This window comes from Crinia signifera, chromosome 1, assembly GCF_055691185.1.
Source record: "Crinia signifera chromosome 1, ASM5569118v1, whole genome shotgun sequence".
NCBI classification, from domain to species: Eukaryota; Metazoa; Chordata; class Amphibia; order Anura; family Myobatrachidae; genus Crinia; species Crinia signifera.
Window position 1 is genome coordinate 340,340,993 of NC_139217.1, and position 144,179 is coordinate 340,485,171.

At 43.3% G+C, this 144,179-nt stretch overlaps 1 protein-coding gene and 1 pseudogene across 1 annotated transcript; both read left to right on the plus strand.

The window, feature by feature from the left end:
* The first annotated feature begins 1,864 nt into the window (after positions 1-1,864).
* On the plus strand, positions 1,865-102,582 carry FAM222A (family with sequence similarity 222 member A). Its single transcript, XM_083146185.1, has 3 exons — positions 1,865-2,955; positions 66,828-66,948; positions 94,004-102,582. The coding sequence occupies exons 2-3, from the start codon at positions 66,867-66,869 to the stop codon at positions 95,242-95,244; spliced, it is 1,323 nt and encodes a 440-aa protein (XP_083002311.1). The 5' UTR covers positions 1,865-2,955; positions 66,828-66,866; the 3' UTR covers positions 95,245-102,582.
* Positions 102,583-109,256: 6,674 nt separating this feature from the next.
* LOC146045040 (U2 spliceosomal RNA) lies at positions 109,257-109,476 on the plus strand (annotated as a pseudogene).
* Positions 109,477-144,179: the final 34,703 nt, after the last annotated feature.

Consider the following 144,179-nt stretch of genomic DNA (forward strand, 5'->3'; position numbering starts at 1 on the left):
CACAACCTGTTGACATACAGCACTGTGAAAATACTAGTGCAATCTTTCTGGTTCTTGCAGATGCACAACAGATAGTCATACATGAGTCACACATTAAAAACAATAAATAAACCTACTTATGCCAGCTTGTGGAACCACAAGACCCTGCTGCACCTGACACCATTGCTACACCCCTCTACTTTTGATAACATTGGGGCAAATATTTTATTCTACAAAGCATAAGTTACCCTTTCCTCCTCCATGAAACATAAGGTGCTTCTTCTACAGGATAGTAGGATCTGGTATGAAGAGATGAAGCAGGATGTGCCAATGTCATGACTTACATGTGGGGGGAGGGGGGGGGGGGGGAGTTAACCATGCAATGTCCTCTGGCAACTTATGTGGATGGGCGCTATTAACACAATTTAATAATTTGAATAAAGTAATGTATATGGCATTATATCTGTAGTAAGCCATGTATTTATTAATTGAAATACACTGTCTGTGTTTCTTACCTGAGAACATACATTTACAAAGCACTTGACGAGCTGGCCCCACAGATGTGTCATTCCTGCTTTTGTCTGTCCTTGTTTTGCCTGTGAAGGTAGACACAATAAAACCCTGTTCTGCCTTTCAACCTCAATACAGATAACAGGCAGAGAGGAAATGAAAGGGCTTTTATGGCATATGGTCTTTTAACCATTTAAAAACAAGCACTGATAAAGCTGGCATTAAGCTGATTTGTGGTGCAGTGCTCCTCTGCATGAATGATATAGGGCACACACATTGCATGATATTTGTAATGATATTGTTTAGTGATGTAACCTGCTGAACATGCAGTCATTCACGACATAGGCAGATTTCACTGTGGAGCGAGCATCCTCAACTATATAGTGTGTACACAGGATTATTATTATGGTTTATTTAGCGCCACAAGGGTTCTGCAGTGCCTAACAATACGTAAACAACGACTTACAGTACAAAACAAGGTATTTCCTCATCTTTGCGGCCACAGATTACGCTACGGAACTTACGTAGCACCCGCACCACCCCGGGTCCACACCATTCTCTTGTGTCCACGCCACCATCTATTACCTTTAGTAAAGTTGTGGTGATCGAAGCAGAGCGAGACACCGAGCCCACAGCGCGGCGAGCGAAGCAAGCCCGCAAGGGGACAATGGTGCTATTCTGAATGTGGCTAACGTAACTGGCGTAAGCTGTGGCCTCAAAGATGAGGAAGTACCCAAAACAATTTAGGACAAGTACATGGGGACAAGACACTTAAGTAATTATTAAGGTTGCAGAGACTTAGGGATAGGTACCATTGAATGTATATATATATATATATATATATATATATATATATATATATATATATATATATATACTTTAATTTTGTTTTTCTAAAAGAGGAAAAAGCACATGAAGAGAGGGCTTATATGCATTAATAATGTCAGTGTTGTGCATATCGCATAGTTTGTGTGCACCTTGACAATTTCATAATTTGTACAGTCCATTGGGAGAACAAACCATATTTATTGCATAAAAAAAGTGATTTATAAAACAGCTATTGCTACAGGATATGACTATTTTGCTTAAAGTGCAGCTTGTTGCTGTTAGCAATATGTTATTAGTGTGTGTCTGTCTCCCACACGCATTAATAACACATTACTAACAGGTTATAAGCTGTGTGTACAGTATGTGTACATCAGCAGCATTTAGAGGAAATGGGCGTTGTCTGTCCCACAAAGCTTCCATTCCTCGCCTACTATATGGCCCATCCACTCTGCATATTCCCTTGCTATTGGCTGTTTGGCTGGGATGGGCGTGGTAAGCAGAGAGGAGACAGAAGCATCGTTCTGGTTGCCTGTCAGTTCCCGACGTGCAGAGCAGCTGAGAAGACGCTGCTGTGGAAGGAGCTGGTGCAGGGGCGCAGGAGCAGCTTATCCATCAGTCTCTGCACGATCGGTCCTTTCCCCTTCCTTGCTCCCCTGTGTCCCCCCTCTGCGCCTGGCGGGGAATCTGGCACATGAAGCTCCCACAAGCCTCGATGTCTCCGAGAATGAAGCTGCTAGCAGACATCTGAGAGCCAAGCCAACGGGATCTAACCCACAGGAGAGGATTAAGTGGATGTTGCATGGTGCATATCCTCCTTATGCTGCACTGAGGCTCTCTCACTGGGGTCACAGCACATTTTGCACTTCTTTCTCTGTCGGTGATATTTATTATCTGCAGCAAAATACAGCACTGGATATGTGAAAGGCTGGCGGCTCCTTACCTTGGGGGAATATACAGCTCTAGCATTTGCTTTTTTTGTCATTTCTGCTGGCCGATTGATTTGTGTGGAGTTTACAAGAATGATAACAAAGGCATTTTTCTTCCGTGCATGTTAATATTTAAATTCGTTTTTGTATTTTTTTCCTATATATCTATTTTCTGCTGTCATCGTGATATGAAAACGCTGCCCCTGAGGCTTGAAAATAAATTGAATTTCCACTGCTAAGAAGAAAAAAAATAAAGATTAATAAGACACAGAGGCTCTGATCTGGCAAGAAGTGGAGTGCTCCTGTATTTTTAAATTTTTCTATATACAAGCTAATTTGTTCCCTTCATTTGAAGGGTTTCTCTGATCAGCCTGGAAAATATTCTATTGAATCTTTAGATCCTTTTTATTTGTATTTATGGTTTATTTTATGCCTGGATTAATCCTACCAACTTCAGCTCAATGCAAAAACAATCCATGACACTTAAGACTATTAATGTTTTGTAAAGACTTATTTCAAACTAAACTCTTTTTATGTTGATTCCCATCTCAAGGCTTTTTGTTCTTTTTTAACTGTCATTTGCTGGAAGATTAAGGGTTTTAGAGGAGCGTTTTTTGAAGACCTTATGGCTTGGATTGTGTTTTAGAGTCTTACAAAGACTTTTTTTTTCTGGATCAAAGGCACTAAGGCAGAAAAATACTCAAGATTTATGGTAAATATTTGGGGGCCTGGGTTTAATGCTGTTTAAAATGCTAAATATTTAAAACATGTATTTGAGGGCATAACAGATGGTGCATCCCTTCCACCCCCCCTAGTTATCTCATTTTTATAAATGATAGTTTTAAACTAGTTGCTTTATCTTAATCTTTACCCATCTGTGTATAATTAAATGAAATGTAAATGATTTTTTTTTTCCACTTGTGAACTTTTGAATGCATATTTTAAGGCTTAATGTGTTCTTTGCCACAGAATAATGTTTTTGTTTCTCTTCTGTAAAGTTTTTATTTTTTTTATTACTTATTATCTATCTTTTATTACTGTAGTAATGTCCCTCTAGGAATAGTAATAGTGTATTTTAGCTTCCCTGTTCTTTATATGTAGGAATAACCTAATCAATCATGTCCATAGAACTCAACTTTATTATTCTTTTTTTTTTTTTTTTTAAATTAGGTGAGGAATCTGGTAATTTAGGTAGCCAAAGGTCCAGACAGGGGTATGCACTGTCCTGACACTTCAGACATTAGTTATCATTGTTAAGATCAGGGAGCAGAAATAAATACAAGTGGCAAGTGCAGTTTACAGTTATTTTTCTGTTCTAAAATGACTTGGTTAAAAGTGCTTTCAAAGTTTACTAGCAAAAGTTTAAGAAGTGTTCTAGGAGCAAACCTACAAATTAATAGCAAATATACTATTTTCAAAGTATTCTTTTTAAAACCCTATGTTTATAATGAATAGCACGCTATGGAAGCAAGGGGATGGGTCATTAGGCCTTTGTCCCACAGGATTTGTTGCAGGAAGACTGTAACGCTGTCATGTGTGTTCAACTTTTATTCTAAAGAAAATGTAAATATTTGCAAGGATATGTAGTGGATGATTATTACTGCAGAACCAGCTGCTTGACGAATATGGCCATACATTAACAATCCATTTGGAAACACATTTTGTGTTTTGCAGTTGATTGTGTTTAAAGAAAAAAGAAAATTAATAATGCATGTTGTTCACTAAATGCCAATTCTGATCAAAAGTTGATTGAAATCGTTAAATCAGGTTGTCCTGTATATTGGATTTCACTGACATTGCAATATAATCAGCTGTTTTGCCAACAGTTATTCGTATTATACTATTAAAATGGGAATTTACGTGATTTGAAGATCTGATCTTTGGATGAAAAGTAACTGAATTACTGTAAAATATCAATATCTGCATATAGGCACATACTGGCGGGTTTTAAAATAAGAGTAAAAAGGTGCAAATTTTGGTGAATTATTTAGTGATTACTGATGTATAATCCCCATTGGGTAGCTTCAAGCAGTTAATTGTCGCAATTCTTATTTGTCTGTGTGTAGGTAGGAAGTTGAGAACTTGGATTTATCTCAGGAAGAAACCCAGTAGCAGGCATTATATATGCCAGTGACGTCACTATGGGGGGTGGGGGCTGCAACCAGATGTCACTCTCGGAGGGGTAGACCCCCAAAAAAGCCGTGTCCTCCGAAGTGACTAAAGCCAGGTGCTACAGGAGCCAGCATTGTGGGCACCGGTCCCTAGGGGCAGCCCAGCATCTCAGGGTATGCTGAAAATTCCACTGGATTGACGCAGTCTTGGTTTTTATGAGACCACTCCCCTTTATTATAAGCCACTCCCTTTTTATGGGCATGCGTGACTCTGGTGCATGGGGAGGTGCTATGAACTACACCCCATGTGTCACCAGACCGAGTGACACCGCTGGGCTACAGTGTACAGTACATACTGTTTTCTAGTCTTCCGAATTTGTATTGAATGACTGCTTAATTTAGTATTTGCAAAATTTGCAAAGTCTGCTTTAAGCTATGGCCATAACCTGACATAATATTAGCAATGCCATTGATTTGCTAATATTTCCTATTTCTGTTTTATAAGTGTCAAGGACAGGACCTACTGGGGGAAATTTACTAAGATGGGCATTCTATTGCAGATGGGATTTTTAATGGGCAACCAATCAAATTATATTATTTTCTAGAAGATGCTAAAAAAAAAAGTAGATGCTGATTGGTTGCCCATAGCAACATCCCATTTTAAATGTAACTCCCATATTAGTAATTTACCCCACTGAGTGACAGTATGTAATTGTTGTACAGAGTTTATGACTTTACATTTGTGTAAACCATATATCATATACCATATGTTTTGTGTTTCACTTTAGTTTTTGTTTCGGTATCGATGGTAATCGGTCAATGTTCCCATTCTTTCACCTTTTTCTTCACATGCTATAAATATACTGTAGGTTTTACAGCTTTTGAAATCCTGATGGTTTTATAAGTAGCCGTAAATATACCATGTGTAAGATTTGTTTCTTGGGACATCTGCGTATAAAAATGTCTATGCTTCATATTTTGCAGTAGTATATTTGGTGCTGAGAACTGTCATATAAAAGGTTCTAGGAAATCTTGAAGTCTTTAGTGCGTCAGCTGCACAATTATCACAAAAAAAAGCTAATTAAAATTGCTTTTATGTCCCAGTAATCTTTTCTCTCCCTCTTGCCTCCCAAGCTGGTTTACTTCAGCAGTGGAACACATAGGGTCTTATGCAGAGCTGAATGCAAGTCCACTGGCGGAGGGTATCTTGTGACTGAGACTGGCCTGTACGTAGGTTAAGGCTAAGTTCATAGACGGAGTGTTGGCAGAAGTGCTTTATCATCTTTTGAGCAAAAGGGGGATGGTAGACACTGCGCCTCGGCATCCCTGTCCCAGGTTAATTGCAGATGAATTATCCTCTTTGTATTAAACTAACCTCTATGATTTGTTACTCTTGCTCCATTTTTGTCACCTTTTTTTTTTTTTCTGGACATGCATTAGGTTGATATGGTGAAAACGTCAACCTAACATTTGGTAGACACAAGTGTTTTTTTTTTGTTTTTTTTTGTGCGCTACCATATATGTGGACTGCCCAACCATGGCAAGCAAAGCCAAACTTATTGTGGGCCCAAGTGCTGAAAGTAAAAAATTGACAACCCAAAAGACACGGTTTGGCCAGTTTTATGTCAACCTTGTGCACCTACACCATCTGAGGTCGACCTTATTACTATTGACTTAATGGTCCAAGTCTCTAACAAGTGTCCTCCTCCTCTACTTAAATTAACTTGCAGGGACATCCGTTGTTAGATCAGGGGGAACTCTATCTTGGCCACATTAGAGAAGTCTTTCATATTCGTCTCTGACACTGCACATGTGCACAGTGTCAGCTTCCAGAGCTGGACATAGGTAACGAGAATGCCAATTTAGTCATAAATCTGTTGACACTATAGGGGTATGGTGTAAACCAATAGGACCAAACTCAACATATCTTCATATTTTGAAGTTTAGTACAAATGGGGTCTGCATGTGTTAAACAAAAACAAAAAATCTGTTGCTGGATATTTCTGGAAAATCTCCTGCATCTCGCTATTTGCACATAGGAACAATATAAACACTAGTAAGACCGCTCGAAGCAAACGCTTTGAAAGCTAGTCTGCTACCTTCTGTGTTTGCGCATGTGTGAGAAAGAGATGTAGTTTCACTCTCTGCCAGCAGATGGCAGTGTTTCGGAGACTCTTGGACACTAGACATATATAATTAGGCAGCAATTTTAGTCTCTGCATAAGTTTTGTGAAAAAATGCCTGTATAAATGAGGCTCCTTAATCACTAGCCCCTCTCCATACTAGCAGGACTGTTTGGTTTACAAATCTTGCTTTGGGAGCAGTAACCTGCACGGTATATTGGGGGTGGTATGAATAAAAGCTCTGTTCTGGTTCTTAGTTGATAATCATTAGCATATTGGTTGGTTCAGTCAGCACCTGTAATAGAAGCTAATTCACTCCAGTATGTGCCACCTCTATTCCCTGTGTTGATTGCATAAAGTAAGGCGCAGCACTTGTGGTAGCGAATACAACACAACTATTTTGTTAGATAACTCTGTAGCTGATACTGTCTAAAATATTAATATGTGGTTGTAAACATGCTTGAGTTTTGACCTTGCTCACACGGTGTCCTTACACATTTACTAACAAAGCAAAGAAACCTTGGGGGGGGGGGTTTATAATCAGTGCTGGCTGTTTTCGGTCGGGACTCGCCGCTGCAGATTCGGTTTCTTGAAAAGCCCAATCAGCTTTTTCTGAAACGGACACTATATTAGCAACTTGGTGGTCATTTCCTCTGAAAAAAGACGTGGATTTGCCAATCCGCGTCTTCTCTGTCTTTCATAAACATTCCAAAAGTCGGAGAAAAAAAGAACATTGAATGAACTGTGAGCCCCTGTATGTTATGAAACCATATTGCAGCAATAAAGGCTCTTTATTCTCATGGATGGATTCATAAAACTAGCCAGGACACTGGCTTCGATAAGAGGCCGACACAGGAATCAGGAGGAAGTAAAGGGATCCATTGCATTTCCCATCTTGTCAAATATTGTGCCCATAGAAAACTAGTGTGAGGAATGGTGGACAGACCGCAGGAAATATGTGAAATCTCCTGCTTTCTGTATTTTTACTTATCAGTGATACTTAATTTTGCCATTAACCATGTGGAAATAGTTATTGCATATTGCTGCTAAAAGTGATCTACAGTAGTAAGCAAGCTTTCAGCTGCACAGGTGATCACTGTCTATCAGCAAGCAAACTTTCTGGGGTTCCTTACCTGCTCTAAGGTGTTTTCAGTGTTTAAAAAATAAAAAGGATTTTGATATTTGATGTCAAAGAGTCTAGACGGGCTGTGTGTCCTGGCTCTGCTACCAAGGTTGTGACCAAAGTCGAACCTGGGGCCAACCTAGGTAGGCTGCAGTGTGAAGGGGTGAACCAGGTTATCCAACTTTGACTCAGCGATGGACAAAAAAAAGTTTAGTAGCTTTTTTTTTTTTGGTTTAAACTCTTTTTTTTTCCCATTAACTTTTTAATGTAAAAAAGTTATCCTGTTTTTTTATAATATTACTGTTAAACATTTCTTTATATTAGAAACATTGATCAACCAAGGTTTATTGCTTTCTAGCATTAACAATACAAATTTATTAGGCTTTGAAATGATTTATTTAAAATATTTCAATAAAAACAATTTTATACTAATAATTATAACATGCAAAAGTAATTTTCAGATAAACACACAAACACAAAAAAGGAGTTAAGCATTATTACCATGATATGTCGCAAGGTTTTGAATTGAAGAAAACATTAAAATTATACCATGAGGTGTTTAACTGTGTATTGCCTATTTTAATGTGTTAGTGTTGTTTACTCATTAAGATTGAGTGTTAACTGTGTTTTTTTCATGTCCTATGGGAATGTTGAGGGAGAAGCTTGATGCTAGGCAGATTTAGCACCTCATCTGATTCACCTCCCTCTATCTTTTGTGTGTGTGTGTGTGTGTGTGTGTGTGTGTGTGTGTGTGTCACAACGTATTAAAAAAAAACAAGGCTTTTTTTTTTTTCTTCGGTTTTAAACATTTTGGTTTAAACCACCCAACCCTGGTTATGCTTAAAGGAACAAATAGGCGGATTAGACCGCTTTGTTGATCCAACAATAATCCAGCTCCTATCTGTGCTGTTAAAGCAGTTTCAGCAGCTGTAACACGGCTTGAAAGTGTTTAATAACCCAGGTTTGAACTGTGTGTTTTTCTGGGTGTAATCTGTATAACAGACCATGTTCTAAGAATGCCCATGCTTGAGCACTGGTAACTTTATTAGTACTTCAGTCACTTTGATTTGTCCTTTAAAATTTTGGGGGTGTCGCCATCAGCAAGTGTATATGCTCTTGCCAATGCCGACATGGAAGGGAGCAACCGCAGGAGGTTGAAAGGGGGAGTGGGGACTGTTAACGAAGACCTTCCTCATCAGTAGATTCATAATGAGCGAGGGGGTCATTAACTATGCGCGGGAGTACATATCATTATTTAGTGTACACACTAGAAGATATAGTAAAAGATAACTCTCAGAAAACCCTTTCTGAGCGATATCCTCTAGTGTGTATGCGGCTTAAGACATACTGTAATAGAACACTACCAAGTTCTCTACATCACAAAGGCACAAAGCATTTTACAAAGTGTGACTTCAGAAGGAGTCTGTGGTAACAGTAGAGTCATGCAGGGATAGCAACAGGGTCCTAATATCTTCATTCTTTCCCATGTTTTGGTTGTCAGCAATCTCCTCAGTACCTTGATAGGTGTGCAATGAACTTGTCATACTTTTGCCATGTGTGTCTCCTCCTGATGTCAGCCTATCAGCAGTGACTACAGGAGGACGGAGAGGGAATATCTAATTACTATAAAAATATCACCAGAGGGGCTTCACCATTTGCCTCGGGTGGTGCTCATATTAGGAGAAGCCATGATGAATACACATGAGACTAATTAGCACCGCAGGTGTTTTTCTTTGTGGACCAGGCTTACAAATTGGGGGCATGGTTTAAAGGAGGACTCACTTGTGCTGCCTAAATGTAGGTGGAAACATACAGTACAGCTTCAGTATTGTGTACCTGTGTATGTAATTTGCATTTCATATAGTTCCATATTGATTGTACTTCTAGTTGTACTGTTATAAGCAGAGACCTGCATTAAGATCCTTGGCGACAGTGGGCATTTCCATTCCCTTCACTAAGCTACAACAACTAGTAGCCTGCAGACCCAAACACTACAGAATTGAGCTTCCCTCTAGGAATTCTAGTTGGATAACATTTTTCCTTGGCTAACCATGCAGCCAGAGCCACAGGCTTTCTAGCATGCTTACAGTCCTAAAGGCAGAGTCATAAATCCAAATTGCATACAACCATTTCAAGCTTATTAGCTGTTATCAGGGCAAGAAGAGGACCAATGCCCTCTACAGAGCAGGGTTTAGAGAGTACTTTCACAGGACACTTCTTAGGGTTATAGCAATGTGTAGAAATCTTTCCTATAATTCTGTAAAAACTTCTATTGTAGTAGTAAGTGTTTGGTCTTATGGCCAGGTACAATAATGTTCAGAAACGTAGCTGTTCCTAGGTTCAGGGGCTCTGTGGGTTTGGGAGTAAATATGAGCTTCCCTTTTTGGGGAGCGTAGTGGCTTATGCACTAATGATGCCGAAAGGCTGAAGCTAGGATTTTACTCATCTGCAATAATTTGACTCAAATGCGCCCCCCCCCCCCCCTCCTTGTATGTAGTTGTGGGTATTGCATGCAGCACATGGGGCATGCAACCCCCTAGTTGTAGCCCTGCCCTAATACGCTGCAGTGATTCCTTTTACTTGCCGCTGGGATTCAAAATGAATTTAGCACTGGCCCTGACACCGGCGATTATAGATTTATCTAGCATGCTGGATATTAATCGCCAGGCGATAGTGACGCGCATGGTCTTGCATTGCTATGGCCCCTACACACGGAGCGATGTAGGGGCATTTTCTAAGCGATCTAGTGAGATTTATTTACAGTTTCTTATATAGCGCAGCAGATTCCATTGTGCTTTACAATTGTACACCATGATAGAACAAACTGGGTAACAGACAGACTTGGAGGTAGGAGGGCCCTGCTGCAAACGTACAATCTATAGGGATATAGGGGGGGGAAACACAAGGACAGGCACCAGTAATAGCTTACCAGTCCCACCAAGTTGCAAGTCCAGAAGGTAAGCCATATAATACATAATTGCCTCAGAGGGTTATGCGTGCAGAACTTAAATTTGATAGGCTTGCCTGAAGAGGTGAGTTTTTAGGAAACGCTTGAAAGTTTGAAAGCTAGTGGAGAGTCTTATTTTGCGTGAAGGGCATTCCATAGGATGGGAGCAGCCTGATGAAAGTCCTGTAATAGTGAATGGGAGCTGGTGATCCATGCAGAAGACAGACACAGATCTTGTGCAGTGCGGAGTGGTCGATTTGGGAGATCTTTAGAGATAAGTGAAGAGATCTCTGCCGGTGTTGTATGGTTAATAGAAATTGCTCCTAAATTACTACGTGGGTAGGCCCCTTAACACAGTCTTTTAAAAGACATTGGTAATGAACATCTGGGGTTATTTTAAACTGTGATAGATTTGTTTTTTTGTTTTGGTTGGTTGGGAATCTAAACAGGACATAATCACTAAAACAAATAAACATTATTTTTGTTTGTTTTTCAATCTCTTCTATATTTTTCTGCATTTATCTAGTGCTACATTTAATTGTACAGCTTAGAGCAGGGGTCTTCAACCTTTAAGACAGCGTGGGCCACCTAAAAAAATCCAGTGAAGCCCGAGGGCCACTAAACTCTACTGCGGTATTTTGGACAGCCCCATAGAATCACAGCTCTCCTATAACGTCAGCACAGTCCTTCGTAGATAGTTGGCACAGCCGCCCATACTCAGCACATAAGCCCCCCCCCCATACACATACCCCAATAGTCATCAGCAGCCAATTAGGGTTCCAGTGCAAACAGTAAAATATGTGCCCCCCCCCATATATAATTTGATATAGAATAAATTGCATGCGCCATTGGCGCGCTCCCAAAAGGGGTGTGGCCTAATGATAAACAGTGTAAACTTGCAGGAAAACAATTACCTGACACCTCTTTTGCAACCTGCATGACCAGACATTGGTTACCGCAGGAATGGTCATTGTCCTCACACGCTTAAGTTGACTGAAGGCTGCACAGTGACATATAAACATGAAGGCCCACACAGTGAACTAGTATGCCTCACAGATCAAACCCAAACAATGAAAGGCTACTTAAATCAATATACACTGTTACACTGTTTATCCGTAATGCCCATTACACATTGTGCATCACACCATAGTGTCCATTAGACATTATGCCACACACCGTAATACCTGTTGTACATTGTCATACACCGTAATGCCCATTACACATTATGCCACACACCGTGATGCCCATTACACATTAATCCACACAAAATTATGCCCATTGCACATTATGCCCCACACTGATGCCCATTATGCCACAGACCATAATGCCAGCAGTACTCCTGCTTATACATATGATGCTCCAGCAGTGCCCCCACACAATACCCCAGAAGTGCCCCTCACACACAATGCCCCAGCAGTGCCCCTCACACACAATGGCCCAGCCGTGCCCCTCACACACAATGGCCCAGCAGTGCCCCTCACACACAATGCCCTCAGTAATGCCCCACACACAATGCCCCCAGTAATGGCTGCAGCTTTGCCAAGTCCCCTGCTCCTGCCAGCTGTACCTCCTCATCCTGCAGCTTTGCCGGGTCACCTGCTTCCACCATCCAAAATCGGGTAGGCGGCACCCGGGGGGACTCCATTACGCTGCCTCCCTAGGCAGCGTTTTCTTTTACTTAAAAAAAAAAAATCCTGTGCATGGCGGGCAGGGGGCCACTGAGATCAGCTCCGCGGGCCACTCGTGGCCCGCGGGCCATGGGTTGAAGACCCCTGGCTTAGAGGAAGTGGGATACACTGAACCAATAGATTTCTGCAACAACTAGTTATAGTTTTCTTAAAATAGATATTTTATGTATCTTTGTTTAAAAATAGCCTCAAAATAAATACGTAAAAATGATGGATTTAATACTTATTAAACCAATTCAGGGTAAAGATAAGCAACCATGCATTCACCGGGTTTCTTGTATAGTGCACACATATTCTGCAGCACTTTAAAAAGAATATTTAAACATTCACATCAGTCCGTGCCCCACTGGAGCTTACAATCTATATTCCCTACCACATGTAAATGCACACACAGACAGTTTAGGGTTAATTTTGTTGGAAGCCAATTAACCTATCAGTATATTTTTGGATTGTGGGAGGAATCCGGAATACTCGGTGGAAACCCATGCAAGCATGGGGAGAATATACAAACTCCAAACAGTTAGGGTCTTGATGGGAATCAAACCCAACCTCAATGCTGTGAGACAGTAATGCTAATCATTAAATAAAGCTGCAACACAGTATGTAGAGTGGTACATTGAAGGAATCATGATACTGAAAAGCTTGCTCTGCCCAACTGGGTTTATAATGGTATATGGACAGGGAACAATCTATATTATGACTAACTACTCCTCACCTCTATGAGGTTAAGTATATCCACTGATCCCTAGATGCTCTTGACATACCAAATTATTCAGAAAGTGAAAGCATTTTTTGCAGGGAAATTGATCTGTTTCAAACTTGCTGGATATGGAGAGGAGATTGTGAAGATTAAAGTTAGGAGCAGATAGGGACTGGTGTGGAGTGGAGAGTTTGTTGGTTAAAAACTGCAACAGCTCAAAGTGACAGTAAAAATGGCCACAACACAAAGTGAAAGTACTTTGCAGAAGCCATCGTTTTGATGGGCTTATAACTAGTTGATACAGTACATAATGTACTGAATCGCATGATAAGCATTCAATATTACACTGGCCATTGGCTACTGCCATTTCCATGCAGATAACGTTTGGTTGGCATGTCTGGAATTAAAAGAGACAGTGGAAGGTGGAGACACAATGAATCCGTCACTGAGAAATGTCAAGACTATCAGCTGCTCTCAACCATGACTGTCCTTCAACATTTTTGCTAAACTGGAACCTCCTTCCGTCTCCTGGTTCTTAAACCTTTCACACAAGGATTAAACAAGATCGAGGTTTTGTATCAATGTCATTCTTTCCTATGGACAGTCCTTTTTTTAAGCAGTCATGGTCACAGGTATAATGAATAGGTTGGGGAGTTATCTGACGCTGAGAGCCAGGTGGTTGTGTGGCTTTTGGTGTTGTAGGTACCCAGGGCTTCTATGGCTATACAATAGAGCTATGGATGACTTATAAAAGGCTTTTTTTTTCTGCTGGAGAGCAAAACGAGCATAAATCCACACTAGCTGTGCCTTTATTTTTTTGGTATGAGCTACAGACATCTGCAGCCCTAGAACAGAAATCTATATCAATTTTAATAGGTATCCGGTACCATGGCAGGTTTACTTTGTGTTTGTTTAGCTGGAGATTTAATGGGAACAGGCAGATTACTAAGCATCTTGATGAGCTGGCCCCCGCAGATGGGTCATTCCTTTTGCCTGTCCTTGTTTTGCTTGTGAAGGTAGACACAATAAAACTCTGTTCTGCCTTTCAACCTCAAAACAGATAACAAGGCAGGGAGGAAATGAAAGGGCTTTAATGGCATGTGGCCTACTAACCATTCAATAAGCAAATGGAGTTTTCAAATCTTGGTAGAGGATGTTTGGTTTTACGAGCGCTTACAAAAATTGTCGTTTTTTTAGGTACAGCATTACACATTACAATGTTTGTAAAACTGTTTGATTCATTAGGATACTATTGTATTTCAATTTATATATAAATACTGATTCTTTTATACCTTATACATTGTTACATTTGGGTTATAAGAAACGCTGAGGGGGAATTCAGTTAGCCAGGTTATATTGCTGTGGGCAAATAAAAGGAGCTGGGCTAATCAATGAGTCCCTAAGACAGTCTGCATTTACCAAAAAAATAATAATATTTTAAGCTATTTGTGAGTGCCATGACTATGCTAACCCATAGGTCCTGGAATTTATCCTGGATTGTGTGGGATAATGCGCATTTATATGATAATTTTTCTGGGCAAGAAAATGGGTCTTTAATTGAATAGCCCCGGCCGTTAAAGCCTTACAATACTATCATCTTTCACCCGTAGTTAATTACGGGCCAGATTCTCTAAGCTTCAAAAGTGATAAAATGGAAAGTGATAAACAACCAACCAATCAGCTCCTGCCTGACATTTTTCAAACACAGACTGTGACACGGCAGGTAGGAGCTGATTGGCTAGCTGTTTATCACTCTCCACTTTATCACTTTTGAAGCTTAGAGAATCTAGCCCTACCTCTGCTTATTAAATTCCCCCCCCCCCCCCTAAATATTCTGTGGGGTGTCTTTGCTTAAAATAAAATCTGTCTTCTCATCCTGAAAAGTTACCCAGTGAATGTATGGCTACTTACATTTTGCTGTTCACATAACATTTTGGGTCAGATGCACTAAGATTCAAATGTGATAAAAAAGAGTGATAAATAACCAGCCAATCAGCTCCTACCTTCCAAGTCATAGACTGTGTTTGAAAAAAGTCAGATAGGAGCTGATTGGTTGGTTGTTTGTCGCTGTCCATTTTTATCACTTTTGAAGCTTAGTGCATCTGGCCCTTTGTCTTATAGTAAGTAATAAGGAACATTTCCACACACTGTAACAGTGCAGAGATTTTAAGACCTCATGTCACCAAACATATAGTATAGAAGCAGGCAGTACGCCGTCACCACAACACCTAAATGATACTATTACAAAAAGGTCATATCCACCTCAGGTTCTAAGGGAAATGCCAGAATATCCCTTGATTGTGCTGGACACAGAGCTGCGCGAATGTATTTGATCTAATTTCTGACTGATGTTCTACTAGCTTGTTGGTATTACTGGCCAGGTACAAATATGGCTGTTATCATGCCTGATAATATACTATAGCACATTTCTTTATTTGAACAAAGCAATAATCCAAAAGGGGGTTATTTTGCCAAGAGCTGTCAGTTTTGAAAACTTCATTAGTCTGTGTATAACCAGCATAAGGAGTCAACTGAATTGTAACCTGGGTAACACAAATGTACAGAAAAAAGTGAGAAATATAAAGTATATGTAATAATTGTGTGGGGGATTCAATGTGCTTTAAGTAGTAAATAGAACTTTAAAGAATAAGTTTGTCTAGACATCAGTGAAGACAGAGTTGTGAGAGCAGTGCCCTGCACCCTCGGGCTTAGGGATTGGCATCAGCACTGCCCTATTGCACCTTCATGTGGCCTGCAGGCTGTAGAGCTGCTTCAGAGCTACAAAGAGCATCTTTCAAGCAATCTTAGCATGAAGCCTGTAGTTGTCTCAGCAAAAAATGAAAATTCATCCTGCTACGGCGCAGTATGAATGGTATTTTTTTATATGTTGTCCATCTATACACTGTAAAGTCTAAATTCTTACATTCTTTGACATATGTTCAAAAGTTGTATAAGACCTAGGGTGAGATGCAGCAAAATTTAAATAGTAACAAAACATCAGAAAGAGTTTGTTGTATCTTTATACACTACAGCAGGGATGGGGAACCTTCGGCCCTCCAGCTGTTTTTGAAATAGACATCCCAGCATGCCCTGCAACAGTTTTAGCATGGCCACATTGCAGAACTGTAGCAGTAGTTTTCATTCTAGCACCACTTTGAAAACCCTTGAGGTCCCTCTTCCCTGTCTAGGGTGTCGCTGTCTGCTGTAGTGTAGTGAAAACCAGACCTGTGCCAGAAACACCACAGCAGACAGCGACACCCCAGCCCGGGAACAGGAACTGCATGGGTTTTCAAAGATGGAGGGTGCTAGAATGAACACTATAGCAGGGCAAGCTCGGGATGTGTAGTTCAACAACAGCTGGAGGCAGAAGGTCCCCACCCTGCACTACAGTATAGCTTATAAATAAAGTTTTGACAAAGATTTTCCTGCTTTGTTTTGTGGTTGGGAATTCTGGGTGGTATACAAATGTGTGGTTCAATACTGATTACTTAGGCTTATTACAGCCAAAGAAAGTGGAAATCACTGAGCTATTTTGCAGTATAGTTCTAAAAAGTTTGCCCATGTCTACTTTGCGTCTCATTTGGTATTCTGATTATAAACAGTAGTAACCCCGCCCCCCCTCTTCCCACTGTATTTTAATTTGTGCATAAAAAAAAAATACTTTGACTGTGTAATTTGTACAGAAGCTGTTTGCAATTACACTTATATATACTTAACTCTATTATTGGTTTATATAGTTAATGTTTGTGCCAAGCATTTTTAATTCCCTTGTTGTTTTTACATTAACAGAGCTGACCTCTAGACTTAATCATAAGTGTGATGATGTGGAAAGAACTGTCACAGACAGGTAGCTCAGACATTTTAGGCTTAGATGACCTATTACACAGTTTAAATTTAAATGGGGAATTGTTTTTAGTGAAACTGTGTCTGGTAGAGCAGAGACTCTCAGAGGTGATTGCACACAATCCATTTTGTGATCCCTCTCTGCTGCTGTCCATGCAGCACTATGATTTTTAATTATGAGCATATTTGTGAAGTTCATATAAAGATACATTTATGGCGTCTGAGTAATCTTAATTGGTTACGTGGAAATGCAAGAGTTTTAGTTTTTTTTTCCATTTGTTAAATGATTTAATAAATGTTATTGTCGGGAGCAAAGCATAACAATAAGCAAGTAACTTTGGGGCATACTAAGCATTGGAGAGATAAAGTACCAGCCAATCAGCTTTTGTCATTTTTCAAGCCCACCCTGTAACATGGCAGTTAAGAGCGGATTGGCTGGTACTTTACGCTTTATTAACCTCAAAGGTTCCTAATATATATGCCCCTCCCTATAAAGACACCCTACTTGGCTTACTGATGACTGCAAGTTAATTAAGGGGCAGTAAATACTGTGTTGATGCACCACACACACACACACACACACACACACACACACACACACACATGCAATATCTCCCAGTTTATATATGCAGTACTGTACTGACAAGTGCAATGCGCATGCCCCTATACTGTAGTGTGAGAAAGCCTTCCGTTTGTTGGCATGTACCCATATATTGCCGTGTGTATGTACAGCAGCAGCTGCCAGTGCAGGGGCAGATGGTGCCTTACACTGCGGAGACAGGCAGCATTTCCATGCTGCAGGTAGATGTCAGAACCATGTCACAGGTCTGTGCAGCAGAGTCCCTACAACTGCAATGTTCAACTCTCCCAGTTTATTCCATTCATATTCTGCAGTCTCTGGAACCCTATCTGGCCAATATATTCTCAACTTTGATGATGCTGTAGAGCAGTGATTTTCAACCTTTTTACCTTGCGGCACACTAAATAAGACTTTAAAATTGCCAAGGCACACCCTAAGATCCCCACAGGGCAAAACACATTGGCCACCACAGGGAAAAGAAAACCTATTGGCCCCCACATTAAAAACAATCACACTGGTCCCCACAGGTAACAAAAATAAAATACATTGGCCCTTTACATGAAAAGAAGAGACCAGTAAATAACATTTGAACTGGTGGTGGCTGTAAATGGGTTTGGGCATTTCTAGATGTGGGGGCACACTTGAGAACAGCTCAAGGCACACTAGTGTGCCATGGCACACTGGTTGAAAAACACTGCTGTAGAGGTTGAGGTCCGTGGATGGCATGCTGTTTTATGGGCAGAGGGAACTCTTTAGTAAACCAGCTGTCAATCATATGGTTGAATTGAGTGAAGAATTCGACAAACAATATGGAATAGTGGATACACTTCTATATTTGTTCAGTGATCAGCGGCCAGGTCTCCTGATTTGTAAGCAGGTTTAAAATACTTTTGACAAGAAGTCTAGGATTGTAATAAACCAGAGGTTGTGCGAACTGACACACTCTTACAACATCAGACCAAATAGTAGCTCAATGATCTGATTGGATAGAAATTGTACAAGTGTGTACCCAGCTTTAGTCTTTTTGAGCACTTTTTACATTTATTCACTGGCGTCAATATGCATGTGAGCAAACTGATTGCCCGTAAGTGTTTTTGCTAAAAATGTCAGATACAGTATGAATCTTTCTGTGTACAATCAAACTGTTTTATGTAGTTTATTACTAAACTACAAGCAAAATCTGAATTATTTTTTGCAAACATACAGTATTAGAAATGTATAAGGTAACACAAATGTTTTATAAGAGCCACAAATAAAATGAGAACTACAAATGTAAACGTTTGCATACCTTGTAGTGGATATGTTATGTTTGGTGTGTATTTCAGTGCAAGCCATTGCTCCTTGTTTTCATTTAGTGGTTGTCTGCGTTGTTCTTCAATCGGATTATTGACAGGAAGTCAGCTGCGCATGGGAAAATATTTATCCTCCCAGCCTTTGCTGAAATATTGTATTTTAATGTATTTACTAAATGGTGGCTGACTAAAACCTTTTGTGCTATAAAATGTATCATTTTACATGCTGGGATACCTCTTTTGGCCGCACCTACAAAAGAAACATAACAGTGAGTTCCGCTGAACAAAAATTATACTTTTTTTTAATTTATTTTTTTCTGACTGAATATTTCAAGTTGAGATGTGTATATATTTCTTAATAGCATCTCATCTTCTGCAATCGTACATCTGCTCGCTGATGTGGCTGCAACTAACCATACAATCCACTCTACCTATATAGATTTTGTAGTAGCATGTTCTTCCCAAGATAAATTACACTTCCCACAATACTCGGCAAGCTGACAACAGGGAGATTCAGGCCTTGTGTTTAGTGACACTCTGGCCTTGTTATGTTTAATTAGGATTTTTTAAAGTTTCTCTCGGTTTTATGGTGACAACCTTTCACCTGCATCCTGGTCAATATATAAGATGTTTTACACTCACATCCTGTACACAGTTTAGCAAATGACTGTTTTTCATATTTGTACCTAACTGGCTGTCAGACCAATGGCTTTACTACAATCACTTTTTTTCTTTGTTTAGATTTTGCTGATGTCTTTTTTTTCGACAGTCAAACCTCCTTTCTGTTATTCATAAAAAAATTGATTTCTGTTCCGGAACAGTTGTATGTGTAACCTGACAGGAATGTCATCACCTGTTCTACAGTTACACCATTCCTTCATTCTGTCATCAGGTGCAAGTAAAACTAGTGGTTCGTCATTTCCTATAGGACACTCCGCTACGTACAATACTACATTGGATGCTTTTACAGCGGTTATCAGTGAAGTGGAGGTCAGTGATACATAGATAAGCATGACGTCAGTGATACATAGATAAGCATTGGACACATGTCCTTGTCAAATGTTCAAATGTTCTGTAAACCGTTTTTAAGTAGATCTCTCTCTCTCTCTCTCTCTCTCTCTCTCTCTCTCTCTCTCTCTCTCTCTTTTTTTTTTTTCTTTACTGTGGTAAATAGCAAGTTGGTATTTAAGGAAGTTAAACATACTAGCTAACATTGCAAGGAACCATTTATTTATTTATTTTTAACTTTTATTAATTGTCATTTTGCCATTTACCCGGAATCATCCAGCTGCTATTTGCTCTAACTCTCCTTGTTAATAGAAATATACCTATAACTTTACATGTCAGCTGATGGCTTTTCTAGACAGTTGAAAAACATCAGCCACTTCTGAAACATATATGTAAGCTTCGTACTTGACATGGATGCACTTGGGAGTTCACTGGTGAACTAAATGGGATCCTACATCATCTGAATAACGGGGTAATTCCTGGTTCTCCAGATACCTGGGTTGTGGGATCTGGGAAATGCAACATGTTGGAAATCCTTGATTTTGCCGATTCTAACCAATAAATGGTCAGGACCAGCGACTTGTGGGTTTTTAACATGCTGGATTTTTCCATATCCTGAATGGATTGCCGGTCATCGATGTCCAACATTCAACGTTTCTTATCAGCTGATTAGCTGGTGATATATGGCCCGCATAATTTTCCATTGGTAAATTTCCCATTAGGTAGGTGAGGCACATGCTTAAGGTGTGCCACTATTACGGTTCTTCTTATGGGTGCCCTCACCATAAATCTGCTAATGCAACTGTAATTTACTTGTGAGCATACATATGCAGATAGAATGCCTGGCAGCCTTTAACCTTGTAAATATTGTTGCCAACAGTGTATTGCCCGCAATATCTGCGCTCCACGGGAGAAATGTGCATCCGTCAGCCAGTCTCAGTAGGGCATACAGTGCCCGATGCAGCCAGCTAGAATATGGCATCAAATAGACATGCTGGACAATATAGTCCAGATCAGTTGAATAATTGTATAGTGTGTACGCGCAGCAGAAGTTAAAACTGGGACCATTTTTTTTATTTTTTTGTGTACTGGTGAAAAAAAAGAAGCCATGTTTCTCCAATATCCAGGGCTAAAACTGCCTTAAGCACTTAAACTGGAGAAATCAGCACAATGAGTACATATTATGAGGTAATGATAGGGCAGCTGTTTTTGGCACCAAGAAATGTGGGCTAGAAAATGGCTATTAATTAACCCCTTCCCGACATTTGACGTATATATACGTCATGGCCGGGAAGTACTTCCCGACACATGACGTATATATACGTCATGACTTCTAACTGTCACTGCGTCTAGAGACGCAGTGACAGAGGGACGATGTCTGCTGTCCCTGACAGCAGACATGTCCCTGCATGCCCAGGGGGGGCTGCGATGCAGCCCCCCCGTCGGCGATCGCTGTGATTGGCTGTTCAGTGTGAACAGCCAATTACAGCGTTTTCTGTGTCACCGGCGAATAACGTTCGCCGGTGACACGGGATCGGAGGTGATTGGTGCTGTAAAGTACAGCACCAATCACCGCGGGGTGTAAGGGTGACATTGGTGTCACCCCACCTCACCCCGCCCGCCCCCAAAGGCCGTGATTGGTCCGTCGGACCGACGGACCAATCACAGCCATGGAGGGGGGTTTAAACTAACGGGGACTACACTGCAGACGCCATTCCGGTCTGGAATAGCGTGCAGTGCGGTCACCGTGCCCAGCTGTCGCCATTTACTGACCAGAACCTTGCTCAATACTTACCTGATCACTGCTTGGGATCTTGCTTCATCTTGTGACATCCTGTGCTGTGTTGTGCTGTGTTGTGCTGCTGCAGTGTCATCGAGAGAGTTAGAGAGAGAGAGAGATAGAGAGAGAGAGATAGAGAGGCCTAGTGACAGAGAGTGCTATATTTTGTGCTGCTGCAGTGTAATAGAGTTATAGATAGAGAGATAGAGAGAGATAGAGAGAGAGAGATAGAGAGAGAGAGATAGAGAGATAGTGACAGATCGTGCTATATATTTTTTATATAACTGACTGCTGCCCCCCCTTTTGTGCTGATCAGTATAAATTAACTGATCAGCAACTTTTTGGGGGCGCAGTTTTTTTTTATATATATATATACCTGTCAGTGCTGCTGCTGCAGTGTTATAGAGTGATAGATAGTGAGAGATAGAGAGATAGAGAGAGATAGTGACAGAGAGTGATAGAGACTGCTATATTTTGTGTCTGCTGCCCCCATTTTGTGCACCCCCAGCAACTTTTTGGGGGTGCAGGGGTTATTTTTCATATATATAACTGTCAGTGCTGCTGCTGCAGTGTCATAGAGTGATAGATAGTGAGAGATAGAGAGAGATAGTGACAGAGAGTGATAGAGAGTGCTAAATTTTGTGTCTGCTGCCCCCGCCTTTTGTGCTGATCACTATATCTGAGGTGATCAGCAACTTTTTAGGGGTGCAGAGGTTTTTTTTTTATATATATATATATACCTGCCAGTTGCACCAAAGGTTGTGCACCTGCTGCCCCTCACTGGTAATCAGTGTCGCATCACTGATCACCTTTTTTTTTTGTGTGTGTGCTGTGGGGTCTTTTTTTAATTTTTTTTTTACACACACTGTGATTTTGGGGGTGTCCTGTGGCCGCCGTGCGCTGATCAGTGACGTACATCACTGATCATCTTTTTCGGCACAGGGTTGATCTATTTTTTTTTTTTTAACCCCTTCAATTTTTTTTTAACCCCTTCAATTTTTTTTTTTTTTAACCCCTTCATTTTTTTTTTTTTTGTATAAAGTATTTTTTATTTTCTGCACTACATACACACTACACACTACATACCCCCCTGGTTGAAATAAAGTTTGTACCCCCCCCCCTACACTATACACGTGTTGAAACATTTCACTACCAGTAACACAAAAATAAAAATGGCATCCCAAATGTCATCCCAAATGTCATCCCAGTCATCCAGAAGAATGTATTCAGCAGAGGAGGCATATGCCATGCTTGCTTCTGACTCTGACACAGCCAGTGATGCAAGCGGGGAATTTGAAGGATTCGCCTTAAGCTCCTCTTCCTCCTCTGGTGATGAGGGACCCCCTCAAAGACGCCCCCGTAGAGCAGCTGAGACCCCCCCCCCAATAATTGATCTCGTATGGACCCCACCACCAGACAATTTTGAGCCCCAGGTTCCTGAGTTTTTGGCCATGCCAGGAATCCAATTTGATTCCACAGGTCTCAGAGAAATTGACTTTTTCAAATTATTTTTCTCTGATGATTTTATAAATTTAATGGTGGACCAAACTAATTTATATGCCCAGCAGTTTATTGCTCAAAACCCCACGTCATCATTTGCTAGGTGGACCCCTGTAGATGCAGTAGAGATGATGACGTTTTGGGGTCTGGTGTTTCATATGGGCATAGTAAAAAAGCCAGAAATTAGGCAATATTGGAGTACAGATGTTCTGTACAGCACCCCATTTTACCGTATGGCCATGCCCCGGGCTCGATTTGAGACGATCCTTAAATTTTTGCATTACAACGATAATGCACAGTGCCCACCCAGAGATGATCCCACCTTTGACCGGCTATTCAAAGTCAGGCCGGTCATTGATCATTTCAGTGCCAAATTTGAAGAGATGTACATCCCAGATAAATTCATTTGCATAGACGAGTCCCTTATACATTTTAAAGGAAGGGTTAAATTCCGCCAGTACCTTCCCAGTAAGAGGGCAAGGTATGGCATAAAAATGTATAAGCTGTGTGAAAGCACCTCAGGGTACACTCACAGGTTTAGGGTATATGAAGGGAAGGATTCAAGAATTGAACCGCCAGAATGCCCCCCCTCCCTCGTAGGTGTTAGTGGAAAAATTGTCTGGGATTTAGTGCACCCCTTCCTGGATAAAGGTTATCACCTCTATGTGGATAACTTTTACACTAGCATCCCCCTGTTTAAGGCCCTTGGTTCAAGAGGTACAGCAGCTTGCGGTACTGTGCGCAAGAACCAAAGAGGCCTCCCAAAAACGCACATTGCCCAAGTAATGAGAAGGGGTGAAAGCAGGGGAATATGCACCGAAAATATGTTGTTGGTCAAATATAAGGACAAGAGGGATGTCCTTATACTGACAACAATTCACGGAGACAGTACCACCTCCGTCCCTGTACGAGGTACCAGTACCCACACCTCAAAACCTAATTGTATCCTGGATTACAATAGGTACATGGGCGGAGTGGATCTTTCAGATCAGGTACTGAAGCCATACAGTGCCCTGCGGAAAACAAAAATCTGGTACAAGAAGCTGGCCGTGTATATCATCCAGATGGCACTGTATAACGCTTACGTGCTATTCCGTTCTACCGGCCAGAGGGGGACATTTATGCACTTTCAAGAGGAAGTCATAAAGGGCCTAGTATTTGGGAACCAGCAGGCAGAGGGCCCCAGTACTTCTAGTACTGGCCCCCGTATTGTACCAGGGCAGCATTTTCCGAACGAAATCCCCTCCACTGCAAGAAAGGGCAGGACACAAAAAAGGTGCAAAGTTTGCTATAAAAAGGGAATAAGAAAGGAAACTATTTTCCACTGTGAAACTTGCCCCGACAAACCCGGCCTATGTATAAAGGAGTGTTTTAAAATATACCACACATCTATGGATTATTAGGTTCATCATTTCACCGTGCTTCGGGGGTCTTGCTAATGCCACATAGCACCCACCAACATTCCACCAGAATCTGAGCTGCAAAATCCAAAAATCACTCCTTCCCTTCTGAGTCCTGCCATGCACCCAACTGGTATTTTTTGGTCACATATGAGGCATTGCCATACTCGGGAGAAATTGGGGCACAGATTTTGGGGTGCTTTTTCTCCTTCATACCTTATGAAAATGAAAAATTTTGAGCCAGAACTGCATTTTTGTGTAAAAAAATGTAATTTTTCATTTTCACTGCCCAGTTGTATCAAAATTGGTGAAACCCCTGGGGGTTTGAAATGTACACTATACCCCTAGATGAATTCCCTGAGGGGTGTAGTTTGCAAAATGGGGTCACTTGTGGGGGGGTTCCACTGTATTGGTGCTTTGGGGGTCTTGCTAATGCGACATAGCACCCACCATCATTCCACCAGAATTTGTGCTGCAAAATCCAAATATCACTCCTTCCCTTCTGAGTCCTGCCACTTTTTGGTCACACATGAGGCATTGCCGTACTCGGGAGAAATTGGGGCACATTTTGGGGTGCTTTGTCTCCTTCATTCCTTCTGAAAATGAAAAATTTTGAGCCAGAACTGCATTTTTGTGTAAAAAAATGTAATTTTTCATTTTCACTGCCCACTTGTATCAAAATTGGTGAAACCCCTGGGGGTTTGAAATGTACACTATACCCCTAGATCAATTCCCTGAGGGGTGTAGTTTGCAAAATGGGGTGACTTGTGGGGGGGTTCCACTGTATTGGTGCAACATAGCACCCACCATTCATTCCACCAAAATCTGTGCTGCAAAATCCAAAAATCACTCCTTCCCTTCTGAGTCCTGCCATGCACCCAACTGGTATTTTTTGGTCACATGTGAGGCATTGCCGTACTCGGGAGAAATTGGGGCACAGATCTTGGGGTGCTTTTTCTCCTTCATACCTTATGAAAATGAAAAATTTTGAGCCAGAACGGCATTTTTGTGTAAAAAAATGTAATTTTTCATTTTCACTGCCCACTTGTATCAAAATTGGTGAAACCCCTGGGGGTTTGAATGTACACTATACCCCTAGATGAATTCCCTGAGGGGTGTAGTTTGCAAAATGGGGTCACTTGTGGGGGGGTTCCACTGTATTGGTGCTTGGGGGGTCTTGCTAATGCGACATAGCACCCACCAAAATTCCACCAGAATCTGAGCTGCAAAATCCAAAAATCACTCCTTCCCTTCTGAGTCCTGCCATGCACCCAACTGGTATTTTTTGGTCACATGTGAGGCATTGCCGTACTCGGGAGAAATTGGGGCACAGATTTTGGGGTGCTTTTTCTCCTTCATACCTTCTGAAAATGAAAAATTTTGAGCCAGAACTGCATTTTTGTGTAAAAAAATGTAATTTTTCATTTTCACTGCCCAGTTGTATCAAAATTGGTGAAACCCCTGGGGGTTTGAAATGTACACTATACCCCTAGATGAATTCCCTGAGGGGTGTAGTTTGCAAAATGGGGTCACTTGTGGGGGGGTTCCACTGTATTGGTGCTTGGGGGGTCTTGCTAATGCGACATAGCACCCACCAAAATTCCACCAGAATCTGAGCTGCAAAATCCAAAAATCACTCCTTCCCTTCTGAGTCCTGCCATGCACCCAACTGGTATTTTTTGGTCACATGTGAGGCATTGCCGTACTCGGGAGAAATTGGGGCACATATTTTGGGGTGCTTTTTCTCCTTCATACCTTCTGAAAATGAAAAATTTTGAGCCAGAACTGCATTTTTGTGTAAAAAAATGTAATTTTTCATTTTCACTGCCCACTTGTATCAAAATTGGTGAAACCCCTGGGGGTTTGAAATGTACACTATACCCCTAGATGAATTCCCTGAGGGGTGTACTTTGCAAAATGGGGTCACTTGTGGGGGGGTTCCACTGTATTGGTGCTTGGGGGGTCTTGCTAATGCGACATAGCACCCACCATTCATTCCACCAGAATCTGAGCTGCAAAATCCAAAAATCACTCCTTCCCTTCTGAGTCCTGCCATGCACCCAACTGGTATTTTTTGGTCATATGTGAGGCATTGCCGTACTCGGGAGAAATTGGGGCACATATTTTGGGGTGCTTTTTCTCCTTCATACCTTCTGAAAATGAAAAATTTTGAGCCAGAACTGCATTTTTGTGTAAAAAAATGTAATTTTTCATTTTCACTGCCCACTTGTATCAAAATTGGTGAAACCCCTGGGGGTTTGAAATGTACACTATACCCCTAGATGAATTCCCTGAGGGGTGTACTTTGCAAAATGGGGTGACTTGTGGGGGGGTTCCACTGTATTGGTGCAACATAGCACCCACCATTCATTCCACCAAAATCTGTGCTGCAAAATCCAAAAATCACTCCTTCCCTTCTGAGTCCTGCCATGCACCCAACTGGTATTTTTTGGTCACATGTGAGGCATTGCCGTACTCGGGAGAAATTGGGGCACAGATTTTGGGGTGCTTTTTCTCCTTCATACCTTCTGAAAATGAAAAATTTTGAGCCAGAACTGCATTTTTGTGTAAAAAAATGTAATTTTTCATTTTCACTGCCCAGTTGTATCAAAATTGGTGAAACCCCTGGGGGTTTGAAATGTACACTATACCCCTAGATGAATTCCCTGAGGGGTGTAGTTTGCAAAATGGGGTCACTTGTGGGGGGGTTCCACTGTATTGGTGCTTGGGGGGTCTTGCTAATGCGACATAGCACCCACCAAAATTCCACCAGAATCTGAGCTGCAAAATCCAAAAATCACTCCTTCCCTTCTGAGTCCTGCCATGCACCCAAATGGTATTTTTTGGTCACATGTGAGGCATTGCTGTACTCGGGAGAAATTGGGGCACAGATTTTGGGGTGCTTTGTCTCCTTCATACCTTCTGAAAATGAAAAATTTTGAGCCAGAACTGCATTTTTGTGTAAAAAAATGTAATTTTTCATTTTCACTGCCCAGTTGTACCACAATTGGTGAAACCCCTGGGGGTTTGAAATGTACACTATACCCCTAGATGAATTCCCTGAGGGGTGTAGTTTGCAAAATGGGGTCACTTGTGGGGGGGTTCCTAACTTTTAGCATCTTATGGTGCCTAGAAACCTACATGGTGCCTAAAAAATAATCTCATAAAAAGGAGGCTCCAAAATCAAGTAGGTGCTCCTTCTATTATGAAGCCTGTGGTTTGGTCAACGTGCACACTAGGGCCACATATAGGATATTTATGAAAACAAAAGAATTGGGGGAATCAATTTTTAGTCACATTTCTCTAGTAAAATGTACTGTGTTCCTTAGAAAAATGTATTAAAATTGCAAATCTGCAAAAAAAATGAAATTTTGAAATTTCACCTACACTTTGTTTTAATTCCTGTGAAACACCTAAAGGGTTAACAAACTTCCAAAATGCTGTTTTGAATACTGTGAGGGGTGCAGTTTTTGAAATGGTATCATTTATGGGGGTGTCTCACATACAAGTCCCTCAAAGTCACATCAGAACTGAACTGGTCCCTAAAAAAATCAGTGTTTGAAATTTTCTTGAAAATTTGAGAATTTGCTATTCATATTGTAAGCCTCCTAGTGTCCAAAAAAATTAAAAGGAAGTTGAAATAATGATGTCAACATAAAGTAGACATATGGTCTATGTTAGTTATTAACTATTTTGAGTGGTATGATTATTTGTCTCACAAGCAGAAAATTTAACATTTTGCAAATTGCTAAATTTTCCATTTTTTTACGACATTTTGGTATTTTTCACAAAAAAACACAGACTGTATCGACCCAAATTTACCACTAATTTGAAGTACAATGTGTCACGAAAAAACAATCTCAAAATCACTGGGATAAGTAAAAGCAAAAAAAAGTTATCCCCACTTAAGTGAGACATGTCAGATTTGAAAAAAAGGGCTCTGTCAGGAACGCAAAAACTGGCTCTGTCAGGAAGGGGTTAATAAAATACTACGTTTCCTTGTTGATAAGGACTTAGGGCCAGACAATCAACCAATCAGCTCCTATCCTGTCATTTTTCAAACCCAGTCTGTAACATGACAGGTAGGAGTTGATTGGCTGGCTGTTTATCACTCTCCATTTTATCACTTTGTGAAGCTTGATCCATCTGGCCCTTAATAATGTTATTAAATACAAAATATGTATATAAATTGCAGAATACGGTTGGCAGTTTGAATAAGGCAAAGGTAACACTTTTAAAAAGTTTCCCTCTGCGGGAGGTTCCAAAGGAAATGTTCCAGGTGGTTCAACTTCTAATCATTAGGCCCCTCCAATCTGCAGCATTAATCCCATTTATCCACAAGTTGTACGTCTGTGCAAAGGGCCATGATAACACAATGTTATGAGAATCGCATCTTCATTCATGCCAATTTTACAAAGAAGTGGACAGGATGCCAGAAGGTGAACTACACTACTGGAGGTCACTGGGACTCTCCAAAATAGCTAATGTTCCCCAGATTTTCTGGGGGAATATGCAAGTATACAAGAGAGTACAAGGGGTGCTTCAACTGTAAAATAGGATCATGCTGAACAGTAAAGAATTAGAAACGGCAGTTTTACCCTGTACGTACGTAGACACATTTACATTGAATATACTGTAAATGCAGTTCTCTCACTTTTTTATTTGTACTCGTGTGCCAACTGAAATAATATTTTCATTAAGTATAATGCCTAAAATTATTAATTATCTAGATCTGTCTACTTTCTGCATGGTCTCTGATCTAATGCAAACTGGTTTCCCTGTTTTACCCTTTGATACATTTAGCCTTTAGTAAATAGGCTAAAATATTTAACTTAATTTAAGGTAGTGTGATTTAACTGCCTTTGAAGTGCCTGGATTTCAGTTACTCAATAGCTACATGACCTTAAGGCAAATCTTTTAATCTCTCTGAACTCTGGTCAAAATAATTTGATTGTAAGCTCTTACATAAAAACTGTCTCTTGTAAAATGTATGTATGTTACAGCAACAAGAAACTCATTTGAAATGATTTCTTATTGTATTGACAAAAAACCTTCTATATCCAAAAGGTGCTTAAACACTGGGCGCTTTTGCATAAACTGAGCGATTTTCACCCATCCAAACGATTTTCCCAGGAGTGGACGGCTTTACAAAGCAGGACGCTTTGGAAACCCGTCCACCGCATCGCTCATCGGCTGGTAATTATCTGCTCCTAACTGACATTTTTTTTAACACTGCCTGTGACATGGCAGTTATGAGCTAATTATTAGTACATTATCTCTCTCCACTTTTATCATTCTTCAAGGATTAGCACATCTTCCCCCGAATCGGGTATAAATTCCCAAATCTGTGTGCAAAAAGAGGCAAATTTTTTCACGTCAGATGGCAAAATAAATCCCGGTTAAGTAACTTGCGGGCTCCCTTCAGGGGCTAAATAAATAGCCCAGAGGGATCAATTACTGTGGTTAACTGAATTCCCCCCAAAATGTAAATTTGAGGCTCCCAAGATTAGGACCCTACCCGATGAGGAATATTGCTTTTGCTTAGATTATTATCTGTAATGTGGTGAAGAGTTATAGGAGCCCCCCCCCCCCCCCCCCCCCGACCTTTTGATTTCAACATGAAACACCTTCAAACTACAGAGATTGATGATCAGTAATTACATTTCCGGATAAAAATAATTTATATTTGTATCCTAGTAGAACTTTTTAAATCAGGATATTAAGTGAATTTGACGTGCCTATCTGGTAGGAGGTGTGAATGACTTTCATGTTAAGCTGTTGGCGACTTCAGTTCATCTTTTATGCTGTATTGAACTTTAGTTAAATTTTTGATGGTGGATATTTGTAGGTTTTATTACTATTTCAGAGATTTATATGTTGTTGGTTATAATAAAGATATTAATTGATCATTTATTTGCACCAGTATTGTTTGACCTGTCCTTCCTGTTATCATCCCAACCACACTATGATGCCTCAATTAAAGCTGGTCCTTTATTTAGACCAGGCTTGTCCAACCTGCGGCCCTCCAGATGTGCTAAAACTACACATCCCAGCATGCCTTGCCACAATTTGGCTATTAGGGAATGCTAGAATGATGGTAATGAATGCTGGGATGTGTAGTTTTAGCACATCTGGAGGGCCGCAGGTTGGACAAGCCTGATTTAGACAGAGCGCCAATTAGACTATTTGACCGAAATATATGAGAGTCCTCATCTTTGTTCTTGTCTAGCGTGTTTAGTTTTTGTTTTGCATTTTTCCTGTTCTGTTTTTATTTCCTATTATGTCTAATACGCATCTTTACACCTATATACCTGAAATAGATTGTACCCACCACCACTGATCAAAACACAGCAATACTGTCACAATCAATTAACACACGCCTGAGCAAATGTTCAATTTGTTCTACAGTACATTGTCAAAATCGCTTACAATGTTTCCCTGAATCGCCCCGTGTCTACACAGCGGGTGAAAGCGATGCATGACCCCCACAGCATCGCTATCACCCGGCCGAATAGAAACAGCAGGTAAAAATATTCTTGCTAGACACTGCAGTGTTTATTTATTTGCACCCCCGGGGTGCTACTGGGGATTGCCGCTGGCTTATCTCGTCAGCGTCATCGCGATTTTGACTAAGCAAAATTGCTTACTCAAAATTGCCCATCCTGCAGTCCATTTGTACACCCCTTTACATTTGCTCAGGCGTGTGTTAATGATTGTTTTAGTACAGGGCCTTTTAAGTGTCAGACCTCCATTCCAAGTGGAGGGGGGGTGGACTGTTTTAGTTTAGTCCAGGTTGCTAAGTGATACCAATCCGTGGTTAATCAGTTTTATCCCACTTGGCTAGTTGCATACAATTTAATTTAAAAAGCGAATCCTAATGAATGTTAACCCTTGCACTGATAGCAGACTCCTGAAAGTATGCCTGTAAAAAAAAGAAAAGCAAACTCATAAAATAATGATTTGGAACTTTCAGTACATAGTTCAAGACTAGTAAAGAATAATCCTTCTCAAAACAATATATTTCTTGACCTGAGTGCCAACATCTGCAAAGCCCTGACCCTTGTACAAATGGTTTTGGGCACTTGCCAAGTAGAAAAATGTCTGCACTGTCTCCTGTAAAAATAATTTCAGGCCTTTTCAGTGTGTAAAGTCTGGATGCAGTATATTCTGATGTTCCTTAAGCCTAAATTTGTTTGATGCTACTTTTTCAATTTTCACACAAAGTATGTCTGCACAGGTTGTTTTAATTGCTTAAGTCCTCTTTCAATAATACGGGTGGAGTTGATCTTAAATATTGTGGCGAGCCACCGAGCCCGAAGCTTCGGGGTGGAGTGGATACTGGGGGTGACGCAATGGCATAGTAAGCACTGGCCATCACATCACATGGCATGGGAGCTTATACAATTAAATATTGCATAGCATTGCATTTGGTGCCATATTTCATTGTATAAGCACTCCTGTGCACTTAATATGGACATCGCATCGCGATTTTCCTACGCAGAATAGCCCACTAAACTATTTGCTTAGTGGGCGCCGTGCTAGGAAACAAGTACCTATTTTTGCTAAAATAATGCAAAAAAATGGGTGTTTTTACACTCTCTTAACATTACTTTAGTATCAGCTAAATATTCTCCAAGCATTTATATTCACGTTATTATTATTTTATTTTTTTTTCCTAGTAATGAGATCGAATTTCATATACTTGTAATGGAAATGTGATCTGCTCAAATTTTATTTAAAATAAATCTGTAAAAATATATTGGAGGCAGCCTTGCGATAATAATGCCATCTTCACATATAATTATGTAGGCTCTCTCCACCTACTCCTGCTCTGCTAACATGGAAAGCAAAGCACAGAGTAGGCTCCTATGATCAGTCATGTGTGTCTTAACAGGCCACAGGCTGATCACAGTGAAAATAAATAGAAAAAAATAAAATAAAATCTTTCTTGTATTCAGGAACCGGGTATTCGGTGTCTCCTTCTGTGTGAGTCTTTCAGCTGATCGGTGCGACTTCAGCTGCCATGGCTGCTGGGACTTTCATCTCAGCTTACTGCACAGATCAGCTGCCCGGGGTCACACAGAAGGAGAAGTAGACACAGATAACTGGCCTGGGTGCAGGTAAGTTTAATTTTTTTTTATATTGGGAGCATTGCAGCAGTGCTAGAAGGAGATCTGGGTTGTGTGTGTGGGGGTGGTAGCCAATAGCACATGTGCATTGAGCATTTCTTTGTTTCTAGTTTGTCTTTTATTTTATTTATTTTTTGCAAACTCTGTCTCTGCTTGCAATTCAATATATTCTTGTCATGTATTTAAATCACATGCGACTGTGGGTGAATTTATCACATCCCATCTGCATTTTAGATGCGGAATGTGATAAATATGCTCCCTAGGCAGTTTACTACATCTTTATGCAATAACCATATGCGCTATCCAGCTAGTCATAAAATAACTTCTGTATTTTTCATGTGTGTTTTGTCAAAACATCTCTCAAAGTCTACTCCTACTATGATTGTCTGTCCTTTTTGTAAATAGATTGGCCCCTCACTTGTAAAGGTCTATACACATTGGGCGTTTTTGCCCAGCGTGTATGGATATGGATGATGGGGAAAATCGCTGGGCTGAAAACTGCCCAGTGCATATACACGAAGCATTTTTCGTCCGTTTTAGTGATTTATGCCTAGGGTGGATGCTATGGAAAGCCGTCGACTCCGCCACTCATCTGCTGGTAATACTAACAGATGAGTGGCTGGACCAGCGATGATGCAGGGGCGCGCATAAACACTCACCGATCATCGCTGCCTCGTACACACTGGGCGGCTTTCCAGCTGATGAGTAAACTGAGCTGCTTTATTTATTTATTAACAGTTTCTTATATAGCGCACACAGATTCCGCAGCGCTTTACAGAGAATATTTGAACATTCACATCAGTCCCTGCCCCAGTGGAGCTTACAATCTATATTCCCTACCACACATATATACGCACACACAGACATTCTAGGGTTAATTTTTGTTGGGCGCCAATTAGCCTACCAGTATATTTTTGGATTGTGGGAGGAAACCGGAGTACCCGGAGGAAACCCACGCAAGTACGGGGAGAATATACAAACTCCGCACAGTTAGAGCCATGGTGGGAATCGAACCCATGACCTCGGCGCTGTGAGGCAGCTCAAAGTCGTCCAGTGTGTATGGGCGTTAAGTATCTATGAAAACATTCTGCTCAGGAAGGTATAACCATATGAATGATCTTATGCTGTCCCACATTGCTGTATGTACAGTACTGTACAACATAAGCGCTTTCATGAAAATCATTTCTTCATTCCATGATTGCCATTCGGTGCTACATGCAGGGCCTTTTGTCAGAAGCCCAGTGTGTGTATAATGTAAAAGACTGCCTAGTGGAAGTTTCCTGACTGCTCTAAAACACTCCCAGCAGGCTTTTGTCAGATACAGGTCATTAACTTTCTTTCATTGGAGGTTTGTTTACACGCTTGTAATAAATAGTATGTGCATTGCTGCGCTCTAGAATTCTTAAGGATCACCCTTGGACGGTCTTTAAGGAGGGCAGGCCTCAGATGTTGCAGATCCACGTATACCTGTGTATCCGTTTCATGTGCATGGTGAGAGTAAAAGAATTACACATAATGTTAATGGATTTCAACAAAGCAATATAAGACTGCAAACCTCATAGGGTACATATGCAACCCTGTAGCTGCATAGATGTCTGTGAACTACTAGTCGCAGCATGTGTTTACACTTATTTCCTTATTGCAGCGGTTCTCAAACTGTGGGTCCTGACCCCGAAGTGGGTCCCACCCTTCTCAGCATGGGGTCGCGACTCCATGTTGCTGACCATCAGGCTGATGACTTTTCTAATCTTAGGCAACTCAACAGATTATTTAGACTCCTTAAATCACTGACTGTTATGTTAGACTCCCCACATCACTTTGTGCCTCCACAATGCTGCCATATATGTGCTGTCTGTGCCTACACATGTGATGTGATGATCTTCTGCAGTAACTTGCTGGGGTCCTGTCATTATTTTTATTGTTTGATGTGGTCCCAGAGTAAAATAGTTTGAGGAACCCTGCCTTATTGGAATCTCTATGCTAGCTAACTAACGCCATCCTTTAATAGATTTACGTCACTGCGTACAGGTCATGAAAGCTTGCATGGTGTATGGGAAATAACAGCTGCCTTCATCATGATGCTGTTTGTGAATGATTTCCTAAAATAATCTGCCTGCTGATGTTTCAGCTCTAACCTCACAGTCTGCAGTGTCACCGAAACAGGATTCTGGGGGTGATCTTTTTCCTTTTAGAGGAAAATGAATTTACTCCACCCAGACTGTGGGCAGTATTCAATGAGAAAAGTTCTCCGTCTTTTGTGGAGAACTTGTGCTTTTTTCGCCGTGGAGAGAGGTTTTTTTTCTCCAAAGGCGAGCCACCCTATTCAATGTGAAATATTCTCCGTCTTTCTTAGTGATTCTCGCCGTCTCTCTCCGTGAAGAAATTCTCCATCTTTTGATGGAGAGCAGGAATGTGAACTTTTAAACTAAAAGGGTGTTTTTTTTAATTTTGGTGTCAAAAAATCAGGTTTTTTTTTCTGTGGAGGGCCATGTTATTTTTATTCATGTGCCTATAGCACATGAATATATATATAATTTTTAAAAAAATATTTTTTTACATTTTTTTTTTTCTTTTTTTTACACAGTGCAGCCAGCAGGGGGCCAGAGCGCTCGAGCCGCTCATTAGATATTCATATATTCACTGCACCCGAAGCACGTTCGGGTACAGTGAATACTGGGTCCCCCGCTGGCTATAGAGGGGGGCAGCCTGTGCTGCCTGGGTCCCAGGGGGGCCCCCTACCCTCACATATGTTCTGTGGCATCCAGGGAGACTTTAATCTCCCTGGATGCCACGTCCCTGTCAGCTCCCTGCTGCGGACGCTCGTCCGCTGCAGGGGTTAAGACTCGCCGCGAGTGGCGGCGAGTCTTATAAACATTGAATAGTGGCAGCAGGAGAGGCAACGAGCCCTCCGGAACACGGAGAGTGCACGGCGAGCAAAAAAAAATGCTCGCCGTGCACGGAGAATATTACCATTGAATACTGCCCTTAGTGCTATCACTTCCCCTCTGCTTTGCTACACTGAGCAGCAGGCAAGGGAGATGATATCCTAATGTTTCTGATGGGACCGCCTCAAAGTGCCCAAAAAGTGGGAATGTCCCTCCAAAATCCACAGGGTTTGGAAGGTCTTTTATTATTTTTTTTTTTTTTTCAATTTCTTCTACATTAGTGCGTAATTTCAAACAGTGTATAGCTGTGTTTTCTAAGTACTTGTGTTTAAGAGGCTTCTAAATAATCTCATTGTCACAAAAATAGTGAACCTTATAATATATAGTCTAAAGTGACTGGTTCCTCTGTGCTGTAGAGCAGTACTGGTAAATGTAAAAGTTTTTGTTCTATGATGTCTTTTAACTATCCTAGATGTCCTCTTCTCTCTGTGGGGTGGATTCAAATGATTAGTTGCCAGCAGCCACTAGAGGGCACCTCAACAGAGCTATTCAAATGTAGCTCCATTCAGGCACATTTTGGCCGCTAGCCCCTCCATTTCAGATGTCGGAATGGTAAGCTAAAATGCATTTAAAGTCACCAATTTTCGTGCGCAATTGGGACTTTTTGCTTTTGCCTATCAGTTTGGATAAAAAATGGCCATTTAAATATCACCCCGTGATCTCCTTTCACTTTAGACTTCGAATCCGTCCCTGTGAGCTTTGTACCTGTGCCCAAATGCAGAGCCATAAATAGAGGGGGTGCAGCGGTACTCCTGCATAGAGAGAATGGCGCTATGGGTGTTACAGTCTCTGCCCCATTGCCCCTGCTTCTGGGTGGCAGGTCTGACTCACAAATGTAAACAAAATACATTAAAAACACAAAAGTATTTACAGTATTAATAGACCAATCAGCTTTTTTGACAGTTTTATTGGAAGCTGATTGTTCAAAAGATCCACAAAACGTTGCCCGTTCAAGTTTAAAACAACAGTGAAGAAGTATCGGAAAGGGAAATACAAATATCACTGCTGGTGCATTACCTTTTGCTCAAACATATATTTACAGGTCGAGTATCCCGTATCCGAATATCCGTTATCCGAATTATTCCGAAATACGGACATTCCAGAAAGTGAAAAAAAAAATTTTTTTTGCTAAAAACTCACTGGGGACATTTGTAACAGCATCACTGGGGACATAATATGTAACTGGCACTATATATGTGCAAGACAATGATTGCTTGGCATTCAAATTCAGTGCTGAGATAGTACACACATTTTGTTTCACGTTTTGAAACCTTGTTTTTTGAACAATTAAAATATATTTGTGTGTATTTTATGTGGTAATAAAATATATTTGTGTGTATATTATGTGTTTATACAGCATAAATGCAAGATACTTCAAAATACATCATTGAAATATTAAAATATTCCGAAATACGGAATAATCCGTTATCCAAAATTCTCCTGGTCCCGAGCATTTTGGATAAGGGATACTCCACCTGTATTACAAAATGCACTCACAACGATAAATTAATTAAAGCATATCTACCACTCAAGTGGTACTAGGATTGTCCAGGATCCCAGCTTGGAGACGAATGTCCACCAAGCAAGACAAGGTCCTTCACTGGAATTTGCAGGTAAGTTCCTCCGCGGCAGGTACAATCAACAACCAGTCCAGAAAAATGATAACAGTGTCTTAACGCTGAAGAACCCTTGTGGTTTGAAATGCGGCAGGTATTCATTTATTTTATATCTTGCAGTTAGCACATTTATCCCATACAGGTATAAAATAATTGTAAGGGTCATGACCAATATACTTAAGTGATCTTGTGGCTCTCTGTTGGAGTAGCAGTTTAGCTGATCAAATATCCCATAGGCTCCAGTAAGCATCCGCAGTTGCTGGTAGATTTCCAATAGATTGCAGCCCTATCAAGGATCCTCTCGCTGGTCCGTGTGTCCGCATGACCAATGTGTCCTAGTCTCCGTGTGTTTGTAAAATGACAGGAGCTGGTTGGTTGGTACATTTGCACCATAGAGAGATGTCTGTTTGGATTTCTGAATGGAAATGTACCTAGTGCGGAATTTTGATAATTAATATAATGCAAACAAAAGTGTTCTAGACATCAGGAAAATGCTGGGTCAAAGTACATGGAGTACAGACAGCAGCTGGAACAGTCTATGCACACATAACTTTCTTTCCATCATAAGTTTTGTCTTGTGCTTGTATTTATGAATTAGAACAGTAATGTTGGCAACTATTATGACAGTCTCATTAGCTAGTTTGATTGATTTCAGACCAGTTCCACAGATCATCAAACTTGTAGGAGTACTGTAATCTTTGTGTCATGCCCAGATGTCCATTGTTACCTGGTAACTGCCAGACGGGTCTTATGTGACCAGCTTAAAACAGTGTACAAACTGTGCAATGTGCTATGCAATGTTGACTAGATAGTCAAAATTGCTTAGCAAGTTAGCCAGAATGGCTCAGTGTGGACACTGCGGGTAATAGCGATGCACATCGTCGCTATCGCTCTGCAGAATAGACAGGCAAGGCAATTTTGACTATGCCACACAGTGTAGTGTATTTGGCCGTGGGCTCAGTCAAAGCCAGCATAGTCCAGCTAGCTCATGCCTGCACCATGTGTACCCCCCTTTAGGCTACATGCACATGGCCAACAATTATTTTTCTTGTCTGTTCTGCGATTTTGATAGGTTACTTCTGGTGAGATCAATTAAATCTCTTAACAATCATCTGGATATCTGCTGAACTATGCAGCTGCTGCAGTTTGATTTGAGGTTGTCTTAATAATAGAAGACCAGTGAGCCACAAGCTCTGTGTTTTGGGGAACAAAAGTACCCTTTTCTGTTCTGAGAAGGGACACACCTATGGGTTAGTTCAGCTAGAGGGGAGGAGGGATAGCTGCCATTGTAGCAGCTTGGAAATGCCCACAACTTGCAGCCTGATCTTGCCCCTGAATGATGGCTTTTTTTTTACGCCTACGGGGCTGCATGCAAAAATCGGAAACTTCGGAGGTAGCATCTATCTGCACGTATTTTTAGATACAAATATCAAGACCAAGCATGGGCAATAAGTGTCGTTCTTAGCTGTTGTAGAATTACAAATCCCAGCAATCCCTGTCATAGATGATCCCTCTAGTGTACTTGTTCCCCCAAATTTAATAGGTGGTTTCTTGAACCCAATTTGTGAACATATCTTTTGCAATATGCCTCACAGCGCTGAGGTCATGGGTTTGATTCCCACCATGGCTCTAACTGTGTGGAGTTTGTATATCTCCCCGTACTTGTGTGAGTTTCCTCCGGGTAATCCGGTTTCCTCCCACAATCCAAAAATATACTGGTAGGCTAATTGGCTCCCAACAAAATTAACCCTAGAATGTCTGTGTGCGTATAGATGTGGTAGGGAATATAGATTGTAAGCTCCACTGGTGCAGGGACCGATGTGAATGTTCAAATATTCTCTGTAAAAGTGCTGCGGAATATGTATGCGCTATATAAGAAACTGTAAATAAATAAATAATAATCATATGTTTTCTCTAAATAACAAATAAGAATGAGGAGTGACTATCATAATATACATTTACTAATTTTTACTTCCATTTGCTCAATGAGTGATTACGTGTTTAGGGCAAATTTTCTTGCAATTCTTGACTTGTATCTCTGCATAGCAGAAATGACTGTATTTTGTAAAGGACAGGTTAAATTGAAGTCTCTTGTGTGTTATCTTCTAGATAAGCAGATGGCTCCTGTCTGCTGTCTCTGTATTAAAGCCAATCCATTGCATTGATTTACTTTCATTGCTTTGTGCAAACCTAAATGTGGGTAGAGAGGTAACTGTAGGAGAGATGGGCTAGTGTTTCTCCAAACTCCTCTGGATATCAATGTCATCCAGTTACTGCCAGATGCTCCAGAAAATGCCTGCTAAACCAATGGACTGTAATCGCTGCATTTTAGAATTAATTGGTCTGTCAAAAAACAGGCTTATTTCTGTTTAATAAAAGCTCAAACCTCTAGGAAAACCTCTTGCTAATAGATTTTAGAATATTCAAGAAACTGTTTTGTTAATTTAATAACTATAGGAGGAAAGCTAATGCGGTTTTTCCATCATTATTATTTGATGATTAAATCCGTTTTAGGGAAACCCAAGTTTTGCACCATATGTTTGGCACCATATAAATAAAGGATAATATATATATATATATATATATATATATATATATATATATATATATATATATATACAGTATATAATTTTATTTATTTATTTATTTTTTTTCAATAGTTTCAGAAATAATTCTGAATAGTTTCAGAATTAATGTAGAGACCCACCTGCCCCTATCTATTAGCAGTAATTTATATAACTGCTGCTAGCCCTGGCACCAATGCTTGTTTTACATGGACAGAATAGTACTGTCCTGTTGGTATCCTGATCCTTTTGGGGTTCTTTCGCTGGTCTTCTGAATGCAGTCGGGATGCCAGCGTAGGTATACTGAACGCCGGCATCACCTAGATTCTGACTGTATTCTGTCCTGTTCAATACACCCCTTTTAGAAATAAGCACTGTAGTGTTTTGTTTTTTTTTGTTTTAGTTTTGTGGATTAGGGGGACTTCTCCCAGACAGGGTCCCAGTCATGGGTTCCCTCGATTGGTGGTTAGAAGGAGATTAAAAAAAAAGTTTAATGCTTAGATAATGTAATTGGAAGTTTGTTATGTTTAATAGCATGATCTTCCTGTGTGATAATCTACTGTTTAAATGTCTCAAGTTACAGGAAATTGAAATAGGCTGACTGAGTCTTTGATCTGCTCATGTGACCATGCTACAAGTCAGTTGTGGGCCACAAGTCTCAATCCCCAAAGGAGAACAAGACCAAAGAGTTTACAGAATGAGAGGTTTAAACGATAACTATGTAATGTATCTCTATTTTTTGGGAAACCTCAATATCTCAATAAGTATATCAAGTAACAGGAATGTCACGAAGGAGAATATAATACACAAATAAAAAGATAGCTGTAAGGGATTTTCTGCAATAATAAAATAAAGAATGATACTGTACAGTACATTGACAGAGGAATAATGATGTGATTGCGACTGTGTGTCAAACTTTTATAGAGCTAGGGTGATGGTGAAGGAAAGTTAAATTACAGACCGAGTCCACAGCAATATATGGACAAGATAGTCGGCTTCATATTCTGCTGTTTCTACATCTGCCATGTTGACGTTGGCATCTCAGTTGAAGTATTAGCATCATCCTAAATGTGCTATTTTGTTTTGGTATTTTTCTTTTATGGTTAAAGAATTCATAATCCTATTTATTTGCTTGTCCACATACTCTTAGGGGTGTACACATGGAGCGATCCGTCTAAAGGGGTATGCACGCGGAGCGATCCTTCTAAAGCTGTGTGCATGCGGAGTGATCCTTCTAAAGGGGTGTACACACGGAGCGATCCTTCTAAAGGGGTGTACACATGGAGCGATCCTTTTAAAGGGGTGTACACACAGAGCGATCCTTCTAAAGGGGTGCACACGAGGAGCGATCCTTCTAAAGGGGTGTACACATGGAGCGATCCTTTTAAAGGGGTGTACACACAGAGCGATCCTTCTAAAGGGGTGCACACGAGGAGCGATCCTTCTAAAGGGGTGTACAAGAGGAGCGATCATTCTAAAGGGGTGTGCATGCGGAGTGATCCTTCTAAAGGGGTGTACACACGGAGCGATCCTTCTAAAGGGGTGTACACATGGAGCGATCCTTTTAAAGGGGTGTACACACAGAGCGATCCTTCTAAAGGGGTGCACACGAGGAGCGATCCTTCTAAAAGGGTGTACACATGGAGCGATCCTTTTAAAGGGGTGTACACACAGAGCGATCCTTCTAAAGGGGTGCACACGAGGAGCGATCCTTCTAAAGGGGTGTACAAGAGGAGCGATCATTCTAAAGGGGTGTGCATGCGGAGTGATCCTTCTAAAGGGATGTACACACGGAGCGTTCCTTCTAAAGGGGTGTACACGAGGAGTGATCCTTCTAAAGGGGTGTACACGAGGAGCGATCCTTCTAAAAGGATGTACACGAGGACCAATCCTTCTAAAGGGGTGTACGCGAGGAGCGATCCTTCTAAAGGGGTGTACGCGAGGAGCGATCATTCTAAAGGGGTGTGCACACGGAGCGATCCTTCTTAGTCAAAATTGTTTAGAAGGTTAGTAAAGATTGCTGTCAAGGTTAGACAATTTGCCCTATAATATCGCTTAGTAAAAAAGAGTTTCTAGGCAAGACTACTTTGTCTAGATCGCTGGCTCTGTAGTCAAAATCCCTGATGTTCACTCCTGTAGCGATTTATTCACTAGGCGATCTGCAATTAAATGTCAACCCAGTATGTTAATACAAAATCACCCATAGACAAAATCGCTTTATTCAAAATCACTGATGCATCTAGTCACTCGCTTGGAGTGTAATAGTTTCTTTTTGAAAAAATATATGTATATATACGCTTGTGTGTGTGTGTGTGTGTGTGTGTGTGTGTGTGTGTGTGTGTATGTATGTATGTATGTATGTATGTATGTATGTGTGTATATATGTGTATATTAAACAAAAAATGATTATCCTTTATTTATATGGTGTGTAACATTTGATTTTAATTACCTTTTCTCCTGTCCACAAGGAGCTTAATGTCCAAAAAGCACGGGCCACTCAGAGCTATGGGACTGGTTCAGACCCGTTTGTTCGGGTTCAAATTCAGCCCCGTGTCCGATGGTGGGGGGTTTGCACAGGTGCATGTGCGAATATGCTCATGCACAAACCCCGAGAGCGAACGTCTTCGGCAAGTTTCCCACTAACCGATCCATTTACTCCAGACAGGGAAGTCCAGGAGTAGGCAGGGGGCAGCAGCAGGGGAATACCCAGTGTTCTATGGACGTTCCCCATAAAAATGCTGGGCGATCCGCTGGGAACACTGGTGTGTCAATGCTTGCATGGGGCGGGCGGCTGATATCACATGACGTCAGCTCTCGCCCCCTTTTTGGTCATCTCTAGGATAAAAGTAAGTATAAACTTAAGTTTAACTGCGAACAGAGAAACAAGAAATTTGATAGTCAGCGACCATCAAATTATCTTTCTACCGGGCAGCCTCATCCAAGACGATGTGTTCACGTACATGCGCATGCGAGGGGATGCGGCGGGCAGGCAGAGCTGACCTCTTCTCTAGGCTGCAAGTATATGCAGCCTAGCGAACAGGTCTGAATCAGGCCCTATGAGCCTCTGCAAAGCTCTGTGTAGGTTTATTTTAAGCGATCTCTTACCGAAGACTGACTAGAGAGCATGCAATAGGTGCACCTGTGTACAAAGAACCATTGTGTATATTTTGCAGTATATTATTGTTCTATATTGCTTCTTTATTTTATTGTTTGCTAGGAAATGAGGGTTATGGCAAGAATTTTGTGTCTAATTATATACATCCCCTTTTGGTGAAAAATAAACTAAATTATCTTATTTTGGAGTTACATGTTATTACAGAAGATACTTCATCTAAATTGTAGGCATGCACTATTTACGTGCTATTTATTTAATGCTGAACATACAGTACTGTACAGCATCACTGTGGAACCAGGGCCAGGCACCACTATCAGCAGATTTTTAGGTCAGATATATATTTTCATTTTCTATCTATAGAAATATAATTTGCCTTATATAGTCATTTGGTAAAAGGTCACTATAAGACATTTGGCCTTCCTTGTCACAATCTCTATAGACCTGTTTATGCGGTGGTGTCTGCATGTGGCTCCAGAGTAGCAGACATACTAACAGATAAGCAGTGGTTCAGCAGACATGTCTGAGACAATGACAGAGCTTCACATACTCCTCTCTGATGTATTGCCCACCTTATACTGCTCTGGGCCTGGCCCTGGAGATTCGAAAGCACTTTATTCTATATCTAGAGATAGCGATTGAATATGTTGATGCTAAATAAGCAGGTCCGGTGCCACCACTAGGCAGCTTTAGGCATTTGACTCTGGGCGCTGGCCACTGGAGGACAGTAAAAAGTTTGAAAGAAGCAACAAAGCAGGTGCCAGCTGCCTGAGGAGCAGGAAAACAGCCGCCCACTCATCAATCATCCCAGCCGGCCTAGGGCACTGTCTTCAGGGAAAAGTAACGACTCCCTTACACTTCCAGCACCTTATTCGCCATAGGCGCACACTCTCACCCCCCCCCCCCGCCCTACCCATGGAGCAGGTCAGCAGCGGCTGCCAAACCCCCTCCCTCGGGAGTAGTGGCACACACACCCTCTCCCACGTGGAGCAGGCCAACGGAAACCGCGGTGGGGCGAATGAGCGCAATTAGGAGAAAACACCCCTCCCCCCCTGGAGCTTGATAACGGCGCCAGCAAACACCCCCCCCCCCCTCCCCCCCTGTGCTAAACTGTATCTTTGTCTGGGGCGTCGAGATGCCTTGCAACAGTCCTGTATATAAGTGTATTATGATGATAATACACAGCCATTCCTGCCCCCCCCATGATACCAACAGGCTTGTAGTGTTGCTGGTAGATTTAAAAAAAAAATATTAATGTCTGCTGTTTTGTAGTTACCGATGCATTTATAAATGCCACAATTGTTTGCTTCAAAAATGCAAGCTGTGTGAGGTGAAGCTTTGATTTTTAAATAAAAACATTTAGCAAGGTGGTTTGTAAGGGATAATCTAGCCATGAACGTTAGATGTGTTAATGTAGTCTCATGTGTCATAAGAGCGCTGGCGTAAATTGCTTTTTAGATTAACTTTTAATTAATAATGAGACCCTGCTAAGAGGTTTGCTCGTTTTCGTGCGTATAGATGGGCAGAGGAATGTAAGACACAGAATGGGCATGCACATTGTAAATGTGGTAGCTTTCTCTTCACATTTGTTTTCTCCAGTCACCTATTTATTTTAATACTGTTGATTGGCCTAATACTGCAGACGGGATGCGGTCATTTGGTCTACTGCATTATGGTAGAAAGTCATTAGGTCGAATCCATTAGGTCGACATGCTAAAAGGTCGACATGACTCTAGGTCGACATGGGAAAAGGTCGACATGATTCTAGTTCGAAAGGTCATTAGTTCGACAGGTCATTAGTTCGACAAGGTCATTAGTTCGACATTGTCTATGTCGACATTCACAAGGTCGACATGGAGTTTTTCACTGTTTTTTGAGCCAACATGTGCCGACAGGCGGTATTTCATGCCCTACCATCCACTAGGGCGTGGTGGGAGAATAAAATAGTGTGCCGAGCGTAGCGAGGCACCGTGCCCGACGCATTGCGAGCGCAGCGAGCGATGCGAGGGGATGCAGTGCACTTTAAACTGTGTCCATGTCGACTGTGTTGACATTCAGGTAAAAAAACAGTGAAAAACCCCATGTCGACCTTGTGAATGTCGACATAGACAATGTCGCACTAATGACCTTGTCGAACTAATGACCTGTCGAACTAATGACCTTTCGACCTAGAATCATGTCGACCTTTTCCCATGTCGACCTAGAATCATGTCGACCTTTTAGCATGTCGACCTAATGGATTCGACCTAATGACTTTCTACCATAATGCAATAGACCAAATGATCCCAACCCACTGCAGACAGCCCAAACGGCAGTAAATCACTTGGCTTTTCCGGCAGCAGCTCTCTGTCATTTCCTTATAGATATTATTTTGTAACAGGTGAGCACCTTGTCATGTGATAATTCCAGTCTTCTCCAAAGACACTTTCCGCTCATGTATTGAGATTACTTGGCTGTTTTGAATTGTGTTGCGGAGTCCGTGTAATGTATGTATTTAAAATAACCTTTATGTACACATATAAAAGAATATTGGAAAGGAATAAACCTCAAAAGATAAACGGATTTGATAGTGTTTTTTTTGCATTCAGTACACATGAGAGCATGAAGAATTACCAATACAGGCTCAGATTCACTTTTAGGAGTATTCTTCCATTATATTGCTCAGTTATCCAGTAAATTCCACAATAAGGTATGCATCCACAAAGTCACCAATCAGAATGTTGACAGCAGAAGCTTGACATTGATGATGATATATACTCCTTTCAGCCATGAATCCACGCTCGGACCCAGGACACTGAACATGTGTTGTAGCTGGATTTTTAGTACTTGGCCCCTTGCACACCTGGCTGATGGAGCTGGGACGACATTCACACTGGACCCGGGTCTTCCGTCTATCAGTGGATGTTTGGAGATGATGCCATCCCCAAGCTTTACTGTACCTGCTAATCCGTTCCTTTTATGCATCACTTGGGTTATCGTCATCCTTTCTGGGAATAACCACGGCCGGATTGTAGACCCGGGACATCCAACCCAGGTCAAGTCTGTTCAGTCCAAGCGGAAACCCAGGTCAGTCCGCAAAACATCGACAGTATCCTGGGTCCAAAGGCTATGTCTAAAAAGGGGTAATAGAAAATGTCAGCATTTCCATGATGGTTACAGTCAGGGCTAGGGATAGAGGTTGGAAAAAAAAACACTGTTCAACAATGTTGAAATTACTTTAGTGTCTGCATACTTAGAGGTAAAATTACTAAGATTGGAGTTTTATTGAAGATGGGATTATATATAATATCTTCTAGAAGGTGTTAAATAAATGAGTAGAATCCGATTGGTTGCTATAGGCAACATCCCATCTTCAATAGAACTCCCATCTTAGTAAATTTACCCGATTGTCAATGTTGTCAATATCAACATTCTGAACATGTCAGCATTCTCATGTCAACCTAATGAATTTCAGTATTTTGAATGTTTACGTAACCTTCCTCACACGTTGTGAATACAGCACTGAATGCTACACAGTAAAACTGCCCTGCCTTCTTTCTCACCTAACATCGCTAACATAGATCGATAGTATTGTAAACCTAAATCTACGCAACAGTAACGCACAAGATATTCTCACCTAGCAATAGCGTGAGAGTTGTGACCTGTCTCTACTATGTCTATTACGCCTTTATGACTCCATTCCAGATGGGAAACAGCATTTAGCCCACAGCGGTTCCATAATTCTTCCAGCACTTATTTTTCATCAATTTATTGCTGGAAAAAGGGCACAACTTTCTAACACCTATTCAAGGGCTCACCCTTTCTGAACCAGTTAACATTTATACCATTTATTAAAACATTTTTAAATCAAGGAAAATACATTTGAATGAACTGCATTTTTTTTCCAATTTAATAAACTGATTCTGTAAATATAATAGAGGTCAGCATTAACAAAACTTGATTGAAACACAATACCCATACAGCAGGCATGGCCATACTGTGGCCCTCCAGCTGTTGTGAAACTACACATCCAGCATGACTTGCCATAGTTATAGCGTTCCCTAATAGCAAAACTGTAGCAAGGCATGATGGGACTTGTAGTTTCTCAACAGCTGGGGGGGGGGACACTAACTTCCAGTGAGTCAGTTTGGAATGGCAGTTGGTGGTATTGAGTTTGTGCTGCAGCCCCACCCCTAGAGTCGCCACTGGTTTTAACCCTTTCAGTGTTGCGAATTGAAAGCAATAAAATATCCAATATCCACCCTACTAGCTTCAGTTTGTTCTGCAATTGCTTTGTCATCAGAAACCGGTACCCACTGAAAGATCAGGGCTTTATGCAGAAAATATACTCTTCACAGTTCTGTGAAAATGTTGGCAGCAGGCATTTTTAAACTTCCACAATCTGTTCTTCCCACCTTGGCACACAGCCTTTTTCATTCTCTGTGGACTGCTGAGACGTTATGATTATATTTCACATAAGTAAGTCTTATTGAATAAATAATACCCTTATGTATTTTTAATTGAGGCTGGGCAAGTGGATAGAGTCAATGGAATTAAAAGGTTATGCTGCAGCTTGAGGTGAACCACACACTTTGTTTAAGTGAAGGGCGCCCTGATCTGTAAGTTGGGAGAGGTAAAAACTTTTTGTGTGGAGGGCTCTGGTTTCAGCAATCCCACCCAAAAGTTGACCGTTCTTTCTGGATACTTATAGTTGCACAGGGGAGTCACTGATTTGTCTAGTTTAAATTTGTCACATTAATATTAAATCATTGGTACTTGTTTCCTAGCACGGCGACCATCACATACCATCGCAAACCTTAATTAGTGGTATGCGATGGTATGCCATGGGACCCGATTTTCGGGTCCTAAGAGCCACACTGTACAATTTTAATATTGCGTCGCATGCCATTACAATGGCATGCGATGCGATTTCTAATTGTACAGGCACCCTGATGGGTGATTACTATGTTAAATGCACCCCCATTGTTAACGCCACCCCCTCTATCAACGCCAACCCGAAGCGTGGCGAGCTCGGGAGGAGCGGCGGTACGCGTCCTCCGACCTTTTCATACCCCCACTATCCACGTGGGCGTGGAGTTGATTTTATATAGTGTGGCGAGCACATTGAGCCACTGAGCCTGAAGCGTGGCGAAGGTACACGGAATACATGTGAAATTATCCGCATCACCTCGCGGGGCTCGCTGCGCTCACCATGCTTTGGGCTCGGTGGCTCGCTGCGCTCGCCACACTATATAAATTCAACTCCACGCTGACGTGGATAGTGGGGGTATGAAAAGGTCGGAGGACGCCTACCGCCATCCCTTGTGGGCTCGCTGCGCTTGCCACGCTTCAGATTGACGTTAATAGTGGCGGTGGCGTTACAAATGGGGGTGCATATAACATACTAATCACCCATCAGGGTGCACTTACAATTAAATCATTGTTTTGATCGCATCCATCGCATCGCATGCGATCTGGTCGCATGCGATGCGATCGATGCGATCAAAAGGATGTAATAAGATTAAAATCGTGGGCACCGTGCTAGGAAACAAGTACCAAAACATTTTCTTTTCTTTTAGCTTTATATTAAACAATCCCTTGGTTTCTTTAGCCATATATAACAAAATTAAGGGCAATTCCATTGTGGAATTGGAACTTAGAACAAGACCATGGGATTGTGAAAGAGGAAGTGTTGTGATAATATTCTCTTTATCGTGGAGGTCAATCAGGACATGCACTATTATAAATGAAGGGTCATGGGAAAGTTGTCATTTGTTGTGGGAAGAAATACTGTATTTAGCATACAGAAAATGTTCTGCACTCAGAGCAATCCTTGTTACCATAATGTAATATGGTAATATCCACTAAGGCGGATTTGTGAATAAATATGTGTGATGTCCTATGTATGGTAATCAGACGACAGTCCTGTCCAGTTGCCATCTATTTCAAATGGATTGTAATAGAATCTACAAGGAGAACGGGGTTGGCCAATGGAATGCATTGCTAAACATGCGGTTTCTGTCATTTTAGGGCAATCGCTGAACCACAAAGTATGTGGAAAACCTTTCTGCTATGTGTGTGTCCAAATCTGCAACACAAATTGTGGATTATGAGGGCCAATTGACTGGTATGAATGGGCGCCATTACTTTTGGCTTATGGTGGAATTACTTGGGGTTCATATACTTCCAAAGCATTTATTGTTAAGTTACCACAGCAACCAAGAAACAATTAGCTTTTATCTGTCTGGTGCAAGTTAAGAATTGAATCCTTAGTTGCTATGGTTTAGAATAAACTTTTCACCTTAACCCTTTATGACCTCTTATCCATTTAAATGGCTATTCTTCAAAAGATTATTGCGTAGACTGTATTGTGATGACAGTTGTCATTCGAGTCCCAATGCCCATTTAAATGTATGAAAATTTTCAGGCAGATGCTGGAGTATCAAAATATCAATTAGATGTTTTTGTGTAAATGCTACAATGCTTTATGTACTAAAAATGAAAATCTAAATGAACAAACAGTATTTTGTGGGGTTACTTATGGCCTATTTTTAAAATAGGGTGTATTATACATCCTATTATGTTGATCCAGTACTATTTTTCTGGAAAAATAGGTCCAGGAATTCCAGGTCTGAGTAAAAAATAGAGAGAGAGAGAGAGATGTATATATTGTATTTAGAAACGAAAGCACAGGGGACTTATCTAATGGAAAGTACATTTTGGGCCAGAACAGGTTCAGGAACCCAGTTCCTGATGATGTCATATTTAATTAGTGGTACAGGAACTGAGTTCCTGCTGGTTCCTGCTGTAAAATAGCACTGTGTGTAGCTAATTAATATTCCTTTATACTGTTATTAGCTGTGCACCCGAAAATTTTTGTGTTTTACTTATGGCCTTACTTATTCATATACTTCATCAGTGGCATCACTGGGATACATCGGACACATGAAATGGTCATAAAGGGTTAAAGCTGTATAAGTAACTATCCATAATTTTTTTTTTTAGATCTGTTCTATACTTCAGTTGAAGGAACATTTATTCTGAAATTTTACTAAACTAGTTACCAGTAACAGTAATTGCTCCATTATGCTCTATCTAGTGGCTGCCGGTGGGAACGGCACTTAAATTCCCCTTATAGAGGTGAGGAGCAGAGATCATCATTGGTCAAGAAAACAGTAAGATAATAATATCTATGTAGAGAATTTAATTTTAGATATTTGAGACAAAATGCTATATACCAAAAAAAATTAATTCTAAAAGATATAACCATAACCGAGAACCATAAAAACCTAAATGAAAAAAGAAATGGGTGGGATGCCATTAAATCAAACAAAGAAATTGGCTCTACAGTTATCATAAAGGTTTCTTTGGTTTCTTACTAGCTTTCCTTTTCACTCCCAAGGTTTATTCCTTTAAACTGTCCCTTAAATATGTATCACTGGATACTAATAGAAGAATCATAGAAGTTGATGAACAGTATTTGATTCTCTGCAGCCTCCCCCCAAAAAAAACAAAAAACATCAAAGGTAATTTTATTGTTAAAGAAAAAGTAACATTTCATAAAGCATAGAGCTGTTTTGTAATATATTTGTCTCTACGGTAAAGGATGCTTTATTAAACCGCTATAACAAGAACTGAGCTCTCTGTCATGTTAATTAGCTTCACACAGAATGTCCTAGGCAATGTCACCGTGCTTAAGTACATGAGTGACTGCCACAAGATGATGCTTTGTGCTGTATAGCTGGGATTACACAGCCAGAAGCCATTAGTAGACAGGGCAAACTTGTTTGGGATAACTTCATTTTATGTCTCCCAATATCAGCCAAAATTGGAAGGAGTTCTATGTATACATTCAGATAAGTAACAGTTAACACTTTTATTTGTTTTTCTTTTCCCCCCATTATCTGACCTATTATGGTCTAGTCCAATTTGGGCCTATTTCTACACTAGACCAATTTGGGTCTATTTTACACAATTCTGACGGTTCTGGCTGAGAAATCGGATGTGTTTGACATCCCATCGGGTCTGATGCGCGGTCCCGTGCACATCGGACCGTAGTCGGAGGTCGGACCTGCAATCAGATCCGACCTCCAACTCAGACCCCCTCCCGACAGCAGGGAACGGGGTCACATGTGAAACATTGCATGTGAAAGAACCGCATGCGATGTATAGCATGCAATCCTGCTGCCCGCGAAGGTCTCAGGCAGCTCAAGGGGGATGGGATGTCCATACCCTGCTGCAAGACATCGCAGTAGTGTGTATGGCCAGCTTTAAACCACAGATTGAGTCTACAGTATCCCAAATATTCAGAAATCCGGTTTCATGCACAAAGTTTTTAAAAATATTCTATGAAATGACCTTCAGGCTATGTATATAATGTGTGTATGAAACCGAAATTCATTTCATGTTTAGACTTGGGTCCCACCCCCGAAGATATCTTATTATGGTACTCAAACATTTCAAAATACCGAAAAATCCAAAATACTTCTGACCCCATGCATTTCAGATATGGGAGACTTGGCCTGTCACACAAACCATAGCTCAGTTAAGAATGACATCCAAGGATACAAATGAAGTTGTGTTTATAATGTCACTAGTACAGGCTCATTGTACTTTAGCTATGTGATCATGACATGCAATAACAATGACAGAGACTTGAAGTTGAACTCCTCTCAGGACAGTGTTTTGCATCAGCTGATGGGACGTGAGATGTACAATGTCCCAGTACTTAGAATTAAATTTAGTCATCAGCATTAGGATTAATTTGGGATCAGTAAGGATCCCTTTAGTACAATCTGCCACAGCTTTAAGGATAAGCACTATGTATAATTACATTGTTTAACAATTACACTATTGTCTGTGTGTATTTTTTATTATATATCTGACCTACAAGATGAAACTGGTGTTCTTATAGACTTGTTTGGAGTTGAAGCTTTTATATACAGCTTCTGTAGATAAATTCATGTACATCCTGTGTGAGTGCGTTTACTTTCTCATGAGAACGCAAACTGTTATTACACAGGGATGGGCGTGCCCTTTATCCTTTGTGTATAATAAGCCCTCTACACAAGCTGCATATTAAGAAAGGGCAGGCAGGCCACACATATGAACACTTCTGTCACTACCCTAAGGGTAGCAGCTAGTTCCCAGTTAGTAAGTGTAGTTTGGACCACGTGACCAATGGACTATACCATTTAACCCGCGACAGCAAGTTTGGTGGAACACCGATTCCACCATCTACGTCACCACCAGTTGCATAAAGCGAGTCCAGGAGGGTACATTTTGTGTCTTCTGTGGGCTACTTCCATGCTCCCCTTGCCCTCACGGGTCCTATGGTATATCCCGTTAGCTGGAACGTTCACTAAAAAAGGATGAATATCCAACCCTACACTAGGGGGAGATGTATCAACCATTCTCATAAAGACAAGCGGAGAGATTGGCCATAGCACCGATCGGGTTCTCGTTATCATCATGTACATTCTGTAAAATATAGGTATAGTCTGTCCAAAAATCTTGACCTGTTCTCTCTAGAAGAATTGATACATCTCCACCTAAGCATTTGTGTCCTTACTGAGCATAGTGTATGTTCCTCCATTAGTTACTAATGAATGACTAGACAGAACTATTGTGAACATTAGGTTATGCAACAGAACAGACCTAAAGTGTGTTGGGGATAGGTCCATTATTTATTCTCAACACCTTCATACACCAATTTGGAGACCCAGTCTCTAAACTAGAACAGTGGTTGCTATGTCTTATAGATGTTTATAACTGTGCCTTCACAATTGCATTTAAAACATAAGCTATGTCCTATCACCTTACTGCTGTGCATGTGATGGTTTATTAATGTAGAAAATCTTACGAATTGCTGCAAAATTGTGTTATGTTGGACACACAAGTACTGAATGCATACGAATGGAGAAAATTGGATACAATCTGGCATAGCACCTAAATTCTATCATAGCCTTTTGTAGATGGGTGTGGTATGAGCTCCCAACAGTCGCAATTCCGAAATTGGAATCCAGACTGCCGGTACTCAGACAGCGAGCAAGCACAAATGTGCCCCTTTCAGGCTCTCTGCGCTCACCACGTTGCAGTCTCGGTGGCTCGCTGTTCTCGACACAGGTTCATTTCTCCCTCTATGGGAGTCATGGACTCCCTTGTGGGAGTCTAGCTCCTGTAAATCGGGATCCAGACTGTTGGGCTTTGAACAGTCAGTATTACGATATCTACTGACCTTACATAGTTACATAGTAGGTAAGGCTGAAAAAAGACTTGCGTCCATCTAGTTCAACCTGGTATAGATATCCATTGCTGATTTGGTTGGTTCTGGTATTTTACAGACAAATTATATTTCTTATTTCTTATTGGGAATCCCCACTGTCGGGAGGTCATTTGGCACCCTTTGCAGATGTCAGCAGTTGGTGGCACATAAAGGCAAGTTGTTACTATCTTTTGTTCTGATAAAAAGGGCTCTAAAATCTTGATTCTTGGGCATGCTTTGCACTAAACCATGAATTTACATATTCTGGGCAAATTATATGCAAATACCTCCTATTTCTACCTAAATGAGCATTCATTTGCATAGGCCAGAGATTTTGCATTTACATCTAGCAAACTGTTACACATAAGCATAGTGCATTTATATTGCTGTGTCTTTTTCACCCAGTTAGTTATTATTCAGACACAAACTGGGGTTACAGGAAAACATTTGTGGCTTCATCAGCAAGAAGGTGTGGTTGTTGGATTAGAGTCTGGCCTTATTTTATGTCGAGTAATATGTGTTTATAGAACTCCATTGTGTCTTGGTTTAAGTATATATTGTTTCCCATGCAAAGCCTTTATATTCCAATGGGGGCTACACACCTAGCGATCATGGGCATTTTCTAAGCGATTTTACTAGATTGTTTAGAAAATGCCCCTGTCATGCTCCATGTGTAGAGGCATAGAAATAGTGATGTGCGGCCCTGCATTTCACTATTAATTAACAGCCAAATAGGAAAACATTCCAATAACTCCTTTACCTTAAAATACATATTTGATTGATTTAATGATCTAAGCAATAGTCAGGTTAAATAATAAATAAAAAAATAAATATATAATGTCCCTGTTTATCATTTCAGAGAGTATTAAAGATAGGCATCACGCCTCTACGTATTTGTACAGTATAGATCTCCAGGACACTGGTTTGCAGCAGAGAATCTAATGAAAATAGTCTGAAATAACAGATCAAAATTCGGCAGCTGTTAATCTTTTGCACTCTCCACCCCACACATGAAGAAAAATATGTACATAATGCTTTTTATTCTGTGTACACCTGAGATTAGAGGCACCATAGAAATCCAGTCATGTCCTCTCCATCACTTCACTGGATGCTCTTGTTTTCATATAATTTCTCCCCCCCCCCCCCCTCCTACAGCTTGTCCTCTGTATTCTTCCCAGTTCCTCCCCCACTCTACCCCATCAACTGCAGATTTAGTTATGCATAGACAACTGTAGCAGAAAATCTAATTTGATGATTAGCAGAACTGCCAGGATCACTTCATGTCAAGAGATGCTATCTCTCTGCTTTCTCACTGATTAATCCCTCTCACAAAACAGCTGCAATGAACTTGCCCCTAAGGGCTGATTGTAGCCATTAATGTATCTTCACAGTGTCTCGGCTATTGAGCAGTGCTAAAGCAGGCAAAATAAGAGCATGTCTAAAGTAACCTCTGCACTTGTGGGCAGTAACATAACCCATTTCTAAGAACTGCTTCACATACTATGTAATAAACTGACCTTATTTCTAAAAGCAGATGCCTTTGAGCCCTACAGGAAAAGAGGTATGGTGTTTTCCGTATTAGAACTTTCAGTGGCTGTTTGTATTGTCCACTGCAATTATACTTTGTTAAAATAGTGTCTTCATGACATATGCCAGGCAGGAACGACGTACTCTGGGAGGAGTAGTGTGCAGAGGTTTATATTTTCATTTTGCATCTTATGCTCATCGCCCCTCACAGTTTACTACATACACTGGGAGTGAATTTGAATTTGTTTTAATCACATACAAAGTCGTAGGTGAAGTACAAAGGAGATATTCAAAAGTTGCACACCAAATTGATTAGTGTCATCTAACAAAACTTTTATTCAAGAGAATAATATAATTTGACTATTTCAAATTACATTTTATTGGTTAAATCTTTCAAATATTTAAATTTATTGGATTTTTATCTTTTTTTTCCCTGTAGTAATCATTAAGCTGTTAACTTTAACCTTTATCCTTTTAGAGGTCATGTACTGATCGGTTAGTTGCCCTGAGAACACTATAACTTTCCCTTTACATGTGAGTGGCAGTAACTGTATTATGATTGGGTAGTGGAAACATTAGAGTTAATGGCAATATATATGTATGTTCATGCATGCTTGTTTCGAAGGCATGGAAGCAAATTCATTTAGTACTGAATGGTAGAAGAGGTTTAGCCTGGAGGCAGGATTCCACTGTTGGCAAATATGTTTTTACAAAAAAAAGCTTCTGCTGACTGCATTATCATGTATAACATATTTCTCTTCATATGTCTCCCTTATATGCATTTATATTAATAATAACATTATTTATTACTGCTACTCGGGTATTTTTATCCCAAGACCAAAGCACAAAGTTGACTGCTTTTGTATAGTGAGTGTTTTATATGTATCTATTACCTATATATCTGTTTCCAGTACTCCATGCACAGCAATATTTTAAACCGACCTGTCAAAATACCTATGCTTAGGAAAATGAGACCATGTAAATGATGTCCTTGCGTTTTGTTACAGGCCCCCACTGTTTATGTAAATCTCTACGGACAATTGTATTCATTCTTTTTATACAGTAGCCATGTTTGTGTAGTTCAACTAACAATTATTTTTATAAAAGAAGATTATACCCAATGATCTAAAAAATAAGCTCTGCTTATGGCTTGGTGTAGGAAATATCCCATGAGTCCTTTATTCAATGAATATTTCTTTGTAAACCATAGCACATAACTTTATAATGTTTAATTCTGCTTCGGCCGTTGGAGTGGTGTTTCATTGGAGATAGCACTGACATATATTACTGACCCAATTACGTGACCAATGAGCTGTTCCATGAGAACAGAAGTACTTTTTTTTTTTTTTTTGGTGGATTGAACTTCACATTATTTTATTATGAGAACAGAAGTGTGGGACAAAAAAAATGTTTGCTTATGGTCATGGTGCATATATATATAGCACCACAATGTTATGTAGCCTTGTACAGATATTTTTTTTGTTCTCTTCGGTCTATGTGAGCCAATGTTCTAACTCAGAAATGCTATGCATGAACATGACTGCAGACAGAACTGATATCAGGCCTGCTCAAGCACCCACAGAGCTCGTTCCAATGCACCAGTCCGTGCACCATTGGAGCTTATGATCTTAACTCCCCTACTACATAAGCATGCACACTCAGTTGTCATAATCCAATATACCTACCAAAATGTATTTTTAAATGTGTGAGCCCAGTACTGTGAGGCAGGAATGCTAATTCTAGCCACTGTATCACTCTGCTGCCTTTAGAGGGAGGAGTGCAAGCTATTGTAAGCCAAGATCAGGATACTTAGAGTACAATAAAATGTTATGTTGTATACTTATACAATACATTACATCACTGGCATTTACTATATACATACCTATGAAGCAGCATTAGGATGCTCCTATTGACAATGAATCTTTAGATGAGTTATGGAAGGATATTTTTGTACCTGAGGAAATTAGGAGTAATAAAGATCTAAATATTTGGTACAGTTTTTACTTCACAGGTAAAAGAAGTAGAACATTTCGTACCACTCACTAACGTATAAACTACAGTCTGCTTGTGCCAAGCATTACCACATATTGGATGCAGTACCCATGATTGTGTAAAGGCCCCCATACACTAGGGCGACTTGTCCTTAGGACAAGTCGCCCCCGACTTCCCCCTGAGCTTCCCCGGCTGCTCCCCGGGGGAGCTTGGTTAGATTGGCACTTGATGTGCCATTTTTTACATGTGATAAATCGTCTCGATTTATCACATGTAAAAAACCCGGGGAGCAGGGGGGGGGGGGCTGCTGGTGGGGGCTGGGGACGCTGCGGGGACACAGATGCTGCGGGGGACACAGACGCTGCGGGGGACACAGGCGGCATAGAGCCGGGCAGAGGGAGCCGGGAGCTGTCAGTGCTTGAAAAAAAAGCCTACTGTATACAATGAATGGGCAGCCTGTGATTGGCTGAGCGCTCTCTCAGCCAATTTCTGACTGGCTGAGAGAGCGCTCAGCCAATCACAGGCCGCCCATTCATTGTATGGGCTTTTTTTTTTTTTATTCAGTGCTGACAGCTCCCGGCTCCCCCCGCCCGGCTCTATGCCGCCTGTGTCCCTCGCAGCGTCCCCAGCCCCCCCTGCTCCCTCCACCGCCGCTAGGTCCCAAGTCGGGTGGTCGGACGTGCAGCAGGTCCAACCACCCGACGCAGATCCGATGCGCACGGGACCGCGCATCGGATCTGAGGGGACATCAAAACTAGCCGATTTTGGTCCGATTTAGGCCAGATCCGACTGATCTGGCCTAAATCTGACCAAAATCGGCTAGTGTATGGGGGCCTTAAGTGACCAGGAGTCCTACATTAACTCTCATGCTGAGATTGTTAGGATTAAATTAATGAGGTCAAGTGAATATTTGCCACATTTATGCTATGTATGAATAACTAACTGGGAAGCATACTTTAGCTCTTGTCATTTGTATTAATTGATATTTCTCAATTGTCACATAATTATATGGCATGCAACTATATGAGCACGCTACTGTTCCTACAAGTTTTATCTTTACAATGTATGTGACCTCTGAACTTTAAGTGTGCTGCCATTACCAAGCATAGAAAGATAGAATTTGTTGGCAATTAAGAACTACTCTGCATATCTTGTCTGTCCATGTACACATACAGTACACATATTTACATAATAGGGTTAATTTTGTTGTGAGACAATTAACCTAGCAGTATATTTTTGGATTATGGGAAGAAATCAGTATACCCAGTGAAAACCCACGCAAGTAATACTTACTTCACAGAAAGGGTAGTGGATAATAGGTGGTGGTACATCAGAGTTGGTAGAGGCTAAGGGCGGGATGTACTAACGGGAAAATGCGGTAAAACCCCCGTTTTACCGCATTTTCCTATGTATCATCACCGGTTCGCCCCGTTTTCGCAGGCCAGGGTATCGCCACCCAGAGGGTGGCGATACCCTATAGAAGCCTATGGGCTTCTTTCGCCGCCCGACGTACGCCGTCCGCGCGCCCACCCCCTCCCGTCCTCCTGTGATCATCTCCTCCCCCTGGTGTGACAGCCGGGAGGACATCCGGCTTCAGGGGGGAGGAGGAGACACAAGGGGACGCTGGCAGCCGCCGGGAGGTGACGGAGACCCCCGCAGCCATCATCACAGGTATCGCGGGGGTCTCCGTTACCGCAGCCCGATGCTGGCCGCATATGTTAGTACATATGCGGTAGCATCGCGGCGGCTGCCGTGCGAAGGGCGGGGATGTATGTTGATACATCCCGCCCTATGACAGTAGAACAATTTAAACATGCTTGGGATAGGCATATGAATATCCTTACAAAGAAATAAGGATTAAAAAGGGTTGAGATTACCTGAAGGGTAAAAAAAGGGGCAGACTAGATGGGCCAAATGGTTCTTATCTGCCGTCAAATTCTATGTTTCTGTTTCTAAGTATTTGTAGAATATACAAAGTCAAAACAGTTAGGGCCATGGCTGGGAATTGAGCCCATGACCTCAGTGCTGTGAGGCAGTAATGCTAACCATTACACCATCAGTACTGACCATACTACCCACTCCTATAACAACACTCCCTCCGCTGACATCTGGGTAATGTTTAACAATAAAATGAACAGTTAGGGGATGGATCTGGTCATTCTAAACTGCTTGTTAACTACTGGGGGGAATAAACTTTTTATGTGTAATGTCATTAAAAAAAAGTGGTAACTTTTTCATTGATCATCCCACTTGTTAAGCATGATCATGGTGAAAAGAGTCACATCGCATGCATTTTATATGGTACAAAGTTTTGTCTTTTAATAGAGGAATCCCTCTAGTGGTCCCATGGCACACCACCAGGACTAGCCGCTGCACACAAGTATGATCAAGTGTCTAAGTCCATTCCATAATGTCCCTCTATTAAAGGCAAACAGTCTGGTCTGCACTATATGAGAGTTCACTGTGCGTCACTTAAATGGCATACTGTATCCTACTACATCGGTGCTTGAATTCATGGCCTTATAAACATGAACATTGTAATGCTAACTGAAATATCTTTGTTTTGTGGGCCATGGATCAGATCCAATGGACATATCCTTTGCCGATCGCTCCTTCCCTGACATAAGAAACAATGAATTCATACAATGATTGAAAGGAAATAAGTGAGCAGTGCTTTAGAAAATCTTCTGCAAGCTCCTCCATTTGCCTTTGAGAGGGAGCGGGCGGACAGATGGAATTTAGACAGGCGTTTAGAGTAATTACTCAGTAACGAGGATTTTGTTGTGAAATTAGTATCTTAAGGAGGTGGCGCAGATATCTTTCAAAGGATGAATACCTCGTTAAGAATCTGAATGCAGGAAAAAAGGAAGTGACTGTTTACAATTGGAGCTCAGAAGACACCTGCTTGTTTTAAATAACAGCTTTGTCCTTTTAAAACTTGTATCAGTTTTGATAAACTGCTTTGTTTAAGGGATACATATCGCGTGTGTTTTGTATACCGTGAAAAACCTGTAATTCTAAAAATGTGTGTCTCAGTGGAATGAACGCTTCTGCTTGGAAGCCTACATTACTTAAATACAAGCCACAGTATTCCTTCAGGTCAGAGCTTAAACCATGTTCATGAACGTTTAGATCTGCCTGGACCTTGCAATCAGGGTACATTGTCACCAGTGGCGTAACTATGGAGTGTGCAGGGGATGCAACTGCTATGGGGCCCGGGGCTTGGAGGGCCCGAAGGCCCAGCAGGCATCCCCTGCACCCTTTTTATTATTTTTTAAAACATTGCTGGCCGCCCTTGTACGCTTCAGCAACAGTGGTATACTTGTAGCCGGAGACCCGGTGCTACTAATGCCAATAACAATGCAACACTGCTGGTGTCCAGGAGACCAGGCTGCCAACCCCGCACGGGTAGAAGAAGGTGGCACTGACTGTGAGCAGGAGACACGGCAGCAGCAACACTGAGTATGAGACGCAGCAGCAGCACTGAGCATTGAACCCTGCTGCTGTTTCCGGTGAAAGGAGGCAGGCGCTGCTAAACAGGAGCCTCGGCGGCAGAGGCTCTGAGTCTGAGCAGGACACCTGGGTGTCAGGGGCGCTGAGCAGGTGACCCGGCGGTGAGCAGGAGATCTGGTGTCAGGTGCCGCTCAGCAGATGTACCGGCACTGGTAAAAATAAGCTGATACTGGTGTGTGTATGATGGAGGGGGGAGGGTGCTAGGTACAGGGCTGGGGTATGGATGTGTTAAGGAGGGTGCTGGGTGCAGGTATGGGTGTGTAAGGGAGGATGCTTGTTGCAGGGCTGGGGTATTCGTGTGTGAGGAAGGGAGGGTGCAGGTGTGGGGTGTATGGTTGTGTGAGTGTGGTGGCTTGGTGTAGGGCTGGGCATACATGTGTAATTCATACTGATGTGGCTGTGGTATATGTGAGACAGAGTGAGGTGGTTTGGGTAATAGCACATATGTGTGAGGGAGAGATGGTGTAAGGGGGTATTTATGTACTATTCTGGGGCATTTGTAGTTATAAAAACTGATGTTTTTCACTCACGATGGTTTAGTTCATGTTCATGTCCCCCCACTCTTTCACCCCTGCCCCATCACCCTCTCTAGCCTGCTGTCTATCCTCTTTTTCTCTCTCCCCGTCTACTCTCCTTCTCTCAACACTTACCCCCTCTGTCTCACTTCTCTATCTCTGCCCCTAATCTCTCTTTTTCTGCTCTCTCTCCTCCCCACCTCTTTCCCTATGCTCCCCCTACCTCTTTCTTACAGTCTCCCACCCTCAATATCTCTCCATCTATCTCTCTGCCGGATACCCTGCCCTGTCTCTCCTACTTTCTCTCCCTGACACACTTTCTCCCTCCCTGATATTCTCTCTTACGTCTGCTCACACTCCTACCTTTCTCTCTCACTCCTCTCTTTCCCTATTTATCCATGATGCCCTCTTTCTCTTCCTAACCACCACTCTTTCACTCCTCCCTCTTTTCTGTCTCCTTCCTGACACCTGCTTTGTCTCTCACTCATCTCTTTCTTTTTTCTCTTTCTGTGACACCCTTTTTGTCTCCCTCTCCTCTCACTCTTTCTTCTGCCCCCATTATGGTCATTGTGACAAAGTTGAGGGGGGCCCTTTCAAGATTTTGCTATGGGGCCCCTAGTTCTAGTTACGCCCCTGATTGTCACAACCCGTGATATACAGTTCCTGTAGTAGGGGTGTCCTTTAAAACTAAACTAAAAATAAATGTTACTATAGATCCATGTTATCAGCATCTTATGCCGTTATTATGGCTGAATTAGTAATACTTTGCTACTGTCATCTGTTCTGTAGTCTACATTTGTGCCGAGTGGTAGCTGCTAAGATGTTTCTCATAAGGGGAAATTTACTAAGATGGGAGTTCTATTTAACATGGGATGTTGCAATTGGAAACCAATCTGAATCTTCTTATTTATTTAGCAAATGTCCAAAATATGGCCATCCAACTGTTGTGAAACTACAAGTCCCATCAATATTTGACACAGTTTTGTGATTATGGAATGCTAAAAGAATTGCAAGGCATGCTGGGATGTGTAGTTTTACAACAGCTGGAGGGCCTTAGTTTGGACATGCCTGTTCTAGAAGATAATAGATAGTATCTATTTGGTTGCCCATAACAACATCTAATTGTGCAATAGAAGAGTAGTAAAGTGCTTAGTAAATTTGCCACATTGTGAGTGGTGGTGTGCTGTAGATGCTGAGAGCCAGTATGTTACCATAGCATTGTTTTTCTATTTAAGGTGTCTTTGACTAACTGCACTCCATATTACAACAATGGTGATGTTTGTAAGCAGTTACAAATAACAGGGAAAAAAATAGAGGTCAATAAAATAAAAGCATGATTTCCTTGTATCTGGTACTATACTGTACTATAATTTGGCTGTACAATTTCATCTGGAATTTTATATTAATTATCTGACCTAGTAGTGTTCTAACCAATACACACCCAGATGCTGTACACAAATATATCAAGGAATTTATATTTTTATTCCATATGAAAATAACCATAGGGTAAATATAATTTGCTTTAGGTATTGCATGACTCTGTGTCATACTTGTGCTATACACTTAAAAGATGATTAAACCCATGCTCTGAGTTCTATAAAAGAGTCACAAGTACTATTCACAGATATATAAGCAACAGTAAGGTGGAGCTGTGAGCATGGAGGATTCATTTTGTAAGTGCGCAATACCAGTAATTGTATTTAAGAGGCAGTACAGGAAGCAGTTTGGACCCCAAATTAAAATGATTTACTGTCACGGTCATTCTCAGACAGTCAGCTGTCTTGGATACCTCTGAGCAATGTCATTTAAAGTCAACATTTAAAGAAGAGTAATTGTAGGTAAACACTTATCATTCTTCCTGCAGGTGTCCTTTTGTGTTCACGTGTCTGTAACAAATACTTCCCACTCCTGTAACAGACAAATGATTAAATCAAATCGAGTAACAATAAATATTGTAACACTTCTGGAGCTGCAGTTGTCATCACTTTGCCTTTCTTCACAAACCTGTGCTTCTAAATATTTCATTTCTTTACAAAAAGTCCCAAATTTCACCTGTTACCTTCAAAACTACATATAACCTGGAGAGGGCATGTGACAGAGTTGCCTGTGGTAAATAACCCAGTGCTGTTATCGCTGGGTGGTATATTGGCCTGAATATAGTGATCATCAGATTTGGGGGGTAGTCAATCCAGGATTCTGACTGTCGAACATCCCGACAGTGGGAATCCCATCCCGTTTTCTTTTCTTCTGACTGTAACTCGCCAGCCAGAATGTTCCGGCTGTTGAGTGTCGGGAAGTGCATGAATCAGCAAAAACGACTGCGGAATGCAGAAAAATGGCCGTGAATTCACCAATTTAAAACTTAAAAAAAAGCTGTGATTAACAGTCATGGTCATCTACCAACTTGTTCTATTCACTGAAGAGGTCCGCTGCAGACTCTACATACTGATAATACAGATGTATACAGTATAGGAAAAGTACCACGTTACAGCATTCCCATACTGTCCGACATGACACAACGTACTACATACAGGTTTAGCTTCCTTCTGTTCCTACTCCTACAGCAACCTACAGCAGGGTTGCCGACCCTCCCGGAATTTGCGGGAGTCTCCCGAAAATCGGGTCCTTCCTCCCGCCCCCCGGAAGGGTGGGCAACCCTCCCGGAATCAGGGGGACCCCCACAGAGCCCCCCGATCGCGGCATTTATATGCCGCAATCCGCGGGTCTCAGGGGAGGGGGCGGAGCTAAAACGGCACAATCGTGTCATTTTAGCCCCGCCTCCTCCATGGATATCACTTCTTTCGGCTATTTGCTGTAATGGGGCGGGGCTTAATGATGTCACAGTTAAGCCCCGCCCCCAAAACGCGTAATGCAAGATTCCTCTCCGGGCTTCTCCCGGAGAGGATTTGTTGAAAGTCGGCAACCCTGACCTACAGTAACATGAATTATTTGTTGTACATCACACCAGGATACTGCAACTGGAAAGAAAGTGGGAAGAGAATGTTCAGAGCATGATGTGCTCTATATTGGGTGAAATGGGTCTCTGGAACATATGGTCATATATGGATATTCTAGCAACAAAACCATTAACTCTTTTTTTGTAGATCTAAAATAGAAAATATTAAAAGAATGACATTATATACACAATATTAATCAATGTGTCTCTTTAATCCTGTGTGGAAGTGCTGGTTTTGCAGTTCCTGGAATGTGAATAGTCTCACATAGACTCACATGTCAGTGCAATATTTGCAGCTTGCATGTGTTTGGTGTTTTTCTGTACTGTTTACTATGTAAAGAGCATCTGCGGACATGCGTTGGTAACATGTGACATTGGATGTGGGTTTGTGAAAATCAAGCAAAAACTGAATACTGTAGGCCTACCTTATAATTATTGACAGACCAAGCAAAATGTTTTCATTTTCAATCCAATCATTATACCCAGTTCAAAAACCACTGGCAGAATTCAACGTAAATTTCTGAAGGACCCTCCGCAGTAAGTGCCCTTATTGCGAGTGCCACATACACCTTGAACCCATGACTTTGGGATGCAATTAAATATCTCTCGGTGTAAAAGGGTGAGGCTTCTTTCCTTTTTTGGTGTGCAGTAATCTTTGGAGGCTGATTGATTTTGCCCAGCGTGTATGGACAGCGATGATTGCTATCGTCGCTGGGGGGAAAGCCGCTTAGTGCCCGGGGCCATCAGCTGGGTGAGGATGACTTTGCATAGCGCAGCGCAATGCAAAGCAATCCTCAAAGCCGCTTATCTGCTGGGAATACGCAGCAGCGCTCATCGCCGGGCCATACACACTGGGTGGCTTTCAGCTGAAAGCCACTGAAACTTGCTGTTTTGAGCAGCTTTCAGCTCAAAGTCGCCCAGTGTGTATGGGCCTTTAATGTACAACCTCTCTGGCATAACTGTCAAAATACTGGTCACATACACTGGTTTATCATTGTGTAAGAACAGCTCTTTTATTCATATAATAATGGCTGTATCTAAGATTCTTTTTCAATTCTTCCAGTCCTACACAGGCTTAAAATAAATAATATTAACTAGTACATTATACAAGCTACGTTTACATGCTAAAATAACATAGAGAACAGGCTGACTTTTTGAACGTCATGCACTGTAGCTGAGTTTGTCCATACAATCTTCAACATCAGCCCGACATGCCAGAGGACCGGTCACTGGCTTCCTGTTTCCCTCCACTCGCCAACTCACATCTTGCCTATAATCCTGTCACATGTAGCCCTGTGCTTACTCACACAATCACACTATTGAACAGGTCAGTTCCTGTCGCAGATTAGAACAATCCTAGCCTTATACATGACGCACTTCTGTTAACAAAATGTAGCCAATCACATCAGTTGAATTTAAAGCCATGGCTCGCTTAAAAAAACAGAAACACATGATGGAAATGGACAACAAAAATTGCCAGGAAACCTGATGGCATTATGCAAAAAAACATAATTGGTTTGGCAAGTTTAACAGAAGGATTTCACAGTCACATATGTGATGGTTGCAATCTCCCCAGTCTGAGACTTTCTGTGTGACTAACATGCAGCAGACTTTTCCTGTCAGCAGGTCATGTTGCTATAGTCTAGCACTTCATATTGTGGGATTACTATTTGTGTTTTCCATTACAATGGTTTTTTAAAAGATATTGGGTTCATAATCTCTTAGGGCAGTCTCAAGTTTTAAAGATGAATACTTTTGCCCTGATCAGTTTCCTGTTTTGTTTTTCTTTTTGTATTGAAAATGTCCCAGTAGCATTCGTTTGATTTATGCACCTCAGCGTCTGCTGCTCCCTGTGTTGTGTGAGGGGAGAGTATTGATTAGATGCTTAAAATGCATGAGAAATGTGTATTGAGACCATATTGAGTACTTGGAAAATTTCCATCCATGTCACCAGCTAAAACAGACCTTTCCAAGTACCTTACTTACATTAGATCAAAAATTCAAGCAACCAATTTGACATTAATGTATATTAAAGTTTGTGTAATGATCTTTCTCATATACTGTGCTTGACAGGACAGATGTTTATATTTAACTAAATATGACCACCATGCTGTCTAAGGTAAAGGTATTCACTTTAGAATGGAGCGAGACTAGGCAGACTTGCTTTCCAGAAATGCACAACGCTTATTGGTTGTTTCATCGAAGGTTCAGTGATGTCTCAGCTTTTCATTTGTATTACATCCTATTGGGACACTATTGCAAAGATATTGGGGCGTTAACAGTTTGCTGTAGAGAAGTGGGCAGGTTATACATTTTAACTGTTAAATTATCAACAACATAATAAACATTATTTTACTTCCATGATTTATATCTGAAAATGTCAGATTAATGGATTTAGTTAAGATTAATGGATCTATAGATTAGATTATTATTCACAGCGCTGCCATAATGAACAATTTTTATCACAATGGATATTTTGAATTCTTATTCAAAATATTGCCATTATTTACTAAACTTAACTTGCAGGGACAGTGTTAAGGTGCAGAAACACTGGGTGTTTTAAGGTGCAGAAACACTGGGTGCTTTTACCCAGCATGTACGCACATCGATGATGGGCAAATCGCTGGGCTGAAAATGCGTACACACTAACGATTTTCACCTTTCAAAGCGATTTTCCCGGGATGGCTTTACATAATAAGATGCTGTGGAAAGCCATCCACCCCATCGCTCATCTGCTGGTAATACCAGTAGGTGAGCGGTCGGGCCAGCGATGATGCAGGATCGCGCATCAGCACTCATCGCTGCCCCGTACACACTGGATGGCTTTTGAGCTCAAACGGCAAAACTGATCTGCTTTCAGCTCAAAATCACCCAGTGTGTATGGGCCTTAAGCAATAAACTGACCTACTAATTACTTTCCCAGCATGTTGAAGGAGTATTTTACATTTTTAAGGACTCATCCAGTGAATATGGCTCTGAAAATGCTTATTATGTCAGATTCCGGAGCCAGCCAGAGGCTGCGGGAGAGGGCTATGCCTCCATAGGCTTAAAGCCGTATAAAGTGAATAGGTCAAACTCTGCGAAGCAAAGATAAAAGCATGCTTATTATCCTTCTGTATTACATTTCTGTAAAATCTCCTGCATTAGGTGATTAGTATATATCAATAATTTATAGTTTCAACATCATTTTATTTAAAAAAATTCATATAAGGCCCCATCGTGTTTATCTTGTATAAAGAGTGATACATCATTACATTTGTTTTATAGACTTCTTATTGTGTTATTTTTAGTTTTCTTTTAGGATGTGTAATTGTAAAATTGTGGCTAACCCTATACGCAGTGCCTGCTTTACTAATGTTATTGATGTCTTCTTACAGTGTGACCATCTGCCTAGGTGACCATAAGTCCCTGTAACCATGTTGGCCTGTCTTCAAAGGACCCAGAATCCTCCAGTAAAGCACCTCGTATGTGCAAATAAGGGGCTGGAACCTCGAAAGTGTAAGTGGAATACAGATATAATATTTTATGCTTTAGACCTCTAGTACGGCCATTGATTTAGTGTCAATGTAAAGTAAATGTTTTGTAACATTGGTTGTACCTGTTTTTATATACACATACACTTAGAGAAAATACTATATTACGGTTCATGTCTGGCAAACTAATCCCTACCGAATGAAAAACATGTGTGAATCCAACTGAAGTTGCAAGGCAGGTTTATGTAGACCTCATAGTGTGTTGTTTCATAGGGTGATGCAGTGGCAGAAACAGGATTTATGTATAGCGTAAAGGCAACACAAAAAACGTATACATATTAAGTGTAGCTACAGAAACAGAGTACAGCAGTGAAGCAGGGTTCTGTAATGAAATATTCCATTTGTGCAAGTATATGCAATGCTGGCAGCATTGCCGTGGTTAAGCCAGCACTGAGACATTCAGCTGAAACAGTCTTCATTTCCAGTGGCACCAGCTGAGTTAGAGCTATGACAGGGTCTGATAAGGCCCTTTCAGTCATTTCAATAGGAATCTATTTTAATAGGATTCTTTTGTTTAAATTCTCAGTGATTTAACGTCTTATCCTATTGCCACTATTGTGTTCATTTTTAACTTATTCAATGCCAAGAAGAGGAAACTATGAAGAGTATTCTTGAATACAGTATGTTTTGGTTACATTCTAGAATACAGCACAGTTGCGGAGATTGTAAATAAAATGTTGTTCCTCTGTTACAGTTGACATTGTCGGAATGAATTCTGTGGTATGAATATTAGTTTGGGTCAAGCTGGGTTTATAACACAGATTAACCAACAGCTAAAGAAGCTTGATTAGAAAGTCCATTCACCACGTGACTGAGAATTACATCTATTACCAGCCAGTGGTAGACATATCTTACTGAAGGTTAAACTGTTTGATTTTAAATACCTATGATATTATTTACTTCCACGTAATTAAGGTCTGGGCAACGTAATGGAAAACATGCACCATAAATCAGAAGGAACAAAAATAAAATTAAGTTGAAAAATGACAATATGCATTGCCTAAATAACAGGCACCATGTGTATAATCTGTTTACTATTGTTGCTTTAGCCTTTGTTGGAGTAAACAAAATGTAATTAATAATGAGATTCTGGACCTATAACCTAGTAATGCTGTCTCACATAATGATGATACAGACGTTTTACATATACTGTATTGTAGTTTTGGTGTTTTTATTTATTTTACCGTGAAAATGTGTCATCTTAAGGGGCATTCACACTGAGCCATTTCAGCCCCTTTTCTAGGCGATCTGACTAGATCGCTTAGAAAAGGAGCAAGGATTGTTCCATGTGTATGCCCTGCGGCGATGGCCATGCGCGGACCCACCCATCGCTGTCGCCCACAGGGAAAGCTAGTGCTTGCACTGGCTTTCCCTAGATCGCGGGGCTTTGCCTATTAAATAGGCGAAGCCCCGCTCAGCACGATCGCTCAGCACAAAGCTTTGCAGGTGCATCATGGGACACCTACGATGTGTGCTTAGCTATTGTGCTGAAGCTCATTGCTTAGCTAAATACCCAGGTCGCCTCATGCGTATGGGGCTTTAAGGTATTTTACTTTTTTTATTGTTTTTTTAATACCCCTTTCACATTGCAAAATGCAGGGTCGCACCGGGACTTTGAAACGGTTCAGTCCCGGTGCGACCCTGAATTTTGGTATGTTCACATCCCCTCAGATGTCATGGGGGGTGGTGGAGAGCGGTGGAGCATCATTGGGGGTGGGGGAGGAGGCAGCGCTTAGAGCTGGCACTGCTCCAAGCACTGCCTCCATAGCGTGAATGGGAAAAGGGTCGCTCAACCCGATTAATCGGTTCATACCGCAAAGCAACATGGCACTGAACTGGTAAGAACCCTTCTTTTGTTACCGTTCGTATAGCCGTGTAACCCCTTTCATATTGCACCAAAAACTGGGTTGAACCGGCAAGAAACCGACATGAACCCGTTAATTAGGTGCAATGTGAAAGCGGTCTTAGTCTCCTAGAAAGTTTATTTGCCAAAGTGTTTATTGATTAATGTATATTGTGTATCTGAGCCATAAAAAAAAAAATTGGCATGTCACACGAAAAAAACTGATTGTGGTATATAAGTCAGTGCTCAAATGGAATTTGGGGAAGTTCATTTAGCAGTAACCTGAACCAATATTTGTGACTGTATCAATTTTAAAAGGTAGACTCATTTGATCCATTTATGGTCCATTGGACAACCATGATTAACTCAAATTCATTAATATTTATTAATATTGTTATTATTTCTACAAGGATTTCACAACACCTAACAAAATATATAAACAAATGAGCACACAAGAAAACAGTCACTTATAATACAAGTACATCCTTAATAAACATTGCATTAGTGGTCATAGCACTCAAGAAGCAGGGTGGTGAAAACCAAGGTTAGGTGCTGCTGAAGGGAGTAGGGTGTAAGACGTATGATGGTATGTGTCAGGGCAGCACAGATGGTGTAATGGTTAGTATCACTGCCTCACAGCGCTGAGGTCATGGGTTCCTACCATGGCCCTAACTGTGCGTCGTTTGTATATTCTCCCCGTGTGTGTATGGGTTTTCTTTGGGAACTCTGGTTTCCTATCACAATCAAAAAATATACTGGTAGGTCAATTGGCTCCCAACAAAAATTATTCCTAGAATCAATGTGTGTGCGTGTACATGTGGTAGGGAATATAGATTGTAAGCTCTACTGGGACAGGGACTGATGTGAATGTTCAAATATTCTCTGTAAAGTGCTGCGGAATATGTGTGCGCTATATAAATAACTGTTAATAAATTAATCACATGAGGGAAGAGGGCCCTGCTTGCGAGAGCTTATATTTTAAAGTGGAGGGGCAAACAGGGGTGACACAGAGTATGCTGCAAGTAAGAAACAAAGGGTTATTGTATTTTATACTGTTCACAAGGTTGATCCGTGTAAGAGCCCCTGCTGCCACTGAGTATAGTCCACTTGTCTACAGTCCTTACATATATCAGCATAAAACTGAGCAGTCCTTTGGGTCTCTGGCATTGTCATCATTCTTTTCTAGAGCACAACTGTTTTCCTGTCTCTGGTTTCTCAGCAAATGCTAATTTAATTTACCTTTTTTCCTGTTAACTCTTAGCTTTTGATCTGAAGCTTAAGTGCTGATAAACCAATTAGAATTTCCATGCATGTGGCGTGCAGGTTTAACCCCTCCGCTACCAAATGAGCAAACCACGCAATGCAGAGTAATAAACTTCCCAGCCAGCAGATCCTTACTGATACACTTGGCTGAGGACACGGGAGGAGCTGTATTTAAATTATATATAAATCATCATCTGCAAATCCATGCGGCCAAATACATTCCTGTATTGCTCTGTTCAGCAGAGAGAAGCAGCTCCTGTTTAATTAAATGTCACTTATGTGCTGTATGCCTTTATTTCTCCGCTGAGCTGGCCAGGTTTTCCATATTGATGAATCAGGATGCATCTGGAATCCTATACATCTAGCATGCAGGCTACCTACACATACAGCTATTGGAGCATGTTATGTTTCTATTTGTAGATTCTGTATTTATTGGTTCTGATCACATGACCACATATTTTGGATTGTAGAAGTAATGGAGCCCACACACGCACCGATCCTGGCGTGCGTTGTGGGCTTAACTAGCACACACAGCATCGCATCGTGTGCCTTGTGCATACGATGTGCATGCGATGCGATGCTATGCTAGAAAAGGCTAGTACAAAAAGTATGTGCAGCACATACTTTTTGTACTGTACGATGAGGTGCAGCGGGAGCGCGCACCCCATCGTACAGCATCGCACCGCCGGCAACGGTGCATGTGTGGGCACCTTAAGTTGCATTGGGAAAAAAAAAAGTCAAGATTTGGACATGGCTGTAAAAATGTGGTTTCAGTATGAATTACAGTAAGTAGCGCTTTGCCATGTGATGGCTCAGTGACAAGGAGAATCTGTATCAAATGTGAAAGGTGAAACAGTGTTTGTGTAACAAACAAGTTTTGCCCATTTAACCACTTTTGTACCAGGATGCTCTGCTGCAAAGTCAGCATTACTGAACCAGAGAAAGGAGCATCTCTTCTGTCAGGGAGAGAAAAAGAATTCTCGCATTAAATGGATTGGAAGGGCCCTGCGGCTCGCCGGAGGCAGGTTTAAACCCCCCTCTGTACTGTCATTTAAGAGACAGATCTGCAAATATTCTCTCTATTAATATTTCATTTGTCTCTTAAAGACACAGGCCTACATTATAGAATGCCATTTATAAGAAATTAGCCGCAATACTTACCAGATAAAAATGGGGCTTTGACAAAAATGAATTACTTCACATTTTTAAGCAACCATAATATTAGCAATATATATATATATTTGAAATTTTATGTTTTTTTTTTTTTTTTGTAGATATGATATACTTTTGTCTCCCATTGGCTAGCAACAGGGCAAAATATTTGGCATGTGTGTTGTGTTTTCTGCAAATGTATGATTGTGCAGCTGAAATGTTAATTTTGGTTCTCGGAACATAAGTTCACTAAAGGTCAATGGTTATTATTGAGAAACAACCAGTGCAAATCAACATAGGAAAGGCTGTAAAATACCAGTATGCTAAATTGTGTTTTTCTAAGAGGAAGCGTTGTACCTAGTGATATGCTAAGAATAATGGTTTTATTCAGCTATATTATATAGATAATATCTGGATCAGAAGTGTGAAGAAAATGACGGGAAACTCGTTATAGTACGTAAAATGTAATTAGTCAAGATCACTATGTAGGCCCAAAACAACTTGCACTATAAAATTACAAAAATGAAATGATAAAACTGTGTCGTTCCAGTGGCTCGGAGCATCGTATTGTGTAAGGGTTAATAAACACTTATAACCAGTCAGTTGAGCTGCTCGCTTAGGATTTGTGTTGGCCTCTAGGACTATAACACGATATGACAAGCTGTGCTGTTGCACCAGTCAGGGCTAATAACGTGTCCTGCCTCGTTTGTGCTGAGCAGACGTATGCAAAATGATGTGTACACAGCCGGCTGCCTGGAACAGTTTAAAGGTGCAGTTCCTATGTTGGAAAAGTATCTCATACATAGTCATATGTGCTATTACAAAACATATTTAAATACAGGTAAACAGCAGGTTGCAGTATTTAAAAAAGCACCTGCGCTTTACCACACCAGTAGGCAAGAAAATAAATGTAGTTTTTAGTTTTTTTCTTTCTTCTATCCACAAAAGAATGTGTAGTAATCCTTTGTAAGAGAAGTAGATGACTGTTCCCATCACTGCGTGCGTTTTATCTTATAAGACCGCGCTTCTGTGTTAAAAACCTCAAACCTAACCGATGCTTACCGTATTTTGATAAAGGAACACAGAGACCTACTGATTTAAAAAGGACCGTTTTCTGATATCGCAGTATATATTTGCCAATTTGCATATTTGGTTTTGCATATGTATAGTTCTGTGCAATATTTAATGATTTGTTTTATTCAGTAATGAAACAACCTTTCCCATCCATGTCCCCTCAGCCAGGGCCTGTCAGATGTTATTATACAGAGCAGAAGATCTGGAATTTCACATGTTTCGCTGCTCCTTTCGCTGCTTTATTTAATTTCCACTGTAATCTGTAGTGTGCTGGGTCACTGTGACTTTGTCCCAGTTACACCTTGGATTTGGTGTTCCTGAGATTTTGCTGGTGTAGGACTAATCAGTTCCTAGGCTATATGGTGGCCCTTTTTTTTTAGCAAAAAAATGAAATTAAATGAATACCAACAATGCTAAAGGGGCAAGGGGACATTTACAGGATGGTTTAGTGCAGGCCTGTCCAACCTGTGGCCCTCCAGCAAACTACACATCCCAGCATGCCCTGTCACATTATTGCTGTTAGAAAATGCTAAAACTGAGGCAGGGCATGCTGGGATGTGTCGTTTCACAACAGCTGGAGGCCTGCATGTTGGATAAGCCTGGCTTAGTATTTTTGACACCTTAGAATCTGTTTTTTTTTTTCCATTTCCATCTGAGAGGCACACTAAAATATAGGATGAATGATATATGTTTCTTCCTACCATTGCATTGTAAAGTTTTAGCACCATGGTTGCAATTTTAGAACATACCATGACCCCTATTTATGGACAATACCAATGCATTTTTTGATATACTGTATGCAAAGAACAATATATGAAAGCCCATCACTGAAAAGGGAGTGAAGTGCACATTAGTTTTAATGCATGTAATCAAAATACTATGTACAAATGGACTATGAATGTTAGAATGATCTAGATTCTAGACAAATGATTGAGCTCTGTAATGTCAGTCATTTAAATGTGCACTACAATGTCCTACTGAAACGAGATGTTCTAGTGCAAAGCTACTGATGCAGGAAATGATAACTGAGCTGACAAAAGGGTTGGAGTACAAAAGGCAATTGCTTGCAATCTGCTGGTCCTTTCATTAAACTAGTTGCTGTAGCGACTTCTCCCAGGGTGAAGTTGGTGATAATGGAAGTCGATCACCTAGGGTTTTTGGATTTTGAAAATTTATTGTGTACCGCAGTGCTTTTAAAACTGTGTGCCGTGGCACCCAGTGGTGCTTCAGGACACTTGCAGGGGTGCCTTGGGTTAGTGGTCCAGGACCAATTGAAATTAATTATGGTCAATTATGTAATAGGCAAGCCATGCATATGACTTTCAATCATATAACATATGTGGACAAACAGAAGTGAATTCTGTTCCTTGCCACTTAACTGACCCTAAGGATGACATATAAAAACAGTTTACTTAATTTAATATTGTTTTCTACATTTCTCAATAAGAAACATTTTGCCCAGGGGTGTTAGGACACATACCTATGAACAAGGATGTCATGGTACATATGTGTGGCGATATTGAGATCGGTCAATACTGAGGAGCGTACACCTGTTGCTCCTGCTGAGAGCGGGGGCAGGTACTAATTACCCGGGCTCGGCCTTACTGGAGGGGCCCGGCAGGGGCCCTGGTCCGACCCCTTCCCCCTCCATCCCTCCCGGGCAGCACACACCTACAGCATGTGCTGTGCTGACAGCAGGCTCAGCATGAGCATCTCACTGACATCGTGAGAGCTCATGCTGAGCCTGCTGTGCATGTTGTAGGTATGTGCTGAGGGGGGGGGGGGACAATAACGCTCCCCCCCCCACCCCCCCCTTCAACTTTAAAGTGTGTTTTCACCCTCTAAATATTTTAGGGGCATGGCCTAATCATGAGTGTGGCCACACCTTCCACAATTAGGCCACACCCCCAAACATTTTACCTGGGCCCGGCATACCTCTCAGCTGCTCTGCTCATAGCTCCCCAGTGTCCAATGGGGAAAACCTGCCTGTGTAAATGTACGTAGACAATGGTGAAAAACGCTGTCAGTTCAGTGGTTTCAGAGTGTATCACAATCATCCAAACAAACAAACAATATGTAAATCTCTCCTGAGGTGGATGGAACAGACAGTCATGCTACGCAGTTTATTTATAGTGCAGCAAATTGAAGGAAATTCATTTAAATCAATGTTCTTGAAGACAATGTCTAAATTAGTGGTAATTATATTATTGTTAAATGTAGTAATGCGTCAAAAGAAGTATGATTAGGCACACCCCTGGAAACAAGGCATCATTGTACTAATAATAAAAGAAGGCCCTTTATACCTGTTTAGCTAAGCCTGCATTATACTCATCATTTCCTTTTTTTTTTCCCTAAAACATTACAACATTTATGTATAAATGTCATATTGTGTAATTGATACCTTTCTACTAATTCATACAAGGAAATAACGTCCTTTAAGTGGCATTTCAGTTATGTCCCTGTCCTTTTCTCAAACCTGTTTGTGGCCTGTAAGGGCTGTAGATGAACATGTCAGCACAGGCACTGCCCTAAGCCTGTCCATACCCCGGACTGGCAAGCACGGATGCTTCATGGTCTTTGTACTAAGCCTATAGGTCCTTACGGATTCGGTATGGAATCCCGGCAGTCGGAATCCCGGGGGTCAAAATCTCGACGCCGGAATCCCGACCAGTGGGGAACATCGATTTGGGAGTCGTGGACACCCACGGAGGGAGAAAGTGTCGGGATTTCGGAGGTCGGGATTCCGGCATCGGGATTTTGAACGCCGGGAAACTGACCGCATCCCGTCCTTACACACTGGGCGTGTATGGACAGGAATGATGGGAAAAATCGCTGGGCTTAATATCGCTCAGTTCATGCACACTGAGTGATTTTTGCCCATCCAAGTGATTCAAGCCTCCAAGCAGGACACTATGGAAAGCCGTGCACCCTGTCGCTCATCTGCTGGTTATTCAAGCAGATTAGCGGCGGCTGCCGATGCAGGAGCGCATTAATGCTCATCGCTGGGGAGGCTTTTGAACTGAAAGCAGCTCAAACGGCAAACCTCAGCTGCTTTCAGCTCAAAAATTGCCCCGTGCGTATGGGCCTTAAGAGAGAGAGAAAGTGGAAAGAGATAAAGTACCAACTACTGTAACTAGCTCTAAATTATTGTTTTGTTTCCGAAAAATACACTTTATCTCTCCATGCCTAGTACAAAGGGGCCTGTCTCTAATGGGGCCTACACATGGGGAGAAGCGTTCTGAGTGATGCCAGCGCTGTGTGCGGAGCGATTTGTCAAGGCCAGTGTTCTCCGGTGAGAATACTGGCCCTGACATCGGCGATTATAGATTTATCCAGCATTATAGCCCCTACATACGGGGCATTTTCTAAATAATCTATTAAGATCACTTAGAAAATGCCATCAGCCCGTGTGCATGCCCCATAACTTGCACATGGATACAAGTTCATCAGTTCTTTTCACAGACTGTAGCTATTATCTTCTTGAAAGCATTAGATAAAGAAGTAGGATCTGATTGGTTGCAACGTCTCTACTTCTAGAAAACGGCATTTCAGTAACTTTACCCAAGGATGGGTACACATTAGAGTGAATTCTGTGAATTCGGCACAGGCCTGCAGAGATGGCTGTACTCACTAGCCAATGTAATGGATGACGGAACAACATCCTGTTACAGCCCTTCATTGCACTGCATCATGTCAAATGCAGTATCTTCCGGTTGGCTGTGCAGCAGTCATACATACACATTAGGTGATATACACATTTTATCATTCATATACAGATGAAGCCCTGCTCATCTAGCCCTTTAATAGGATGAAGTGAGTAATAGGATTACTCTGCTAATCCCCTACTGTATTGTTCTATGTATTGTATTGCTGCTGAGAACAGTAGGATAGCCATGGTGAGCCACGACCTAAGGAAGATAGTTGAGAGGGGCTCCATCTGTACATCAAATCGTGCTGATATCAGCCTCATTTGTACCCACCCTAAACTCTCTGTAACAGAAACTAGGATCCCTTTTGCCAGCAGGCAGCTAACATGTCAGTATGTTTTTGGACTGTGGAAAACCAGAGTATCAAGAAGAAACCCAGAAAGACACATACAAGAGAACATACAAACTACACACATATATCATTCTAATCATAATGTAATCCATCATCTGATTGCTGGGATATGGCAATGGTAATCACTGTGTCATCATCACTGTGACCACACAGTTTAAACATACTGTATCAAAAAGAATGGGAATCCTTCAGCACTGATGTGAATATAGTCTTGTGCCAGAGGTGCAATCCCCACTAGTGTAATGCAGATGGCCTATTAAAATTTTGGTAGGAATCCAAAAGGGGGCATTTATTCTCTCTTTACGTATTTTTTATCACACTACAAGGCTCTATTGAGAGATTCTTTTTTAATTAAAATTTTGCAAATGTCACAAAGCTAATTAGTGTCACATTAGTAGATAGTTGTATATTCTGCCAAGGACAGTCATTATGGAATGAAGGACAATGCAGGCAGTGTGTGCTAAAGTCACTAGAAAACATCACCTTTACTAATCATTGCAGTCATTGTTTACATGCTAGGGATGTGTAAGCTACAGTGTCATTCTATGTATATTGGGCCTGATTCTGGTTGACTCACAAAGTATTTTTGGTGCTTTGCGAGCCATGTAACGACGCACGCTGGGGTGCGAATGCCTGCTGCATGCCTCCTCAACTCCGCCCTGTTGTGGGCACGACGGAGACTATGAAAGTCTCCGAAGGGGCCTGCTCAGGAGGCCTGCATAAAAGAATATGCACAGGGGAAGGCCTTCACCATCGTTTCCCATTAGGAATTCACAGGGGACCGAATCAACCAGAATCACCTTTATTATGTGTATGATATATATGTCTCTTCTCCCCCCCCCCTAATTTATTCATCATGAGGGTGATATTAAAATATATTGTTACATTGGCAGTGGGAAATGGTTCCTCACAACCAGTTTTTGCAGTAGGAATGCTCAGGCCAAGACGTATACTCCCCAGTATACGTAACATCTGTGGCTGGGAATATGTCCTTGCACAATCCATGTTACATAGTAGGTAAGGCTGAAAAAAGACTTGCGTCCATCTAGTTCAACCTGGTATAGATATCCATTGCTGATTTGGTAGGTTCTGGTATTTTACAGACAAATTATATTTCTTATTTGTACCCATGGATGTTTTTCTCCAGTAAATGTTTGTCCAACTTTGCCTTGAACGCATTTAATGAGCCAGCCGTTACCACCTCTCTGGGAAGAGAGTTCCAGAGTTTGACTGTTCTGACCGTAAAGAAATTCTTTCTACTAGCTGAATGAAATCTTTTTTCTTCTAATCTATACTCATGCCCTCGCGTCCTAGATTCCTTTCTAGTAGAAAATAGGGTGTGTGACAGTTCCTTATATTGGCCCTTGATATACTTGTACATGTTGAGCATGTCCCCCCTTAAACGTCTCTTTTCTAATGTAAATAGTCCCAAATTGCTTAATCTCTCCCCGTAGCTTAAATTCTCCATTCCCCTAATAAGCTTTGTTGCACGCCTTTGGACTTTTTCTAATTCTATGATGTCCTTTTTATAGTGTGGGGCCCAGAACTGTACTCCGTACTCTAGGTGAGGTCTCACCAATGCTTTATATAGTGGCATAATTACCCTTGAGTCCCTAGTTTCCATTCCCCTCTTAATACATGCCAGAATTTTGTTGGCCTTTTTTGTAGCTACATTACAATGGGCACTACATCCTAGATTGCTGTCTATTTGGACTCCTAGATCCTTTTCAAGTATGGAATTACCCAGTTCCTCTCCGCTAAGGTTGTAACTTGCACACTGGTTGTGTCTCCCAAGGTGCATAACCTTGCATTTATCTACATTGAACCTCATCTTCCATTTTTTTGCCCACTCATCTAGAATTGCAAGATCATTTTGAAGCATGGTGACATCTTCTGGTGATTTGATGACTTTGCTAAGTTTTGTATCGTCCGCAAAGATGGATACATTGCTGAGTAACCCTATCCCAATATCGTTAATAAAAATGTTAAACAAAATGGGCCCCAAAACCGAACCCTGGGGCACTCCACTTAGTACCGGTATCATATCTGATACGGCACCATTCACAACCACTCTTTGTTCTCTATTACATAGCCAATTCCCTACCCATCTGCAGATATTTTCACCCAATCCTAGGTTCTCCATTTTATTAATCAATCTCTTGTGTGGGACAGTATCAAATGCTTTAGCGAAATCTAGGAAAATCACATCTACAGCATTTCCATTATCAAGGTTTTTGCTAACCTCTTCATAGAACCCTAGTAGATTAGTTTGGCATGAACGATTTTTCACGAACCCATGTTGGTTAGTACTGAGTAGACGGTGATGATCTAAATATTCCTGGATACCATCCCTTAAAAATCCTTCAAATAGTTTACCCACAATTGATGTTAAACTAACGGGTCTGTAATTAGCGGGATCTTCCTTTTTTCCTTTTTTGAATATTGGCACTACCTCTGCTATTCTCCAATCTTTTGGTACTATACCTGACGATAGTGACTTGCTAAAGATATAATGTAGGGGGGTAGCTAGTTCATCCCTTAATTCCATTAATACCCTCGGATGAATCCCATCTGGCCCTGGTGACTTATTTGTTTTGAGTTTGCTTAGCCTCAGTATTATTTCCTTCGGCGTGAAATCCACAATGAGATCTGGCTTATTTGTCCCGTTTGTGATAAATGTTCGTTCCACAGTCTGCTCTCCCTTAGTAAATACTGATGAGAAGAACTCATTTAACAGTTTTGCTTTTCCCTTGTCCTCAGTAACACTTTTTCCACTAGTATCAGTTAGTGGGCCTATGTTTTCCTTAATTAAACGTTTACTATTTATGTATTTAAAAAACTTCTTTGGGTTGGTTTTGCTTTCAGTGGCTATGCACTCTTCATATAATATTTTAGCTGCTTTGATTACCCCTTTACAAGTTTTGTTTGATTCTTTGTATTTTGCGAACGCCTCCTCATTCAAGTTATTTTTATAGAATTTAAAGGCTCTGGTTTTATTGTTGATAGCTGACCTTACTTCTTTGTCCAACCATGGTGGCTTTTTTTTGTTGAATTTACCTTTAGTTACTTTAGGAATGTATTCAATAGTTAGTGAATCAAGCACCTTTTTTAGAGTATCCCACATTTCCTCTGCATTTTTTCCCTCCATAACCGTTTCCCACCCAATTCCTGTTAGGGCTTCCCTGAATAATTCAAAGTTCGCTTTTCTGAAGTTTAGTATTTTTGCAGATCCTTTTTGATGTAATTTACTGAAGTTGATTTCCAGTGAAACCATATTGTGATCACTATTCCCTAATTGTTCAATTACTTTTGTGTTTGAAACTAAGTCTGTGTTATTTGTTAATACTAAGTCCAAGAGCGCCTCATCACGAGTTGGAGTTTCTACCGTTTGTGTAATAAACTGGTCTTTAAGTAAGCTTAAGAACCCATTGCTGATTTACCCGTTTCGTTTTCCCAATCAATGTCGGGTAAATTAAAATCCCCCATAATTAATACCTGACCCTGATTTGATGCTTGTTTGATTTGGTTTAAAAGAAGAGACTCTTCCCTTTCATTTATATTTGGTGGTCTATAGCATACCCCTATTATAAATTTGTTTTTTGGTTTCTTATTATTGTCGGTTATCTCTGCCCACACTGTCTCCGAGTTGTCGTCTTCCAGGTCTGTGCTCATATTTTTCTCACATGATGTTAAGTTATTATTTACATATAGGCACACACCCCCGCCCCTTCTATTTTCCCTGTCTTTCCTGTAGAGTGTATATCCCTCCATGTTTAATGCCCAGTCATGCGACTCATTACACCATGTTTCTGTAATACCAATGATGTCGTAGTCATCCCTACTGATCACCGTTTCAAGTTCCCCGATTTTACTCACTAAGCTTCTTGCATTAGCCAGTAAGCATTTTAATTTATGTTTATTTTTAGATATGGCTCTAATATTGTGATTAGTTTCACCCCAGGACCCATTTGAATTCTTTACTAGCTTCCTCTTTCCCCTCTCCCCTTCAATAGACTCTCTACAGGCCTCCCCACCATGCACACTGCCTGCCCTCTCCATAGTTCCGGGAATTCTTCCTCTGTCATTCCCTCCTTCCCGTATACTAAGATCATCTGTACCTAAGAACTGTAATGGGATAACGTGACTGTTACAACATAACATTTTATTACATGACATTCCTGATGCACCCTGAGAGTTACCCCCGATTATACCCTTGTTATGTCCCAGGACTTTGTCTATGTCTCCGTCCCCCCCCCCATCTCCTTCCCCCATATGATTCCTGATCCCAGTCCGGCTTCTCTCCCTGATGGTCCCATAATGTCTTGCTGCCCCCACCCCCCCGTCGCCTAGTTTAAAATCTCCTCCAACCCTCTAACCATCCTTCCCCCCAGCACCGCAGCCCCCTCCTCGTTCAGGTGCAATCCATCACGGCAAAAAAGATGGCGCCTGACCGAGAAGTCCGCCCAGTGTTCCATGAACACGAATCCCTCTTTCCTACACCAATCCTTAAGCCACACATTTACCTCCCTGATCTCCCTCTGCCTCCCTGAGCTAGCACGTGGCACTGGTAATATTTCCGAGAAAATTACCCTAGATGTCCTCGCCTTTAATTTCTTACCTAATTCCTTATACTCTTTCTTGAGGACATCCCACCTACCATTGACTTTGTCGTTGGTGCCGATGTGCACCAAGACCGCCGGGTTGCTCCCAGCCCCTCCCAACAATCTGTCGACTCGGTCCGCGATGTGCCGTACCCGAGCACCCGGGAGGCAACAAACCGTGCGGCGATCGCGGTCCCGATAGCAGATTGCCCTGTCTGTTCTCCTAATGATGGAATCCCCTACCACCACTATCTGCCTTGGTACCTCACTAACTGTCATCCCGTTTGAGCTAGAGGGACCGCTCCTCTGGTTGCTAGAGGGAGCCGTCTCCTCCAGCTCCGTCATTTCGTCTCTATCCTCCCCCGAAACTTCGTCCAACCGGGCAAATTTGTTCGGGTGTGATAGATCAGAGATGTCGTTCCTGTCCCTCCTGTCCCTCTTGTTTCCCCTTCTAACCGTGACCCAGCTGGCTACCTGATCCTCCTCCTCTACCAGTGACCCCATCTGCAACTCCTCCACCGTTCTATTTAGGCTTTGCTCAAGATTGGAAATATCCCTCAGTCGCTGAACGGTCCGCTCTAGATCAGTGACCTGGGCTTCCAGGGCGGACGTTCGCTCACATCTCGTGCAGATGTATTCGCACTGGGACTCTTGCTCCAGGTGCGCATACATCTTGCACAACATGCACTGAGTGAGATTCTCAATCAGGGCCCCACCCATTTTATCTACCTCCCTGCGACTAACCCCCTAGTATACAGTAGAGAGTTAAATTACAATGCAATTACACACTACAAGTTAATTTTTATCAAAATATAAGAAAGTTGATACTTATCTGTTCCTGCAGCTGTGTCACACTCCTGGTGTCCTCACACCTGTATCTGTCCGCTTCCTCTGTAATTTCTTCCAGTTGCACGTTTTCCACAGTGGCCCACTCTCAGATCATGCAGCACACTATCTGCACTTTATGGACCCTTTAACAGGTCAGGCACCTGGGCTTCAAGCAAGAAGAGAGAAAGGAAAAAAAAAAAAAACAGAAGGGACAGAAGCCTCTTGCAACCTGGTTTAACCCCTTCCTGGATGTAACTCCTTCTTGGATATAACTCTGCACTTATTTAAAAATGGCACTTAGAATAAAATGGCAGTTCAAAATTCACAAGTTCATTACATTCACTTGCCCCCTGCTGTTCTTATACTGCTGCTACTAATCAGCTACCCACCTGAGCAGATAACCACTCCCACCTTCAGCAAAAGTCTGAGCAGATAACCACTCCCACCTTCAGCAAAAGTCTGAGCAGATAACCACTCCCACCTTCAGCAAAAGTCTGAGCAGATAACCACTCCCACCTTCAGCAAAAGTCTGAGCAGATAACCACTCCCACCTTCAGCAAAAGTCTGAGCAGATAACCACTCCCACCTTCAGCAAAAGTCACTCCTTCTTGGATATAACTCTGCACTTATTTAAAAATGGCACTTAGAATAAAATGGCAGTTCAAAATTCACAAGTTCATGTACCATAAATGATATCCGCTGGTAAATTAGGAAAGTAGCAATGTCCACACAAAAATATATATAGCTTAAGAAAGCCATTGCTGTGTCTGTCTCTTCCGTGTGCAGTACCTGCATTTCATTTTCCATGTGAAGATCTTATTAAAATTTCCATCAGCATAAAATTTTACTCCAAAGGCCGTAGCTAAATGAGTTTAATATACTGGTTAATAGAGGTTCCTGTTTCAGACACCTGTAACTAGCGTATAACATTGATTTAATGGAGTGTTCTGCAGCCCCTCTTGATAGCATCTCTTCTATTCAATTAGCAATGCTTCTGCTAGGTGATCATTTATTTATAATGCACACACATATTCCTTCTTGCTATATGTCAAGGTTATAGTAATTAAAATGTATGTTTGTTTATTATTATCCTCGAGTAATTTCAATCTAGCACACATTTACAACTGGTTTGACCCTCATTTACAGCTTCATCACCCCCCTTACCAACACACTGCCCTACATATTAGCACCTTCCAATTTTTCAATCGCAAGGTATATTGCGACGGCCCTGATATTTGCATGTCCATCATCTTTTGTTCATACACAAAAAATGTAGGTTCTGGTCACGCAACTGCATGTAGATGGTAAATATTCTACATGTGCCTATGAAAATAAGGGATTGTCAGCTGATACAGGTCATTTGTTTTTTATTTATCTTTCATCAATTCAACTTTGATTTATGCACTAAATATTTAAAATAGAATTAAGATAATTTGAGATGAAGGCCTTGTCCCAAAAAGGGATAGAGAAGGCATGTCCAAACGATGGCCCTCCAGCTGTTGTGAAACTACAAGTCCCTGCATGCCTTGCCACTGTTTTGCGATTAGGGAATGCTAAAACTATGGCAAGGCATGCTGGGATGTGTAGTTTCACAACAGCTGGAGGGCCACAGTTTGGACATGCCTGCGCTAGATGTAATTCCTGCATCTTGTGTCGCATGAACCCTTTATTTACATCTAACAGTACCTGACCGAGGTCCAAGGAAAGTTCTCTCACTCTATCTATCTATCTATCTATCTATCTATCGCTGTGTGTGTGTGTGTGTGTGTGTGTGTGTGTGTGTCTACCAACAAAAATTATAATGTGGTTCTATTTTATTATAGCAAGCAAATACAATTTTCTCTACCGTCCAATGGGATACTGGGCTTCACTACTATGGGGATTGAGACCTCCGCAGGAGAGACAGGCACATAAAAGAACTTTCAGTGTGGGTGCACTGGCTCCTCCCCTCAATCTCCCTCCACTAGTCAGTTTTGAAAAATGTGCCTCAGGAGAGGCAGTGCTTCTGGATGCTCCAGAGTTTTTCTACATTTATTTTCAAAGTTTGTTATTTTGGGGCGCTGTGGTGACCACACAGCTGTCCTGCTTCGTGGGTGTCAGGGGAAGGGTCAGTCCCCGACCTCTTCAGGTGCAGAGCTGACCCTGCTACAGGACAATTCGGTCCTGCGTGGGGCTTGTCACCGCACAGCATTGCGCTGTAGCGAGCAAGTCCCCTAGCCGCCGCACACCCCTGACAGGTCTGAAGACTTCAGTGGTGAGTACAGGCTGGGGGTCCCACAAGGGGTCCCCGCAGCCATTTCTGGTGCGGCAAGACGACGGCTAGTAATGGCGGCCCTCCAGCAGGGACTGCGTGAACACCGCGTCTGGTAACTGGCATAGGGGTGCTGCCGCTGGACCACCAGGGACACCCCTCAGGTTAAAATGTATGATACATATATATATATATATATATATTTACACCTAATGTCAGTATAAATATATAGAAGCGCCAGCTCCGTGTACAGGGGGCGAGGCTTCACTCAGAGCGGGACCAAGCTCTGCTGGGCGCGCGCTGTCACTTCCTGCTTCTTCACACGCTACCAGACTCCATTACAGAGGGCTCCTCACTGGCGTGGTGGATCCGGGTACTTGCAGCACGGCAGAGACAGCAGGTTTTTTTTTATAGCTTTTTAGCGCTGCTGCGCTATCTGGCTGTTTCAGACACTGTGTTGTTCATATCACTGTGTTTAGCGTTACCAGCTCACCCAGATCTGTGAGTTCAGGTTAAGGGTGCACTTGGCTCCCCAATTGCTCTGTTTATTCCCCACTGATTAGTTACAGCACAGCATAAAACAAACACATAGTCTGTTTTTTCACATCCAGCAGTGTGGTGTGTGCACGGGTGTGACTGCGTGGGGGTTGTGTTGTACTGCAGACATTGTAGTACTATCTCATCATGGTGAAAAAGTTCACTTGTATGGTGTGTAGCACCAAGTTTGTGCCAAAGTCACAGTCCCAGGTTACTTGTGAGGCTTGTATGTCACCACAGCCCAGTAGTGCTGACACCCAGATCAGTGGGGTACCCCCACAGTTGGTGGGGCCGTCGCAGGCAGACGAGCAGGAGCCTGCGTGGGCCTCCAACATAAAGACCTTGTTGGATTCTGTGGCTTCACAGCTTTCCACTAACACTCAGCAAACGCAGAGGGTTCAGAGGGAATTGTCCATGTTAGCTGCCAGGGTGGATATTCTTCATACCCTTAATGTACCTCCTCCTCCTGCACAGCCTCAAAAGAGGCAGGCTACTGCAATGGATCCTGACACAGATGAGGACGATGAGGACATATTGGAGGAGGGTGAGGAGCAGGGTCTGCAGGAACCAGCTCCTGAGGCGGCAGTACATGGTCCCGAGCCCCTTATCAGGGCCATTAGGGATGTTTTAGATCTCCCAGTAGAGGCATCCACAGAAGGAGATCCTTTCTTCATGACTCAGAGGAAACAGCCAGTGTACTTCCCTGAGCAGGCAGAGTTAGAAACTGTTTTCAGGGCTGCATGGCAAAACCCTGATAAGAGGTTTACTCTTTCAAAACGGTTCACAAATGCATATCCTTTTGAACCTTTGGGCAGAAAGAAATGGGAGGAGCCACCGGTAGTGGACTCCTCTATTTCCCGCCTTTCTAAAAAGGTGTTGCTACCAGTCCCAGGGGTATCCACCCTTAAGGATGGGGCGGATAGGAGGCTGGAAGCTACCCTCAAGTCCATATATACGGCTAGTGGGGCATCTCAGCGCCCAGTTTTAGCCAGCTGCTGGATGGCTAAGGCAATTCATACATGGTCAACCCAGATTCAGGAGGGGTTGTTGGGTGACATGACTGTGGCCCAGATAGGTGACAGTCTGCGTCACATTCAGGATACCGCTAAGATCCTGTGCGAGGCGCAAAAGGAATTGGGCGCTATAAACGCGCGCAATTCAGCCATGGCAGTTTCAGCCAGACGGGCCTTGTGGCTACGTCAGTGGTCTGCAGACGTAGACTCAAAGAAAAGTGTGGAGGGTATTCCCTTTACAGGAGAATGGCTGTTTGGGAGTGAATTAGACGGTTGGATTTCCAAAGCCACGGCAGGAAAATCTACCTTCCTTCCATCAGCTCCCACGGCTGCAAAGCGTACCTTCACAGGTGCTTCCCAGCAGTCCTTTCGTGGGAACAGGTTTCGCCCCAAGGCCAGGGGCGCCTCCAATGCCAGCAGGGGCACGAGAGGCAAGTTTAGGAAGCCTAGCTCCTCCAACACCCAGGACCGTCCAAATGCCGCGGCTTCCTCTAAGCCTGCAGCATGACGGGGTTTTCCCGCCACGAGACTCTCTCGCGGTGGGAGCGCGATTGTTGCATTTCAGCCATGTGTGGGACGCATCGGGTCTGGATTCCTGGGCCAGGGGTCTCATTTCTCTAGGTTACAGGCTGGAATTCGACAAACCTCCTCCCAGACGATACTTCAGGTCGGCACTCCCAGCATCCCAGGAAGATCAGGTGCTCCTTCAGGGGGCCATTACCAGGCTGCTTCAGTCTCAGGTAATTGTACCGGTGCCAGACACGGAGCAGGGCCAGGGATATTATTCCAACTTATTCCTGGTCCCGAAGCCAGACGGCTCAGTAAGGCCCATCCTGAATCTAAAGTCACTGAACCCCTTCCTGCGTGTGTTCAAGTTCAGGATGGAGTCCTTGCGCTCTGTGATCGCCAGTCTGGAGAAAGGGGAGTTCTTGGCCTCTATAGACGTCAAAGACGCCTATCTACACATTCCTATTTGGCCCCCACACCAAATCTATCTCAGGTTTGCCTTGGGGAACGACCATTACCAATTCCGGGCGTTACCCTTCGGCCTGTCGACAGCCCCGCGGGTTTTCACAAAGGTAATGGCGGAAATGATGTCACTACTCAGGCTCCGAAGGGTCAATGTAGTGCCATACCTGGACGACCTGCTAATAAAGGCAGGGTCGGCGGAGGCTTTAAGCAGTGCTCTCAAACTGTCCATACAGGTTCTAAGAGACCACGGGTGGATCCTGAACATGCCCAAATCAACGCTGGTTCCGACCCAGAGGATGGTTTTCTTGGGCATGATCCTGGATACATCGGAACAAAAGGTCTTTCTGCCGATGGAAAAGGTCACTGCAATACAACAACTGGTCAGGGAGGTCCTACAGTCACCTCTGGTACAGATCCATCTTTGCCTCCGGCTTCTAGGCAAGATGGTGGCTTCATTCGAAGCAATACAATTTGGCCGCTTCCATTCCAGGACTTTTCAATTGGATATTCTGACAAAATGGTCCGGCTCCCCCCTGCAGATGCGCAGAAGGATTGGCCTTGCAACAAGAACCAGGATCTCGCTACAGTGGTGGCTAGATTCATCCAATCTGTTGGCAGGCAGTCGGTTCCAGATCCAGGACTGGATTCTGGTAACCACGGACGCCAGCCTGAGGGGCTGGGGAGCTGTGACACAGGGAGTCCGCCTACAGGGTCGATGGTCCCCACTGGAGTCGGGCCTTCATATCAACAAGCTGGAGTTGAGGGCGGTTTACTATGCCCTGTTACAGGCAGCTCCATTGTTACAGGGCAAGGCGATCCAGGTCCAGTCGGACAATGCCACCACTGTGGCCTACATAAATCGGCAGGGTGGTACCAAGAGCATGCCTTGCATGAGAGAAGCGTCAAAGATTCTGTCTTGGGCGGAACAGAATGTCCTGGCCCTGTCTGCCATTTTTATCCCGGGGGTCGACAATTGGGAGGCGGACTTCCTGAGTCGCCACGATCTTCACCCGGGGGAGTGGGGCCTTCACACGCAAGTGTTCAATGCCATAGTGGATCTGTGGGGGCTCCCTCAGATCGACCTGATGGCTTCACGTTTGAACCACAAAGTAGCAAGGTACTGTGCACGGACCAGAGACCCAGGGGCCATAGCGGTGGACGCTCTCACCTGGACCTGGGAATTCCAATTGGTGTACCTGTTCCCACCTCTCCCATTGTTGGCTCGGGTGCTAAAGCGGCTCCGGCATCAGGGGACGGAGGCCTTACTGGTGGCGCCAGATTGGCCAAGAAGGGCCTGGTACGGGGACATTCAGGCCATGCTAGTGGAAGACCCGTGGCGTCTGCCCCTAAGAAAAGACCTGCTCCTCCAGGGCCCGTTCGTCTTCCAGGACTTACAGCGGCTACGTTTAACGGCCTGGAGGTTGAGCGGCAGATCTTAGTCCACAAGGGTCTCCATCCCTCTGTCGTCACTACAATGATAAAAGCCAGGAAGCCGGTGACGGCTGCTCATTATCATGTATTATGGCGCAGATATATTGCTTGGTGTGAGAAGAATGACTTGCCTTCGGCCAGTTTTCGATTAAACAACCTGCTACGTTTCCTTCAGGCTGGTTTGGATAAGGGTCTCAGATTGGGTTCCTTAAAAGTCCAAATCTCCGCGCTGTCTGTGTTTTTCCAGAAAAAGATTGCGGCCTTGCCGGAAGTGCAAACCTTCTTACAGGGGGTTCTGAGGATTCAGCCCCCCTTTGTGCCTCCCACTGCACCATGGGATTTGGAAGTGGTTCTTACTTTCTTAAAATCAGCCCGGTTTGTTCCACTGGAGGAGTCTGAGCTACGACACCTCACTTGGAAGACTGTTGTTCTGCTGGCCCTAGCTTCGGCCAGGAGGGTGTCCGAGCTTGGAGCCTTATCCTGTCGAAGCCCTTACCTTGTGTTCCACAACGATAGGGCGGAACTCAGGACTAGACCACAATTCCTTCCAAAGGTGGTGTCAGGGTTCCACCTAAACCAACCTATTGTGGTTCCTTCTAGTGCAACACACCCGGATATACCAGATTCCTTGGATGTGGTCCTCACCCTTAAGGGGTATGTCAAGCGCACAGCTAGGATCCGTAAGACGGACAGCTTGTTTGTGCTTTATGATGCGCAGAAGAAGGGTTTACCTGCTTTAACGCGTACCATTGCCAGGTGGATAAGATGTACTATCCAACAGGCTTATGCATCAGCTGGTCTATCGCTTCCTTTTTCAGTAAAGGCTCATTCAACCAGGTCTGTAGGTACCTCTTGGGCTGCTGCTCGAGGGGTGTCGGCTATGCAGCTTTGCAGGGCCGCAACTTGGTCAGGGCAACACACATTTGTGAAGTTCTACAAGTTTGACACCCTGGCCAGGGAGGATTCCCAGTTCGGGAATGCGGTTTTACAGCAGACTCCGCACGTTCCCACCCGTTCTGGTAGCTTTGGGACCTCCCCATAGTAGTGAAGCCCAGTATCCCATTGGACGGTAGAGAAAATAGGATTTTGGGTACCTACCGGTAAATCCTTTTCTCGTAGTCCATATGGGATACTGGGAGCCCACCTCGGTGCGGCTTTTCTGCTGTCAGATTCAACTTCATGTTAGGCTTATTGCCTTGTTTTCTATAGCATAGACATGTCTATAGCCTTGTTTACAGTTACAGGTGTCCTCTAAAGTTGTTAGGATTCACCTCTTTTTTATATGTTTTTTTTGTTCGTTTGGGTGTGCTGGATGAATCTCACCACAATACATTATCACATACTCCTCACATGCTCTCCTTCGGCATAGTTTTTGCATTAACTGACTAGTGGAGGGAGATTGAGGGGAGGAGCCAGTGCACCCACACTGAAAGTTCTTTTATGTGCCTGTCTCTCCTGCGGAGGTCTCAATCCCCATAGTAGTGAAGCCCAGTATCCCATATGGACTACGAGAAAAGGATTTACCGGTAGGTACCCAAAATCCTATTTTTTATTTTAAAAATGCATATTGTAAATAAAAGCAAATACCAGGCAATAAAATCACTTAGAAATAACTCGTGAAAAAAAAAAATATTGTTAATTTTGTTGATCATCTGTAAAATTGCATGAACAGGCCTTTTTGGGTCCATTATAAAAATGCTGATTTTCATACTCCATAAATGGTGTTTGTGTGTATTTGGGAAGGGGGTTAAACACCCATGAAATTAGTTCTTTAATGTATTTTACATTCAATTTATTTTGCCAGGGTTAAAATTAGGTTTGTGTTGTGTTTGGTTAGACTGCATTCCCCTGGAACTATAAATGAGTGCACTGGTGTCATTTTATTTAAATGTAGGTGCAGTCTGTGTAACCAGCTGTATTAAATGTTACGCTGCTATTTTCTACATGTCCGATGTATATGTTATGGAGGTTTTATGTGACTAGCTGTCCAATGATAAGCCTTTTCAGACACACTATACAGTATATATTAGGGCAGTATTCAATGTGAAAAAATCGCTGTGCATGGCGAGAGATTTTTTCTCTCGCCATGCACTCGCCGTGTTCCGGAGGGCTCGCTGCCATTCCTGCTCGCTCTATTCAATGTGGTTAAGACTCGCCGCCACTCGCGCGAGTCTTAACCCCTGCAGCGGACGAGCATCCGCGGCAGGGAGCTGGCAGGGAGCCGTGGGACGGTGGCAGCCAGAGAGATTAAAGTCTCCCTGGATGCCCCAGAACATATGTGGAGGGGAGGGGGCTCCCCTGGACCCAGGCAGCACAAGCTGCCCCCCCCTATAGCCAGCGGGGGACCCAGTATTCACTGCACCCGATCGTGCATGTGTAATGATAGGATGCAGTGAATATATGAATATCTAATGAGCGGCTCGAGCGCTCCGGCCCCCTGCTGGCTGCTCTGTGTAAAAAAAATTAAAAAAAATATTTTTTTAAAATTAAATATATATTCATGTGCTATAAGCACATGAATAAAAATAACATGCCCCTTTACAGAAAAAAAATCCTGATTTTTTTACATCAAAATTATAAAAAAAAACCTTTTAGTTTAAAAGTTCACATTCCAGCTCTCCATGAAAAGATGGAGAATTGCTACACGGCGAGAGACGGCGAAAATCACTTAGAAAGACGGCGAATATTTCACATTGAATAGGGTTGCTCGCTTTTGGAGAGCAAAATGCTCCGTCCAAGGCGAAAAAAGCACAAATTCGCCATAAAACAGGGCGAATTTTTCTCATTGAATACTGCCCTTAGTGTTATTAGATTTATTTTTATTTTGTTATATTTTCCGGAACATACAGAATATATATTATTTTCTATATTGTACACAAAAGTTTTTGAATGATTCTCATAAGAATCGAAATACCTGAGCACCTGATGTATTTTATTTGATAGTTTTATTAAAACCCTTTTCACAGAGCAAATGCCGGATCATACCTCGGATCAGGACACGCGTCTGTCCCGGGAACGACCTGGCAGATGCCGTCTGAAAGCTCCCACAGCAATAAGCAGGGTGGCTGAAATCAGACTTGGGTGTTGCAGCAGCAGACACAATGGTCATGTAAGCCGCAGGGTGGCAGAACCCCAAGGCTAGGTGCCATTGCAGGCATTGGGGAGGAGATTATAGTACAATTGAGGAAAACAAAGGGAAGAGGGCCCTGCATGTGAGAGCTTACAATTACTTCTTGCTCATATAAGGACATGCTCTTCTAACCCTCCCCACTCTTCTAAGTACCCCAGTTCATTGCTTCACCAAGTTTAACACTTTGGGCGGGATGCTATATAGCAGAAATGCGGTAAAAACCCCGTTTTCGGGGTTTCTACCGCATCTCTATATGCTATATGGCGCCTCCGCAGTGTCAGCGCTGCGGAGGGAATCGCCAGCTAAAGCTGGCGAATCCCTGCAGAAGCCTATGGGCTTCTTACCGCAGCGCTGTTTGAGGGATCCGTCACGGATCCCTCCCAGCGTGCCCTGCGGCCGGCGCCGGGGTCTGCGCATGCGCAGATGGACTCCCGGGTCACAGACCCGGAAGTCCAGCGCCGGCACCGCATCGCAAGGGACAGCTCTTACCGCAAGAGCTGTCCCTTGCATGAATAACGGCATATGTTATAGCATATGCCGTTACTAATAATGCGGTAGCCGGCGATAATGGGCGCGGATGTTACAACATCCCGCCCATTGTAACACTACATTTTTAACATAAACCAACTTTACTAGCAAGTTAGTTTGCCCCACCCCCTCTTACCTCCCATTCCCTATTGTAACTACACACACAGGTCATCCATAATTCATGAAGTCCTTTTGTCCCTCCTGACTAGTTCAACCCAACATTTTCACACATTGTCAAGTTTGTTCAATAATTTAGCAGAACGCGATACATTAAATAAATATAATATTTTCAATACATTCCCAGAATTACAACTACAGTGCATACAGTAGGTCACTTGGATTTCAGTGAAAAACCAGTGATGAGTTGGGGACATCTAGAGATGTAACTGGGCCAACAAACTGCAGAATGGTTAACCCTTTACTACTAGAGAAGCCAATAAGTTTAGAAATGTGCGCTAAATAATTATTAATTTGTATTCTCCATCTGCCTTATGCAGAGTGCATCTGCCTAGTGCATAGCTCTAAACATGTACAGCAATAGTACATTAAGTGAACATAAGCCTTAAATGTATATAATACAGCATTAACAAGCTACTGTAGCTGTCTGATGTGATAGTGAACAAAGATGTAAATCCATCAAATTTTTGTGGGGGAGTAATTTAGATTTAGGGAGGTGCACAGCACTTGCCATCATTCATAGCTAAATATCACTAAGTTAGATCTGATTAACTCTCACACAGTTGCAAGGGTTGATAATAGCATTTTCTGGCAGGACCTAATAGGTTAAATTATAAACTGTAGATTTTTCATTAATTATAGTGGATTTTTAAAGACAGCGGTTCACTCATTTTTGTCTCCCCCAAGTACTTTGGGTGGTACCAAATGCCACAGCTCTAAGGCTCTTTTTGTCTATTTAACAGAAGAATAGAGACAACCGTGTTCTGAGCTGACAGCTCTTTCCTCCCCTGTCATTAAATTATTAACTGCCATCTCACAAAATATGGACTTTTTTAGTAATCAAAAATGCTCTCTTTTTGAAGACACAAGACATTAGACATATTTTACGGTTATAATAATTAACAATCGAGCTTAGAAAATTCTACATTTTGCAAGTTTTTGCCAATTGTAAAACCGTTTGGGAACATTTAATCTGTTTGAAGGATATACGTTTTCAAATAGCTGTAATTGGGCCCTTAGGTGCAGCTTTACCTAACACCACCCGTCTTACCATATAGCTTGTCATCTATTGCACTGCTGGTTTTTATTATTTATTTGCCTCTTTGGGTTATCTATGAGGGTGCAATATATTTTCTGTGTGTTTTTTGTTGTGTATGTCATTGCCTATCTGTCCAGTAACCCATGGCTGCATTTACAGTATCTATTTACTTAAATCCAGTTCTTCAGTTTCCCTTAACACAATACATTTTCTTCCTTTCTTGTACATACTACAGCACTACTCTCATTTACCTTATGCTTTTACTCTTCGTGTTGCACCTTTCATACTGTTCTCGCTATTTCAACATATACAGTATACATGTATTAGTCTATACAGGTTGAGTATCCCTTATCCAAAATGCTTGGGACTAGAAGAATTTTGGATAACTGATTATTCCGTATTTCAGAATATTTGTATATTTCAATGATGTATCCTGAGGTATCTTGCATTATGTTGTACAAACACATTTAACACATGAAATATACACAAATATATTTTACTTGTGCATAAAACAAGGTTCCAAAACATGAATCAAAGTTTGTGTACTATCTCAGGTACTGAATTTAACCCCTTGAGTGGTATGCCCGGAAATTTTCCGGGCTCAGCTGCGCTGCCTATATGAAACAGGTGCATGCCAGTGGTGTCCAGGTGTGCACCACTGGCGCAGCACCTCTAGAACCCCCCCACAGTCATTCTCCCAACCCTCCCATCACCTGTGCTCCGGTGATCGCACGCTGGAGCTCTTCTAACCCCGCTGCCCCAGCGTCCTACCGCCATACTTTTAGTAGCAATGACGTCGGTGGCATGCTTGGGGATGCCAAGAAATCATTTTCTTGCACATATTTAGGGCCAGTTACATATTATGTCCTCAGTAGTGCTGTTACAGATGTCCTCACTAGGCTTTTAGCAAGATTTTTTTTTGTTCACTTTCTCCAATGTATTGTTTTCGGAATAATTTGGATAAGGGATACTCAACCTGTACTAATAAGTAGACTTTTTTATATATATTTTTAGCTTCCATGTGTACACTTCAAATTTCCCCACTTTATGCTATATTACAGTTGTGTTAATTTTGTATAAAAAATAAATAAATGCCATAACATTTTTTTCTCTCTCTTCTAGGTGAAACTATTACACCAATGCAGACCACAAGATATCCAAGCCCTGCTGAATTAGATGCCTACGCACAAAAAGTAGTTAACAGCCCACTGACTATCAAGATCTTCCCCACAAACATCAGGGTTCCCCAGCACAAGCACCTAAATCGGACTGTAAATGGTTATGACACAACAGGTCAACGTTACAGCCCTTACTCAGTACACACAGGTGGCTACCAAGGCCTGCTTGCTGTTGTTAAATCTTCTAGTAAGAGTGTTGTAAAAAATGTAGAGGGAAAACGGACTAAGATTTCTTCTGCACAGGTTGGCATTGCTCCGTACCCGATGTCAAGCACTTTAACACAAGGCCAACCTTGCAATGGACAATTGAGTTATCTTACAAATCAAAAGCAGTTGGATGCACCAGTGCCACCCAATGTAACCGTGGCAACGTCAGTCATTCCTTTAGCAGGTAGAAATTTAATACTCCCACAGTCCAACCTGCCCTCTATTCAGAGCATAATTTACCAGATCAACCAACAGTGCCAGGCTCAGGCTTCTCACCAGGCCTGTCAAGGAGTGGTAGTTACTAATTCTAGCCCAGCTAAGCAGGGGATTGCCAATGGTTTTACCGCAATGACCGGTGGCACTGTGGCTTACACCGGCACTGTTTTGCAAGACTGTAGAGGAGGCACTGAGTTGGCATTGGGGTCTGCCCCAATGATAGCTAAAGCTGGATCTTATCAGGATGGCATGGACTACCTTATCTGGCAACAGAAACAACAGCAACAACTCCGGATATACAGTGGAGGCAGCGGTGGGGGAGGTGCTGTAAGCAAATCACCAGAAGTCTGCCCTGGAGTGTCACGCCCTTATACTCTTGCTAGTGCTGTTGAGAAAGTCAGCTCCTCCCCATTGAACTGTGTTGGCATGCATGGCAATTTTTCTGTTGGGCAATACTTTGCCCCTCCATGGAACAGTATCTTGGTGACTCCCAACAGCGACTGTTACAATCCCCAGGAACTTGCCAATGGTCACAGGGATTTGGGGGTACATCCATCTGATGGACTAACCAGTATCCCCAGCAAGACCCTTTGCAATACCTCTATCCTTAGCAGTAGCCTTCAGTCTTTGGAGTATCTCATCAATGACATTCATCCACCCTGTATTAAGGAGCAAATGCTTGGCAAGGGCTATGAAACAGTGTCTGTGCCAAGGCTTCTTGATCATCAGCATGCCCACATCCGTCTGCCCATCTACAGATAAAGTTTATTGCTCTTTTTTAAGTAATGGTGGCCAACACTGGTTCTGTACACTAGATTCTGCTACTTTGCCCTAAGAAGGCATGTTTTATAAGTAAAGAGGCTGTAGGAAATCTTCACTCCTTTTGAAGCCAGAGTTCATAGCATTTCGAGTCCATCTGGCAGCAAAAGGGTTAATGTGTTTAATTTCAGGTAGGGATATCCCTGCTCGTTTGGCGCTTTATTTTTTCTGGCAAGTGAATGGGACATCCAAGCTAGACCTAAGCAAAAGTTATTTCCCCCTCAGTCTTATGCTATTACCGTGGAAGAGATAATTGGTTATACCTATTTTGAATGCTTGATTTGATTTTCCAATTTATTTTATTGCTGATTTTTGGAATCCTTGAAATATTGATTATTGTTTTCAAATCTACAAATTCTAGTCTGAATACAGCAACGTTTCTCACATTTGTGGCAAAAAAAAATGAAGGTTAGCACTAGATTATGTATTTATTATTTCTGTGATAAATCAGAATGGGTCTGTTTTTATTTTCCTAACCCCCTCCACTGCCAATGATCCAGACCTCGTTGAGGATAACAAATATATGTGTAAGTGGCCAGATCATCGTTTAAAAATTTTACAATTATTATTTCTTGATTTGACATCACCTGTCGCCATAAAGTAATACTTTTTAATCCTAACTTCTCATGCATGTTCTATTTATTTTCTGGAGTTTCTTAATTTATGCTTATCACTCTGATATGTTAGAGCTACCCATTTAAGAGAGGGTTATGCCTCAAACATCTTCCTATAAACATTGTCACATGTTAAAGATGAACTCCATTGAAAAATATATTTTTATGTAAAATCTCAATAGCAGAAATATAGGTGTCTAAAGCCCCATACACACTACACGATTATGTAAATGATATCCCTTAACGACCCACCCCTCCTGCATCAGGCATGCTTCTCAATCGCACTATATAGTCAGTGTGACTGCATGCATAGCGGGGGTACCAGTGATGTCACTGAACAATATCGTTAACCTATATGCAGCATCGGTTCCAACTTCTTGGCTAGTGTATACGGGGCTCAACACTCCTTCTTCTCCTCTAAACTCCCACTTGACTATGATAAAGGGTTTCAGCTGAAAATACTCCAATACATACCGGTAGTAGAACAAACGTTTGATAAGGCGCCATAAGTTGGGTCTCTCGGGAATGGTGGGATTTCAGACAACGGTTGCCCACTGATTCTAGTACTGGGAGTAATTTATTTTAGGGGTTCATTTACATAGTTGCCACATCACCCGTGATTCTAGTGTGATTAGCAGTTTCTTCCAAACCAAATAAAGCATGGTATATTCTTAGCTGTAAAATAAAGGACATATTAATGTGACTTAAAGAACTACTAAGCCAAAAATACAAGTTGCCTTCTATAAAAGAGCCACTGGAATCACTCACAGATATATGCAAATTTTTTAGGTGCATGTCAGAACATTATGTGATGTGATCGGAAGGAAAAACTTTGGCACATTAGCCTTGAAAACATTTTGCTTAATTATGAAGGGAAATGCATATGTTAGATGTACATGTTGCTATCTCAGAGGGTTGTGTCTGCCTCGCGTTTACCTGTCCGAAGTCATCTTCCTACCTGATCATATCTCAAGCAGCTTTGTTGTGAGAGAATTATAACATGGTGAAGGCTGAAAGGTGTTTTTTGGGAGATGATAAGGGAACTATGGGATAAAGTAACTACAATAACATTATATGGCATAGCTGTTAAACAATTTCACCATTAGATACATACATATGCTGTGTTTATATATATATAAATATATACATATACATATAACAAAGGCTGGATTCCAAGAGCCCAATTAATACAGTTGGATACTAAACAACCAGACTGTCTGTTAAATCTCGTTCATCCTAGCAACTGTCCCGATCACTGGTGCTTGTTTTGGGTCCATATACTGTATAAAGTGGTTTGCTGACGGGTATGGATCATTGGATAGACAGCAACTAGGTCGACAAGCATTATGTTGTCTCCACTAGGTCATTATGCAGGAAGGTCAACATGACTGAAGGTCCACATGGGTTATGTCCACAGGGTATTTAGGTCGACATGGGGAAGGTTGACAGACAAAAGGTCGACATGGGGTTTTCACTGTTTTTTGTCCCAAATGGCGACACAGCCAACATGGGCACTAAAGCGAAACACTGTCTCCCCTCACATGGCTCGCTGCGCTCGCCATGCTTCGGGCTCAGACACCACCACGCCCTAGTGGATAGTAGGGCATGAAATACCGCCTGTCTGCACATGTCAGTTCCCAAAAATTTTAGAAAAACCCCATGTCGACATTTTTGACTGTCGACCTTCCCCATGTCTGCATAATGCTTGTGTCAACCTAATGACCCTGTTCACCTTCAGTCATGTCAACCTTCAGTCACGTCGACCTTCATGCATGTCGACCTAGTGGTGTTGACCTAATGCTTGTAGACCTAGTGACCGTATTCCTTGCTGACAATGCAGTGGGTACCACTGCAAACACTAGTGAAGTAGTTGTCAGCTCTGTTATGGTTATGCGTTATGGTTATGCGTTATAGGAACAATCACAGTTATGCGTAAAATAACATTTTTATATTGGATCAACTTGTATTTTAGTGTTAGTGGCCCTTTAATTGTGATCTCTTTAGGGTAGTATACTGGAAATTGTTGTAGTGCTGTCCACTCACTGCGTTATCACAGCCGATTTCATGGTATTGGTCCGATATTGAAAAATGGTAACCACCAAAAAAATTATGTTATGCCCCATAATCACGTTGAAATTGACTGTCCAACATGTAGGCAAATATGGTTAGAATATTGGCCCGTGGCCACCTAACCGGCCCCACAAGTGATCCTACCATTCAGCCCTAGGTACCAAATGGCCAGGCCCAGCCCAACTTGGCCCCCTTCTTAATCTGCTCTCAGGCCCAGCTACATGCTATGTGTGTGACCAGCTTATTATACATTTGCCAGGTAAAGGGAGCCTAGTGCCTTTAAAAGCTTGCAATGACTTTCAGTATACATTGCTTTTATTTAAATCAGTAATACTGTTTTCTTTACATTTTTGTTTAAATGCTAATACATAAGTTAAATACTAATCCATAAGGTAAATTACATAAACATATATATTGCTATCTTGTCTGAAGGACAATATGACTGTATTCTTAGTTAATGAGCTCCAAGGCTTATTAAAAAAAAAAAAAGTCAACATACACAAGTTATGGTTGTGAATACAGGTACATTAATACATTTTCATGTTAGCCCCATTAAGTCTAGGAGCTAGCAATGGAATACACTCTCATATTATGCTAACACCCAGGGCCAAATGTTATAGGGTGAGAGATTTTGGGAGAGTTTTACCATTTTTTTAAAGCAGCAATCAATTGCATAGCAAAATCAACCTGGTTTTTTAATGTTTATGATTGCTACTTTAAAAAAAAAATAGGGTAAACTCTCCCAAAATTGCTCACTTTCTGATTCTCACACCCTATTACGTTTGGCCCCTAAACTGTGGTCTCTGTGAATGAAAGTGAACTTTTTATGGAGTTGTGTTCTGATATGCATGCATTTCCAGTACAACTCTGTAATATATTTTTCATATCAAAGCCTCCATTTGAGGGCACAAATTGAACAGAAAGATTGAGCCAGCTAACCACAGTAGATTATGGGCCAGATGTACTAAGCTTCCAAAGTGATAACATGGAGAGTGATAAACAGCCAGCAAATCAGCTCCTGCCTGCCATGTCACAGACTGTGTTTGAAAAAAGTCAGACAGAAGCTGATTGGCTGGTTGTTTATCACTCTCCATTTTATCACTTTTGAAGCTTAGTGCATCTGGCGCAAGGTCATTAATACTGATGGAAAGATTTACAGAAATATCTAAAAAAAAAAGTTGAGTTGTTGCCTGTAGTAACCTGATACCAGGTACCCTTTATCTAGTAAACTGTACTGTTGAGAACAGTAGCTACACTCTGGGTTCTTTAGATGTTTTAGTAAATCTACCCTTGTCCTTGTATCATAGATGCCTTATTTCATTAAGGCAAAACTGATATTCAGGGGGAAATTTACCAAAGGAAATTTGTAAAAAATAGGTGTATTTGTATCCAGAAATACACTGGATAGCACATCAATACGAATACGAATTGCTGTATTTTTGGGATAGTAAATGTCAAACATTAAGGGCGGTATTCAATGTGAATACCCTGCGAGGTGCAGCGAATCCTTTTTAGGATTCGCTGCACATTCGCCACGTTCCGGAGCCAGCGGGCTCCGGTATTCAACGTGTCAGGGGCTCGCTGCCCCTGACAGGCGAATATGAGCTCCTGCGGCGATTGCCGCAGGGAGCCTCAGGACGGTGCCAGGCAGAGAGATGGTAGTCTCTCTGCCTAGCCCAGACCTTTGTGGGGGGTTAGGTGTGCTCCCCGGGTGCCAGGCAGCACAGGCTGCCCCCCCGGGGGTCCCAGCAGGCAAGCGTATATTCACTACACAGGATCGTAATGATCGTGCAGTGAATATATGAATATGTAATGAGCGGCTCCGCTCTGGCGCCACCTGCTGGCTGCTGTGTAAAAAAAAAAAAAAAAAAAAATATTATTTTTAAAATTAAATATATATTCATGTGCTTACAGCACATGAATAAAAATAGCATGCCCCTCCTCAGAAGAAAATTCCTGATTTTTTGACACCTAATGTAAAAAACAGAACACTTTATTTTAAAAGTTCACATTCCACTTCACCATAAAAAGATAGCGATTGCTACTCGGTGAATCATGGTGACCAAAACCTTCAAATGTATTCGCCAACTGGTCATTGAATAGGGTGATTCACCGTTTTAGTCAGAAATTCGCCAAACAGCACAAATTCACCATAAAAACCTGGCGAATCAGGCTCATTGAATACCGCCCTAAGTGTATTTCTGGATACAAATACACCTATTTTTTTTTACAAATTTCCTTTAGTAAATTTCCCCCTCAATCTATAAAGTATGTCTACATCATAATAGACCTAATTGATTTTGTTTTATTTTTGTTACCTCAGTTTAGCTGCCTAATTTACCCACAATGCATTTCAGACATCCCTGACAGTAAAAGGATTCATTTATCGATACCTTTTTATTATGATCTTTTACATGTTTTCCACTGAATCTGTGATGCTTTTAGCCAAACAAATTCAAACGTTACATTATGGGAAAACTATGTGCAAAGAATGTGAATGAGGGTTAAGCCTACATAGTTGCTGCTATTTTGTAAACAACTGAATAAATACATTTCTGTTCTGGAACATAAAATATTCTCTTCTGCTCTGAAACAAATATTTGTGTATAATAAATATATCCAATTTTTAGTTTTCAGAGCAGAATGGAAATGTATATATAATTCCAAAATTGTATATAATCATACATATGTCGCTTTACTGGTTTCAATTTAAAGTTTGCTTATCTGTCACAGTTTTTGGCAGAAAATGGGTGAATTAAGCAAAAAGTGGTAACGTGATTATTTTTTCTTTTTTTTTTTTAGTCCATTACTTGCACTAGTAAAAAAAAAAACCTGAAAGTAGAACTGAAGAGAGGATGTGGAAGGATATTTAAAGTAAAAACAAAATAAATAAAAAAAACTTGAAGACTTGAAAATTAATATAAATTTGTAGTGTGATACTATTGTATAATTTACTTGTTGGCTGCTATACAAAAAATACTGAAAACATTTCCTCATATCCCAAGCTTTTATTGTTTTATTTGTTTTTTTGCTTTCTTTTTGTTTTGTTTTTGTGTTTTTTTGCTTGAAAATAGCCCTTGTTTTTTAATTCTTATGTTACTTTTTTCCTGTGTCATGAAATTTCAGTTGTTTTGTTCCTGGACTGATCTATTTGTTTTAAACTGACATAACGTCAGGAAATTAGAAGCTTTTGTTAGGATCTTCAAACTCTGAATTTGGATCACTTTGCGGTTTTCCATTCCAACAGTTTTACATAATTTACAGACACCTATTGCACTGATGCAGCCTGTTGTGTGTCTGTATATACAGCTCAATAAGGAGGATCATTTGATCACCTAAATAAAAAAAAATCACCAAATACAATTTGTTGTTAACAACGACTAGTTAGGACCTAACTGTTCGTGCATTTGCTCAATATAAAGATGTAAAAAGTTGTTCCACTAGACTGTCCCGTAAGTTAAATTTTTATTTGGCATTGCACATATCTTGCACTTATGGCCCTTTGTGCTAGGAGAGTTGGACCAGAAGCATTATGTGTCAGTGTAGTGCTGTAAGGGCAGGGACATGGACAAGGGTCAGTTACCTACAGAAGCCACTAGAACAGCTTCCCGCAGCTTACGCGATAGGAGGCTTATTGTGCCTGCAGCATATGCAGGTGTGGGCAGACTTGCATAACTTGCAGATAAGTGCACAGCACAACCTGATGGCTTCTAATATAGGAGTGATTGGAGGACCAATTCAAACAGTAATTAATTTATTTGGCTGGCACAGAGAGCAACCAGTTGTCTAAGGATAAGTTTAGCAGGATGTCAGGCTGACTTCATAGACGGTAGTGTAGATTTAAGTTACATGTCTTTCAATTTACAGGTGTGGCAGATGCACCTTTCTATCTTAATGACACCCTAATTCCCACATATATGATTTCCAATGACTTGGGACCATTTTATATATATATGGGTGCTGGATGGGGTCCAGACAGTCATTTAACCGGCGGACATGTCCAGGCTGAATTATATTATTGATTTTTTTTATATATATACAATTAAAAGGGGTGAAGAAACAGGGCTTCACCTGTATATACTACATTTTACATTCAGAATGCAGAAGAGGTGTATTCCCTTTCTCTTCCTAAGTTTCCATCTATAGGTGACACAGTGATTTCCACATTCTTTTGTCATCTTTGGGATTTCCATCAACTACAGTATCACCTCCTTCATTGTGTCTTTAGGTTTGAAAATATTTCTACTTCCTTTTTTCTTTATGTTCCTACATCTAACCTCAGTATCCACACAATTGAATCCTTTGACTGAGCCGTGTTAGACAATTGCTTACTTTAAACACTTATGAAAATGAATAACTAAATATGTATAATTTGCCCTTTTTTCTTGCCTATCACATATTTAATACTGCAGAACCAGTCCAGTAATACATCAACAACACATGAAAGTGGATAGAGATGTATAGGTTGGAGGTTTGCTCTCTTCGATAATATTCCACTGTGAAACCTACAGTCCGCACTACAATTATCAAAGCTCAATAAATGAACATGTACCTTCTGATGTTGATTTCCCAAAGTAAAATTGAAATCTTATTTGAACTGTATGTCTCCTGTCTATTTCATTCCAGATTTCTGTATTTATTGTATAGTTTATTAAAAGTGCAATTTATCTACTGAGATTTTAAATGCTGTTTCCCTTTTATTATGATTTTAGTCAAGTTTTGAAAGACAACTAGGGCAAAATGTAATAGTGTGCGATTTTTAGTCATTTTTACGTAAGTTCCCCGGCCTTACCATGCTCACCGTGGCTGGTCAGCCCTGGATGGGGTACCTGGGGGAGTGGGTACCCACTCAATAAAGGGGTCCCCCCTAGGCTTCACCTGTCAAGGGCTGAAGCTCGGGGCTGTCCCTAGCGTCCCTAGGCGGTGGATGCTGTGCTGATACGTGTAAAATGAAATAAAAAAAATTGCTTTTTACAGTTGAACTACAAGTCCTAGCAGGCATCCCCCGCTTACTGGGACTTTGAAAACCACAAGTTCCAGCATGCGGGGCATTAATGGGCCCCTTGGACTTGTAGTTCACTTGTAAAAAGACTGTTCAAATAAAAACGTATAACTTTAATATACATACACTCATTTTACACCTGTATACATACGAATCCAGGCTGCAGCGGTATCTCTATGCTGCCGCACTGACAGCCACTCAGCCCTGACTGACTGAAAGCGGCTCCATGGAGATGCATAGAGCCAATGAGGGCTTAGTGCTTCTATAACACTGTGACAGCGGGGATCCCCGCTGTCATTCGTGAGGAGGAAGCCGGCTCACCCCGCAGTCATTGGGAGGGGAGCCGGTTCACCCCCACTGTCAGTTGGCAGCAGAGAGACACCGCTGGAGCCTGGATTGGTATGTATTTTGGTGTAAAATGATGTATATTAAAGTTATACTTTTCTCTGTGTTTATTTTTAGTTGAACATTATTTTTACAGGTGAACTACAGGTCCAAGGGGGCCCATTAATGCCCTGCATGCTGGTACATGAATTGTGCTCTAGAATTGTGGGTCCAATTATAAAACTTTGTGATCGCAGCAAGCCTATCTAGTAAATCAGGCACAACTGTCTTAAAGCTGTGTCAGTCATTCACACATGACTTTACTTAGCATATGATACCGACCTTGCAGAACTGCAAATCGCTATCGCAAGCAGGGTTAACACTGTGCAATTTTGTCTAGCTTTCTATATACGATTTTGACTATATAGTCAAAATTGTAAACCAAAATTGCACATTTAGAGAGCTGCCGAGGAAGACGAAGAGCAGGGGATATGCGTTGCAGCCTGCCGCCCACAGGATAAAAGATAAGCCGCTGCTCTGTGCAGGGAGCCGGAGCCTCTGATGACCCAACAGGGTGATCTGTCAGACACGCACACACTTTTGAGACTTGTGTGTGAAGGCGTTGGGCCCCGTTTTGCCGGTATACAGTCATTAGGTCGACACTATTAAGGTCGACATACAATGGGTCAACCACTGAAAGTGGACAGGGCTTAGATCGACATATGGAAAAGGTCAACACAAGCATTAGGTGGACAACGGGAAGGTCAACAGTTAAAATGTTGACATGTGTTTTTCACGGTTTTTCTGAGCCGACATGTGGAGAAAGGCAGTATTTCATACCCTACCATCCATTACAGTGAGGAGGGAGAATATAATAGTGTGCGTATCGAGGCACATAGGCGAAGCATGGCGAGCACGCGGGATGCACTTTTTCGGTGTCCATGCCGACTTTGTCAACATTAGGGACAAAAAACAGTGAAAACCCCATGTCAACCTTTTGACTGTCGACCTTCTCATTGTCGACCTAATGCTTGTGTTGACCTTTTGACCCTGACAACCTTAGCCATGCTGACCTTTTCCAAGTGTCAACCTAAGCCTTGTTGACTTTCGGTGGTCAACCCAATGACCCATACCCATTTTGTCGGTGTGGGAGTTCTGGTGTGCGTACATTCTATGTGGGTGGGTGTGCCTATACTCTATGGGGGGATGTGTACATTTTATGTGGGGGAGTGTACATATACTCTGAGGGCATGGGTGCCTATACTTTATGGGGCAAATGTGTGCCTATACTCATTTAATAAAACATTAATAAATAAAAAAAAACAAATTACACCTTTATCACCACCCAACACCCAGGTGAATAAAAGATGAGAAAATTACCAAGTTTAGACATCTAGGAGTCATTTTTTTCCCCCGCTCTCGTCTTCACGTCTTTTAAACAATTTGTCAGGCGCGCTATTCAGTTCTTATTTTTTGTTTGGTTGCCTTAACAGGGACCTTTTTCTCCCGTATTTCTACTCCTCCCCGATGTCTGGGCAGTGTGATCAGCGGAGCCTGCCGGGGAGAAGAAGCCGCCAGTGTGCACGGTAGGGAAGGTGCGGGTTAATGAGTACAGAGCTTGGAGCTATTACTGTAGGGGGGCTAAGGAGACCGTAGCTGCAGATTCTTCAGTGCAGTGTCTGGAGCCCATGTGATATGTGGTGCTGCTACACTATAAGGGAAATGCTCACAGGCTCAGCACTTCCATGTTAGTGTAACAGTAAAGCTCCACACAAATGCTGCTGACACTGCCGCCGAGCACTGCACTCATTAACCTGCACCTCCTAGTACATTAAAAGATAAGGGAGTCTGCTGCTGCAGCCCCCACCCACCCCCTGCTATCACCCGGCAGCTGCCCAACTCCCCCTCGTGATCACCCATTAGCCCCCCCTCTCCTCCTATGGGAACCTGGGCAGCAGGGGGGACAACTTACGAAGTGCTCCTGGTACCCCATCTTCAGCTGCGGCAGTGGTCCGCGTCCCTTGCAGCAGGGTGAGACAGCAGCATTTTAAAAAGAATACAAAATGGCCCCAGCTATCCAATCCTGGCTAGCCATGTCATAGCCCCGCCCACTTGAGCTGGCTATATTAGCCAGCGTGAAACGGGGCAGACAGTCCAATTCAGAGAAGAAAAAAAAAAACATTTTGTATCCCAATTGCACACTGAGTGAGAAAATAACTACATATTAATCAGATAATACAGAGATCTTGGTTGCATATATCTGATTAATATGTATTTTCTCACTCAGTGTGCAATTGGGATACAAAATATTTTTTTTCCTAGACAGAATTACCCCTCCCTTTTGGCACCTGAATGACACACCTCTGATTGAGCAGCTTACCAACAAAAGTGTTGTGCAATTCAGAGAAGAGCTCCTGAAGACACAGCTGTAGCCCTGGGAGGCGGCGTCCATGCAAAAGAGCTTAATAGGCTGCCACCCCAGGTGAAGAACACAGATGAAGGTGCCAAAGCCCCGGGGGTGCGGCGGCCATACAAAAGAGCTGAAAAGCTGCCGACCTCCGGGTGAAGACGCTGCGGGGTGAATAAGCAGTTTAACAAAATATTTTTTTACGTTTTTGTGCTTTTCTTTTAATATTTCCTTTGCAAGGGGCTATAGGTATGGGCGGGCCTTTAAGACCACACATGCTGGTACCTGTGGTTCTCCCAAGTACCACCATGTGGGGCAGGCTTGCTGGGGCCTGTAGTCCTACTGTAAAGGACAATATAATATTACTTTGTAAACTACCTATCAACCCCACACCCACCACCCAGGGGTGCAGGGGATAACCCCGGGCTTCAGCCAAGGCCTGGGGTGCCTTGGAGAGGGGGGGCTGTAATTGGGGGTAGTCCCCACCTCCCCTATAACTCCCGGCCTTGGCAGACCAGTTAGGGTGGGAAATGCCTTGGCTACAGGACCCCGTCAAGCGTGTCCCCTGGCTATGGCATTACACCCCCTGTTAGTGGAGCCTGGTGCTGGTCCATAAAATATGGTTGACCCCTACTCTTTTGATCCCCCATATTTTAGGAACCAGGACTGGCTCCAAATGCCCGGTTCTGGTTCTGAAAATCAGGGGGACTGCTACTCATTTTATTCCTGCCAAAAACTGCTAAAATGCAATGTGTGAACACAAGAAGCTGCGGGATACGGACAACTGAAGGTCAGCATCTGAAATTTACTCTATGTGGGGGGGGGGGGATGCGTGCCTATACTCTATGGCAGGTGTAGCCAACTCCAGTCATTAATTAAAACATTCATTAAAAAAAATTGAAAATAAAATAAATTACCCCGACACCCAGGTGAATAACATGACAAGAAAATGACCAAGTTTAGACAACTATTAAAAGGCACGAAACTTACCACCAAACATTTGAATAGAATATCATTGAAAATGACTGATATTAAAGATGTTAAAAAAACTCAACTTTTAAAAGACGGGGAAGAATTGAATATCACACAAATAAAATAAAAAAGGGAGAAAGGTGTGAAAAAGGGGACAAACCAACATTTAAATACCACCAAGGGAGTCTAAAAAAATCAGTTGAATTGTCTGTTACTTCAGGCTCCTTGGGCGAAATGTAATTGGGTGCGTTTTTTAGTCATGTGTTAAAATCGCACTAAATTGCATGTGAAAAAAATGCACATTTTGTGAAAAACTTGTAAATGTAATAGGGTGTAATTTTTTTAAGCAAACTCAGAATTCGGATGTGATTTATTGCGATTTTTAGTAAGGAAAAAGTGTAGTTTTTAGTAATGAAAATGTGCGATTTTTAGACATGCGGTTTTTAGTAATGATAATGTGCGATTTTTTTAGACATGTGCGATTTTTTTTAGACTGAAGTGTGCGGTATTTAGTAAAAAAAGAAAAATGGCATGGGGTCCCCCATCCCAAACATAGTCAGCCCCGTGCTCATTGGTTCCAAAAATACGGGGGACCAAAAAACTGGGGGTCCCCTGTGTTTTGGAACCAGCACCGGGCTCCAACATGCCACAGCCGGGGACACTTTTTAACGTAAGGTCCCCCAGCCATACCACGCACTGGTCAGCCCTGGATGGGGTACCTGGGGGAGTGAGGACCGGCTAAATAAAGGGCCCCCTCCCCAGGCTTCACCGATCCAGGGCTGAAGCCCGGGACTGTCCCCGGCATCCCTGGGCAGTTGGCACTGGGCTGATACATGTAAAAATAAATTTGAAAAGGGGAAGCACAAGTTCCAGCATACATGGAATTAATTGCCCCCTTGGACTTGTAGTTCACCTGTAAAAAAAATGTTGAAATAAAAACACAAACAGAGAAAAGTATAACTTTATTACATACACATACATTATATTTACACCAGCATACTTACCATTTCAGGCTCCAGCGGTGGCTCTCTCCCCTGCACATCACCCCGCACTGACTATGGAGTGAGCCGGCTCACCTCACACTGACTGCGGGGTGAGCTGGCTTCCTCTGCAGTAATGACAGCAGGGATCCCACAATCACAATTACATAATTGTATCCAAATAAATAGTGTAGATTTGCAGCCATTTCTAACTCATACCAGGGGATCTTTATGGATATTTCTCCAAATGAAAAATAAAGCTTAACACCACTTGTGATCATGTATGTCACTTCTACACTAGTACACTGACATGCAGCCATGCCTGGCTGGTTTTCTCTGAGATGAACTCCAGCCAGCTCCGTGCCTCCTTCCCTCCTTAAGTTACCTCACCCTCTGAGCGCTGAGCGGTTGCGGCCTGGACTGACGGTGCCAGCGGACACTTTGAGTGACACATCAGTGCTGTGGCAGCCTGCAGGGAGACCCAGGGGCAGTGTGCAATGTCACACAAGTGAGTCGTGGCAGCACACAGACACCAGACTGTCGGGGCCACGGGGGAAACACACAGACGGGCCCTGGCCTAGCTCTGGGGCTCTTCAGATCGCCGGGGCCCGTCACACATGTCCCCCTTACTTTAAGTGTTTCCTTTCTGGGAGAACCCGGGGGGGGAGAGGAGATGTGCCGTTATTAAGCCCCGTCCCCTTTCCAGAAAATGTTGTGATCTGCGGCTCATCAGGGAGGGGTGGTACTAAATTACACGATTTGCATAATTTGAGCCCCTCCCCAAAGAGCTGTGAATGGGCGGGGGCTGATGAGGGGACCCCCGCCAAATGCAGGAGGCTTGTCCACCCTTCCGTGGGGCTGGGAGGGGGGCCCGAGTATCGGAAACCCTACTGGTCATTCCCGGAGGGTAGATAAGTATGGTCTTTACCTGTTGCAGACAAGAAGAGAGGAGATTATTTTTTTTTTTTTTTAAAGGTTACAGATTTTTCAAACTATGTTTCAGTCACCTGATTTGGGGGATATTGTGACATATACTGTACAGTGGATGTATTTTGCAGAGTGTGAAGCTTTGATAAGCTTAGAAAACATTTGTGGAAAGGAGAACTTTCTAGGTCTGAAAAAACACAGTGTATGAAAAATCCCTTTACTTGCTGACTTTACTATATCCTTCACAATAAGGGTAATCCAGAGTAATACTGACCTGGCCTGCACTGCAGAGCACACAGATTTCTGCTGAGAACAATACAGAGGCTTGCATTAGTATAATTGTATTAACTCCATACATATTCACTGCCTCTATCATTCAGGGCCTTGTCTATCTCAGCTGCCTTAAAGAGAGGAGCATATGGTGTGTCATTACCAGGGCCCCAGGCCTAGCAGAAAATAAAGAAAGCTTAACACTAAGACAAACAGATGTATTTGAAGGTTCTCTGCTCATTAGAGGGAATGTTTTATCTAAAAAGGAATTTGTTTAGATTTGTTTTTATTCAGTCTCCAGGCTTAAAAAAAAAATACATTTTGTATCTGCTGTTAATGAAGTCTGTAACCCTTTAGATAAAATAGGTTGTGCAGCTTGCTACATGTGCATCGCTTCTCGGCCTTTTGGCTAAGATCAAGTGTAGTATCTGTTCTTATCAGTGGGTATGGACTGGCCTCTGGCAGAGAATAGAGAAAGGCTGGACTGAGTAGCTGCTCTGATGGGCGGAGGGTGTGGGACCCCTCTTTTTTGCCTGGGAGTGGTGAAAAGTCTGGCTGAGTACCTTCACCTCTGCCTTTGGTAGGAGGTGTTGTTTCCGTAAATCCACTGGTAAGAGGGGGGGAGAAACACTGGGCCTAGTAGTTTGACTCTCTTGACGGGGTTCGTAGCCCCCGAAGGATGAGACAGCGAAAGGCTCAGTCTAGTATCCATTCCCAAGGAGCGGAGAAAGGCTGGGACTGGGTAGATGGCTGCTGTTCCAGAGGTTCGTAGCCTCTGATGGGGAGACCGCGAAAGGCCCAGCTTAGTACCTTAACCTTGGGATCGGAGAAACACTGAGACTGAGTAGATTGCTCTTCCGAGGGGGTCGCAGCCCCTAAGGGAGTCAGTCGAAAAGCCCAGTGGAGTACCCATTCCCATGCCAGGGGCCGGAAAATGCCCTACGATGGGAACAGAGAAACCTTGGTCAGACGCTGATCGGTCGGTTGCTTGGAGTCCGAGGCTGCACTGTGCCCCCGGGGAAACTCGGGGGTGCCGAACATGCACGGGTGATCCCAAAATCACCATGTATGGCACTTGCACTGCGCACTTCCCCTTCAGGTAGCGCTTCACGTCCTTACCCCGTCCTTTTGGATGGGGTAGGACAATTTTTCACACCCCCACCCTGGCCTTCTGGCTAGGGTATCTTTATTATTTATTTCTCTTCCCCCTCTCACGTTTGTCACTTTTCACATTCCTTGTTTTTTGTAGTTTTGTCACGTTTTTTGGGTAGTGTGGTCGACCCTTTCGGGCCTTCCATTTCCCCAATGTGCCGAAGCTCTCGCCTTTTGGGGAGAGCATCGTGCCCCCCGAGGACGACCCCGAGCCGCAAGGCGGAGGGAAGTCTACTGAGGGTCTCTCCAAACCTTCGGGTGCGGAGGACCCACCGTCCTAACCCTTCCGGGGGTTGAGGAATGAGGGTCTCTCTAAGCTTCGGCAAAGAGGACCCACCGTTCCCTATTTTTCCCCTCTTCGGCCTTATGGTTGAGAGGGGTTAGGGGAAAAACGGGGCCCTGTCTCCTTCGGGAGACGGACCCACTTCGATCGCACGGCCCCCTTTGCACGTGTTTAGGCACAGCACTGGTGGTAGGGAGCACACCTCGGGCTCCTGAGTTTTTTCAAACTCAGCGATTGCCATTAAGGGGGTATGCAATGTGCCGCCACTATTTCCGACGTGGGAAATAGCGGCGGCTCCGTTTCAATGCTGTCATTAACGACAGCATTGATGCGGGATCACGGCAGAACGGGCCCCTCGGCAGGTGGGACATTGAATCCTGTCTGTCCTTATTCGGTCGATCTGACAGCAAACGGGCCAGGATCACAGCTGTCAGCGGGGATCGACTGCCGTGATCCCAGATCGCATACCCCCCTAAGTGGTGAATACAAATCATGTATGTGCTGTATAACATACAATGCAAACATATCATCATAGAAAGCTATTGGCAGTCAACTGTAGGTTTTTATGTTTTAACCCTTTGAGTACCAAGTGTATTTATAAAAATAGGTGTGAGAATTGCCCAAGCAAACATTTGTATTCATCATAATGACCTTGTTTACCTTATATAGGAAATATAATCTTGTTTTGCACAACATTTTTTATTTGAATTTATATAACAAATGTGCTGCCATTTTGTGCAGATTTTTGCACATCTCTCACAGAGATGTTGGCACTCAAAGGGTTAATCAGTCAGATATATTAGTTTCCCGCCACCACCGCTGCATAAGCAGCCTACCTCATTTTGCATTGAAAAACCTGCCAGCATCACTGGGAGAGTCGAATTTTTATTTAATCATACAGCAACTGTGAAACTAGACAATGGCTCTAACTGTGCAGAGTTTGTATATTCTCCCCGTATTGGCATGGGTTTCCTCTGGGTACTCCGGTTTCCTCCCACAATCCAAAAAAATACTGGTAGGTTAATTGGCTCCCAGCAAAAATTAACCCTAGAATGTCTGTGTGCGCGTGTACATGTGGTAGGGAACATAGATTATAAGCTCCACTGGGGCAGGGACTGATGTGAATGTTCAACTATACTCTGTAAAGCGCGGTGGAATCTGTGTGCGCTATATAAGAAACTGTTGATAAATAAATAAATGTATGCTGCTTAAGCGCACCCTAATCTGCTGGGCTATATAACAAACTGGAAATAAATAAATAAACATTATTGTAACCCACAATGGATATTAAGGCAAAGTAAGGTATAATAATCTTATTCCTATAGTGCTTGGACTGTGTCCCAGGTGTATAGGATAAAGGTGTTCTGGTTTATAATCCGTTTTTATATGTATTTACCACACTGGTCACCGATGGAGAAGGGAATCTGGAGCTTATTCCCAATAGATCCTATTAAGGCAAAGTCCTCTCTATAAGAATGGTGTCAATCTAGATTGTTTGATCTCCATATGGGTCACGTAATTCCAACAATTGGAGTCCGGAAGCTGGTTTCAGCACTACTCATCCTAGTAGGTAAGTTCCTCTTGCCTTTAATGCATTTTGTTGCTGTTATCAAACAACTTTTTTCAAGATGACTAGCTCCCCTTTTACACCAAAATCCCTGGTCGGACCCTGGTCTTTGAACATAGGAGTTTCCAGGGTTGGACCCAGCTTCATACCCCATTTACACAGCACTGTGACCCAGGTCGGACCCAGGTCTGCGCCGTTTACACTGAACCTGGGTCAGCACTGCTTTTCCCTATGGATGACATTAAAAATGTCCATTTTAGGATAAACTGCCATCCAACCTTCCCTCAATGATTTAAAATAAAAATTAAAAGACATGACAAGTTAGCTTTGAAAAATGTTGGTTTGTTTATTTAGTAAAATATTTTTCAAAAAGTTTTATTCATTGCTCAAGCATACACAGGGGTGCCGAGAGAGGGGGGGGAGCAGGTACAATTTAAACGGGCCCGGGCCTGTCAGGGGGGCCCTGGTCTGGACACACAGGTTTTTTTATTTGGTGGCAAGTACCCCCAACATGACCCATTCCATTAGGTACAAAATGAGGTTGCGCTCCAGCACAGTCCAAAATTCCAAAAGAGGGGCAGTCACATCAACTGCCAGTGAGTCCAGAACAGTGATGCTTGAGGTGGCAGTATATGTGACCCCCACTTTTGAATATTGGACTGTGCTGCAGGCTCACATCTGTAATTGCCACTGGCAGGGAAGTCCAGGAACAGAGCATTTTGTACCTAATGAAATGGGCCATGTTGGAGGGTATGTGTAAATCCTTTGCAAAGAGCATGTTAACCCCTGGTAGAGCATGTTAACTTCTCAATATGCAATGAGCATTACGGTGTGTGGTATAATGTGTAATGAGCATTATGGCGTGTGGTATAATATGTAATGGGTGTGTGACATGTGTAATAGGCATTACAGTGTAAATTTTTGTACGTGTATCCACCGTGGAAGCAGTGGCGTAACACCGGGTCCGCAGAGTGTGCAGGGATCTCCATCCGTGGGGGCCCCAGGAAGTTGCTGTATCGGGGCCCAGGATTTCTCTTGGCGGCCCTGAGCATACATAGCGGTATAAAAGTGCAGCATCTCCCATGTGCTCTCCCCAGCCCCTTCCCCTGCAGCCGCAGACCGAATCTCCCATGTGCTCCCCCCCCCCCCTCAAAAAAATAAAAAAAAATAATAATAATATAAATGATACTGCATCCAATTATCCAATTATGATTTCTGTGTGCACTGCCCGTATCCTTCCTGACTGCTGTCTTTTGCCACTGCAGCGCACTGTGGAAAGGCGTCCAGCACTTCTGGTATCCTTTCAGCACTACCCAGATGTCCCAACCTGGGTTGGGACCATTTACACCGCCCACGACCCAGGTCCAACCAGTGTTCAACCCTGGTCAGGACCTGGGTAGGAGACCAGTGTTACTGGACCTGGTTTGACCCCTTTTACACCAACGCTGACCTGGGTCCGACCTGGGTCCAACCTGGGTTATTCCTTGGTGTAAAAGGGGTATAACCATTCCAGGTATAAATACCTTTCCTCATCAGCAATTACTTAACCAACTAGAAAATTCATACACTTGTTTAAAGTGTAAAATCAATCTACAGTAATAGACTTGGAGACAGAGTTGGAGTTATAATAGACTCCATTCTAAAATAATTCATAGAGATTTGCACATCAAAAAGGACATAGGAGGTCATTCTGATTTACGAACATACCCGTGCAGGGGTCCGTCGTTGAAGCTTGGTGCATGTGCATATTCGCTTATGCGCATGTGCAGGGCTTCTATGTGGTCGCCTTCAGAGACTTGCATAGTCTCCGTGGCACTCGCAATGGTGGACAGGGGGCATTCGCATTCGAACGCAAATGCTGGGTGCGCCAGGAAAACACTGACATGACATGTAAGTGGGCACCTGCCTTCCGGGGGCAGGCAGCTGACGTAACGGACGTCAGCTGCCCGCCCAGTTCTTGGAACAGATTCCGTTGCGATTTATAAATGTTGACAACACTGAAAGAACAAGAGGTAAGAGAGCCCTGCTGCAAGCTTACAGTCTATAGGGAAATAGGAGTGAAACACAAGGACAGGCACCAGTAATAGCATAGCAGTCTCACCAAGTGGCAAGTCCAGAAGGGAAGCTATATAATAGATGAGTGCCTCTGAGGGTTAGGTGGGTGATACCTAAATATGATAGGCTTGTATGAAGAGGTATGTTTCAGGGAACACTTGAAAGTTTGGATGCTAGTGGAGAGTCTTATTGTGCGTGGTAGGACATTCCATAGGGTGGGAGCAGCCTGATGAAGGTCCTGTAATAGTGAATAGGACATAGTTATCTGTGCAGAAGAGAGATGCAGATCTTGGATATGTTATTTAAATGCATGTACCTTGATTAAGAGACAGATGGAATGTGGGTAACCAAGGACAGTTCCGTCAAAGATGATCCCTAGGCAGCAAGCTTGTGGGGTAAGGTAGATTGTGGAGATATCTAACTAATTTTCATGAATGATGTACAATGTAATAAGCAATGTATATATAAATATACATTGCCTCTTAGCACTGAGGTCATGGGTTCAAATCCCACCATAGCTCTAACTGTGTGGAGTTTGTATATTCTCCCTGTTCTTGCGTAGGTTTCCTTTCCTCCCACATTCCAAAACTATAATGATAGGTTAATTGGCTCCCACCAGTGGCGGATTCAGGGGGGGGGGGCACCCGGGCACGTGCCCCCCTGTCATTTCATTTTGTAGCTAAGGACCAGGGCTTTCCAACGAGCCCAGCCCCGTGTCTCTAGCCCCCCCTATCGCCTGGCAAAGCTGTAACGTTTTTTCCCCATAGGATAATATGGGACCCGTCAATTCGACCCCCACACGGTTCCGACGGCTGCCTGTCCCCCCCCCCCCCCCCCTGGCATCCCAGAAGCATTCAATTCCAAATCGCTGGGCCTTCAATATGATACCAGGCTGGTCCATATCGGTCAATCGGTTCCAGAGATATTACGTGTAAACTAATTTTTTTATTTTTGAAATGTAATTTCATGGCTGTTCATGTTCTTTGAGGGAAGATTACTCTGGAACCAAACGTTCCAGTTTCACTGGACCAAAATCATTCAAAGCCCACTCAAAAGTTCTTCAATATGATACTTGTCTCATGTAAATGTATCAGTTGGTTCCGAAGATATAGCCGGTTAAATGAGATAACTGGTTAAAGGGGGGAGGGGTGGTTTTCTCTCCCCCTCACACCAGAAAATGCAGGGACTAGGCTGATGTAAAAGGGGCCAACCTGGGAATGCATTTTCTGGTGTGAAAGGGGTATTATTTCAAATAGCCGGGACCTGCATTGCTCTGAATACAGCCAGGCTCTGCCACTGTCAGTGGCTATCACTTCTGCCTGGCGGCTGTCGTCCATTTACCGCGAGCATGTATTCCCCTTGGCAATGAGCATGTAATCCCACATGGCAATGAGCATGGAACCTCTGGCAATGAGCATGGAACCCTTGGCAATGAGCATGTAGATAAGCAGCACTTATGTAGCATAATTTTTAATAGGCATTATGGTGTTTGACATAATACATAATGGACATAATGGCGTGTAACTTAACGTGTAATGGACAATGAGTGTAAATGTTTAATGCGCGCCTTTGGTGGACAATGTTCCTGTTTATGAAATGTATTGTGAATTTTGGCTCAATCCGTGTGTTATTATGTAAATTTTGGCTCAATCTGTGTGGCATTATGCGAATTTTGACAAAATCCATGTGGCACTATTTGAATTTTGGCTCAATCCATGTGGCATTATGTGAATTTTGGCTCAAACCGTGTGGCTTGATGTGAATTTTGACACAATCCATGTGGCATTATTTGAATTTTGGCTCAATCCGTGTGGCATTATGTGAATTTTGGCTCATTCCATTTGGCATCATGTGTAAGGGGCAGGGGCGGATTGGCCCACCGGGAAACCGGGCCGTTTCCCGGTGGGCCGGCACATATTGTAGCATAAGTGGCCGCCCTAACTACCTACGCCTGGCCGCAGCAGCTAGCGTCTCCGTCTCATGCTGGGCCGCGGCACTGTGCCCAGATTAAAGATGGCCGCGGCCAGCATCGCATCCACCCAAAGCCAAAATGGCCGCGGGAGGGCTGGTGCGCATGCGTCGGCGCACTCAGCTGCTCCCGCGGTCCGTAGGATGGCTGCGCTGGCGCTGCCCCACGTGATCCATCCCAGCAACGCGCTGGGCTGGATGAGATCTGATGGGCGGCGGGGACAGCGGCGGCAGGAGCAGGAGAATCTGAGCAGGCAGCCAGGCAGCGGTAATTATTTCTATTTCAACATGATCTCTCATCTGCATTAATATGTTATTTTATGCCATGGAGAATTTACAGATGCTGGAAAATGACAGGCAGCTCTGCTGCCTCTGCAAGATCATCTGCCTTTTTTTCTGATGGTCACATAATAATAATGAATAATACAGCCTGTCTCAGTGAAGTGTGTGTGTGTGTGTGTGATATATATATATATATATATATATATATATATATATATATATATGTATATATATATATATGTATATGTATATGTGTATATATATATATATATATATATATAGATATATATATCTATATATATATATATATATATGGTACTTGTGAGTTATCCGGGCGTCCGATTTTTTGATTGTATGCCTTAAGTTAAGGCATACAATCAGATGCGATGCGATGCGATATCGCATCGCATCGCATCGCATGCGACCATCGGATGCGATGACCCGATTTTTCCATAGGAATCAATGTTAAAATGATTCCTATGGAAAAAGGGGTCCTTTTCATACCCCTACTATCCAAGTGGGCATGGAGTTGGATATAAACCTGTGGCGAGCGTAGCGAGCCACCGAGCCCGAAGCGTGGCGAGCGAAGCGAGCCCCGCGAGGGGACGGTATTCTGTGTCCCCTCGCGGGGCTCGCTACGCTCGCCACGCTTCGGGCTCGGTGGCTCGCTACGCTCGCCACAGGTTTATATCCAACTCCATGCCCACTTGGATAGTAGGGGTATGAAAAGGACCCTTTTTCCCATTGAATTCCATGTTAAAATGGACTCAGTCCATTTTAACATTGATTCCTATGGAAAAATCGGGTCATCGCATCGCATCGCATCGCATCGCATCCGATGGTCGCATGCGATGCGATGCGATGTCCCGATCCGACCCGATTTAAAAATCGGACGCCCGGATAACTCACAAGTACCATATATATATATATATATATCTCAAGAAGGGTCCTGACACTTGTCCTGAGTCCAACAACTACTTTGGTTGCTTTTCCACCCCAGCCGGGAAAATTATGCGAAAAAGTGTCAGTGTGCGTCATATGTTTAATGGCATCACGGTGAGCGGCATATGTATAATGGGCATCACGGTGTGCAGCATACGTATAATGGGCATCATGGTGTGCGGAATATGTATAATGGGCATCACGGTGTGCGGCATATGTATAATGGGCATCACGGTGTGTGGCATATGTATAATGGGCATCACGGTGTGCGGCATATGTATAATGGGCATCACGGTGTGCGGCATATCTGTAATGGCCATCACGGTGTGGGCCATATGTATAATGGAGCATCACGGTGTGGTATATGTATAATGGGCATCACGGTGTGCGGCATATGTATAATGGGCATCACGGTGTGTGGCATATGTATAATGGGCATCACGGTGTGCGGCATATGTATAATGGGCATCACGGTGTGTGGCATATGTTTAATGGGCATCACGGTGTGCGGCATATGTATAATGGGCATCACGGTGTGCGGCATATGTATAATGGGGCATCACGGTGTGCGGCATATGTATAATGGGCATCCCAGTATGCGGCATATGTATAATGGGGCATCACGGTGTGTGGCATATGTATAATGGAGCATCACAGTGTGTGGCATATGTATAATGGGCATCACGGTGTGCGGCATATGTATAATGGAGCATCACGGTGTGTGGCATATGTATAATGGCATCAGGGTGTGCAGCATACGTATAATGGAGCATTATGGTGTGTGGTATATGTATAATTGGCATCACGGTTTGTGGCATATGTATAATGGAGCATCACAGTGTGTGGCATATGTATAATGGGCATCACGGTGTGCGGCATATGTATAATGGAGCATCACGGTGTGTGGCATATGTATAATGGCATCAGGGTGTGCAGCATACGTATAATGGAGCATTATGGTGTGTGGTATATGTATAATTGGCATCACGGTTTGTGGCATATGTATAATGGAGCATCACAGTGTGTGGCATATGTATAATGGGCATCACGGTGTGCGGCATATGTATAATGGAGCATCACGGTGTGTGGCATATGTATAATTGGCATCACAGTTTGTGGCATATGTATAATGGGCATTATGGTGTGTGGCATATGTATAATGGAGCATCACGGTGTACGGCATACGTATAATGGGCATCATGGTGTAGGGCATATGTATAATGGCATCAGGGTGTGCAGCATATTATAATGGAGCATCACGGTGTGGGGTATATGTATAATGGGCATCACGGTGTGTGGCATATGTATAATTGGCATCACGGTGTGTGGCATATGTATAATGGGCATCACGGTGTGAGGCATATGTATAATGGGCATCATGGTGTGTGGCATATGTATAATGGGCATCACGGTGTGTGGCATATGTATAATGGGCATCACTGTCTACCCTCCCTGCATCCTCCACAACTTTGTGAATACCCTCCCTGCATCCTCTGTCACTCTGCATTCCCCCTTCTACCCTGCATCTTGTGCCACCATGCCCCCCTCACACTCTGCGTCCTGTGCCACCCTGTGTAAATCCTCCATCACTTCGTTCTCAGCCACCCTCTGTCCCGCCTCCGACCCTCCCTGCATCCTCCTCCACCCTGCCACTCTCCTCTCACCCCTCGTCACCCCCTTCTCACCCTTCATTACCAACCCCTCTCACCCTGTGTCTTCTCATTCCGTTGCATAATGTGAACTTTAGCTTTTTATTTTTACGCATTCTGTGTGGCATTTTGTGAATTTTGGATCATTCCATGTGTCATAATGTGAATATTGGCTCATTCCATGTGTCATAATGTGAATATTGGCTCATACTGTGTGGCATAAGGTGTACAGGTTTTTTGATAGAAAAAAGGGCCCTCTTGTTATGGTGCATAATGTGTTCAAGGGAGGTGGCCCATACTCAGTGTCCCACGGCGTGGGGGGGGGACAGTTGGGAGACCCCCCTGTCTCTATCTCCCCAGCCCCACATGCTCCAGAATAGACCCTGCACGCATGCGCCTATTCTGCAGCCTGAGGGGCTGGGGACATAGCCAGCAGCTCAGAGAGCCACTAGCCATGCCCCCCCATAGCGGCAAAAATTGGGCGTGGCCTCATTGAAATAGACCACACCCCATATCGGTAGGCCACGCCTCCCCAAAAAATCGGGCGCGCCTGCGGCGCGCAACAACCCCTGCCCCCCCCCCCCTATTTGGGGCTGCTTCAAGCTATTTCCCGGGCTGCTTTTAATTCCCAATCCGCCCCTGGTAAGGGGCAAGTATAATGGGGTCTAGTATTTTGTTGCATAATGTGTAAAAGTTGTATATGGTGTTGTACACTACACTCAAGGACACGCCCCCTGTTGAGTGGCCACACCCCATTTTCCGGAGCGCACCTTCGGCGCGCGCACAACTACATCCTTCACTTTTGTCACCATGGTGGGCCTGCGTACTTTAAATGCCAGGGCCTATTTTTAATCCCATTCCCACTCTCTCTCTGCCGCTCTCTTAGCATGTACACTGGCACCACTAACACCGCCCCTCCCCCACCTAAACCCTCTTTTATCATGGTGCCCCCCCCCTGTCATTTTATCCTGGATCCGCCCCTGGCTCATACCAACATTAGCCCTCGAGTGAGTGAGTATGTTTGTGTGTGTGTGTGTGTGTTTGTGTTTGTTTGTGTACATATCGTAAGGAATATAGATTGTCAACTCTTGCAGGGTTTTTTTTTCCTCTCACACCCAAAACCAAGGAAATGATGCACGCCATTCCTGCACAATTAGATACAGTAGCTAATCAGCAAACTGCCTGATATACACATACATCATGTATGTGTATATTACCTTCAAATGGGTTGGGCCCCTGCTGAGTTTGGAGCGCCGAGGCAGCTCAGCCTCACCAGCTTCCACCACTGCACCTCCCACCCCAGCTCCCGTCACAGGTTTTAAGAAGAAAAGTCCCCGCCACTTGGTAATTGTAAGGGAGGGGGGATTCTATATCTTCACAGCCAACAGCCCTTACGGGTATCAGCACCTGGAGCAAGAGTTCCAATTGCATAAATGAAACTAATCTTGCCTAGCATGGAAGTAGTAACATATTATCTAGAAATTATATTTTTAATTGCGCTTCTTTCAGCGTTCTTTAACACTAATGTGGAGCATAGACATTTTACTGATCTGGGAACAGTTGTGGCTTCTATAGTTCACTGCATGTATTTTTCCTGCATTTTTCATAATGTAATTACCAGTGCTATTCTTTGTACCACGTTATATAGCTAAGTAGGTTTGTCCATTAGGCCTATTAAGGCTTTGAAGGCTAGCTGTTTAAAAATAAACATAATAGTGTGGATTAATACTTCAAACAGCTTTGTTGTTTTCATTTATGGGCTACCTTCAAAAGGGTTAATCAGACTTAAACAGGGTCGCTTGAAAATGACTCTTTGTTCCACATTTCACATCTCGTTACTGCTGTTTTGTTAAACAGGCGATTCAGTCTATTGAGAGCAAGAAAGGCTCAAGCAAACAGATCCACTTTGCTGACGCTTGTGTTCATTTGAGGATAAAATTCAATCAGGAAGAGGTTTCTTTTCATCTCTTAACCATGTTTAGAACTTGCATTAATTTTAGGCCTGAAATTCCAGCCTTTTAACTCTTTGGGGGGTATTCAAATATTTACTATTGGGCGTCAATTTTTTCCCACCTTTTAGTTTCACGCATCTGACATCTCTTGAAGTTATGGTCGGGTTTGCTATTCCAATGTTTATTCTCTTTAGATGTCCAATCTGTTGTAGTTAGACTTAATTATCACACCCATTTATTCCCCTTTTTTAATATCAGAGATTGCATATATTGGGGCGGGGCGGGGATTCAAATGTTAATTTTTGGGTTTTGGGTGTTTTTTCACTCCTTACAGATACGCGCACCCGACTTATTTTGAAGTGATTGTCTAGTGCGCTATTCATTTGTTTGCTTTTTTCCTTTGGTCGACCTAATGTGGTGTTGGTGGGCTGAAATATCCCTGCTATTCATATCATGCATCGCGACATTTTTATCTCCCCCTTATTTTTACCTCTGCTGGATTGCACAGTATTCGGCAAAGCGGGATGCCGACTCTTGTGGGTGGCTGATTAGGAGAGTGTTGTTGAGCATTTTATATGTTTTTAAATGCAAGGCAGATGGGGGGTGACTGAGAAGTACAGGGGGAAAGATGGAAGTGCTGATGGGGGATGGAGAGGTGCAGGAGTGTCGAAGAGGTACAGTGAGGTGACATATGTGCAAAGGGGATTGAAAGATGCAGTGGGGACAGAGATGTGCAAAGGTGTCAGGGGGAGTTGGTGGAGCGCAGCAACAGCCTGGTTTTGCTTGGCACTTCTGCTATGACACTGGTAGAAGGCTACCACTATGGTGGTGTGCACACTCCCCGGAACTTCCAGTTTGAGGCAGATGATTTTGTGATTGAAATGGGAATATATGGTGGTAAGTTGATGTAACACCCCATAACTGTGGAATAATAGGTGCCGTGCATTCCAGTTAACCAGGGGTTAATATACCCCAGCACTAGGCACAGCTCAGACCTAAAGAGTTAAACACAGACAGGCTGGAGTGTGACAGGAAGAGAGAGGTCAGAGGTGACTGAGGAAGTTAGCAGCTAGCACAGAGAGAGGAGACTTCTCCATGCAGCCTGAAAGACACTTGAGCAGCACAGAGCTCCAGTAATGAGTGGCAGCCCAGCCTGTGAGAGAAGGAGCCAGTCAGGCAGCGTGCAAACTGTACAAGAGAACACAGCAGTCACAGTGTCAAGCTGCCAGAGCCCTGCAGTAAATATTAAGTGCCAGCCCAGCAGCCAGCACGTGGGCAGTACAGAGCCCAGCAGCCAGAGCCCAGCAGCCAGCACGTGGGTAGCACAGAGCATAGTAGCCAGAGCCCAGCAGCATGGTGTAAGCAGCAGCAGAGCCTGGACAGCAGAGGCACCATTGATGCAGTCACCAGGGACAGATCAGCGGTGACAGAGTCCGGGAGATCGAGACTGGTTGGAACCAGCACCTGCAGCCGATACAGGTACCTTACTGCACACTGTGCCCCTGCCTACCACCCCTATTATATCGCCTGCCAGGCACATTATAGGGTCAGGGACCCATGGACACCCCTAGCGCATGACAGGGTTGTACCCATTGAGGCCGCATAGAGAGCCACAGTGCAGGCCAGTGGCCAGTAGTCCTGTGTAGCTGATTGTGGCAACGTCTAGGCGCCCACACTAGCACTCCCAGGAGGGTACACAGCACTGGTGAAGACTTACTGATCCCAGCCGGACGCCTGGGTAAGGAAACAGGGTAACTATAAGGGCCCAAAGGCCTCCTTACCAACACTTGAGAGTGATCTAACCCTTCCAGGACTCCAAGTGGGATTCACCCACGCCCTAGTAAAGCGACCCCGCTTACAGCAAACCAAGAGCCCTTCTTATATTGTTTTTCCCCTGGCCCATCTTCAGATAGGAGCACCGCTTGGGCCCCACCGAAACCCCTGTGCACGGGTCAGGTTATTAGGACCTGCAATCCGGGACTTTAGTTAGGGTAATGGTTACCGGTAACCCTAGGTTATATGCATGCAAAGAATCTACAGTAAATAGAGGTCAGAAGTACTGATTGATTATAGGAGTAATGCCTAGTATTATGGTAAAACATTTCCTTTTACTTGAATGTTTACTGCACTGTAAAACATGTCCGTTTACTTGAATGTTATTACAATTTGTTCACTTGTTGTGATAATATTGTTAAGTTGTTAACTGAAAGAGGTTGACGTCCATAGTGACTGCTTTGAAAATAAAAGGTCAACCTAACCCAGTGGTCGAGTGTTCTGTGCCCATTCCTGTATCAAGAGAAGACTCCAGACTGAGATCCGTGAGGTTGGGGTGGCACGGCCCCCACCGCATCTATAAGGTAACTCCTCCTTTTGGGTGTCTACAGTTTTCTGGCGTCACGAACAGGATATAGTCGACGCGGAGTATAATCTGATACCAGGATGGACGCAGTACAGGTTAGGGGTGGACAACCACCCGGTGTGCCCCCCAACGGCGACCAACAGGCTGCCCCTCCAGTGGCAGTACCTGCTCCAGCAGCCCTCCCTCATGCTCCCATCACGCTACCCTATTACTTTGGGGCCCCATGGATGCTGACTTACAGTGGGGACCCCAACAAGGGCGCCGCGTTCACGGCATTCAGGAACCAGATGGCCCAGCTCTACACCCCGAGCGAAGAACAGAGGGTACAGATCCTAATCGGCCAACTCACGGGCTCTGCCCTTAGCGAGGTCGAATCGTGGGATGATGACCAAAAGAAGGACACCGACCAGATCTTGAACCGGCTGGCCACGATCTTCGAGACCGCCACCCTCCCAGAGTTGAAGATGCAACTCTATGGTCGGAAACAGCGACCAGGCGAAACCCTCCGGGACTTCGCCCTTAGCCTACAGAAGGCCCTGAAGCTCATCCAAGCGGCCGACAAAGATGAGGTTCGTAACAGTGACGAGGCTCTCACTCTCCAGTTCGTGGAGGGAGCGTCGAACCCCATCATCAAGACCCAGCTACAAATCCTAAAGATGCAGATGCCGGGAAAGTCCTTTGCCGACTTTAAGAACACCGCCATCCTGACCATCGGGAATCACACTGACCCCGAAGCAGAATATCCGGAGATGGCGGGGGATCGAGGATCTGTGGCCACGAGCTCTGAACAAGTCGGCCGATTAAAAGACCGGACCATCCAGAGTTGCCAACCGCCAGCGGGAAATCCAGACCAATCCCTCCAGCGCCAGGTGGAAGACCTGACCCTCGTGATGGCTGCAATGGAGCGAGACATACGCCAGCTGACACAGCAAACCGCGGCTAACCGCGGGGAGGCCAGATGGAAGATGGAAGGACAGCAGTCGAACCGGAATCGATGGGACCCACCCCGAGAATATGGGAGGCGAGCCTCAGACCCATTCGACCATCAAGGCCAGCCCATGTGTCGACACTGTCAGGAGGCCGGGCACGTCGAGAGAAACTGCCCCTCGTCCGACCATTTAAACTGCAATGCCCCGAGGATGAGGGCCGAACCTCGGGGAGAACACCGGGAGTAGACTCAGACCCGGAGGAATGGTGGGCCCAATATGTAGGACAATGCCCGAGGATCCCAGTAGTGATCAACGGGATAGAGACAGTGGCCATGATCGACACCGGGTCACAGGTATCCATGATACAGTTACCCACTCTCCAAAAGTATTGGGGAAAAGTACCGTTTAGACAGCCCCCCACACAAGTGAAGGTGGTCGCTGCCAATGGCCGAGAGGTCGTCTGCAATGGGTACTGGGAAGCAGATTTGCAGATTGGACGAACCCGCTTACCCATGCAGGGTTATTTAGTGATCACCTGCGGGGAAGGGAGAGTTGCTCCCATCATCCTGGGCATGAACATACTAAGGAATTGCCCTGAAGAGCTGATTGCAGCGTTAAAGCAGGAACCAGTTAACCAAGACCAGACTGGGGAGATCACCCAACGGCACATAATCTGCGTCCAGGGAAGCCAAGTGGAGAAGAGAGTGCTGGCCCCGCGTACCCAAGGGACGGTCAAGTGGTTTAACATCCGAAGGGGATATGGCTTCATCAACCGGAACGACACAAGGGATGACATTTTTGTCCATCGGACAGCCCTAAGGAAGAGCCACTCGCGGAGACTTCTGTGCAGTCTCAGAGAAGGCGAGACGGTGGAGTTCGATGTGGTGGAGGAGGAACAGGGTGCCAAAGCGGTGAACGTGACTGGTCCAGGTGGGGTGCCAGAGAGAAGAAACCGGCCGGGCCCCGACAGGCGTCCTTTCCGCAGGCGTGCCCATTGGTGCCAAAGTGGACAGATGGAGGCACCGATTTCCCTCAGCCCAGTCTCACGGCATCTACGCTCAAGAGTGAACCTCGTTCCCGCCAATAGAGGAGAGAAGCCGGTCGCAGCAGAGGAGTGGAATCAACCCACCCCTATCGTTAACAGTCATCCCCGGCGTAGATTTCACTATAAATGGGAGGCCGAGCCCTACGTGGTCACCAAGAGCCCGACGGCAGCAATCGAAGTCCACCAAAGCGGAGAACCGGACAGGACTCGACTGCACTGGGTACATTGCAACCAGCCTGTCATACTCTCGACAGACGGAGGTCCCTACCGTCGCCCCCGGGAGCATGCCCAGGGGCCCGCAGGAACTGCTGTTGAACGTAGGGTGGAGCATACCGTCCATCCCGGCTATACTGACCACAGAACCTGTAGAGGACTCCAGCCCGGTACCGAGAATAAGCTCCAGCTGTAATAATCTCATGCCGTTCTGATGTTATATATTTATGTATATATGTATAGGTTGTTCATTTATGTTGACACTGTTATAACTGTCGGTAGTATTCGGACTGCGAAAGAGACTTTACGGATTCAGAACTTTGAAAGGTTCGGACTTATGTCTCCGAGAGCGTGGCGTGAGGACACGCACATAAAAAAGTATGGGCGGATGTAACACCCCATAACTGTGGAATAATAGGTGCCGTGCATTCCAGTTAACCAGGGGTTAATATACCCCAGCACTAGGCACAGCTCAGACCTAAAGAGTTAAACACAGACAGGCTGGAGTGTGACAGGAAGAGAGAGGTCAGAGGTGACTGAGGAAGTTAGCAGCTAGCACAGAGAGAGGAGACTTCTCCATGCAGCCTGAAAGACACTTGAGCAGCACAGAGCTCCAGTAATGAGTGGCAGCCCAGCCTGTGAGAGAAGGAGCCAGTCAGGCAGCGTGCAAACTGTACAAGAGAACACAGCAGTCACAGTGTCAAGCTGCCAGAGCCCTGCAGTAAATATTAAGTGCCAGCCCAGCAGCCAGCACGTGGGCAGTACAGAGCCCAGCAGCCAGAGCCCAGCAGCCAGCACGTGGGTAGCACAGAGCATAGTAGCCAGAGCCCAGCAGCATGGTGTAAGCAGCAGCAGAGCCTGGACAGCAGAGGCACCATTGATGCAGTCACCAGGGACAGATCAGCGGTGACAGAGTCCGGGAGATCGAGACTGGTTGGAACCAGCACCTGCAGCCGATACAGGTACCTTACTGCACACTGTGCCCCTGCCTACCACCCCTATTATATCGCCTGCCAGGCACATTATAGGGTCAGGGACCCATGGACACCCCTAGCGCATGACAGGGTTGTACCCATTGAGGCCGCATAGAGAGCCACAGTGCAGGCCAGTGGCCAGTAGTCCTGTGTAGCTGATTGTGGCAACGTCTAGGCGCCCACACTAGCACTCCCAGGAGGGTACACAGCACTGGTGAAGACTTACTGATCCCAGCCGGACGCCTGGGTAAGGAAACAGGGTAACTATAAGGGCCCAAAGGCCTCCTTACCAACACTTGAGAGTGATCTAACCCTTCCAGGACTCCAAGTGGGATTCACCCACGCCCTAGTAAAGCGACCCCGCTTACAGCAAACCAAGAGCCCTTCTTATATTGTTTTTCCCCTGGCCCATCTTCAGATAGGAGCACCGCTTGGGCCCCACCGAAACCCCTGTGCACGGGTCAGGTTATTAGGACCTGCAATCCGGGACTTTAGTTAGGGTAATGGTTACCGGTAACCCTAGGTTATATGCATGCAAAGAATCTACAGTAAATAGAGGTCAGAAGTACTGATTGATTATAGGAGTAATGCCTAGTATTATGGTAAAGCATTTCCTTGTCTGCACTGTTTAGTATGCTGGTAAAACGTTTCCTTCTCTGTATTGCCTGACATTATGGTAAAACATTTCCTTTTACTTGAATGTTTACTGCACTGTAAAACATGTCCGTTTACTTGAATGTTATTACAATTTGTTCACTTGTTGTGATAATATTGTTAAGTTGTTAACTGAAAGAGGTTGACGTCCATAGTGACTGCTTTGAAAATAAAAGGTCAACCTAACCCAGTGGTCGAGTGTTCTGTGCCCATTCCTGTATCAAGAGAAGACTCCAGACTGAGATCCGTGAGGTTGGGGAGGCACCTCCTTTTGGGTGTCTACATTAGTGCCAGATTTTATGTGGATGTGTGGCGATTTGCCTTTTACACGTCATTGCCGTAGCCCTGACGACGAGGGTGCCTCCTGAAACGTTACATTCCTGATAGCTTTCTAAATACATGTGCATTTTTAACAACTACCAGACTTTGGGCCTTATTCTGATCGGTGCGGCCCGATCAGAATATGCGGCCGCAACCGTGCAGGCGAATCCCCGCCTTCCATACGGATCGCCACCTGCCGTCCGTACGCGGATATGTGGCGATCCGCATGAAATTGGACGGGGATACGCCTCCTCCATCTTGGGAGCTGCCCCTGCATTCGATGGTCGCCGAACATCGAATGCAGGGCCGCACGCTCCACCAGGTCCCGCAACACAAGACCACACGGACACTTGTCCGTGTGAAATCATGTATGGGGGCGGGCAGCTGACATCCGGCGATGTCAGATGCCCGCCCCGTACCCACGCGTCACGGCCTCATTACCATGCATACGCCCCGCGTTTGCATGGGAACGCCCATGAAACGCGGGGCGTATGCATAGGGTAATGAGGCTAAGTAGCCCCTCACGCCCCTCTACGCCCCCTGTGCGGCGTATAAAGAATCCGTGCGGCGAAATCGCCTGCACATGCGCAGAGTGACCTCTGCACATGCGCAGACGATCAACATCGGCGGTCCGTCCGCATGCGGGAATATCCGCACCGATCAGAATAAGGCCCTTTGTGTCATTTATTACTATGGATTTTGGGAGTTATTCTGATTCATTCGCTCTGATGCGAATTTGCATCTTTGCAAGTGAACCAGATCACGCCATCCCACCATTTGCAAGCCGCATTCCTTTGCACTGACTGCGAATGGATGTTTTACAGAAACATACATTTGCATGTCAGTGGGAACATCTTTCGAGCTAAATCACAGAGGCATGGCTGCTAGTGAAGTCTAAGCCCTTACAAGGGCTTCTGAGACATCACACTAATCGGACATCAAAATACAGCTGACACGCGCTTCTCAGATTAGCTTCCTCAGGGCCAAAAGACAAAAGTGGAAACAATTTACACTATTTCCATTTAAGGAACCAACAGTGGGTTTCCTCTTTCATCTTTATTTGGGACATGATTTTATCTTGTTTACATTTTTTTTTCTATACTGTTTCTTGGGTAGCTATAGCTCTTCCTGCTTTGCCTCTTTATCAAGGGAAAGCAGGAAATAATACTGACAAGATGGGGGAGTAAAACCTGGTTTCAGCAATCCGTCAGACCCGCAGCACATCAGTCTAGTGCTGAATGGCTCCACTGCACATGCGCGAGATCTAGCAATCATTGTGATATCTCTGTGTGCAGCCAAGTCCCAGCAGCCACCGTAGGTATGTACACATGCAGGCAGGTAATACCTGCCAATATGTGCACAAATATAAGCAGCAAATGTGTGCTTATCAATTTTTAATACTTTGGAATAATAGCAAAAAAGTTAGATTTTGTAGATACCCTAGCCTAGTGTGAAAAAAATAAAAAATTTTTTTAGTTATATACTTTCATACATCCGAAGGTCTGTTGTGTCAAATAGCTCTCTGTTCCTAACATATGAGTAGTTGTTGGGCATGGAGGGAAGTTTGAGTGAATGTGTTTATTTGTGTGTGTGTGTGTGTGTGTGTGTGTGTGTGTGTGTGTTTGTAATTATGTATGTGTTATACAGAGCAATATGAGTAATGTAATGTGCAACATTTGTATCTTTGAGTCTTGTAAGAAAACTGTGTAAGAAAACTGTGTAAGAAAAACTCCAATGCAGCGGCCGTAGTTTTTCTCATTCCAAGTTCCGTTGTGTTTCATCTGCATATTTGTATGTGTGTTACAGTATGTTATACCAGTTCCTGTGCAGCTAAAACATACAGGCCAGCATCTGTAGTAAACTGAGTGGTGTTTAGCTGCATCTGTGAATAAGAGGCAAAATGCATGTTACAGCCCTGAGAGAATCTCAGCCATGTGGCATTTTGCAGAGTATGGCATATAGATGCTAGGGTTATGAGAACACACACATATATATATATATATATATATATATATATATATATATATATATATATATATCTCCAATCGTAAAGAGCAATGGAATACTGTATGCTGCGCTAGATAAGAAACTGTAAATAAATAAATATATATATATATATATATATATATATATATATATATTATGTATATACACATTTGAATTTAATGCATGTAGATTAAATAATAAAAAAAAAACTAAGAGTATTTTGAAAGCACATATGCATTGTGAAGTGTGTGAGCACACATTGTTATCAGTACTGTGTTATTTATACTATTATCTGAACACTCAGGCCCTGAAGTTCTAATAAGATCAAGGTTAGCCGTTAGAATCTATTCTAATAAAGGCGTTTAATTAAAGAGGCATTATAATTCCCCAAAGCAGTTATACGCATGCATATCTCAGCTCTCAATCTTTGGAATTCTGTTAAAAGGCATTTATCAATTAACGAGACCTTGAGAAAGGTCCTTTTCGTGCCCAGCCATAGGGAGAGAATATAGCGCACAAACTCTTGTTTATCTATTCTTATCCTACGGGACTCTAATCAGCTTTCTCTGACACTTCTCACATTCTTGTCTAGAAGGTTTTTTTTCCTCTTTAATCAACATGTCAAGGACGTCTTAGAAGACAAAACAAAATAAAAGCCACCTTTTCTATATGGAACTTTAATGTGTAACCCATTCAGAACTGCACATAATATATATTTAAGAACTTAGTGTCCTTGAATACTAAGTACAGTATTCTGCAATCAGCTTTGGTAGAAATATCAGGTATATGGGCCAAAACAATAATTATCTATTCACTGTGTATACCAAAGACACTTCTCTTATCTTCTGGATACCATAGTTACATGCTCCCAGTTGTCAGGGATTCATTCGCCATGTTGATCAGGGGCAGAGCGATCATTTCTATCAATAGCGATGACATAGCAATCTTCAGTGAGCTATGATGTCATTTCACAAGCAGGTCCCTCCTCCTCCATGGCTCCCTCTTCCAATGCCTTGTTCCTGGGGGACATCTCCAGTACAAATGTGCAAATCACTTGGAAGCAACTATGGCGGCCATTTTCCAAGTGATTTCTCTCTGCAGTAAAGGGAAGTTACTGTGGGACACCAGAGGAGTAAGGATAATAAATGGGTGCCGATTGTGCAGTGTGGGCCCCCTGCACCCATTATAGCAATGTCTGTGCTCTCATGATGTATATGATTTTGACTTAAACCTGTAACAAAAACAAAAACTGTAAAGATCACTTCACAGATCATATAAATGCTCTGATCCTCCGAGCAGTTATCTGGCCACAGTGTATGGGTTAAAAAAAACCGAACATTTTATTCATGATTATATATATTTTTCTAATTATATTTAAGCCTCTAGCGACTTCCTCTATTGACTGTACAGGCAGCTCAATTTCGTCAATGTTGTTGTTAACTAGGTCCATATCGATCAGTGTGTGCTCTACGAACAATCAGTATTTAAAAGGCTTGAAACACAACAAGTTGGTAAGTATCAGGCAACTTCTGTATATCGTTTGTCATTTGTGAAATCACTCATTGTATAAGCACAATCACTTGGCCGGGAGTTATAAGGAGTTCTATGGAAATTGTAAATGACATTGTATCGTACACAGTGTCATCTAGTGTATAACCAGAGATAGACCTAACCAGGAATTTTCATAGGCTATATGGCATCTGTGATCAGTAGTATGATTGGTGCAATATAACATATAACCAAAAGCAGCCATAAATACTGCTAGGCGAAAATATCATCAGAGTAAAAGGAGCATTTTCTATTCAAATATTGTTACTGCTGCTGGTCTTTTTGCTGTATTTTATATTAGTTTTCCATTGAAATGTATTTCAGTAATAAAAACTATTTTCAGGGTTGGCCTATAGAGTGCTCAGCTACTTATAGTTTTTCTTACCAAGCAGATCAAAATGAACTTTATTGTAAATATACAGTATATTCTTCTAGCCTTCTGTCACTAACAAATGGACTACTAAAGGATTTATCCCCCACTATTGTTTTCAATATATATGCTCCTAATGGGAAATATAATCCAACTTCAAGAGTATATGCCCTTGAGACCCAACATCAATAATAAATGCCTACTTAAATTATCTCAGGGAGGAGTCATTGGTAGCTGGCCCCAGTGACACACTGAAAAAACACAAGTATTTGTAGTTGTAGACAAAGATGACAGAGCAATCAATGGGTTTTGAACATGTAGAAGGTCATAGTGAACACAGGCAGATTGTTTATATGTCCTATGAGCACCCTGTCATGCCTTGATCAGACTCTATATTAAGCTCTAGACAATGTAGCTCCAGCTACCATATACTGTACAGTTTCTGATGATCCAAACATCAACCATGGCATACCAAACAGACCCACTACTTACAAAAGTGCTACCTTATTGCTGAGTACCTCTGAGGGAGTCTCTCTTCTTAGGCCGACTTCCCCCACAATAAATCCATCCTTTCATCTTACAGTCAGTTCATTTGTCAAGCAAACATGCCTCACTTCTCCAATATACACGCAGTTTTTAAACTCTTGAATGCAACATCTTTGCCACCTTCCACTTGCATCTGGCCTGTCTATGCCTTTCCTCACTTCTTTCTTCACAGTCCATGATTGTGACACATATTTGAAAGACAAAACCAGCGCTATAAAATATTGCTTTATGGCAAGTCTCATTTACAGTCTCAATTCTATTCTCAATACATTGTCTCCAATGACCTCAGCATGCCCACCTCTAGCTTGCCTCTTTAGCCTGTTTCTGCCCATTTGCACATTCCTATCCTGATTTAAAACTCACCAATCTCACCAATTCCAATGAAACTACCCAAGTGAAACCTCTCAACCCAGCGACGTTCTCCAACTATTGCCCTATTTCTCTCCTTAACTTTGCTTCCAAGCCATTTTGGTGTCTTGAATAATACTGCCAACTCCTCTCCTTTCACTCCATTCTTAACTTTCTGCAATCAGGTTATGTGCCAACATTCCACTCTCAAAAATGATGAGTGATCTACTAACTAAAGGTCATTTCTGGATATATCTGCTGATTTGGTCACAATAGTCCACCCTCATCTCCTTGACATCCTTTCTTACCCAAAATGCTGGCAACACTCTTATCCACTTTATCACCCCCTCCTTGACGAAGGCAATCTCTTGCTAACTGGCATTCACTTCAATCAGTGGCAGAACTTGTGAGTGGCGAGCATCAAAAATGATGCTTCTATTAGGGCACGGGTGATCAAACTCAGGACCCCTCACAGTTCTCGTTTTCCAGGCCAGGTGCACAGTTGTATTCATTACTCATTAACACATTTTTAAATGATCCACAGGTGGAGCTAATTATTTCACTGGTGATTCTGTGAGGAGACCTGAAAAAAACCCGAGGACTGAGTTTGAAAACCTGTGTATTAGAGTATTATAATGGAAATAAAAGCATGCAACCAGATATTGAATTGAACCGATTGACCCCATACCCTCTTGCACTTCTAATGGGGAGTTTATATGTGTCACTGGAGTGTCCTACACAGCACAAGTTCAAGCTCGTTAATGTGAAAACATCTGACATGCAGCATCATTAGCATTTCCAGAGGGTAACCGGCCTTAACCAGCTTTCAGTGACTAAATAATATTACATATTTTGCTCCAGAAACATGTCCTTTCCTCCATCATGTTAGATACATAATATTATTATAATATATGTATGTAAATAAATTATTATTTTTTTAACAAGCTTGGTGAGGAGCAATCCAGCAATATAATTTCGTATTCATAGAACTTCACTGTAAGCAGAATTGTAATTGAGGCTCCGGTACCATATATAAAACCTTTTTAGCACACACGACTCCTGGCTAAGAGTCATATATTTTCATACTAGGTGATTCATCGCGCCCTACGGGCGCTCTTCACACCGTCGTAAGGGGCTGCGCCCCCTTAATTTGTGAACGTTTGTATATAAGAAATATGGTTAGAATTGTATGAAAGATGCCCTGTATTGCAACTTAGGTGTCCGCGAATCGCGGGAGGGGGGGTCGCGGAGGGTGCCGCGAATTGCAGGAGGGGGGGTCGCGGGGGGTGCCGCGAATTGCAGGAGGGGGGGTTGTGGGGGGGTGGATGCTGTGAATCGCGGGAGGGGAGGGATTGCAGAGAATCGCGGGAGGGGGGTCGCGGGGTGGGTTGCCGCAAATCGCGGGAGGGGGGTTACGGGGGCGGGGGTTGCGGCGAATCATGGTAGGGGGGGTCGCGGGGGGTGTGCCGTGAATCACGGAAGGGGGGGTCACGGGGTGGGGTGCCGAGAATCGCGGGGGGGTGTGTGTGTGCCGTGAATCGCGGGAGTGGGGGTTGCGGGGGGGTGGGGGGTGTGACGCGAATCACCACAAGAAAAAATCAACACAGAAAGGTCAACACATGTAAATGTTGACATAAGTGTGGCACTTCATTGGTGTCCATGTCAACACATGAGAATGAATATGAAAACATTCAAAAAATGAAAAAAAAAATTTCAAAAACTCATGTCAACCTTTTTCATTGTCGACCATAGCCATGTCAGTGTTTTCCATGTGCAATTTAATTCTGGAGCTGCCGCGAATCGCGGGGGGGTGCCGCGAATTGCTGGAGGGGGGGTCGCGGGGGTGGGTGCCGCGAATCGCGGGAGGGGGGGTTACGGGGCGGGGGTTGCGGCGAATCATGGGAGGGGGGGTCGCGGGGGTGTGCCGTGATTCACGGGAGGGGGGGTCACGGGGTGGGCTGCCGAGAATCGCGGGGGAGGTGTGTGTGTGTGTGCCGTGAATCGCGGGAGTGGGGGTTGTGGGGGGGGGGTGTGACGCAAATCGCCACAAGAAAAAATCAACACAGAAAGGTCAACACATGTAAATGTTGACATAAGTGTGGCACTTCATTGGTGTCCATGTCGACACATGAGAATGAATATGAAAATATTCAAAAAATGAAAAAAAAAACTTCAAAAACTCATGTCAACCTTTTTCATTGTCGACCATAGCCATGTCAGTGTTTTCCATGTGCCATTTAATCCTGGGGCTGCCGCGAATCACGGGGGGTGCCGCGATTTGCGGGAGGGGGGGGGGTTGCGCAGGGTGGGTGCCGCGAATCGCGGGAGAGCGGGGTTCATGGGGGTTCCGGTGGGGGGTTGTCGCGAATTGCGGGAGGGGGGGGGTCGCGGGGGGGTGCCGCGAATTGCCGGAGGGGGGGTTGCGGGGGTGTGACGCGAATCGCCACAAGAAAAAAATCAACACAGAAAGGTCAACACATGTAAATGTTGACATAAGTGTGGCACTTCATTGGTGTCCATGTCGACACATGAGAATGAATATGAAAATATTCAATAAATGACAAAAAAACTTCAAAAACTCATGGCAACCTTTTTCATTGTCGACCATAGCCATGTCAGTGTTTTCCATGTGCAATTTAATTCTGGAGCTGCCGCGAATCATGGGGGGGTGCCGCGAATTGCGGGAGGGGGGGTCGCGGGGGTGGGTGCCGCAAATTGCGGGAGGTGGGGGGTCACGGGGGTGCCGCAAATCGCGGGAGGGGGGGTTGCGCGGGGGGGGGGTGTGACGCGAATCACCACAAGAAAAAATCAACACAGAAAGGTCAACACATGTAAATGTTGACATAAGTGTGCCACTTCATTGGTGTCCATGTCGACACATGACAATGAATATGAAAAAATTAAAAAAATTAAAAATAAATCTTCAAAAACTCATGTCAACCTTTTTCATTGTCGACCATAGCCATGTTAGTGTTTTGCATGTGCCATTTAATCCTGGGGCTGCTGCGAATTTAGGGGGGGGGGGTGCCGCGAATCGCGGGAGGGGGGTCGCAGGGGGGGTGCCGCCAATCGTGCAAGGGGGGGTCGCGGGGGGGTCTTTTTGCCGCGAATCGCGGGAGGGAGGTCGCGGTGGGGGTGTTTTTTCCGCGAATCGGGGGGGGGGGGCACGGGGGAGGGTTTGCCGCGATTCGCGGGAGGGGGGGTCGCGGGGTGGTGGTTATGCCGCGAATTGCGGGAGGGGTCGTGGGGGGGTTCTTTTTGCCGCGAATCGCGGGAGGGGGGCGCTCACCTGGTGGCTGTGGAGTAGCAGTGCTGGGCAACATGGGAAGGCAGTTTGTGTCTGGCACTGTCTGTGGGCTCACTGGGCTGGTTCTCTGTCACATACCTCCCAACATTGCCCTCTCCAGGAGGGACACAATGCTCTGTTTCTAGACTTCCCCTTAATGTATGATTGCCATCACCTGTTTTAAACAGGTTAATTTCTCAGAAAGGTGTTCAGCACAGATGAAGGCAATCACACATTAAGAGGAAAGTCCAGGAACAGAGCGTTATAGACACAGACACCCACTTTGAGTGACAGATGTAGCCAAATATATAGGAGATTTAGATTTTGCTGAACGAATTTTTTTTTTTAAAGAAAAAAGACTTAGCATTTTAGGATATACTACCAAAAGTAATTAAGACTTTTATTATAAGGAGTAGATAGTTGGATTGAACATTAGCAGAGCATAATCTACAAATTATAGCTAAGTGATACAATGCAGAGGAGGTTTAGTGGTCTGGAATGATAGAGGAAATAAAGATGTTTCAATGCGAGAGCTGCAGTATAAATCTTTTATTTTACATATTGTGTTTGACGTCCTCTGCAGGCATAGATAATTCCTGGCTCTGCGGCTTAAGGACGTGAGAGAAATACATTGCTGAATTTTGCAGTTTGGAAAGTAGAATATAAAATATGAATCCGGAACTTTGCTATAACTCTTAGTAAATATACATATCAAAAAAGCTTAACACTTGGCAGCCAACACTGTGATTTAGGGCAGCTTCTTTCCAGTGTAATGTAACAAGAGTGTATTGCATTTCCCAAGCATCAGGCCAGCTCTGGATATGGGTTACTTTTTAACTTGTTGCTCCATACTTTCAAAAAGAAATTGTGATGACATCTTAAAAAAAAACAGATTATCAATACATTTTTGTCTCTAGTTTGCATTTGTACAGTTTTGCTGCCTATTAAGTACAATGTATTTGGGTATACTGTGCCATAAAACTTTGTTATTTGTGGGCCGCGGAGAGGGAGCCGTAATTGAATCAGTGGGGAAGAGGGGTGCGGGGTCTCTGGCCAGCAAGCGGTAGACTTTCCCACCTTCCCGGGGGGGCCTGGAGGTGGACACGATTTTAAGGAGCCTCCCGGCCATTCCAAGAGGGTAGGCAAACTTGATATATAGGAGGGGCTGCTGATGTAGACGTCAGCAAGCCCTGACCCCCCCCCCCCCCTTCCCCAGTACTGCAAATCCCACAATTCGGGTCTTCAAGGAGGTGACGGTGTCTAAATGATGCAATTTGAATGTTTAGCCCCACCCCCTCCCCATAAAAAAACACAAATTGGTAATTTATTGATGCAGCCAGGGAGATTCGGGGGGGAGGGGGCATCCTGATGATTCCGGGAGTGTAGGCAACCCTGGTGTTGTGGCTGTCACAGCCGGTGCTGGGAAGCGCCGCTTACCTGTCCATCTCCGGCGGTGGGGCTTGCTGGCCATTTGTCCAGGTGCAGGACGGGGAGCGCGGCAGTCTAGTCTCTCCGGCCGTGACCATCTTCCCGGGGCCTCCAGTGTGCGCTCCCGGCAGTGGAACAGGAATAGGTGTCTGTCTCCTGTCCGGGTGCCGCCATATTGTTGTAGCTGGCCAATAGCACTGGTCCTCATTTCTGCTTCACCAATTGGAACCAGCCCAGGGGGATAAAGCTGATCTCTCTGGGGCATGCAGATTTTTATTTCAATCCCTTGGGAGGAAGCTTCAACCTGTGCTCCAGCTCATGCTCTTTGCTGTTCCTATTACCTGCAATCCCAGCACCTGTTCCTGTTACCTGCAAACCACCACCTATTACCTGCAAGTCCAGCACTTGTTCTGTTTACCAGTTTGCTGTAGCAGAACCTGCACCCACTGCCAGTTACCAGCATCCTGTGGCAGTTACCTGCACCTGCTGCCTGTTACCAGTATCCTGTAGCAGAACCTGCATCCCATGGCAGTCATTGGGATCCTGTACCAGTTACCTGTTTCCAGCTATAGTTACCAGCAACCCCTGTGGGTTACCATCATCTACTGCCTGTTACCGGTGATCCAGTATTGAACAAGTCTTCTTCTTCCCTAGCTGACTCCATTCTACAGCACTTCCTTCTATGAGAAAGACTTACATTCGACCAGCCACTCTTCAGTCTCCTCCAGACCGTGACACCCAAACCCCAGGGCCTCAGACAGACCCACAAGCTACTCCTAGCATTATAGTGGCGGGCGGAAAGAGTGATCAGACTGATCAGCCTCCTGGCTGAAAGGCTCCCTTTTACTTCCCTTGAAGCACACTACATTTTTGTTCAATTCTTTTAAAAGGTGGTATGGACACACCTCCCGCATTTAAGCTACTCTCCAAAAAAGTACCTGTCTGTGGTACTGCTTGGACAGCCCTAAGCCCCAATACATTTATACTATACTAGGTGATTCATCGCGCCCTACGGGCGCTCTTCACACCGTCGTAAGGGGCTGCGCCCCCTTAATTTGTGAACGTTTGTATATAAGAAATATGGTTAGAATTGTATGAAAGATGCCCTGTATTGCAACTTAGGTGTCCGCGAATCGCGGGAGGGGGGGTCGCGGAGGGTGCCGCGAATTGCAGGAGGGGGGGTCGCGGGGGGTGCCGCGAATTGCAGGAGGGGGGGTTGTGGGGGGGTGGATGCTGTGAATCGCGGGAGGGGAGGGATTGCAGAGAATCGCGGGAGGGGGGTCGCGGGGTGGGTTGCCGCAAATCGCGGGAGGGGGGTTACGGGGGCGGGGGTTGCGGCGAATCATGGTAGGGGGGGTCGCGGTGGGTGTGCCGTGAATCACGGAAGGGGGGGTCACGGGGTGGGGTGCCGAGAATCGCGGGGGGGTGTGTGTGTGCCGTGAATCGCGGGAGTGGGGGTTGCGGGGGGGTGGGGGGTGTGACGCGAATCACCACAAGAAAAAATCAACACAGAAAGGTCAACACATGTAAATGTTGACATAAGTGTGGCACTTCATTGGTGTCCATGTCAACACATGAGAATGAATATGAAAACATTCAAAAAATGAAAAAAAAAAATTTCAAAAACTCATGTCAACCTTTTTCATTGTCGACCATAGCCATGTCAGTGTTTTCCATGTGCAATTTAATTCTGGAGCTGCCGCGAATCGCGGGGGGGTGCCGCGAATTGCTGGAGGGGGGGTCGCGGGGGTGGGTGCCGCGAATCGCGGGAGGGGGGGTTACGGGGCGGGGGTTGCGGCGAATCATGGGAGGGGGGGTCGCGGGGGTGTGCCGTGATTCACGGGAGGGGGGGTCACGGGGTGGGCTGCCGAGAATCGCGGGGGAGGTGTGTGTGTGTGTGCCGTGAATCGCGGGAGTGGGGGTTGTGGGGGGGGGGGGTGTGACGCAAATCGCCACAAGAAAAAATCAACACAGAAAGGTCAACACATGTAAATGTTGACATAAGTGTGGCACTTCATTGGTGTCCATGTCGACACATGAGAATGAATATGAAAATATTCAAAAAATGAAAAAAAAAACTTCAAAAACTCATGTCAACCTTTTTCATTGTCGACCATAGCCATGTCAGTGTTTTCCATGTGCCATTTAATCCTGGGGCTGCCGCGAATCACGGGGGGTGCCGCGATTTGCGGGAGGGGGGGGGGTTGCGCAGGGTGGGTGCCGCGAATCGCGGGAGAGCGGGGTTCATGGGGGTTCCGGTGGGGGGTTGTCGCGAATTGCGGGAGGGGGGGGGGTCGCGGGGGGGTGCCGCGAATTGCCGGAGGGGGGGTTGCGGGGGTGTGACGCGAATCGCCACAAGAAAAAAATCAACACAGAAAGGTCAACACATGTAAATGTTGACATAAGTGTGGCACTTCATTGGTGTCCATGTCGACACATGAGAATGAATATGAAAATATTCAATAAATGACAAAAAAACTTCAAAAACTCATGGCAACCTTTTTCATTGTCGACCATAGCCATGTCAGTGTTTTCCATGTGCAATTTAATTCTGGAGCTGCCGCGAATCATGGGGGGGTGCCGCGAATTGCGGGAGGGGGGGTCGCGGGGGTGGGTGCCGCAAATTGCGGGAGGTGGGGGGTCACGGGGGTGCCGCAAATCGCGGGACGGGGGGTTGCGCGGGGGGGGGTGTGACGCGAATCACCACAAGAAAAAATCAACACAGAAAGGTCAACACATGTAAATGTTGACATAAGTGTGCCACTTCATTGGTGTCCATGTCGACACATGACAATGAATATGAAAAAATTAAAAAAATTAAAAATAAATCTTCAAAAACTCATGTCAACCTTTTTCATTGTCGACCATAGCCATGTTAGTGTTTTGCATGTGCCATTTAATCCTGGGGCTGCTGCGAATTTAGGGGGGGGGGTGCCGCGAATCGCGGGAGGGGGGTCGCAGGGGGGGTGCCGCCAATCGTGCAAGGGGGGGTCGCGGGGGGTCTTTTTGCCGCGAATCGCGGGAGGGAGGTCGCGGTGGGGGTGTTTTTTCCGCGAATCGGGGGGGGGGGGGCACGGGGGAGGGTTTGCCGCGATTCGCGGGGAGGGGGGGTCGCGGGGTGGTGGTTATGCCGCGAATTGCGGGAGGGGTCGTGGGGGGGTTCTTTTTGCCGCGAATCGCGGGAGGGGGGCGCTCACCTGGTGGCTGTGGAGTAGCAGTGCTGGGCAACATGGGAAGGCAGTTTGTGTCTGGCACTGTCTGTGGGCTCACTGGGCTGGTTCTCTGTCACATACCTCCCAACATTGCCCTCTCCAGGAGGGACACAATGCTCTGTTTCTAGACTTCCCCTTAATGTATGATTGCCATCACCTGTTTTAAACAGGTTAATTTCTCAGAAAGGTGTTCAGCACAGATGAAGGCAATCACACATTAAGAGGAAAGTCCAGGAACAGAGCGTTATAGACACAGACACCCACTTTGAGTGACAGATGTAGCCAATTTATACTATATTTATGAGATCATGCGTAGTCGCTACTGCAGCTCTGTGCACACAGACTGTCAGACAAATAAATACTGCAGCTTTTTAATGACCTAGAAGAAAAAATGCATAGTGGTAAAAAATTGGCCATTTGCATGGATATCTGCTATAGATAGGGTTGTGTTGATTAGCGGGAGGGATTGGCACTGGTCATAAACTTCTATAGAGTTACATGATAAGTATATTTGTTAGATAACCAACATATTTACTGCTTACAGGCAATCTTGGCAGTATTAGGTTGGTGGTGCTCCCAAAAGATGTTCAGTGGTTAGACTGAAAAAAAGGGGGGGCGTCACGAGGGTGACTACAAGGGAACATGCATAAGGTTTTTGGGGCACACTTGAAAAAAGTATATATGGTAATAATAATGAATTAGTGGTTAGTTGAGTAATTGGTGTAATAAAACTTGACATTTATTCTGATTATTACTAAAAAGAGTAAGAGACAAAATTCAATGCCTTAGAATAATATGGCTGATTGCCAAACGTGGGTCCTTGATAATAATCACAAGATCAGCGCAATGTTTAGATATTAGTAAACCATACCCGTAGGATCAGCACCTTTCATAGGTTATCTAATCTGCATAAAAGCGATAATTAATACAGGTATTGGTTTATGGATGCATGACACACTTAATTAAACAATAAAAAATTCCAATATACAATGTGTTGTCCTCCGTAAGGGACATGTATTAATGGGTCACAACTGTGGATATTTAAAGGAATGGGAGTAGTAGAAAGATAAGGAAGTAAGGAATAGTGGAGAGTATAGACAGCTACGGAGGACAACACATTGTATATTGGAATTTTTTATTGTTTAATTAAGTGTGTCATGCATCCATAAACCAATACCTGTATTAATTATCGCTTTTATGCAGATTAGATAACCTATGAAAGGTGCTGATCCTACGGGTATGGTTTACTAATATCTAAACATTGCGCTGATCTTGTGATTATTATCAAGGACCCACGTTTGGCAATCAGCCATATTATTCTAAGGCATTGAATTTTGTCTCTTACTCTTTTTAGTAATAATCAGAATAAAAGTTAAGTTTTATTACACCAATTACTCAACTAACCACTAATTCATTATTATTACCATATTTTGGCCCTTATTCAGATTCGAGCGGTACGGCCCGCGTGCGGCCGTACCGCCGATGTTTTCCGTCTGCACATGCGCAGAGGTCAATCTGCGCATGTGCAGGCGAATTCGCCGCACATAAATTTACTACGCCGCAAAGGGGGCGTATAGGGGAGTGAGGGGCTTCATCCCCTCATTTCCCTATGTGTACGCCCCGCGTTTCATGGGCGTTCCCATGCAAACGCGGGGCGTATGCATGGAAATGAGGGCATGACGCAGCTCATGGGGGCGGAAAGCTGACGTCGCCGGATGTCAGCTTTCAGCCCCCATACAAGCTACCACACGGACGATTGTCCGTGTGGTCTCAGCTTGCGGGAGCTGCCGCGGCGTGCGGACCTGCCTTCGATGGTCGACGACCATCGAATGCAGGGGGCAGCTCCCACCATGGTGGAGGCGTAGCCTCCACCATTTTTATGCGGATCGCCAGCCGTCCGTGTACGGACGGCCGTGGCGATCCGTAGGGTGGGCGGGGATTGGTTTGTGCGGCCGGAGCCCCGTGTGCGGCTCTGGCCGCACCAACCAGAATAAGGGCCATACTTTTTTCAAGTGTGCCCCAAAAACCTTATGCATGTTCCCTTGTAGTCACCCTCGTGACGCCCCCCCTTTTTTTCTTAGATAGGGTTGTTCAAGGTTCACTATGAAATTAGTCACATAAAATGCAATTAATCATCCAATTATAATGTAATAAATATATAGTTTTTTTTTATAATATTGGTATGGTGCGCTGTAAAATAATTATACAGTATATAATATTTATAGGGTGTATGCAGAAAGGTGGCACTCACGGATTTAGCAATGTGAAAAAAGCAATTTTATTGCTAGTACAGGTCCTCCGACATGTTTCGGGCACAATCCGCCCATCCTCAGGGATATATATCATATATAATATTTATTTATTTATAATTAATAGTATGCTTTTGCTCATGCACAGCTGCAGGGAAACTGTTTCTAGGGCTGCACAGTCTGCAGCCCCTAGAAGCACATTATAGAAATTAGAATACTGTGGGCTTCCTGCTAATCACACCTTGGACTGTCAAAGTAATAGGAAGAAGGTTCAGCACAAAGGAATTTCTCCCTCTCAGACTACCAGCCCTGTGTGGGTTAATGAGAATGGAAGAGCTTCCAGTCAAAAGCTACTTGAGTGCTCACTTTCTCCTGATCCCTGTCTCATCATAATAACTATTAGGGGGAGGGCCAAGTGCCAGGAGAGGGGCCCAGTGCTGAATGCTGGACAAGAGATCACTAGTGGTGGCATCACAGTGGCAAATTGTTACTTGGGGGCCTGCACTCCGAGAGTCCATACATTCGCCACTGATGCAAATGCAGACCAAGACGTGTTCAAATAATTGCTGACTAAGGCAGACCTAAATGGGGACGCAGATAAACCAGTCAGCAGCCAAATCATTTTCTGGTGCAAATACGCCTTGCTTATGATGATGATGCCTTGGGGTAAGAGCAAGGTAAATATGAAAGATATATGAAACCAACCAATAGTTCCAAATAATGCAGGTCAGATGCTTATATTTAGCACCATGAAAAAAGTACAGTATACTTAAAGGTTTAAATGGGATGAGAGTTATAAATTCCCTTTGTGGTGAACTATTTTATTAGTCAATTATAAAACTTTTATTCAATATTTATTTTGTTCACTTATTCCATGAGCCAAAAATAAATGAATTTCTTGGATGTTACAGTTTCCAGTTCTGAAAATAGGCTTAATACTACAGTATTTACAAAACCTACAGACCGGAATCAGTTATTGAATACAAGCAGTTGCCATCCTGCTGCATTAATCAGAGGACTTCCTTATTCCCAAATGGTCCACATTATGCGGATTAACAGTGACCATGCCAAAGCTGTATTGCAAATAGATCAGCTCATTGATAAATTACTGGGAAAGGGCTATTCACTAAAATCTTTACTCAAGTCAAAAATAGAGCCACACAGTTAGACCGCAACTCTTTGTTGGGAGCCACAGACACCCACCCAAAGACAGAGTCAACATCAATATTCCCTTGGGTAAACAAGTATCATACAGAATCTGCCAATGTACAGAAAATCGCCAAACAACACTGGCCGCTCATTACCTCAGATAACTCATTGGGCTTAGCCGACACACACGACTAATGCCGTTATTCTAGAGGCAAGAACCTACGTTCATGGCCTGTCAAAACCGACATGGCCAAATGAAAAAGTCCTAAAGAGCACAAGTCATTTTTGCCAGCTAGCCATTTAGGCTGCGTGCGTTGTGGCTGTGTAGCCTGTCAGTTTTTACTGGCAGGAGACACGTTTCATCATCCCCACACAGGGCAAAAATACAATATCCGCCATCGTCTTGATTGTGAATCTACCCACGTAGTGTACCAAATTATCTGCCCTTGCGGCTTAACATACATAGGTAAAATGGAGTGTAGGTTCAAGAATAAATTGGCAGTTTATAGGTCAGCTATTCGAAATGCCATTGAAAAATGTTCAAGTGAGCAACCAGTTGCTTGGCATTTTGTTGCTCATAAACATCCATTCAATTCACTTAGATATCGTATGATTGATTGCATTCCTCCCTCTATTAGAGGTGGCAATCGAGGATTAAAATTATAGCAATGTGAAAGTAAGTGGATTGCTAGTCTCGATATAATTAGGGCCTTAACGAAGGCATAGCATATGGATGCTTTCTTTAAGTTTAAATTTATCCATCCGATATATCGTATATCATTGCTTTATACGATTCATAAAATAAGGGGCACATGTATATTAGTGTAATTTATATGTCATGCACC

What these genes read in the sequence shown, in the direction of transcription:
- FAM222A (XM_083146185.1), top strand. Translation starts at nt 66,867, where the DNA reads ATGTTGGCCTGTCTTCAAAGGACCCAGAATCCTCCAGTAAAGCACCTC. An exon ending in GGGGCTGGAACCTCGAAAGT is followed by an intron (nt 66,949 to 94,003) that starts GTAAGTGGAATA and finishes TCTCTCTTCTAG; the next exon opens with GTGAAACTATTACACCAATG.